We start from the raw sequence: 144,179 nt of genomic DNA, 5'->3' as shown, positions 1-144,179 counted from the left end.
ATGGATTCACGGTTTGTCAAAACAAACCCAAGGAGTTGAACTCCATTCATGGGATGCAAATAGTAGATTGACTTGAAGCGTTTAATAGCATCCCATGTCTTCATTCCTACCTCACAGGGATGTTTTAAATGTTTAGACCATTCATCAAGTTGTTTTGGTTCAGCAGGGTTATGATAGGTCATTAAAACCTTCTTTCCCCCTTTGTCTGGTCTCACTAACTTGGACTTCAGAGGTCTGACATTTATTTCGTCATCATTAGAATCGTCATCTGAGTCTAAAGAGTCCCAGCCAGGGAGGTCACTCCATGTCGGATCCCAGATACCTGATGCCTTGGCTGCTTTTTTCATTTCAGCTTGTGGGTACAATGAGGAGGGGGTTATTTTAACTGAGGGAGGAGCCACTTTGTCCACTCTCTCTCCCTTCAGCTTGTTCAGATCCTCCTCCTTTTTCTGCTTCTGTTCAGCCAACGCCCTAACATTTTCTTTCTCCTTTCTCATAGCTTTTTCATGGTTATCTTTAAGAAATTTATCATTCCTTTTCCTAATCTCTGATAATACAATCAACGACCAGCGTGTTTTTTGTAATCAATCAGACATTCTCTGAATTTTCCCCCATATTTTCTGTATATCAGAAAGATTCCATGAATTATCTTTTCCTGGAAATTAAAGACTTCATTTCTTTTCTTCACCTTACTTGTACAAGATTATTATTGCAATTACTACACACGTGTCAACCTGCTATCCAAATAACAAGGACTCCTAGATGAATAACGAAGCTTTGCACTAAACAGTGGCCTATATTAGGACTTTACACATGTGTCACTTACTACTCAGTCTAGTAAGCACTTCCGATCACAACAGGGAAGATTTCACACTACAGACAGTGTACTTGGATACATATCACTCAATTGCATGTACTATCACAACATATAACCTGACCATTTGTTCTTTAAAAGGTGTAGATTCTGACTCAACCACTGTCAGAGGATGAGGAAACCAACTCCCAAATGGGTGTGCACTGTCAGCAATCTTCTCCTTTTGATAAACGATGGATGTTTGATGAATTTGATCTCAGAACCCAACCAATCCCGGTCTCGGCTACCAACTGTTGGCTTATGGCTCTTTTGTAGAATAATAAAGGACCCAAGTCAGGGAGAGAAGCGTTCCTTGTTGTTTATTCACAAAATATATTACATGTCTGTCTTAAATGTTCTGCCTTCTACCGATCTCTCTCTTCGTGGTCTTTCCAGATGTTTCTGTGCTTCTCCAAATGTCTTTTTCTTTAACAGCATATATATACTAGACAAACCTATAGCACACTGGCTGTCTTCCAATCATATAAGTGCAACGTATGTTCCACCCTCCCTATGTTCCTTGGACCCATACAGGAATGTATGGACAAAATGTATGGGGGATGTGTGGGGTAATGAACACCAACACCACATGTCCAACCATTGACCTTTGTGCAGTTTCCAAGCAAGGAAAGAAAATGGCACATATTTGCAAAGCAGTACTCCGTGTTGTGTCCTCTAACAAAAGTATATCAGGAAAAACATGTCTGTGTGAAAGGAACTGTGAATTAATCCAACTGTTTTCATACATTCACCAGACTTACAGTGTGGGAGTGCCATCTTTCTAAAATATATTCTTAATCAGTGGTGTTCCCCTTGAGTTTCCTACGAGTTCTATGTCTTCTTTTAACCTTGGCACTTGTTTTTTGTCTCATTATTGCGTTTTTACTCTTTGGTAGGCTCCTCCTACCATGTGGTCTCTTTCTAACACCTCGAGTCATAACCATCAATCCTGATCCGTCCTGCTGTTTTGTTTGTCGTGACACAACACAGCTGACAAAATCGCCAACAATAATCCTTGCTGCATTTTTCAGATGTGGTTTTGCAATTGAGAACCCACGCTTCAACAAAGGTATTGCCATCCGGAGAAGCCCTCGGAAAAGGCCCCCAATACCAGCCCCATACATTGCAGCACTACCATGATACCCGGTAGACCGTTACCAGCCTGTGTTGTGTAGTATTCAACATACCTTTGAGGATCATTGTAGAGTTTCTGAGGCTGCATCTTCTAGTCTAAAAGATTGTTTGACGGGTCTGAAGTGTAATTTTGCAATCACCTTCCCCACTACTAATGAAACCAGCTGATTCTGATCAGATTTTATTTCAATACAGGTCTCATCAAACTGACTCTTACTAATAAGTACGTAGTGTGACTTGTCGTACATCATTGTGACAACTTTGTTATTTTTCCCTGCAATATGTACAGTTCTCAACAGCGGGACATGACTGTCACCAACTCGTTGATAATCAATTATATCTGTGTAGATGTATAGGGTGTTAAACCCTGCCAGAATATCTGTGGGGAATGGTCCGCACCATGGCGCGTACCACTGATCACCTGGTTTTAAGCCTAATATCTGTTCCACTAAAATTCTAACTGAAATGGGGCTCACCTTTTAGAGACATTCTTTTTTAAATTCATCATACCCCGCCCATACACCAAGTGGCTTTACATAAATGTTGAGCTCTGCCACTAGTTTTCCTATGCCGTTGTAATAACCAGTGTTGAGTTCATACTTCCAAGTTTTGTCGTGCTTCGAGTCATGTTGTTCAGATGCGTTTTCACCCCATGTAAAAGTCTTCCACATATGCAGGTATTTGAATTAAAAAAAAAAGACACTTCCCAATCACCTTTCAAATCTATACCTTTGGCAAATTTTGTGGTATAGCTCAAACTCGAATTGTTTGAATAGATATGTCTCGCCGAGTTACTGGGCAGCGTTATGTAGAAACCACTGTCACCTATGCTGTTCGCAGTCAATGTAAATGTTTTATCCAGTTTCTAGGTCAAGGACTTGTTCCGATGGTATCCAGTTGTTAAATTTCTCAGGCCAACCAAGCCATTTCACAAGATTCATTTTCTTCCCTTTCTGTACTTTATCATCCAGAACTGCTTCTACTTTAAAAGTTTTTTCCTTAGCCACGATTATTTTCAGTAGTTCCTGTTCATAAAATTTCCTGACTATCACAACATCATCGTAATATTTTATTCTATATACAGGAGATACCCGCAGAATGCATTCTGTTATTGTCAAATATTCATCTGTGTACCCTTTTTCATAGCCTTTTGTAAACGCTCCTCTCAACTTTGAGGTGTTGTGGCGTTCTTCCTTCTTTTAATATGTCTTTAAATGCTTGCTTTACCTTGATAGCGCTTTTATTTCTCAACACACGAATCAATGCGTATTTGTTTAATACATCTATGCATGTTAACATACATTTCATGTTATTTTTTGGCTGCAGTACCGGAGGCTGCAGTTTCAGGACCGCAGTTCTAGGACCCTCGTTTTTCGCGACGACAGCTCCACCTATCGAAATGGATGACCGGAAGGCAGTATTCGACCCAAGCTGTTTCAGGACCGCATTTCTAGGACCCTAGATTTTCATGACAACACATTTGATGACACTGTGGAGGGATATGTGATGTGTGATTGATATGTGATGATATTTTAGGAGACAATTATACCCACAAAGAAAGGTATAATATTTGAAAATATGTTCAAATTATAAACCTTGGATAATTAAAGAACTTAATAAGAATAACATTAGAGTGGAAAAACAAATGTACATATTCCATAGGTGTCAAGACCCAGTGTAATTTGATTCGAGGTAAATGAACTAAGCAAATTAAGGATGCTAAATGGTCTAAGAAAAGGTGGAAAATACATTTCAGTGTGGAAAATAGTGTGATCCCTGGATAGGCCTCAAAACATTGTCTGGGACTACAGAGAACCAATGTAAACCCTGCAACATGAGCAATGATGGGCGTAACTTCACCAAAGAGCAAAAGTCAACAAAGCATAATAACATCAATAATAAGCTCCTGAAGACCTGCTACAAACAACTGGCCCCTGTCTTCTGTGAACTGTTCAACTGGTAGGAACATACAGTTCAGCTCTGTGGAATACCACTACCATCTGCCTTGTTCCAAAGAGCATACTTCCCAATGACTTCTGGCCTGTAGCTCTTACATAAGTGGTGATGAAGAGTTTTGAACATCTGGTACTTTCGCAAGTACCAGCGACGGTCCAGAACGTGGCAGATCAACTTGTTTGCCTACAAGAAGGGTAGAAGTGTAAATGATGCTGCCCTTACATTACTTCATCATATACACTCCCATCTGGAAAAACCAAAAGCACATGCCAGGCTTGTGGATTTCTCTAGAGCCTTTAACACCATTCAACCACATCTGTTGGGAATAAAACTACTAAACGGGCAAATACTTTACTCATACTGTGGGTAATTACATTCCTTACACACACACAGGGTTCTGTCATCTCCCCGGTGAATGTACATATGCAACATATGTATTCTGTGATGTATTTTATTATTTTATTCTATGCTATATTATATATATTAATCAAAGTTCTCTTGGGAAAGTTAAACTCTAATCTACTATATTTGATTTCACGTCATCATTGTAAGGAAACGTGTCTTTGGGTGATATGAAATGGATCCACTGCTTCCTCCTGTTCTGCTGCTGGTGTTGAACCTCCACAGCAGGATGGATGGGCTGATGGAGGACATTTCCTTTCGTGTGGATGGGCATGCTGAGATTACATTTGTTGAATTGGACATGGCTGCCAACATTGACCGCATGTTGGTAGAGCGGATCATCTTGTATATACCTGTAAATACAGTACATACCTGTACGTACACTTAATTTTGTATGTGTGTGCCGCCACAAACAAAGTTCCCACAGGAAAAATATATTGTTATATTCTATTGTATTTGCTATGGCTTTTGCAGTCACTAGATCTCAACCTGAACTTTGTAATGTTGGAGAGGCAAGACAAGGACGACTCTGGGGCCAGATTCCAGATTATATATACATTATTCATTTTTTAATGTTAACCAAATCAAACAACAACAATAACCCTTCCCTACACCACATCCAGACCGACATCCATCATCCCCCCCACATCACTCCATCCACCTTCATCCTTCACTGAGCGAGACAGAGAGAAAGAGACAGAGGAACAAGAAAACAAATATAAAAAACATGTTACTGACTGTCCCCGAACGGGCGACGTGGGGCCGCCTTCCCGTGGGCTCACCACCCACGGGAGGGACCATAAGGGGCCGGTGCGAAGTGGATCGGGCGGCAGTCGAAGGCAGGGGCCTAGACAACCCGATCTCTGGACACGGAAACTAGCTCTAGGGACGTGGAATGTCACCTCGCTGGCGGGGAAGGAGCCTGAGTTAGTGCGTGAGGTTGAGAGGTTCCGATTAGAGGTAGTCGGGATCACCTCTACGCACGGCTTGGGCTCTGGAACCACACTCCTTGAGAGAGGATGGACTCTTCACCACTCTGGAGTTGCCCATGGTGAGAGGCGGCGGGCTGGTGTGGGTTTGCTTATAGCTCCCCAGCTCTGCCGCCATGTGTTGGAGTTTACCCCGGTGAACGAGAGGGTCGTTTCCCTGCGCCTACGGGTCGGGGATAGGTCTCTCACTGTTGTTTGTGCCTATGGGCCGAACGGCAGTGCAGAGTACCCGACCTTCTTGGAGTCTCTGGGGGGGGTGCTGGAAAGTGCTCCGACTGGGGACTCTATCGTTCTACTGGGGGACTTCAACGCCCACGTGGGCAACGACAGTGACACCTGGAGGGGCGTGATTGGGAGGAACGGCCCCCCTGATCTGAACCCGAGTGGTGTTCAGTTATTGGACTTCTGTGCTAGTCACAGTTTGTCCATAACGAACACCATGTTCATGCATAAGGGTGTCCATCAGTGCACGTGGCACCAGGACACCCTAGGCCGCAGGTCGATGATCGACTTTGTTGTCGTCTCATCTGACCTGCGGCCGTATGTCTTGGACACTCGGGTGAAGAGAGGGGCGGAGCTGTCAACTGATCACCACCTGGTGGTGAGTTGGATCCGATGGCGGGGGAGGAAGCTGGACAGACTCGGCAGGCCCAAGCGTACTGTAAGGGTCTGCTGGGAACGTCTGGCCGAGTCTCCTGCCAGAGAGATCTTTAACTCCCACCTCCGGCAGAGCTTCGACTGGATCCCGAGGGAGGCTGGAGATATTGAGTCAGAGTGGACCATGTTCTCCACCGCCATTGTCGAAGCGGCCGCTCGGAGCTGTGGCCGTAAGGTCTCCGGTGCCTGTCGAGGCGGCAATCCCCGAACCCGGTGGTGGACACCGGAAGTAAGGGATGCCGTCAAGCTGAAGAAGGAGTCCTATCAGGCCTGGTTGGCTTGTGGGACTCCTGAGGCAGCTGACGGGTACCGGCAGGCCAAGCGGGCTGCAGCCCGGGTGGTTGCGGCGGCAAAAACTCGGGCCTGGGAGGAGTTCGGTGAGTCCATGGAGAAGGACTATCGGCTGGCCTCGAAGAGATTCTGGCAAACCATCCGGCGACTCAGGAGAGGGAAACAGTGCCCTACCAACGCTGTTTACAGTAGAGGTGGGCAGCTGTTGACCTCAACTGAGGATGTCGTCGGGCGGTGGAAGGAGTACTTCGAGGATCTCCTCAATCCCGCTGTCACGTCTTCCATTGAGGAAGCAGAGGATGAGGGCTCAGAGGTGGACTCGTCCATCACCCGGGCTGAAGTCACAGAGGTGGTCAAGAAACTCCTCGGTGGCAAGGCACCGGGGGTGGATGAGATCCGCCCTGAGTACCTCAAGTCTCTGGATGTTGTGGGGCTGTCTTGGTTGACACGCCTGTGCAACATCGCGTGGCGGTCGGGGACAGTGCCTCTGGGATGGCAGACCGGGGTGGTGGTCCCTCTTTTTAAGAAGGGGGACCGGAGGGTGTGTTCCAACTATAGGGGGATCACACTTCTCAGCCTCCCCGGGAAAGTCTATGCCAGGGTTCTGGAGAGGAGAATACGGCCGATAGTAGAACCTCGGATTCAGGAGGAACAGTGTGGTTTTCGTCCGGGCCGTGGAACACTGGACCAGCTCTATACCCTCTACGGGGTGTTGGAGGGTTCATGGGAGTTTGCCCAACCAATCCACATGTGTTTTGTGGATTTGGAGAAGGCATTCGACTGTGTCCCTCGCGGCATCTTGTGGAGGGTGCTTCGGGAATATGGGGTCCTGGGTCCTTTGCTAAGGGCTGTCAGGTCCCTGTACGACCGAAGCAGGAGCTTGGTCCGCATTGCCGGCAGTAAGTCAGACTTGTTCCCAGTGCATGTTGGACTCCGGCAGGGCTGCCCTTTGTCGCCGGTTCTGTTCGTAATTTTTATGGACAGAATTTCTAGGCGCAGCCAGGGGCCGGGGGGTGTCAGGTTTGGGGACCACACAATTTCATCTCTGCTCTTTGCGGATGATGTTGTCGTGTTGGCCCCTTCTAACCAGGACCTTCAGCATGCACTGGGACGGTTTGCAGCCGAGTGTGAAGCGGTGGGGATGAGAATCAGCACCTCCAAATCCGAGGCCATGGTCCTCAGTCGGAAAAGGGTGGCTTGCCCACTTCAGGTTGGTGGAAAGTGCCTGCCTCAAGTGGAGGAGTTTAAGTATCTAGGGGTCTTGTTCACGAGTGAGGGAAGGATGGAACGGGAGATTGACAGACGGATCGGTGCAGCTTCTGCAGTAATGCAGTCGATGTATCGGTCTGTCGTGGTGAAGAAAGAGCTGAGCCGCAAGGCGAAGCTCTCGATTTACCAGTCAATCTACGTTCCTACTCTCACCTATGGTCATGAGCTTTGGGTCATGACCGAAAGGACAAGATCCCGGATACAGGCGGCCGAAATGAGCTTTCTCCGCAGGGTGGCTGGGCGATCCCTTAGAGATAGGGTGAGAAGCTCGGTCACCCGGGAGGAGCTCAGAGTAGAGCCGCTGCTCCTCCACATCGAGAGGGGTCAGCTGAGGTGGCTTGGGCATCTGTTTCGGATGCCTCCGGAACGCCTTCCTGGGAAGGTGTTCCGGTCCCGTCCCACCGGGAAGAGACCCCGGGGAAGACCTAGGACACGCTGGAGGGACTATGTCTCCCGGCTGGCCTGGGAACGCCTCGGTGTCCTCCCGGAAGAGCTAGAGGAAGTGTCTGGGGAGAGGGAGGTCTGGGCATCCCTGCTTAGACTGCTGCCCCCGCGACCCGGCCCCGGATAAGCGGAAGAAGATGGATGGATGTTACTGACATCTGACTTTCCTGACCCTTCAGTATTCAGTGGTAACGTCATTGCAGTCAGCAATTTAACAAACATCTGTGAATGGTATATCCTAAAACATATAATGATGGAAGTATGTGCTGGCCTGAATTAATTATTACAGTCATTAAGTCAACAATTTATATAAGACACCTAGTTGGGCTTGCCAAAATCACACTATAGATTCAATATACCACAAAACAAATAGGATAAATGTTTGTTTTGCAGCAAGCTATCATACATTAACAGATGATTGTAGTGCCTTCTTTAAGACTTTCAGAGTAAAGCCTTTAGTATCATAACGTTAGCTAGTTGCTAACTATACTAGTTAGATGACATTATGATACTAAACTTTAAGCCTTTGGGTGAAGTTCGGCCAAGCTAGCTAACATAAACTTTTCTGTCTAATTAATTTCAAGACACAAAGCTTGATTAACATTCAGTCAACAAGCTAGCTAACATTAACCTTCCTGTCCAACTCAAGACACCAGCATTGTTTTATACAGTACAAAACGTGATTAAATATGTCTACTCACACTGATTACCGTCCATTTTAACACAAATGTTACGTCGCTGTGTAATTACATAACTATTGCTTAGGATAGGAAAAATACATTTTCACCTTAAGTTAACATGATATTATGTTGAATGACCACACGTATACTATAACCAGACTGAACAACAGTTTAGGTAGGAGGGATATTCAAAAATGATTTAAGAGGTAGTTACATTTTCACCTAACAACGCTAACGCGGTTAGTTGTTTCAAATTCAATTCCTAGACTGATACTGAGGCACAGTTGTAGCCTATATTTTTGCCAGACCGTGTAAGCGGAGCTGGTGTTGTGCCCGAAATCATCCTCCCTGCTGAAAATCCCCCCCCTCACGTGAATGCGCACTCTCTCGATTCGCATTGCTGCGACTTGTTTCCTTTTTGAGAGGACAGGTTACTTTCATTCGATTTTTTGAGGCAGGTTGATCACATGGGAAGTCACTGTTTACGCCAAATTCTGACTCTACCATCTGAATGTCTCAACAGAAATCGAGACTCATCAGACCAGGCAACATTCTTCCAGTCTTCAACTGTCCGATTTTGGTTAACTTGTGCATATGGTAGCCTTTTTTTCCTATTTGTAGTGGAGATGAGTGGTACCCGGTGGGGTTGTAGCCCATCTTCCTCAAGGTTGTGCGTGTTGTGGCTTCACAAATGCTTTGCTGCATACCTCGGTTGTAACGAGTGGTTATTTCAGTCAAAGTTGCTCTTCTATCAGCTTGAATCAGTCGGCCCATTCTCCTCTGACCTCTAGCATCAACAAGGCATTTTCGCCCACAGGACTGCCGCATACTGGATGATTTTCCCTTTTCACACCATTCTTTGTAAACCCTAAAAATGGTTGTGCGTGAAAATCCCAGTAACTGAGCAGATTGTGAAATACTCAAACCGGCCTGTCTGAAACCAACAACCATGCCACACTCAAAATTGCTTAAATCACCTTTCTTTGCCATTCTGACATTCAGTTTGGAGTTCAGGAGATTGTCTTGACCAGGACCACACCCCTAAATGCATTGAAGCAACTGCCATGTGATTGGTTGATTAGATAATTGCATTAATGAGAAATTGAACAGGTGTTCCTAATAATCCTTTAGGTGAGTGTACATGAATAGGTTGCAATCAGCGAGGGCCTTTGGATTTCTAAGGCATAACTCATTCAAGCAGTTATGCAACAATACACAGTGAAGTCTGGATGATTGTCCAGTGAATCCCTAAAGAGAAGGCAACTTTAAGAATGCCAGCATCGTAGATCACAGAGAAAGAACAACAGTACATCATTTTATGCAGGTCAATAGATATTACGGAGCTGGTCATTTTCTAGCACTCTAGGTTAGAATTAGAATCCTGAACATAGAGAGCTGCAATAGGGAGCAAGGTGCAAAACAGTGGAGGATAATCTGAGATTGCAGGGAGTCCAGCATGTTGTGAGTTGAGGAAGTCGAATCTGGACAAGACAAGGCTCTGACTTGGCACCTTGGAGGCATAGCTGAATAATGTGCAGAAAGAAGCAGAACATAGGTTAGGGCTGGAATGTAAATGTGATTGTCTCAGATTGTCTAACATCTCAGAATGGGCATTCCCTCAGATATCCATATTGCTCATTATGTGCTGTCACACAGATCAAAATGTCACCTGCATATCTGAAGAGATAAGTTGAGTATCCTATATATGTACATGTATGTGTATATATTTATATGTGTATGTATGTATATATCTTGTTATGGATATTTCAATTATTGCTAGGATAGGTTTTTGTGGTTGATAGGGATGATGGAGGTGTTGGGGATGTCCAATTTAGGGCGAAGAGACCTACAGTGGGGAGAACAAGTATTTGATACGCTGCTGATTTTGCAGGTTTTCCTACTTACGAAGCATGTAGAGGTCTGTCATTTTATCATAGGTACACTTCAACTGTGAGAGACGGAATCTAAAACAAAAATCCAGAAAATCACATCCATCCATCCATCTTCTTCCGCTTATCCGGGGCCGGGTCGCGGGGGCAGCAGTCTAAGCAGGGATGCCCAGACTTCCCTCTCCCCAGACACTTCCTCTAGCTCTTCCGGGGGGACACCGAGGCGTTCCCAGGCCAGCCGGGAGACATAGTCCCTCCAGCGTGTCCTAGGTCTTCCCCGGGGTCTCCTCCCGGTGGGACGGGACCGGAACACCTTCCCAAGAAGGCATTCCGGAGGCATCCGAAACAGATGCCCAAGCCACCTCAGCTGACCCCTCTCGATGTGGAGGAGCAGCGGCTCTACTCTGAGCTCCTCCCGGGTGACCGAGCTTCTCACCCTATCTCTAAGGGATCGCCCGGCCACCCTGCGGAGAAAGCTCATTTCGGCCGCCTGTATCCGGGATCTTGTCCTTTCGGTCATGACCCAAAGCTCATGACCATAGGTGAGAGTAGGAACGTAGATTGACTGGTAAATCGAGAGCTTCGCCTTGCGGCTCAGCTCTTTCTTCACCACGACAGACCGATACATCGACTGCATTACTGCAGAAGCTGCACCGATCCGTCTGTCAATCTCCCGTTCCATCCTTCCCTCACTCGTGAACAAGACCCCTAGATACTTAAACTCCTCCACTCAAGGCAGGCACTCTCCACCAACCTGAAGTGGGCAAGCCACCCTTTTCCGACTGAGGACCATGGCCTCGGATTTGGAGGTACTGATTTTCATCCCCACCGCTTCACACTCGGCTGCAAACCGTCCCAGTGCATGCTGAATGTCCTGGTTAGAAGGGGCCAACACGACAACATCATCTGCAAAGAGCAGAGACGAAATTGTGTGGTCCCCAAACCTGACACCCTCCGGCCCCTGGCTGCGCCTAGAAATTCTGTCCATAAAAATTACAAACAGAACCGGTGACAAAGGGCAGCCCTGCCGGAGTCCAACATGCACTGGGAACAAGTCTGACTTACTGCCGGCAATGCGGACCAAGCTCCTGCTTCGGTTGTACAGGGACCTGACAGCCCTTAGCAAAGGACCCAGGACCCCATATTCCCGAAGCACCCTCCACAAGATGCCGCGAGGGACACAGTCGAATGCCTTCTCCAAATCCACAAAACACATGTGGATTGGTTGGGCAAACTCCCATGAACCCTCCAACACCCCGTAGAGGGTATAGAGCTGGTCCAGTGTTCCCCGGCCCGGACGAAAACCACACTGTTCCTCCTGAATCCGAGGTTCTACTATTGGCCGTATTCTCCTCTCCAGAACCCTGGCATAGACTTTCCCGGGGAGGCTGAGAAGTGTGATCCCCCTATAGTTGGAACACACCCTCCGTGCACTGATGGACACCCTTATGCTTGAACATGGTGTTCGTTATGGACAAACTGTGACTAGCACAGAAGTCCAATAACTGAACACCACTCTGGTTCAGATCAGGGGGGCTGTTCCTCCCAATCACGCCCCTCCAGGTGTCACTATCGTTGCCCACGTGGGCGTTGAAGTCCCCCAGTAGAACGATAGAGTCCCCAGTTGGAGCACTTTCCAGCACCCCTCCCAGAGACTCCAAGAAGGTCGGGTACTCTGCACAGCCGTTCGGCACAAACAACAGTGAGAGATCTATCCCCGACCCGTAGGCGCAGGGAAACGACCCTCTCGTTCACCGGGGTAAACTCCAACACATGGCGGCAGAGCTGGGGAGCTATAAGCAAACCCACACCAGCCCGCCGCCTCTCACCATGGGCAACTCCAGAGTGGTGAAGAGTCCATCCTCTCTCAAGGAGTGTGGTTCCAGAGCCCAAGCCGTGCGTAGAGGTGATCCCGACTACCTCTAATTGGAACCTCTCAACCTCACGCACTAACTCAGGCTCCTTCCCTGCCAGCGAGGTGACATTCCACGTCCCTAGAGCCAGTTTCCGTGTCCAGAGATCGGGTTGTCTAGGCCCCTGCCTTCAACTGCCGCCCGATCCTCTTCGCACCGGCCCCTTATGGTCCCTCCTGTGGGTGGTGAGCCCACGGGAAGGCGGCCCCACGTCGCCCTTTCGGGCTGAGCCCGGCCGGGCCCCATGGGGAAGGCCCGGCCACCAGGCGCTCGCATACGAGCCCCAACCCCGGGCCTGGCTCCAGGGTGGGGCCCCGGCTGCGCCATACCGGGCAACGTCACAGTACTAAATATTTTATACATCATTAAGGGGGTTTTTAACTGCTCTTAGTCTGACCCGTCCCCTAAGACCTGTTTGCCTTGGGAGACCCTACCAGGGGCATATAGCCCCAGACAACATAGCTCCTAGGGTCACTCGGGTACTCAAACCCCTCCACCACGTTAAGGTGGCAGTTCTTTGAGGAGTATTTCACATTGAATATCACATTGAATGATTTTTAAATAATTAATTAGCATTTTATTGCATGACATAAGTATTTGATCACCTACCAACCAGTAAGAATTCCAGCTCTCACAGACCTGTTCGTTTTTCTTTAATAAGCCCTCCTGTTCTACACTCATTACCTGTATAAAAGACACCTGTCCACACACTCAATCAAACAGACTCCAACCTCTCCACAATGGCCAAGACCAGAGAAATGTGTAAGGACATCAGGGATAAAATGGTAGACCTGCACAAGGCTGGGATGGGCTACAGGACAATAGGCAAGCAGCTTGGTGTGAAGGCAACAACTGTTGGCGCAATTATTAGAAAATGGAAGAAGATGACGGTCAATCTCCCTCCGTCTGGGGCTCTATGCAAGATCTCACCTCGTGGGGCATCAATGATCATGAGGAAGGTGAGGGATCAGCCCAGAACTACACGGCAGTACCTGGTCAATGACCTGAAGAGAGCTGGGACCACAGTCTCAAAGAAAACCATTAGTAACACACTACGCCGTCATGGATTAAAATGCTGCAGCGCACGCAAGGTCCCCCTGCTCAAGCCAGCGCATGTCCAGGCCCATCTGAAGTTTGCCAATGACCATCTGGATGATCCAGAGGAGGAATTGGAGAAGGTCATGTGGTCGGATGAGACAAAAATAGAGCTTTTTGGTCTAAACTCCACTCGCTGTGTTTGGAGGAAGAAGAAGGATGGGTACAATCCCAAGAACACCATCCCAACCGTGAAGCATGGAGGTGGAAACGCCATTCTTTGGGGATGCTTTTCTGCAATGGGTACAGGACGACTGCACCGTATTGAGGGGAGGATGGATGGGGCCATGTATCGCAAGATCTTGGCCAACAACCTCCTTCCCTCAGTAGGAGCATTGAAGATGGGTCGTGGCTGGGTCTTCCAGCATGACAACGACTCGAAACACACAGCCAGGGCAACTAAGGAGTGGCTCCGTAAGAAGCATCTCAAGGTGGCTATTCTCCACAAAGCATGCATCACATGTGAAGTGGACCACCCAAGCCAGAGAAGACATTCTTGTCTCGATCAGCCTGATAATTTTTTTGAGACCCATTGTGCGACGAAAGCAAAGAGTCTGTTGTCTATAGATGGGTCACTTCAGTTCTCGTGTTTACGGGTATCTAAACTAATCCTACGTGGGTGTAGCGATTAACCAGTTGATGCACAAAGCTATCAAGAGCGGTATTAATGTTTGTAGACCTTTTAATAACCGTGACCATGTCGGTATAAAACGTTTTAATAATCTGAACAAGCATATGGAAATGGTCAGGAACACATCTGATGATTGGCGGCAATTGTTAAACTGTGTTGAATCAACAGCCCTAAACAACTTCATTTTCAAATGCTGATTACAAATACTTTAAAATTGGGCACCTATTATGTTTGTTTATGTATGTAAACGTATGTGGTGAAATTGTTGAGGAATGATGCTGGATGTAGAATGTATTTCTAAATTGTTTACAGATTTTCTGTTCAGCAGAAATCTGAATGTTTGTGTAACTTTTCTGAATATCTTGGATGACATGTAATTTCGAAAACTCAAATAAAATATTGTTAAACATGTATTACTGCTCATTATTGCCCAAATTCTCTACGATGTCTGAACAGGTTATGAAAAGTATTTACTACAACCCGGCAAACCCTGGTGATTATGTGGGTAAAGAGGGATAGAAAAGAGCATACTTGGAGAAAACCGGGGAGATCCTCAAAAATGGCAAGGCAGATGACTGGCTACTCCCCCAGGATACATACACGCTACACAGGCCTGTAGCTATACATTTGAAAAGAAATAGAGTTATTTTTCATGATATAAATTCACAATTTCAGCTGGATTTGGTTGACATGAGTGCTTACAGTGTGGAAAAAGATAACATGAAATGTATGTTAACATGCATTAAGCAAATACATATGGATTTGTATGTTGAGAAATAAAAGCGCTATCGAGGTAAAGCGAGCATTTGAAGACATTAAAAGTAGGAAGAACACCTCAAAGTTGAGAGGAGCATTTACAAAAGGCTATGAAAAAGGGTACACAGATTAATATTTTACCTCCTTTATATAGAATAAAAGATTACGATGGTGATGTGATAGTCGGGACCTTTTATGAACAGGAATTACTGAAAATAATCGTGGCTAAGAATAAAACATTTAAAGTGGAAGCAGTTCTGGATGAGAAAGTACAGAAAGGGAAGAAAATTAGTCTTGTGAAATGGCTTGGTTGGCCTGAGAAATTCAACAGCTGGATACCATCAGAAAACAAGTCCTTGACCTAGAAATTGGATAAAACTCCAGGTTTTTCAGGTTCATGTCATTTACATTGATTGCGAACAGCATGGGTGACGGTGGTTTCAACATAACGCTGCCCTGTAACTCGTCGAGACATCAAGTCTATTCAAACAACTGAAGTTCAAGCTATACCACAAAATTTGCCAAAGGTATAGATTTGAAAGGTGATTGGGAAGTATTTTTGATAGAATTCCAATACCCGCATACGTGGGAGACTTTTACATTGAAATACCGACCCTATCAGCAATATCAGATGCAGCCCCTCTGCAGTCCTTTATTGCAGGAAATGGCAAAGACTACCTTGATCTAAACAACACTTTGTTGTACCTACGTGTAAAAGTCACTAAACCGGGCAGAACTAATGTCGGAGCAAGTTTTTGGGGTTATCCGATAGCCACCCTATTTTCAAAAGTGGTTGTCTCCTTGGGTGATCGTTTAATAAGCCAGAGTAGCAACACATACCCATACAGAGCCGTTATAGAGAGCATTCTGAATTATGGATGTGATACATTAAAGACTGTTTTGTTTTAAAAAGATGCCGCAGGTCACATGGATGTTACGGACCCTGCAGGCGAGAACAGTGGACTCGCAAAAAGGGCTGCCTATTCAGCGGATAGTACAACATTTGAAATGATCAGCCCGTTCATATTGATATCTTCTATCAAGAGTAACTCATGTTAAACGGCATTGACATAAAGGTTAGGACGGTCCGTGGTAAAAAAAAGTTCTGTCTTATGGGGGCAGAGGATGTGCATTATCGTTTGCATATATTATCTGCGTCACTATTTGTCAATAAAGTTTCTGTTTCACCATCCGTGAAACTTGGACACGCTCAAGCGTTACTCTCATCCACTGCCAAGTACCCAATTGAAAGAGTTTGTATGAAGACATTTAGTTTACCGGCGGGGGGTCGCGTTTGCAACCAGGAAAACCTATTTTTAGGACTTCTGTCAAAATGTATTGTCATTGGATTGGTGGACAATAACAGTTTTACAGGAAGTTACACAGAAAATCTATTTAAATCTATTTAATTTCAAACATTAAAATGTGGAGTTTATGGCTATGTATGTAGACAGTCAGCAATTTCCTAGCAAATGTTGAATTCTAACACTTCCCCGAGTTGGTTTGTTGGAAAGGAGAATAAAACACCAGGAGTCAGGTCAATTACCCTACCGCATATTCCGTTTTATTTCAAAAGCTTTTGGAGACAAGTGTCGCCGCACAATGTCTAAACATGAACTGTCATAACAGCATTATTTATACTTCAAACACGCCTAAAAAGTCGGGGCGTTAAGGTAGCCAAGCAGTGTGCCATTGGTCATATTTATGTTCGATACCTTATATGTGTACATGCAGCACAAGCGTCATATTTGGGCTTTATGTCTTCAGCTTGAAGTTCCTCAGTATGTGTGTGCGTTGTCAATCTGTGTCCTGTTCCCTGTGTGTCTGAGACACACAAGCTAAATCTACTTCCTCTTCCTAGCAACTGCCTAAATAAGATTTCCTGTTTTTCTACTTGCAACTTTTCAGCAGACATTCAACATTTGGCCTTAATGCCCACAACAGTTTAATAGCTTATACAGTCAATATATCCACACAAACCATTCCAACCAAATTACACAACGGGGTCAGCAGTGCATTCATTTTACCAATTGGCCTTAGCTTCAGGAAAACACCTAAAGGGCCAAGCCTTGACTATTGACAGGTCTGACTTCTTACACGGCTATGCCCTTTATGCATTCAACGACGCGCCGGATGAGGAATGCGATCAGCAGCTATCCTTGATCAAGTCAGGGAATGTACTTGAGTGGACTTGAGATGAAGTTCAGACAACCATTCATTAGGTTGTTTCTTAAATTTTTTACTCCATTATCGAAGTGTCAAACCGGCGACATGTCAGTGTTGACTACTATTAGGAAAACGGTATGGAAATGAATACCGCAGAGTTGACCGGGGTGGTGAACCAATTTTTATCTAGGACTAATTTCTATGGTGTGCTGGCATCCGATCAACTACCTAGTGGAACAGTCCGAGATGTTGCATTAATGATAATTGTTAATACACACCCGAGCAATCACCCCAGGGAACACTGGCTGGCTATTTACATAACAGACAATGGCATTGGAAGGTTTTATGACAGTTTTGGAAACCCCCCAGATTTGATGTATTTTCCCAAGTCAATCAGTGCCTTTCTGCAAACCTGTGAGAATGTGGAATACAGTTCAAAAGTCCATGACATGATTTCAACCACATGTGGACAACATTGTGTTTGACAAGAGGTCTGTGGTATAAAGATGCTATGTCTTTTTATATTGATGATTTACGAAAAAATTATATGCAGGTCTCAAAGTTTGTATCTAAAATGTACCAGAGTAAGCATGATAAACAAATGTTTAATTCAATGCAACGTGCTCAATCTTGTGAATTGTTTAATTTCTGTCATGGTTGTTGAAGAAATAGAAAAGTAAATCATGCGTATGTCAGCTTTATTATCCAATAATAAAACCAATCGTAAAACCACATCAATGTTTACATAGTATTTTTCATACAACAATTATTCAAGGTAAAACATACTATTTGACAATGAATCCCAAATGATAAAAAAAGAATAAAATAAAAACACATTAAAATGGAAGCAATTTTGTGGGGTCCGTGGTAGGTGGTACAAAGAAAGCTTTGGTTGGTTGAAAACCAGTTGCTGGGGGAGTGGCTAAATGATCCATTGTGTTGCCAGACCTTTGTTTATACAAATCGATTTTACGCCTTACAAGCTTACATGACCTCTAAAAACACCCCCCACCCCAATGGGTTTCTAGTATCAGCAATTTTATTGGTTGCTGTCACACTGTTAACCAGATCCAACAGGTGCAAACCCTTGATTATCTCTCCTTTGAAAATGTATTCACCATTTGAAGTCCATGAAGTCAAATCTTTAGACCTGTGCATCCTATTAAGAACATATTCAATATTCTTTCTACGCCTCGCAGGCACATTATCCCAAATTTAATCAACAAGGTAAAAATTTCGGTCAACAGTTTGCAGTTTGTCTCAGTCATGTTTACTACATCAAGCCCAGTCTCAGACCCGTGTAGACAGTGTATTTGTGTCAAGCTGTCTCACAACAGTCAAAAATATTTGTAAAATGGCAGAGTATCTTTTAGCTTTCTCATGTAAATCCATATCAACAGTATATTGTGAATCAATGAGTCCAAATCATTTTCAACAGATTGTCTTACATCGGTGCTAATCGTTTTTGATTCTAGCAGTTTTTCTAACTGATGTTGTGGTACCAGAAACATTTTCTGAGCATGATCCATGTTGTTTAACCGTGTCTTGATGCAATTAGACTGGTTAGGAACGGTACTGCACTGCTTAGTAACGGTAGTAGAAAACTTCCAGAATTGTTGATGGTCTTTCTATATAATTTTGGCTTTTTGTCTCTTTACTTTTCAGAGTTGAGATTCTGTTAAGGTGAGAACATTGAGTGTATGTAACACTTGTCGTGGTGTAGTGTTGGTTAGGAACCAGGCGCAGGCAGTAATCTCGTTTGTGGGTTTAATACTCAACAAACAAACCAAACACGAACGGAAAACAATACTAATGACTGAATGAAATAAAAGTGCGCAACATGCGTCTTAGCAATAAACATTCAAACAGTACATTAAACAACACTCACCGATTAACTAACAAACAGCAACAATGACAGCGACAGCAACAATGATCCACAATGTGGGGAGCAGAGGGGAAACATATATACACATACAAATGATACAAATTGGGACCTGGTGTGGAAGATTGGAAACATGTGACAGTCCGGGATGTGTTCGTGAGATATGGGAACTTGTGATAATATGGCACGGTGGCGCTGCTGCTCACCGCACCATGACAGTACCCCCCCCCAAAGGCCCGGCCACCGGACGGGCCAAGACGAACCCCAGCCCAAGGGAGGGGGGGCGGGGCAGCGCAGTACCCCCATCGGCACAAACCCGCCGAGGGGGCGGAACAGCTGCGACTAACCAGGGTGGTGGAGCCGTCGGGACAGGCCGGGGAGGCAGAACCAGGCCGGGGAGGCAGAACCGGCTGAAGATCAGGAGCCGGCGGAGGGTCAGGAGCCGGGAGAGCCGACGGAGGGTCGGTAGCCGGGAGAGCCGACGGAGGGTCGGTAGCCGGGAGAGCCGACGGAGGGTCGGTAGCCGGGAGAGCCGACGGAGGGTCGGTAGCCGGGAGAGCCGACGGAGGGTCGGTAGCCGGGAGAGCCGACGGAGGGTCGGTAGCCGGGAGAGCCGACGGAGGGTCGGTAGCCGGGAGAGCCGACGGAGGGTCGGTAGCCGGGAGAGCCGACGGAGGGTCGGTAGCCGGGAGAGCCGACGGAGGGTCGGTAGCCGGGAGAGCCGACGGAGGGTCGGTAGCCGGGAGAGCCGACGGAGGGTCGGTAGCCGGGAGAGCCGAAGGAGGGTCGGCAGCCGGAAGAGCCGAAGGAGGGTCGGTAGCCGGAAGAGCCGAAGGAGGGTCGGTAGCCGGAAGAGCCGAAGGAGGGGCCGGGGCGGCCGGGACAGGAAGGGGCGCCGGGGCGGCCGGGACAGGAAGGGGCGCCGGGGCGGCCGGGACAGGAAGGGGCGCCGGGGCGGCCGGGACAGGAAGGGGCGCCGGGGCGGCCGGGACAGGAAGGGGCGCCGGGGCGGCCGGGACAGGAAGGGGCGCCGGGGCGGCCGGGACAGGAAGGGGCGCCGGGGCGGCCGGGACAGGAGAGGGCGGTGGCAGCCAAACCCCGGCAAGCTCAGGCGGTGCAGGCCACTCCTCCTCGGCCTCAGGCGGTGCAGGCCACTCCTCCTCGGCCTCAGGCGGTGCAGGCCACTCCTCCTCGGCCTCAGGCGGTGCAGGCCACTCCTCCTCGGCCTCAGGCGGTGCAGGCCACTCCTCCTCGGCCTCAGGCGGTGCAGGCTGCTGCCACTGGCAGGAAGGAGGTGCTGGCTGCTGCTCCAATGCAGCAGGGGGCAATTGGCGCCGTGGCGCAGGGACAGGGGCGGCGGAAGGCCGCGGAGCAGGAAGCGGTGTGCGCCTAATTGCCAGCCTACAGCCTGGCCAGCCTGCACGGGGTCGAGGAGGCACCGAACATAGAGGGAGCGCCGTCGGGACTTCCCTCGGGCACCCTCTCAGCCCCCCCCTAAAATTTTCCTGGGGGGACCTCAGACCGGGCGTTGGGCACCTCGCCCTCTTCTTCCTCCGGCCTCGCCTACGTCCTGTCCTTCCTGCCTCCTGCATGTCCTGCAGGAGACCCTTAACCAGCTCCCCTTGTTCTTTGGTGAGGGGCTTGACCACTCCACGCTGGTCCATGCCCCACAGCGGCACCCCGAACCCGTCTTGGGGCACCCCCCAGCACTGCTCCCCAAGGGGATCCTCCTCCACTCTCTCATAGACTGCTTCGTCGTCATCCGAGGAGAGGGAGTCAGACCCCCAATCGCCCCTCCAGGTATATACCCTCTCTGGAGGGACTGCCTGCTGGTTCCAGGTTTGGTGGATCATTCTGTAACACTTGTCGTGGTGTAGTGTTGGTTAGGAACCAGGCGCAGGCAGTAATCTCGTTTGTGGGTTTAATACTCAACAAACAAACCAAACACGAACGGAAAACAATACTAATGACTGAATGAAATAAAAGTGCGCAACATGCGTCTTAGCAATAAACATTCAAACAGTACATTAAACAACACTCACCGATTAACTAACAAACAGCAACAATGACAGCGACAGCAACAATGATCCACAATGTGGGGAGCAGAGGGGAAACATATATGCACATACAAATGATACAAATTGGGACCTGGTGTGGAAGATTGGAAACATGTGACAGTCCGGGATGTGTTCGTGAGATATGGGAACTTGTGATAATATGGCACGGTGGCGCTGCTGCTCACCGCACCATGACAGTGTATAAGCTGTCAAACTGTTGTGAGCATTGAAGCAAAATGTTGAATGTCTGTAGCATAAGCTGAAACTGAATGTTGCAAGTAGAAAACAGGAAATCTTATTTAGGCTGTTGCTGGGGAGAGAGCAGAATTGAGCTTGTGTGTCAGATTAAGAATAGACAAGACAGAAACCACAAAGGGCAAGATGACGCTTGTACTGCATTTACATATATAAGGTACAGAACATAAACTGGACCAATGGCACACATGCTTGGCTACCCCAACCCCCACACTTTTAGTCGTGTTTGAAGTATAAATAATGCTGTTTTGACAGTTCATGTTTAGACATTGTGCGGCGACACTTGTCTCCAAAAGCTTTTGTAATAAAACGAAATATGCGGTACGGTAATTGACCTGACTCCTGGTGTTTTATTCTCCTTTCCAACAAACCAACTTGGGGAAGTGTTAGACTTCAACAATTTTGGGGGGTCGGTCCGGGATTGGATAAAGGAGAAGGAATTAGATCCAGTCCAGCTAACCTACACGGGATTCACAGGTTCCAGCGCCGGCGCATTAAAAAGGTAAGCAGAGCCTGTTATATCTAAATCTGTGTATTGGCTGTGAACCAAAAAGTGAACCTGTGAAGAACGTAGTGGGACTGGTTTAAATTCAGGAGGGCGAGGCAATTGGTGATTGTTCCGGGGTTGACTACCCCCCCCCCCCCACTTCCCGACGGGGACGGTGGAGATTGTAAGTAGGAGACTTGACAATCAGTCGGGTAAAAGGCCCGAGGACTTAGGGGCACCTCGAACATAATGGGTGAGTTAGGATCTCACACATAAATAAACACTAGTAAGGAAATGGACGGGGAGTTTGAGAGAGAAGTAGATGACGGTGGGTGGTGTCCAGGTACGGGAAAATGGAAGAAATTGGGGGTACAGAGAGTTGTAGGGAGGAAGGACCCAACTCAGAAAGAAAAGAGACAGATAGAAGAGAAACTGCGAAGTGGTGAGTGAGGCAGGACTAAGGATGGATGAAAGGAGACCATTACATGTAATTTTGTGGGATAAAGAGAAGGATTGTGCTAAGAATCGAGATAGAGTTAGGGACAAGAGGGAAACAGCAAATTCGAGTCAAGAAAAGGAGATATAAAGATGAGGAGAAAGCATGGGAAAAGGAAAGAAAAGAATTGTGTAAGTTTGCAATGTGGTGTCAGGGAGTAGAGCATCTGAATAAGGAGAAAAAGGAGGAAAAAATTAAGGAGGATAGGAAGGAAGGAGAGAGAGAACCCCCAGCATATGAAAACGACCCGGTGTTGCCTACCGCACTGCCCGCACCACTGTATCCAGTGCTGTGCTTAGAAGAAGGAAGGTTGTGCATAGACACATAGAACAGCAAGCCAGTAGCTCAGTTGACTAGAAAGCAAGAAAAAAGGAAGTTGAGTAGAAAGGCAAAGTCAGAGAGTGAGGCAGACACTGAGGAGGAAGTGAAACCGTTTGAGTCCAGAGCAGAGAGAGAGTACGGGAGATATGAGGAGAGAAGTGAGAAGGTGAAGAAACTAGGAGAGAATAAACAGGATGAGGTGAAAGGGACCAGGAAGAAGAAGTCAGGCAGTGGTAAAGGCGGGTTAGGCGAGGACAAGGGGTCGGGGTCTGACAGGAGTGACATAGCGAGAAAGACAAAAAATAAGCAGAAAAAGGGAAATTCACACAGGGGACGGGTGTTAATCACGCGGAAAGCAGTAGGGAGATGGACTGACTCAGACGAAGACACCAACTCAGACAGTAGTAGAGACTGGGGGGAGGGAGACGTAGATGTAGAACCTCTGCCGCGCTCGCTCCCACCAGAACAAAAACTACACCATGACACAGTAGAATCGGCTCAAAAGACTAAAAATAAAAGGTACACGCGATCACAAGCAGAAAAAGGGGAAGCTAGTTGTGCTGGGTTTCAGCTGCCTCTCTTTAGAGTGGGAGGCGGCGAACCACGGTATAAACCACTGGGGCTGGGAGACGTACAGGCGCTGGTAGATAAATTACCCCCGATGGGAGAGGGAGGTGGACTATGGTTGGTACAATTTGACAAACTTACAGCTGGTCAAACGTTGGCATTGGGGGACTGGAGGGCAGTAGCTGCCCGAGCCATGTCCGCCCAGGCTATGAATGAGATAGAAAAAGGGGCCGCCACTAGGTGGAACCCTGACGACACCCCTTTCAGTCAGGTGGTCGGACGCATCATTTGCAGAGAGCTAAGGACGAGGAGTCAGAAAAAGAGAAGCAGATAGAGGAACTGAAAGAGAAACTGCTGTGCTTACAGCTGGGGGAGGCAAAAGCAAAGTGAATGAAGGGAGAAAGAGACACAGACAGATGGCAGCCCTAGGCTCGAGAAAACCTGACACACCCGATTTATACCCTGTTCCCACATGGGCACCCCAACCTCACGGTGGCCGGGGGGCCTTCACCGCACCCTATCGACCAGGGACTCCGAGGGGAGGTTACGGTAGGGGGAGGGGGTGGGGTAGAGGTAGAGGGGCCACGGGAGCCCAAGTCCCATACGGAGCCTGTTTTACGTGTGGGGACCCGAACCACTGGTCCTGGGAGTGCCCACAGAATGCCAGAAGAGGCAGAAGATACCCAAACCAAGGGGCAGCGCCAGTCCCCAACCCACACGCCGTCCCACCACCTAGTGCGCCTGGCCAGTAACCACTCTCTTATGAGGGAGGGTGGGACCAGGAATGACGGTCCACAGGGAGGGGAGGGTACAGCGGGGGAAAGGCAGACCCCATGCTGTCCCTGAATGTCGACGGGAGGGACTTCCCCTTTCTGGTTGACACAGGTGCCACTTTTTCCACCATCACCGCCCCTCCCGCCACAAAACTATTATCCTCTAAGACAGTGGAGGTTGTGGGGTTTGAAGGGGTGGGACAGACTTTGCCAGTGACGTTTCCACTTAAAACGATACTGGGTAAACAGGCCCTCAGCCATCCATATGTATTGTCGGCAAACACACCAGTGAACCTATCGGGAAGAGACTTACTAATAAAACTGGGGGCTACTATTTTATGTTCTCCAGATGGACTAACTGTTACGTTACCGGACGGGACGTCGGCGGTATGCAGACCTGAAACCACACGCAAAGGGCAGTACCTGGTACAACCGGTGAAGGGTGAAATAGCGGAGATATACTGGGGACTATTGATACCGGAAAAGCCGGACAAACAGGGCATTTTGTCACAGTACTTCAAGTGGAGGCCGTGGATCTCCCTCCTCGAGCCATACTTTCCTCTGCCAGACCCCCCTCATGTAACTCTATTTTATGATTGACAGGGCGTAGAGGTGTATAGAGAGGGGTTTGGGGATGCAGTGTGTGGGGACACGTGGCAGGTCGGGTCTAAATTCATATATGTAGGCCCTGAAGGGGTAGCGGCAGATGTACAGTTGACTGACGAGCAGGAACAGTGGTACAAGATGGCGGAGGAGTCCGTTCCGCATGTGTCACTAGCCCTGCATCCTAAACACCAAGCAAAAGACCTGGGGCCCATGGTTAAAAGGGCGGTCGAATGCAATGATTGGACAACCACTCAGGCGTCAAACGTATGGTACTAACCCAGCTGTAAGACATATTGGTCAGAGGCACCAGGGACCGATTGGGTATATTTAGAGTGAAGGGAGATAACTCACTAATTTGACCCCTGATCAAAAATGGTTCACCTGCATTGACCTGGCTAATGCTTTTTTCTGTCTCCCACTAGCAGATGAACTTCGTAAAAAAAATTATTTTCTCTCACACATAGGGGTCGACAATGGCGATACACGAGACTACCACAGGGGTTCGCGCTTTCCCCTGGCATATTCAACCAGGTACTGAGAGAAGCGCTGCAAGGATGCTTGCCGCCGACAGGGGTAACTTTGGTCCAGTAAGTAGACGACCTTCTGTTGGCGGCCCGACGGTGGCTGCCTGCATCCAAGCTACAATGACGTCCTCACCAGACTGGCTGAGAAAGGGTTCAAGGTGTCGAAAGAAAAGCTACAGCTGGTTAGAACACAGGTCTCCTTTCTGGGCAGAGTAATCTCGCAGAAGGGAGCAGGGCTTTCACCGGCACACCGCACAACCATTCTCCACCATCCCAAACCCACTACTGTTCAGGAAATGTTATCATTCCTGGGGCTCATGGTGTACAGCCGCATTTACATCCCAAACTACTCAGGGCTCACAGAGCCACTTAGAGCGCTAGCCAAAGAGCAGGGAATGCGTAAACTTAAAGCCACACTCAATTGGACTTGCCTGGCCGACCAGGCCTTCATTTTGCTGAAACAACAACTAGCCACCGCAGCTGATCTGGCAATTCCCGACTACACAAAACCCTTTTTTCTAGATGTTTCTGAAACAGGACAAGTCATGAACGGGGTCCTGTTTCAGAAAAAAGGGGGAGATAGGAACATCCTCATGTACATAAGCGTAGGATTTGACAAAACCGAAAAAAGGCACCCCACCTGTACACAGCACACCGCGGGGGTGGCGAGAAAAATGCGCACATAGTGATGGGACATCAACTTCAGATACTCACAACACACAGTGTATTGGCGTATGCAAACTTACAGATGTTCACCATGACTTCCCTCAGGCAACAACACCAAAGTAAAATTCTCGGGGCTCCAAATTTGACTTTCACACACAAGGGGATAAATATGGCAGACCGGATGGGGACGGGGCTGCCACATGAGTGCGCGCAAGAGGTAGTGAGGGAGAGTAAGACACGAACTGATCTGGAGGCAGAACCCTCCTGTGGTTCTGAACAATCGTTCTGCGCTGGACCCTCTCCATAACTCAATTCAGGACATTAAACTGTGGCTTTCTCAGAATTTCCTTCACTTGAATGAAGGTAAGACTGAATACATTCTGTTTAGCCCGGATTCACCCTGCAGTTCTCCAAGTTTTGGCCCTCTCACACCCCAGTTTGCACCCACTGTGCGTAACTTGGGTGTTATTTTTGACAAAAGTATGCAATTTGATAAACAGATTAGTGCGGTTTTTAAGGCAAGCTTTTACCAGCTAAGGCTTCTTAGTAAGGTCAAAACATTCTTGTCCCAAGCTGACCTTGAAAAAGCCATTCATGCCTTCATCAGCTCGAGAATTGACTACTGTAATGCCCTCTACACTGGACTTAATAAATCATTCCTAAATCGACTTCAACTGGTACAAAATGCAGCTGCACGTCTCCTCTCAAACACCTCCAAACGCTCACACATCACCCCAGTCCTTTGCTCGCTCCATTGGCTTCCGGTGCGGTTTAGGGTGGAGTACAAGGTCCTGCTGTTTGTATTCAAGGCCATCAATGGACTGGCCCCGGCCTACCTCACCGAATTAGTAACGGTCTACCAACCTGCTAGAGCTCTCCGCTCCTCTGAACACACCTCTCTGGTTGTTCCCAAATTCAAATACATAAAGTTTGGAGGCCGATCATTTGCAGTTCAGGGCCCAACTCTGTGGAACGCTTTACCACCTTCCCTGCGTAACATTACCGTGTTCAGTGTTTTTAAAGCGCAGTTGAAAACACATCTGTTCAGACAGGCTTTTAACACGTAATCTCTGACTCGACTGCTCATTTTATATATTTTATGTGTATGTATGTGTATGTGTGTGTATATGCGTATGCGGGTGTATGTGTATATATATGTACATATACATTTTTCTTCATTTATCTTATATTTTTATATGTTTTAATATTTTTTATATTCTGTAGTCTACTGAAGCTTTTAATGGAAAGCGCCTTGTGCACCTTTTTGCTGTTGTAAGGCGCTTTACAAATAAAATTTGATTGATTGATTGAGAACCCCTCCAAGGGGCAGAGGACCTCTTTACAGATGGGTGCTGTTTCAGACACAGACAAGATGGGCTGAGGGCGGCGTTTGCGGTAGTGAAACTAACACCAGAGGGACTAGTCACGGTGAAAGCAGAGAGACTCCAAGGGCTGCAGTCAGCTCAGAGAGCAGAAGTGAGAGCAGTGATAGAGGCACTCAGGTAGGCCAAGGGGAAGAGAGTAAACATCTACACAGATTCGGCTTATGCGGTAGGCGCGGCGCACGTGGAACTAGGAGAGTGGTTAAAAGCCGGGTTTAGAACAGCAGGGGACAAACCGATTAAACACGAGGCGGAGATGAGAGAATTAGCCGAGGCCCTGGACCTGCCCGTAAAGGTAGCAATCATAAAATGTAAAGGACACGATAACTCAAATAGTGCAGTGGCCCAGGGAAACCAAGCAGCAGATACAGCAGCAAAACAGGCAGCAGGGTACACTCCGCGAGCAATGATGCCCTGAGATAGATGAGCTAATGAGACATCAAAAGGGGGCATCCCCACAAGAGAAAACAAATTGGCGACAGAGAGGAGCAACAGAGACGCGAGGGCTCGGGAGAGGGCCAGACGGTAGAGTAATACTTCCACCAGCTATGTGAGGAGATACATTTGCAGAAGTCCATGGGCTGGGCCATGTAGGGCCGGCTCAAATGTTAAGAAACTTGTGCCAATGGTGGCATCTGTTTATGGTAGACATGGTACGCAACTACACTAGGACCTGCACCATCTGTACTCACCACAATCCAAAACCAACGATTAAACCTGAGATGGGGGCGTTCCCCATGACGACGAGACCTGGACAAGAGACAGTGATAGACTACACGGACATGGGGGAAACAGTACGGGGGTGCCGTTACATGTTAGTGTGTGTGGATGTGTTCACAGGGTGGCCAGAAGCCTGGCCTGCAAGAATGGAGGACAGTCAGACAGTGATCAAGTGTTTAATAAACCAGTACATTCCCAGACATGGCTTCCCAGAGAAAATTTGGTCAGACAACGGGACTCACTTTAAGAACAGTGACTTACAGAAGGTAGAGAGCTTATTGGGCCTAAAACATGCTTTTGGCACAGTATACCACCCACAGTCCCAGGGAAGGGTAGAAAGGATGAACCAAAATATAAAGAACAAGTTGGTTAAGATATGTGCACAGACCAGATTGAACTGGGTAGTTGCACTGCCACTGGCACTCATGACTATTCGATGCTCGTTAAATCAGACCACTGGGTTCACCCCATACGAGCTGCTGACGGGGAGACAGTTTCCAGGACCGGCCGCAGGGCCTGCGGTCCCGGAAGGGGAGAAATAGCCCAAAGATCACAGAGTGTATTTTGATGAATTGCGAGCTCTCGTTTCGGAATTCACCAACAGAGTCGGAGAAAGGAAGGACCTACACCCGCTGGACCAGAACCTGCACAAGGAGGAGTGGGTGCAGGTGAAGGTCATCAAGCGAAAGTGGTCGGATCCAAGGTGGACGGGTCCTCATCAGGTGGTGGAGAGAACGAGCCATGCGGTCTGCCTGAGGGACAAAGGAGAGACGTGGTACCATTGGAGCCAGTGTACACCAGCGCAGGAGCCAGGGAGGTCGCTGACGGACCTCATCCAAACCGGGAAGGAGGAGCTTGCCCCAGTGTGGACGGAAGGAGGACCAAAACCAGCCGGACCGGTGCCAGGAGCGGACCCCAGGACACTGCGGGACTACGAGCGAGAGAAGGAGATAAAGGACGGTGCCAGGGGAATAGACTTTTAAGGGAAGGAACTGAAGAATTCTGTAATAAAAGGGGGTTTAGGACACCGAGTGGCTCCTACCACTCGTACCAAGATGACAGGGTTACAGAGAAAGGTCTGGGGAGATGATAATAGAATGAAATGGTACATGGGCATTGTTTCCCAGGTTGGCATTGGGTCTTCATTCCCCTAGCGAAGAGGTCCCCACCTGAGGACACCTGCTTGAGGAAATTTGGGGCATTGAATTGGACTATGTCAAGGGGTCGCATACGAGCATTCTGGGATAGACAACCCGCTGGAGGAATGGATGACCTTGATGTTCGGCCAGTGGAAAGGTTTGATAATGTCTGTTCTTTTATCGCTTGCTACATTTTGTGCTATAATGGTGACTTGTGGGTCTTGTTGTATCCCATGCATAAGAGGGCTCGCCATGAGGGTGATCTCTACAGTCATTGAGTAGGCTCCAGGACCGCCACCAGGGATGCTGATGCCTCTACTGGAGCAGCACGACCAGGGAGAACTGGAGCTTGGCGAATAGGGGTGATCTCTCTGGGGAGAGATCAAAAGGGGGAATTGTGGATACATTGAGTGTATAAGCTGTCAAACTGTTGTGAGCATTGAAGCAAAATGTTGAATGTCTGTAGCATAAGCTGAAACTGAAAGTTGCAAGTAGAAAACAGGAAATCTTATTTAGGCTGTTGCTGGGGAGAGAGAGCAGAATTTAACTTGTGTGTCAGATTAAGAATAGACAAGACAGAAACCACAAAGGGCAAGATGACGCTTGTACTGCATTTACACATATAAGGTACAGAACATAAACTGGACCAATGGCACACATGCTTGGCTACCCCAACCCCCCCACTTTTAGTCGTGTTTGAAGTATAAATAATGCTGATGTGACTGCTGAATTTCACACATTGTGCGGCGACACTCTGTCTCCAAATTCTTTTGTAATAAACGGAATATACGGTACGGTAATTGACCTGACTCCTGGTGTTTTATTCTCCTTTCCAACAAACCAACTCGGGAAGTGTTAGACTTCAACAAAGGGTATATTTCCCCACCTTAGATTAAGAGCTATTTCACAGAGTGATAGAATGAGGTCAGTGGAAGCTGATTCTAAAATAACTTTTCGTTGAGTTGCCGGTGCCTTAAATAACATCTTCAAAAGTGGTACATTGCGTTTAGACATGATCAAACTTTCTTAGGAACGTACACAACAGGCCAATCCCCTGAAAACAACCCCGTTCTCAGATGGTAGTCTTCTGCTGTTGTAGCTTTAAAGTCAATAAGTAAATAACCAAAAGGCGGATGTGTTGCATCTGTAAAACTCTCCATGAAGAACCGAGAAAGACCTGGGTATATCTGTCTGCCTAAAATACTAATCTGCTGATTGTCACAGGGGTTTTTAAACAAGATGAGTTAGTTTGTGTTTAAGTTAATAGTTCTACTAGATTTGCCTTTAACAAACAAGGTAAATTGCACTTAGGTTACGATGGTGTGAATATTGTGTAAAAACTTTCTCCATTTCCAAACTCTCTGATGCACTTTCCATTAAATCGTCAATAATTAGAAGGTTGTTTTTCTGAATCAGTAGCAGATTGTCATCACACAGCGATATTGGTAGACCTTCTAATCTCCCTCACCTCCAACATTTCGTCATACAGTGGTTGCAAACATGAATAAACCCAGACGATATTCTGAATTTCTTTGGAGAAATCAATGTCAGCATTATCAAACAACATCTTCACACACTTTCTTCCCTGGGTTACTGGAGCCACTACACAGCTGAATGGGTGTTGAAGTCGCGTGTCAAAACCGCTATACATCCTAGAATGTGATGTAGTACCTGTAAGGCCTTGTGCTGTAATCCGGGAGCAGTACACGCTTGTTAAACACTCTGAAATGCGGTGGACTTCCGGTGTGGCAATGTGAGGTGCAGACGCGTGTCAGCAGAGCTCCCGACTGTTTCTGATGAAGTACACTTTAATAGCAGACTTTAAGCAGTCAAAACCGTTTTGATAAGCATTGAAGTGGTCCTTACGACAATCATACTGATACAGCAAGATGAGCAAGACCAAAACGACAGCAAATGCCCCACCAACAACGAGAACCAGTTAATCTAGCAAACTCTTCCAGACATTTCAGCTCTGATCCAAGAATCGATGACGCCGCTTCAGGCGTCGGTGAATGCTTTAACGGACACTTTGTCAGGTTTCCAGACATGTTTGCGTGCTACAGAGACGCTTGCGGGCGATAACTTCGCTGCGCTTGCTGTGGCCGAAACAACTATCAAAACCCTGAAAGAGCAAAACGCGACACTTCTGGATCGAGTGGATGACTTGTGGGTCTTGTTGTATCCCATGCATAAGAGGGCTCGCCATGAGGGTGATCTCTACAGTCATTGAGAAGGCTCCAGGACCGCCACCAGGGATGCTGATGCCTCTACTGGAGCAGCACGACCAGGGAGAACTGGAGCTTGGCGAATAGGGGTGATCTCTCTGGGGAGAGATCAAAAGGGGGAATTGTGGATACATCGGTCGCGGAGAGCAAATCTCAGGATCTTAAATGTCCCGGAGAACAGTGAGAAGGACCAATCCACAACCAAGTTCGTGTCCGAGATGTTAATGGAAGTCATGGGTCCCGAAGTTTTTGAAAAACCTCCTGAATTGGAACGAGCACATCGATCTTTGGGGCCAAAACCACAGGAAGGACGCCCTCCCCTTCCATTGGTTGTATGCTTTCACAGATTCCAGGAGAAAGAAAAAGCGCTAAGATGGGCCAGACAACATGAGGCAAAGTATAAGGACTCTACTTTGAGGATCTATCCTGACATCTCCGCTGATCTAGTCAGAAAACGCGCCGCTTTTAAAAACGTCAAACAGATGCTGTATCAGAAGGATGTACGATTCCAGTTGCTTCATCCAGCACGACTATGAGTTCGTTTTGAAGACGAAACACTGCTTTTCAATACGCCTGATGAAGCTCAACAGTTTCACGAGCAGCGGATTGCCAGACGTGAATAAACTATGATATGGCTGCAATATTGCGAATGTTTATTGGGTAGGTCTAGAATACTACAACAACTGGTATACCTATACAAGCACAGTCTTTCTAAAATGCATTTTTTTTTCTCCAAGCACAGTCTTTCTAAAGTGCATTTTTGTTTTAAGGTGGTTTATGTTCTCCTCGGAGTTGAAAGTTTCAATGTCTTCTTTTTCACAATTCATTTAATATACCTAAATCATAGATCCTACATTCGATACTAGTTTTAAAACGCCTCAAGTGGTAGGTTTGTTTTAGGTCTATTAAATTATGCACTTTATTTAACCGTGCTAACTACCAGGTTATTTAGTAGTAATGATGATGAATAACTTTATCGTTGATTGGCCCTGAAAAAAAAAAAAATGAAAAAAAAAGAAAATATTAATATATTATTATTTTTATTATTTTTTTTTTTTTTTATTAATGCGGCACTGTGTTTGGTAGCGGGTCTGTGATCCCCTTATTGGTAGGCTGGACTTTGCATGTTATGCTTACGTTTTTCTGGTTAGCTACATTATGTCGGGAGCTCTGGGGAAAAACGGGAAAAATGGACTTGGACCATCGGGAGTTGAGAGATAGTTGTGAGCTGCGGTTTGTCTTCGTTCAACAGATGAATCTAGAATGTATTATAGTTAGGTTGGGTTTGTTAAAATGTATCTTTTGCCGTATGTTTTTTTTTTTTTTTTTTTTTTTTCCCTTTTTTTTTATTGTTTCTCCTCGTGGGGCTTTCTAATTCAGCCGAAGACAGAAGTTACATCTGTGTGGGGGTATACGATATTGGGGTACACACAGCCACCTATTGATAAATAATGGTAGACACTGGTAATAAAATGGCAAGTACTGGAGGGTCATCTGTGCGCTTTGTTAGTTGGAATGTTAGAGGTTTAAACGGGCCAGTGAAAAGAACTTGCATATTTACGCATTTGAAGAGATTGAATACTGAAATAGCCTTTCTACAGGAAACACATCTGCGTACTGAAGATCATAACCGACCGAGGAAAGCTTGGGTCGGCCAGGTCTTCCACTCTAGTTTTAACCATAGAGCTAGGGGTGCAGCAATCATTATTCACAAAAGAATACAGTTTACTGCATCTGGAACGATTTCAGACCCCCAAGGGCGGTACATTATTGTATCCGGCCATCTCTACAATATTCCAGTAGTCTTGGTCAGCGTTTACACACCCAATTGGGATGACGTTAACTTTGTTAAAAAAATATTTTCCTTATTACCGGATTTAAACACTTATCATCTTATATTTGGTGGAGATATTAATTGTGTGATGAATACAGCTTTGGATCGTTCCAACACTAAAACAGTACCCCTTTTAAAAATGTCTCAGACTCTTGCTGGTTATATGACGCAAATTGGCTGTGTAGATCCATGGAGGTTTTTATTTCCTGAAAAAAAAGAATTCTCTTGCTTTTCACATGTCCACCAGACTTATTCAAGGATAGATTATTTTTTTACTGATAAAAGGCTTATCCCCTCTATAAAAAAAGTAGAATACTCTGCTATTGTCGAATCAGACCATGCCCCTGTCATTCTTGATATTTGTTTTTCTTATAACTACCCATCGCAGCCTGTGTGGAGACTGAACACAACTTTAATTTCAGATTCAATTCATATCTAGTGCGATTGACAATTTTCTACTAATGAATAAAGGGGAGAAATAATATCGTACTCTGCTTCACGTAATAAAAAAAAGAAACAAACACAGGAGAAACTTATGAGTCTATGCAGAAAATTTATCATAAATATGCTACAGATCCGACACCAGAACTACTCAGAGAAAAACTGAGCCTTAAGACAAGATATGATTTATTATCGACAGAAAAAACAGAGCGTGATTTGATTTTTACTCGTGCTAGGTTTTATGAACATGGAGAAAAGGCAGGTCGCCTCCTTGCCCAACAGTTAAAAATTAAATCAGCATCCCAGCTTATTCCCAAGATTAGGAAAACATGTCAAGAAATTACAGTGGATCCCCAAGAAATTAATTCTACATTTCAAAAATTCTATTCAGATTTGTATACTTCGGAATTTCCACATTCCACACTCTTATGTCAAAATTTCTGGATAATGTAAACCTACCCTTAGTTAAACAAGATCAAAAGAGTAATCTAGATAAACCTTTACAACTTCAAGAAATAGAAGATTCAATTAAAGCCATGCAGAGCGGGAAAGCCCCGGGTCCGGACGGATTTCCCGTAGAGTTTTATAAAAAATTATCTTCAAAGCTGTCTCCCTTACTTCTAAGTATGTTCAATAATTCTCTCGAACAGTCCACATTGCCAACAAGTCTCACACAGGCCCATATTACAGTTCTCCTGAAGCCAGATAAAGACCCCCTGGATTGTAGTTCCTATAGACCGATTTCTTTATTAAATGTGGATGTAAAATTTTTATCTAAAGCATTGGCCTCTAGAATAGAACATGTAATTCCAGATGTTATTTCACAAGACCAGACGGGCTTCATTAAGGGGCGTCATTCCTTCATTAATATTCGAAAACTTCTCAATGTTGTGTATTCCTCTGCATCCGAGAATAATCCTAAAGTGATTATTTCTTTGGACGCAGAGAAAGCATTTGATAGAGTTGAGTGGAACTATATATTTGCCGTATTAGACAAATTTGGATTCGGCTCAAAATTCACTTCCTGGATTCGCCTGCTTTATCATCAACCAAAGGCAGCTGTAGTCACAAATAAAATATGCTCACAATATTTCTCCCTGTCTAGAGGAACACGACAAGGTTGTCCCCTTAGCCCTTTGCTATTTATTTTGGCTATAGAGCCACTATCATCATTACTCAGAACCTCACAGTTATTTAGTGGTATTAAAAGAATGAATGTTGAGTATAAAGTTTCTCTATATGCTGATGATTTATTATTATATATAACTAACCCACTGTCATGTGCATCTCAGATTGCGAAGATATTTAAAGACTACGGATCCTTTTCAGGTTATAAACTAAATTTTTCTAAAAGTATATGCTTCCCTATAAACCAAATGGCAGAGCAAATTATGGATACAGACTTGCCCTTTTGCATATCAAAAGCAGGATTTAAATACTTAGGAATTAATATCACTCGTTCATACACTGGTCTGTTTAAAGCAAATTACAGCCCCATACTTAAAAAACTTGAATCTGACTTCCAACGATGGAGTGTTATATATTTATCTCTAGCTGGTAAAATCAACTGTGTTAAAATGAATGTGCTACCCAGATTACTGTATTTGTTTCAGAGTCTTCCAATTTTCCTGCCAAAGTCCTTTTTTCAGTCAACTAATAGGTTGCTGTCCTCCCTTTATTTGGGGTGGCAAAAAACCCAGAATACGTAGAGAGCTTCTTGAGAGACCAAAAAAAGACGGAGGATTGGCTCTCCCAAATTTGTTAAATTTCTATTGGGCAGCAAATTTACAAAAAGTCGTTTATTGGTTTCAGTCTCCAGATACAGACTGGTGTGCAGCGGAAGCTAAATTATGCAAGTCAACATCTCTTGCGGTGCTGATTATGAATTCACCATTCACACCATCACAATTCTCCTCAAGTCCAGTTGTAATTTCAACTCTCAAAGTATATAACCAGTTTAGACAAGCATTTAAACTCACAGATTTTTCCCTGGAAAGCCCCATATGCAATAATCATCTTTTCCCGGCTGCCAAGCTAGACTCTACTTTCAAACAATGGCAGCACCTAGGCCTGGTTAAATGTAGCGACTTTTTTATTGATAATGTTTTTGCTAATTACAATGATCTTGTTAAAAAATTTAGTCTTCAAAACACAGATTTTTTTCGATTTCTTCAGGTTTGTCACTTTATCCAGGCTCACTGTTCTGTGTTTCCACAACTGCCCTCTGAGTCATATCTAGATTCAGTTTTGAGGGTCCCTTCACACCTTAAGGGATTTATTTCAAAAATATACAACCTAATCATGTCATTTCAAAATGTATCAATAGAAAAGATCAAAACAGGATGGATAGGAGAGCTGGGAATTGACATATCTGAAGACACCTGGAATAGAGCTGTTGATCGAGTAAATGGGACTTCATCTTGTGCAAGACTTAATCTGATTCAGTTGAAAGTTCTCTACCGTATTCATTATAGTAAAACAAAGTTGGCTAAACTGTACCCAAATATAAATGATACGTGTGACCGCTGCAATGCATCAAAGGGAGATCTAACCCATATGTTTTGGTCATGTCCCAAACTGAGGCAATATTGGTTTTCAGTCTTTGAGATTTTAAACTCAGCTTTTGGATTAAGAATTCACCCCAACCCAATAATGGCTCTGTTTGGAGTCAGTAATGACGACTCCCAAATACCTAAAAATAAAGAGAGTGCCCTGGCCTTTGCCACATTAATAGGTAGAAGAAGAATTCTCCTAGAGTGGAAATCACACAACCCACCTAGTATGTCATCATGGCTTAGTGATCTAATGATGTTTCTGAAAACTGAAAAAATCCAATATTTTCTCAGAGGATCAACCAAAACATTTTATAAAACATGGGACCCTTTAATAAACTATTTTGAGAAGAACATACCCCTCCCTCTTTAAAGTAAGTTGAGAGACCTCCCCTCCCTTTATTTATTTATTATATACATATATCCCTTTTTATTTTTATTTTTGTATTTTAATGTATGTGAGGGTGTTATGTTGGGATGGGAATCTGTATGTGGAAAATTTGAAAATCAAAGCCTTTAATAGTGTTTGTCACTGAATACTTTCAATGCACCTTGTTCTGATAAAATTTTTTAAAAAAACACTCTGAAATTGTCATGGTGCGGTGAGCAGCAGCGCCACCGTGCCATATTTTCACAAGTTCCCATATTCTCACGAACACATCCCGGACTGTCACATGTTTTCAATCCTTCACACCAGGTCCCAATTTGAATCGTTTGTATGTGTATATATGTTTCCCCTCTGCTCCCCACATTGTGGCTCATTGTTCTTGTCATGTTTGGATGTCGTGTGTGTTGCCGTTATTGTAAGTACTTGTGTCATTTCATATCGTCGTTTTTGCTGCTTTAGTCAGCCCTTTGCTTTGTGTGTTTTGTGCTCGGTGTTTTGTTTATTTCTTATAATTAAAGTATCAACACCGACTACCCCTGCCTGCACCTGGTTCCTTGTCCATGCAACACTGCACTACACCGCCCTGTTTGTGACAGAATGAGCCACCTAATCTGGAACCCGCAGGCTATGACGGAGGAGGACCACCTATGGAATCGCCGCCTCCTCTCATGCATGCTCGGCACGTTCCTCTACCGAGACATGGAGCGGGAAGCTCCCTTTACGGTGGAGCGTGTCGAGCGTGTACTCGCGGAGGCATGCAGACAACGGGCCATCACCAGCACGAAGGAGCTGCTGGCCCGGTACCCATTCCGTCTGCGGAGGGACATCTTCCCTTCGTCTGGGAAAGCACAGAAGAGGGCAAGGTGCCCAAAGCTCAGCCCGAGGTCCCCCCAGGAAAATTTTAGGGGGGGGCTGAGTGGGTGCCCGAGGGAAGCCCCAACGGCGCCCCCTCTATGTCCGGGGCCTCCTCGACCCCGTGCAGGCTGGCCAGGCTGTAGGCTGGCAATGAGGCGCACACCGCTTCCTGCTCCGCGGCCTTCTGCCGCCCCTGTCCCTGCGCCACGGCGCCGATTGCCCCCTGCTACATTGGAGCAGCAGCCAGCGCCTCCTACCTGCCAGCAGCGGCAGTCAGCGCCCCCTGCTGCATTGGAGCAGCAGCCAGCGCCTCCTACCTGCCAGCAGCGGCAGTCAGCGCCCCCTGCTGCATTGGAGCAGCAGCCATCGCCTCCTACCTGCCAGCAGCGGCAGTCAGTGCCCCCTGCTGCATTGGAGCAGCAGCCAGCGCCTCCTTCCTGCCAGTGGCAGCAGCCTGCACCGCCTGAGGCCGAGGAGGAGTGGCCTGCACCGCCTGAGGCCGAGGAGGAGTGGCCTGCACCGCCTGAGGCCGAGGAGGAGTGGCCTGCACCGCCTGAGGCCGAGGAGGAGTGGCCTGCACCGCCTGAGGCCGAGGAGGAGTGGCCTGCACCGCCTGAGGCCGAGGAGGAGTGGCCTGCACCGCCTGAGCTTGCCGGGGTTTGGCTGCCACCGCCCTCTCCTGTCCCGGCCGCCCCGGCGCCCCTTCCTGTCCCGGCCGCCCCGGCGCCCTCTCCTGTCCCGGCGGCCCGGCGCCCTCTCCTGTCCCGGCCGCCCCGGCCCCTCCTTCGGCGCTTCCGGCTACCGACCCTCCTTCGGCGCTTCCGGCTACCGACCCTCCTTCGGCTCTTCCGGCTGCCGACCCTCCTTCGGCTCTTCCGGCTGCCGACCCTCCTTCGGCTCTTCCGGCTGCCGACCCTCCTTCGGCTCTTCCGGCTGCCGACCCTCCTTCGGCTCTTCCGGCTGCCGACCCTCCTTCGGCTCTTCCGGCTGCCGACCCTCCTTCGGCTCTTCCGGCTGCCGACCCTCCTTCGGCTCTTCCGGCTGCCGACCCTCCTTCGGCTCTTCCGGCTGCCGACCCTCCTTCGGCTCTTCCGGCTGCCGACCCTCCTTCGGCTCTTCCGGCTGCCGACCCTCCTTCGGCTCTTCCGGCTGCCGACCCTCCGTCGGCTCTTCCGGCTACCGACCCTCCGTCGGCTCTTCCGGCTACCGACCCTCCGTCGGCTCTTCCGGCTACCGACCCTCCGTCGGCTCTTCCGGCTACCGACCCTCCGTCGGCTCTCCCGGCCTCTGACCCTCCGCCGGCTACCGACCCTCCGTCGGCTCTCCCGGCCTCTGACCCTCCGCCGGCTACCGACCCTCCGTCGGCTCTCCCGGCCTCTGACCCTCCGCCGGCTACCGACCCTCCGTCGGCTCTCCCGGCCTCTGACCCTCCGCCGGCTACCGACCCTCCGTCGGCTCTCCCGGCCCCTGACCCTCCGCCGGCTCCTGATCTTCGGCCGGTTCTGCCTCCCCGGCCTGTCCCGACGGCTCCGCCACCCTGGCTAGTCTCGGCTGTTCCGCCCCCTCGGCGGGTTTGTGCTGATGGGGGTACTGCGATGCCCCGCCCCCCCTCCCGTGGGCTGGGGTTCGTCTTGGCCCGTCCGGTGGCCGGGCCTTTGGGGGGGGGTACTGTCATGGTGCGGTGAGCAGCAGCGCCACCGTGCCATATTTTCACAAGTTCCCATATTCTCACGAACACATCCCGGACTGTCACATGTTTTCAATCCTTCACACCAGGTCCCAATTTGAATCGTTTGTATGTGTATATATGTTTCCCCTCTGCTCCCCACATTGTGGCTCATTGTTCTTGTCATGTTTGGATGTCGTGTGTGTTGCCGTTATTGTAAGTACTTGTGTCATTTCATATCGTCGTTTTTGCTGCTTTAGTCAGCCCTTTGCTTTGTGTGTTTTGTGCTCGGTGTTTTGTTTATTTCTTATAATTAAAGTATCAACACCGACTACCCCTGCCTGCACCTGGTTCCTTGTCCATGCAACACTGCACTACACCACCCTGTTTGTGACAGAAATGCTTAGACCCTACTCGGTTTTCTTAATGTGAATGTTCTGCATTAGCAAGTATGTGATCATCATCACCACCCCTGCCTCGTACAAAGTTATCAACCAGTCATGTTAGCGTCTCCAAATTAACAATGGTTGTGTTGTAGCTGTTGAGTGTAAAAACTTTTGCTTTGAGACAGGTCAGACCTTTAACGGTTTTGTAACCGTATGTCTTTGGCCCACCACTAACAAATTGAGCGATGCTGTCACCATCTGGTAACTCATCAGTCAAGTCACCCAAGAATCGCCCCAGTGGGGGTACCCAATCCCCAAGGGTTGTGTGACAAAGATCACTGAATCAGTGTCTGTGTAGAGTGCATGTCGTTACCTGGTTTTCAGACTCTTCACATAATCTGCACAAGGGAAATAACAGCTTACCGCCGACCCTGTGCGGTAAAACGGGGTGATAAAATGGCCTTTCGGTGGACACACTTATCCGATTGGGCATTAACAATACCAAAGTAGATGTCTAGCGGTTTGAAATCTCGAAAGATTCTGTCTGGATGCACAATCGGATAAGTTTTGGTCTTGTTGCAGAATGGGTAAAGACTACAGACATTGTCATACTGAATATTCTCCCCTTCTCGAGCCGTAAACTTCAATTGAATTACATTGGTACGACTGTCACAAAGAGCATACCGAGGGTCATGGCGCTCTGGAGCATTAAAGGTTTTCAAGAAAGCTTTGACATCTGTGGATGTGTTTTTAAGCTGATTCCACTCACACTCCAATATGTATTGAACATGTACGTTGTGTTGTTCTTTTAAAGCCTCAAGCTTTGTCAGCCATTGTTGGTGCATCAACCCGTACTGAATCTTTGTCACCGGATTGATGCTTGCTGAACAATGACACAATGACCGTGCCAGAAACAGCCTAGAAATTCATAGACGTTCAGCATATCCATTAATATAGTAGGGCCAGCTTTTCACTTCATCCCTGTTCAGGGCATGCTGTACTGATATATTCTCATCAGAGGCCACATATTCAAGTCATTGGATTGAGCTGTTTGAGAATGTCTTCTGACATCGGATGTAGTTGTCTGAGGGGACCAATGCAATGGTGTCTTTGGTGAGGAATCTGTTGCAAAAGACTTTCATGCAAGCTGAAGCAATCATAATTGACCGGAATGGGTCAAGACCACCATTCTCCAGGAACTCGAGTCTGTAGCGCATACAACCCTCTCTCAAGATGACCACATCATTCATGCAGTTAGCCTTTATTTCATCCTGCATGACAAAGGGTTCTGCAGAAACTGTTGCGTACCATTGCAAAAAATCGTTTTCTTTAGCCATCATGGTATTCACACCGTAGTAATGTGGATCTGTATGGGGGCCAATATAGTTCTCATTCTCCTTGATGTTAAACTTCTAGGGAAAATAGCCTTTTTTCGAATCCTTAAAACCCATAGCACGTGGCATGGCCGCCAGCTTCATCTGTAGGAAGCAATGACTATCAATGAATCTCTGATTGTATGTGCTGTCTGTAAAAATCATGAGCTTGCTACCATTAGCAATAAGTGTCGTGCCAATACCATTGTTAGCAAGGTACCAAGATGTAACCATCGAAACCTATAGAGTTGTGTGCTATAAATGTGTAGTCATTATATTTCGGTTATATTTTCATTATCAAAGCTTATTGCGCACACAAAACTTGCAGTGTGTACAGCATTCACTGGATTGGCAATTGTCTCAAAACCATAAAATATGTAGCGCACACTGGGGTCCTTGGGTTGAGAGGGTTTTATGAAACACTGATGATTAATTTCAACAGCCAGATCCACGTTACAATTGGGACACATGTTAGCCATGCACTTGTGCGCTTTATAGTTGGTAATACTAACATTGTAATGATGGTCGCAATCGCCACAGTATTTCTTCTGCTAACACCTACTAACCCAACAATCCACACTCTTCAAGCGTTGATGCTGTCTATAACAAAAGTCTGAATAACATATCCGCTTACAGTCTGGGCACTGCTTTTTGTTACGGGATTGGGTATGACAATCTTCAGGAAGACAGACACGACAGCTATGTTTACAACCATGATCGCCATAGGTGTTAAAACCGGTATATCTGTGTAACAAAGTAATGCCCGGTTCATTTGTATTTTGGGGTGTGGTCTGTTGATTATGTGTAGATTTTGTTGGTTGTTCCGTGTCTGGTCTGTTGTTAGCATTATCTTTCTTCATTTCTCGAGATTAACGTTTTAAAAAACTATCCACTTACAGGTTAAAATATTCTAACTCAAACATACACTTACATACATCCCAGTTTTGATGAGTTGACGGTAAAATATGAATTACCTTCAGCTTTCAAGCATTAAAGAAAACAATGAAACAAAAATCTCCTGATGCTGTGCAGCCACAAGGTGGGGTGTCCTTAACTGAAGCCATTATTGTGATGTACTCTATATCATCTCTGGGGGTCCTCAATCTGTTGGTTGGTAAATAGAGTACAAAGGTTCAGCTGTATGCATATTGTCGTAAATGTTCATAATATTTGAGTACAAGACAAAAAAAATCTGTAAATAATTAGACTTACACAAAAATATCTGTTCAGGTTGCGTAAGATAACAACCGCCCTGTCCAGCTGCCACAGATGCTAGTCACTTTGTCTGAAATAAATACAAAGAGGGTTAACAAGCATATACATGTAATTAAAGTTTATTAACAATAATGTCAAAAGTCTACTTACCAAGATTGAGCCCAAAAACGGCCCAAACACGGCTGGGTTTAATTCAGGTCAACCTAAACCAGAGATTTAAACAGACAATATGAAGGACTGCCTGGTTGGCTTGTGGGACTCCTGAGGCAGCTGACGGGTACTGGCAGGCCAGGCGGATTGCAGCCCGGGTGGTTGTGGAGGCAAAAACTCGGTGAGGCCATGGAGATGGACTATCGGCTGGCCTCGAAGAGATTCTGGCAAACCGTCCGGCGCCTCAGGAGAGGGAAACAGTGCCCTACCAACGCTGTTTACAGTGGAGGTGGGCAGCTGTTAACCTCAACTGGGGATATCGTCGGGCGGTGGAAGGAGTACTTCAAGGATCTCCTCAATCCCGCCGTCATGCCTTCCATTGAGGAAGCAGAGGCTGAGGGCTCAGAGGTGGACTCGTCCATCACCCGGGCTGAAGATACTGAGGTAGTCAAAAAACTCCTCGGTGGCAAGGCACTGGGGGTGGATGAGATCCGCCCTGAGTACCTCAAGTCTCTGGATGTTGTGGGGCTGTCTTGGTTGACACGCCTCTGCAGCATCGCGTGGCGGTCGGGGACAGTGCCTCTGGGATGGCAGACCGGGGTGGTGGTCCTTCTTTTCAAGAAGGGGGACCGGAGGGTGTGTTCCAACTACAGGGGGATCACACTTATCAGCCTCCCCGGGAAAGTCTATGCCAGGGTACTGGAGAGGAGAATACGGCCGATAGTAGAACCTCGGATTCAGGAGGAACAGTGTGGTTTTCGTCCGGGCCATGGAACCCTGGACCAGCTCTATACCGTCTACAGGGTGATGGAGGGTTCATGGGAGTTTGCCCAAACAATCCACATGTGTTTTGTGGATTTGGAGAAGGCATTCGACTATGTCCATCACGGCATCCTGTGGAGGGTGCTTCGGGAGTATGGGGTCCTGGGTCCTTTGCTAAGGGCTGTCAGGTCCCTGTACTACCGAAGCAGGAGCTTGGTTCGCATTGCCGGCAGTAAGTCAGACATGTTCCCATTGCATGTTGGACTCCGGCAGGGCTGCCCTTTGTCGCCGGTTCTGTTCGTAATTTTTATGGACAGAATTTCTAGGAGCAGCCAGGGGCCGGAGGGTGTCAGGTTTGGGGACCACACGATTTCGTCTCTGCTCTTTGCGGATGATGTTTTCGTGTTGGCCCCTTCAAACCAGGACCTTCAGCATGCGCTGGGACGGTTTGCAGCCGAGTGTGAAGCATTTGGGATGAAAATCAGTACCTCCAAATCCGAGGCCATGGTCCTCAGTCGGAAAAGGGTGGCTTGCCCACTTCAGGTTGGTGGAGAGTGCCTGCCTCAAGTGGAGTAGTTTAAGCATCTAGGGGTCTTGTTCACGAGTGAGGGAAGGATGGAACGGGAGATTGACAGACGGATCGGTGCAGCTTCTGCAGTAATGCGGTCGATGTATCGGTCTGTCATGGTGAAGAAAGAGCTGAGCCGCAAGGCGAAGCTCTCGATTTACCGGTCAATCTATGTTCCTACTCTCACCTATGGTCATGAGCTGTGGGTCATGACCGAAAGGACAAGATCCCAGATATAGGCAGCCGAAATGAGCTTTCTCCGCAGGGTGGCTGGGCGATCCCTTAGAGATAGGGTGAGAAGCTCGGTCACCCGGGAGGAGCTCAGAGTAGTGTCGCTGCTCCTCCACATCGAGAGGGGTCAGCTGAGGTGGCTTGGGCATCTGTTCCGGATGCCTCCTGAACGCCTTCCCAGGAAGGTGTTCCGGGCCCGTCCTACCGGGAGGAGACCCAGGGGAAGACCTAGGACACGCTGGAGGGACTATGTCTCCCGGCTGGCCTGGGAATGCCTCGGTGTCCCCCCGGAAGAGCTAGAGGAAGTGTCTAAGGTGAGGGAAGTCTGGGCATCTCTGCTTAGACTGCTGCCCCCGCGACCCGGCCCCGGATAAGCGGAAGAAGATGATGATGATGATGAAAAGTTCAAATGTGTCGTTTGTTAACGTTTGTAATTGCATCACAATTCAAATCAATTATTTTAAATAAAATTATTTGAACTTACAATGTGACATCACTTCATATAATTGTATCTATTAACGACAAACTAATCTGCTTACATATAAACACTGGCTATTGTGTGAAGAAAACAATCTCGCGTTGATCCCCGTTTTACAATTTCGTGTTGACGCCTTTACAAATGTTTTGTTTACCTGAAATAGCATGTCTTGACCTGTCAATGATTCACCATTGTTCATGCAAATTTATACGCTACCTACCAGGTAACTTTGTAAAGTTTTGCCATATAACTTAAAAGTTAATACTGACTTAAAACAACAATTTTTATTGTTTTTTATGTACCAAAATCATTGTTTTTATATTTAACAACATTTTTAAACCCAACCACGATACAATCCACCTAGTCATAATGTGTGGTCAGCCCAGGCCATGACTGTTCCTTCAAAATAATAGCATTGCTCATGTGATTTTGGTTTACTGTAGTGCTTTGTTGGACTACAAACCTTGTGTGAAATATGGGATGTTTTTCAACCTGCATATACTACAGTTTGTGTTAGTGTTTATTTAGGGACAAATACTATGGGCAGATCTGATCATAAGGCCCATCTCTTGTTACATTGTAAAACATAGAAGGCGACCACCCGTCGGGTTTAGGACATCTGTTGTAGCACTTATCGGAACATAAAATGCCGGGGGGTTATAGCATTGCTTAACCCTGGCGCCCCATTTGTTAAACACCAAACATCTTGCAGCTGATATAACACTTATTTATTCCCTAGGAAGTTAACATTCCAGAACCCTAAGACCCCCATTATTAAGAATCAAACCTATCGCACCTGTTATAACACTCGTCCGGGATACTTATCAGTCGTTGTAAAACATCAAACATTAACACATCAATGTAATCATAAATTACAAAGTCACCGGACATGCATATGTCATTCCAGAAGTCCTGCCCTAACACATGTCATACAGGAAGTCCATAAGTCACACCGGAATTCCCACCCTCGCCCACACAATTTACCCTACATTTACTACTCTCGCATTCTTCCTACTTGGCAAAATACAGGTTTGATATCTTTCTAATTAGCCCAATACGAAACCAATAATTCTTTACTCCCCTATACATCTGTAAAAGGCACTAACACATTAGTTCAACAATGAATGTCAATGTGCGAATATAAAACCAATTTTACCTCAGCTGAGTTAGTTGCCTGAAGTTGAAAACACGCTGGGCTTTGTATTACACATTGGTGATGTCAAACATTGTTATACAAATAAATGTTATACTCACATTACAAAAAAAACTTTATGGAGAATTGCTTCTAAATTATTGCAAATGTGCAGACCACAATTTACAAATGTATATTACAATGTGTATACAGAAAATACTATTTACAAATGAATGTAACATCCACAAACTAATGTCTCATGATCTGCAAATAAAAAACATTATCCACAAATATATTTCACTACACATAAATTAAATCCTTTCTATTTGTACCTCAAAGCAAGGATTTGAATATATGAAAAATTATTTGCAATTATCCCTCACACCTTTGAACAACAAATACACTATTTGTGGATCACATTATATTTGTGGATTGGTTCCCACTTGTAACATTTTGACAGGTTTTGTGATGTTATATACTACATAAAAATATGTAAACTATTTTCATCAGGTGAAGACGTATTTCTGAGTGACATTTGAGTTTGTGGAATGTATATTTGTGGATAGCAAACAAGCAATAGTGCAAAAGTCAAAGTCTATTTTATTTATAAACTACCAATGTTGACCAAAATTCTGTACACTAAATTTAACAATATGAAAATAAAATTAATTAAGAATAAAACGGGTACAATAGCATCTCTGCTGGAAGAAAATGACAAACACAAGCAGATACAGCAAATCACAGCCCGCACCCTCTCTTTGGCCGCTAGCCGCCAGAGTAACGCAGTCTGGCCGCTGGTGGAAAGCCGCCTGAGATGCAAATTAGCAATAAAACCAATGAAACTACGTCAGTAGACTGATGGGAACGAACTTTGTAAAATAAATATAGCGTTAATGAAAATATATTACATTATAAAAAATATTTAATTTTGATCCTATCACTAGGCCAGCACAAAAGGCCTCTGGTCAGCAGCCGTTTCGAAAAATATCTTCTTGTATACCAAATAATAACTGTATCAAGTCGTCAATGTAATGTAATTATTAGCGACATAAAATGTTAACTAGTGTGTCATTAATTACCATTTCTGAAATTACAGACTTAGTTAAAAAATACAAGCCGTTCCAAATTATCGTCAAACAATTAACAAAAAATGTTTTTCAATTGCATGATATTCCGTTTTTATTGATGTTGCAAATGACAGATTATAGACTACAACATTTTACCTACCTTACTTGGGCTTCCGGTAAAGAAAAAAGACTGATCAACTTAACATTACATGATGTCTGGTCTGTCGCACTTGGGGTATTTCACGATTTGCAACTTGTCTGCTGAAGTTTGTTCATCGAACAAAGTCAGATACAGGTGACAAAATAATCAAAGTAATCAAGATTTGAACTTTCGGTCAGATTGGTGAATTGTCTTGTTCAACCATCTTTGATCGCAGAGACATTTGGTCATAGAATTCAGTGGAATGAAAACAAAAATGGCTGCGCACATAGACAGTAATTAGCCAAACAAGCTCAACGTAACCTTCATAAAGGTGTTTTTCACTGATCGCATTTGTCCATTACTTAATATGCAAGAATCAGAATTCATAATTTTTCACAATGTTTAGTGAAATTGTGAATACTCACATAAATAAAGGCATTATTAACACAAACCATTGTTTGATAGTTAGCATACGTTTTATTGATAAGACAAGTGGAGTGATACTCAGGAAAAGAACACATCTTAGAACATTGCTCAATAATAATTCAGTATACCCTGTAACAGTATTACTGCCCAAAATAGTTTCAAAATATCATCTTAACCAGTCAAAATCAGAACACTGCTCATATCTAATGGTGTTTATGGGCTGGTGTGGTGGCAATTTTTGCTGTCATAATATACAATTCTGGAATTGTCAGTACGTACTCAAATAATGTGCATTAACTAACACATAATAAAATTGCTTCTCCTTCTTTACTGTTTTGTTATGGGCCAACAAAGCTGATATGTGCCTGGTTGATATGTGCCTGTCAAATCAAGAAATTCCCTCTACAATCTAAAGTTTCTCCCCTTCCAGATGAATAATGCCCTTTCTAATGGCACTATCTGTATAATGCTTCAGGAGAGTACTTGTCTCTGCCAACCAAAAAATGATATATCCTGATTGTTGTCCCTTTGCTAAAATGTGTTTGTGAGGGAGTCCTGAAGTCCTGAGTTTTTGACTGAGCTAAATCAGCAGAGTGACATTCTGATCATTTTGAAATTTGGTTATAGGTGCAATTGAACAGACAATTCTGGCATTGCAAGCATTTAGTAACTTCATGTACAAAGTACAAACACATACAGGTGCTGGTCATATAATTAGAATATCATCAAAAAGTAGATTTTATTTCAGTAATTCCATTCAAAAAGTGAAACTTGTATAATGTATACATTCATTCCACACAGATTGATATATTTCAAGTGTTTATTTCTTTTAATTTTGATGATTATAACTGACAACTAATAAAAAAAAAAATTCAGTATCTCAGAAAATAAGAATATTGTGAAAAGGTTCAATATTGAAGAAAACTGGTGCCACACTCTAATCAGCTAATTAACTCAAAACACCTGCAAAGTCCTTTAAATGGTCTCTCAGTCTAGTTCTGTAGGCTAAACAATCATGGGGAAGACTGCTGACCAAAAGATGACCATTGACACCTTGCACAAGGAGGGCAAGACACAAAAGGTCATTGCTAAAGAGGCTGGCTGTTCACAGAGCTCTGTGTCCAAGCGCATTAATAGAGAGGCAAAGGGAAGGAAAAGATGTGGTAGAAAAAAAGTGGTAGAATTTTTTTACAAGCAATAGGGATAACCGCACCCTGGAGAGGATTGTGAAACAAAACCCATTCAAAAATGTGGGGGAGATTCACAAAGAGTGGACAGCAGCTGGAGTCAGTGCTTCAAGAACCACCACGCACGTATGCAAGACATGGGTTTCAGCTTTCGCATTCCTTGTGTCAAGCCACTCTTGAACAAGACACAGCATCAGAAGCGTCTCGCCTGGGCTGAAGACAAAAAGGACTGGACTGCTGCTGATTGGTCCAAAGTTATGTTCTCTGATGAAAGTACATTTTGCCTTTCCTTTGGAAATCAAGGTCCCAGAGTCTGGAGGAAGAGAGGAGAGGCACAGAATCCATGTTGCTTGAAGTCCAGTGTAAAGTTTCCACAGTCAGTGATGGTTTGGGGTGCCATGTCATCTGCTGGTGTTGGTCCACTGTGTTTTCTGAGGTCCAAGGTCAACGCAGCCGTCTAACAGGAAGTTTTAGAGCACTTCATGCTTCCTGCTGCTGACCTACTTTATGGAGATTTCATTTTCCAACAGGACTTGACACCTGCACACTGTGCCAAAGCTACCAGTACCTGGTTTAAGGACCATGGTATCTCTGTTCTTAATTGGCCAGCAAACTCGCCTGACCTTAAACCTATAGAAAATCTATGGGGTATTGTGAAGAGGAAGATGCGATACTCCAGACCCAACAATGCAGAAGAGCTGAAGGCCACTATCAGAGCAACCTGGGCTTTCACAACACCTGAGCAGTGCCACAGACTGATCGACTCCATGCCACGCCGCATTGCTGCAGTAATTCAGGCCAAAGGAGCCCCAACTAAGTATTGAGTGCTGTACATGCTCATACTTTTCATGTTCATACTTTTCAGTTGGCCAACATTTCTAAAAATATTTTTTTTGTATTGGTCTTAAGTAATGCAAGACCAAGAGCAAATTAAAATTTTCGGATATACTGAATTTTTAATGGAATTACTGACATAAATCAACTTTTTGATGATATTCTAATTATATGACCAGCACCTGTATATGAGGTCAATCAATCTTAATACCACTTCTCTGAAAAATAAAGATGGAAAAACCTTTATTTTTTTAAACAGCGACTTGTGAATTTTTCATGTCCAAATATGATGTCTCAAGTATAAATACAGAAAAGCAGCCTAAAAAAAGGTAGAAAGATATGTGTTGAGCAAAACTGTGTTTTTTTACCAAATTGAAGGGATTAGAAATTCATGGAGTTTGTCTCATTGTGCACTCTGGTGTAATAGGCCTCACCCCTCTCCTGTCAAACAATAGAGGACAAATGAGAAAAGACTGGTTAAGTTAATCAGGGAATGTTTTTTTTTATTGTTAAAGTATTAATGCATTGTGTAGATATTGGACAAGATCTAACTTTGCTCATGTGAGCACGGATAACAAGTCAGTTTACTTAAGATTTCTGATTTAATGGTCTTATGGCAAACATAACTTTGAAGAAAAGGTCATACTGTTAGGTCAAAGATGTTGCATAACATCTTTCAAGGGCTGAGACTGCTGTATCTGACCAGTTGAGTTGCAAGTAGGGTGCAAAGTTTTGTTCTCTTTTTCTGCTGACAGCATTACCAAAGCCATACAAGTTCCCAGTGTGGACATAAAGAAACTAAATCCAGGGGGCCAGTCAGACATGCAGCTGAATCCATGTGCCCTCACGCTGCTCTGGGTAAGCAGCTTTTGGATGGTGGGTGGCTCCACTGGACAGGTGCTCCTTGACACCAACGTCAACCACAGTAAGTACATCATCTCTCTCTTTTCACTTTCATCCCTAAGCCTCCATCGATCACTGGATCAATGCAAATGAGGACCATTTAAAACAATAATACCTGTGAATATCACAAAGCAGACACGTATCTGTGATAATTTTTCATGATATAATAGTCAACTGTATTGATATGTTCTTGTCACAATAGCCTGTTCGGCAATGTTCCGGCAACAACGAAGGATGCATAAGCCCAGTACAGCTCAGCTCGGCTTAGCCAGTGCCCTATGTTTCAAGAGTTCAGATAACTCATTGTATGAGGCGTAGACCATATATTCTTGATTGATTGATTTTCATCCCCAATGAAAAATCACTTAATACTACATATAGTATATATAAGGTCCAGGCAGTACATATTATACACATATACATATCCAGTTTATAATAGATTTATTTATTTATAATGATTACATAACCCTTAATGAGGTAAGTATAAGCCCCTTACAAATGTGACCTATTTTAAGGGTCACCTTGTCACGTCAGAGGAAAATCATCCATATGAGAACGAAAACATAAACATGAAACATCAATATGAGGCACAGAAGTTTCCTTGTTAATCTTACTTACTGAGATAAGACGTTAATCAATGGTTGAAGGATTTTATTGGCCTAGATAACTTGGATGTCTTTCATATAACTGACCATATAATATACCCGTTACCTTACATTAAAAAGCAGTCATATAACTTAAAATAGCTTGTATAATACTTTTTTTTTTACAAAATTCAGCTGTGATATTTACTGCAACTACTTTGCTAAGAGTCACATTACATAACATTTCATTTTGATCAGCATACCAGTTTGTAATCTATTACATAGTAATAGAAATTAGTATGAGCACCCTCACTATATTAACCATGTTACAAATACCACCAAGTACCTTAATTCTACTGTGTGTAGGGTGTTTCCTTTTCACCCTGGAGAACAATGTTGTGTTCATGTTTCCTTTGTTCACTATAATACTTTATGGATCCTCCAATCGAAATGTCTATAAGCACTTAATCATCATTTCAATTCATAAGCAACACAAATGCAAACCCTCACTGTGTATTCCAGTCAAATGCATTCCACTCATTTCTAATGCCTCAGGCCCGTTAGAAGCTGGCTGGCTGTCCGAGAGGCCTAACAGCAACACATCTCATCACCGGACCAACTCGTCGGACGCTGGGCATCATCTCCTTAAGGGATTTACCTCACTGGGCTTGTCTGTCATCGGTTTTGGCACCTCTCTTTGCCCCATCAAACGTACGGAGACAGGAGATGGTAACATCCTGCAAATTAGTTAATTTTGTTTTCCAAAGTCAATGTAGTTTCTTTGGTAATATGACCTTCCAATGTCACAAGTTCAATAATTTTAGTAATAAAGTATTTTTATAAACAAATTAAGCATGCATGCATGATGTGGTAATTTTTCTCTGTTTTCCAAGGTTTATTCTTTCAGTTGGTGTTCAGCAATACTCTCCAGCTAGGATCTCTGATAGTTTATTGGATCCAGGGATGTCCAACTATCTGGATGTTCAGTTTGCTGGGTGGATTCCTGTTTAGCGCAGGTGACTGACCTGCTGTGTGCGTGTGTGTATGTGTTTCTGTTTGTTATATGGCATTGGCTTACCTCTAACCTGAATATTTGATTTTTCTGTTTTGTAGGAAATCTCACCACCATACCGATCATAAGAACTATCGGACTTGGTATGGGATTCCTCATCTGGTCCACATTCTCACTTCTTACAGCATGGGCCACTGCAAGGTGACTGACAAAAACAAACACAGACAATTAAGGGCTGAGGAATATAACCATATTATGGACATTTTGTCAGTTTATCAAACATTTATTTTACGCTTATTATTGCAGAATGATTCTATAACAGTTGACACATTCTTTTATGAGATTCTGAAAGGAACAATTTTGTAAAACAATTTTGATAAATCGTATGTTGCTTAACTCCCTTAAGATTTGGATGGTTTGGACTGGATCAGCAATATGTAGCAAATCCCACACTGAATTACATTGGAACTGGACTTGCTACAATAAGGTGCATGTTATATTATCATTCAGATTCCAATGCATTTCTGTATAAGACTGATCTTAAAACACCTGAAATTCAATTAAAAATTATAAATGTATATTATTACCTTTAAGCCATCTTCCAGCTCCACCATCTGTGTTGAATGTGTTTATTTCATCTTTTCAATCCCCCATATATTCAGTGCTCTGATTTCATTCTTCATAAAGACAACAGATCAGGCACATGATGAAGAAAGAACACCATTGTTCCTTTCTACATACCAGGTTGGTTTTCAAAGTCTGTACTAATATGAATGGAACTAAAAACATGCTATAGTACAAAAACAGCAGCTCTGAAACGGTACTACCAAGCTCCAAGGAATATGAGCTGGAGATGGTTTTAATGCAGGTACACTATAACAAGCATTTGGATAGGATAGGAGTGATATGATGTCTCCAGTTCTTGTTTTTGATCTTATAGTTGGACTTGATAGAGGATAACAGCCAGCCATATATTGCAAGAAGTAGGAGATGGACTGAGAAGCTCAGTCCCATGAATAGAAAAATAATGTAAGCACAATTTCTAAATGTAAATTTTATGTATTTGTTTTTATTCAGTGAATCAGGGTTGGGGTCAATTTCATGTAAATTCCTGTCAATAATTGAATTACTTTTCTTGAAGTGGCTGCTCGCTTGCTACATTTGCTGGACTAGCATATGGATGCTCCTACACTCCAATCATCTACATAAAGAATAATGCTTTGAGGAATGGTACGGTATTTTCAGAAGCCAGTCAGTATGGTAAGATTCACAGACACTGTATAGCTATAAAAAGAAAACATTCACACCAATGTATTTACATCACTCTCACATTACACAGTATTACATATACATTGAAGTTATTTAGGTGATGCTATTATTAGAGTGACTTTGTCCAAAGAAACGGAAGTCTCTTTTTAATTTTATTTTTTAGATTTGGACTACATTTTCCCTTACATGACAGGGATTAACGTCACCACCTCCATGGTATTTTTTGGTTATTGTATGGTGATGAAAAACAGGTTTAATCTTCCATTAAAGTGTGTATTACCAGGTAAATTATATTTTAACTCCATTGATAGCCCATTGGTACATGTTAACAACTCTACAGAACACTTACTAATATTTTTCCTCTGTGTGTAGCTTTTATTTCAGGAGGTATGCATTTTCTCAGTCAGTGTGGCTTCTTCATTGCTTGTTATTATCTTGGAACAGTAATAACATACCCTATAGGAGCAGCAGTGAGTATTATCACAAAAGAAGAGAATGCCTACAATAATTAATATATCTAACTGTCCTTTATTTTCCATAATAACATAATTCATGTTTTCACAGGGTCCTGCATTAGTCTCTTTAATTTGGAGCTTATTCTACTACAAAGAAATAAGGGTAACTAGGAGAAAGTTGCTGATAATAACTAATAACGAAATATTAGTAATAATAAAAAAGAAACTTTTAGAAAATTCAAGAATGATGACCTTTTGTTAATGTTTGACTCTCTTCTGTTTTAGGGGACTAAAAACATTCTGTTATTGGTTGCTGTCCTGGTTGCTGTTCTGAGTGGCGTGACACTGATCACTCTGTCAAAAATAGAATAAATGCCAAAAAGCAATGATGAAAGGAAGATGAGACTACAGGATTTGTAGCATTACTATCGTGTTTATATTGTGAATGTGTTTTCTGTATGTTGTTGTAATCTGGTGTGATACATTTAGTAATACATTAAGTATTGAAGTTATAATATGTTGTGATGTGCTTCAATACATGTCGAATAATGTATCTATATTTTTGGATGAAATATTGTCTATGTGTTAAATTAAATTTTTATGGCATGGATTGTTCTTGACAAACTTTTGAGATTAAAATAGAAATTACTGAGAATTTTATTTTATTTACAGTAAGTGTACATATTTTCAGAATAAAGGAGCATTTAGTAAACCCAAGCAAAATCTAAGTACCCTAAAGACCGCTAAGAGAACCTACAATTAGGCAACCCCCCACCCCTTTTTAGGCATTCGGAACCACATTTCTACTTACACTTATTATAGTCTTTCACTGAAAGTCAAAATGAACCACTCAATAAGAAAGTCGTTGTACCACTTTAATTTTGAAGGTTTCCTCATTAGCTACGGTCCAGCTAGGCCGTCATTGTTTGTGCTGCCTTTCACAATTTCCCTCTGCTATCAAGGCTCTTGTAAGAATTTGATTTTTACATTATGAGGTAACATAACTAGAAATTTGTTTTATGTTTATTTTTGTATGTTTTCCATGGACAATTCGTACATTTAACGTGAGAACTATTGGTTTCTTACAACATATTGCATAAAGGATTCGAAAAAGTTTAGTATATCCTATATTGTCAGCTACTCACTGTACTGTAGCTAGCTAACTCGTTCACAAACCTTAGTAGCTCGAAAAGACGTTAGCTTTAGCTTGATATTCGTAGAGATAAATAGTTAGCTAGCTATATTTTTAAATACCCATGTATTCTTGCGACGTTACTGTGGCTACGCGCTGTACGGCGAAGACGCACAATTTCATCTAGTAGTGGCTAGCTTGACCATGTCCGTAAATACCGTTAACCAGCTAGATAGCCAATTGTAGTGTGTTGTAGCTAACTGCTGTACATATTTGAGTGGCTAACATATTAGCTAACACAACGAAGACTATACAGTACTTCAGGTATGTTATCTCAGACCCTCACCGTATTTAGTTGATTAAGCATGGAAAAGGTGGATGTTTGGCTTGCTAGTTATGGTGTCGTAAATTGAAAAATACTGTCTTCTTGACAACTGGAAGCATATACCGTAGCAAGCCGAGCTATCAATATATAGTTTATATCATTGTTGCTTGTGCAGTATGTTAGCAATGCCATGTTTCCATTAAGGCCAAACCCTAACATTCTCTGTAATATATGGTCAAAACTTGTGGTGTGTTTCCCAACCCGGGGGGCGCCATTGTTCATTGCTGGGTTACCATGCCTTCTTGATTTGAGGAGTGTAAAAAAATTTTTTGGGAATATTTTCTACATTCCTATAATTAAAAGGGATTCATGATTAATTGTCAACAATAATTAATGTATACAAATTCAGGAGCTTTATTGGACATGAATCTTCACTGCTAATTCACTAGCTAGTTTTTTCAGACAACGTAGGTGTAAATATAACAGGCATTTGAACATTGTTAGCTACCTAACTAACGTGTAGCCTACCTGCATTTAAAAAAAACTTGCTAAAAAAGAAAACTAATTTGATTAAAAATAAATAGATGGCTAAGTGCCAGGGAGAATGCAACTCTTCGTCTGTCTTAAAGAAAATGAAAACTTGCCCGGGAAATTATATTGATTTAGGTTTCATTTTTAGTAATGGACAAGATCCGAGTTGAGTGTAACTAATGCATGAAAGCTGAAAAAGAGACTTTTCTATCCAACTGGATGAAACTACCACAGTGGCAGATGAGGCTACGGTGATTGTATATGTGCAGTACATTGATGAAACTGATGTAAAACAAGATATACTTATGTCTGTAAATCTGACCACAACCACCTGGGGGGAGGCATTTTTTGTGCAGTTGATGGTTACTTTACAAAGCACAGCATACACTATGAAGATGTTATTGCATGCTGTACTGATGGGGCTGCCTCCATGATATTTGCATTGTGTTTCATTGTATGATACACCAATGCCGCGTTTCCACTGGTGCTTTACCCTGGCACCAGGGTCACACCAGTGATTTATGCTAATGTTGGCTCCAGACTTAAGGGGCTCAGGTGGGGAAGGAGGAGTAAACTACAAAGTAAATTAGTTTTCCGGTTACGAAAAATAAAAGGCAATATTTTTTTGGTAGTAATAATAAAATAAACAATAACGCCATGCTCAGTTTGTTTACAAAATGGCGTTTCAACTTAAGTAATAAAACTAATTTCTTCCTCAAACTCCTGCAACCGGCTCCTTCTCCCCCTACACTTGTAACTGTAAGTCATTGTGTTCATTATGTAGTTTGATAAGTATTTTTTCAGAAGGATTTGGGAGAATTCTGAGGTAATTTTATGTTGTAATAGGGTCTGCAGGCAATGTCTTTGGTCTCAGTGCTCCGTTTTTCTATTGAGTCAGTGGTATCGTACCCCATTCGGTCATTCCAACCTCTTTCTGTTCTGAGTCTTTGCTTCCCTGTACTGTTGCTTCATTTTATTGAACTTTATTTTGTCAGGGATTTGTTTGTTAGATCAGATGAAAACCATTACGAGAACCCTAAAGACTTAACAAATGAAACACATCGCTATTCAAGTAGCACAACAGGCATCGTGCCACCTTTGGTCGTTCCTACTCTTTCTGTTGTGAGTCTTTGCTGCCCAGTACTATTGCTTTATTTTCTTTATTTTATCAGGGATCTGATAAATCATTACGAGAAGCCTAAAGCAAACGATACACATCGCCATTCGAATAGAACAACATGCCGCGTTTTCACACCACGTCACGCGTCAATCCGCAAACCCTGCCCTAAAGTCCGGGGCTTGGCACCAAGCGAGAGCCGGGCTACTCGGCCATGGCCTAGTGGGCGACTGGCCCTGGCCGGTGTCAGTGGAAACAGAAAAAAGTCTGGACTTTAGTGTAAAACACCAGTGTTTGGCACCTGTGTGAACCAACATCTGTTCGAGGAGCTAAATGAGACACTTAAGAGAGTAGTTAAAAAAAGTTCCCTCTATAAAAGCTTGCCCAACCAACAAGGGGCTGTTTTCAGAGCGGTGTGAGGACGAGGCGCACCAAACACTCCTCCTGCACACTGAGGTGTGCTGGCTTTCACACGGTCAAGTGCTTCTATGTTTTGTAGAACTTTAGAGTCAGATTAAAGAGTTTCTGACTATCCACAACCAAAAACTGTCAGAAGATTTGAAAGATGAGTTTCTCATCAAGGCTTCATAACTGGCTGATTATATTCGGGCTGTACAACAAGACAAACAGATGTGTGCAGGGCACAGAGGACGAACTTATGGATATCCAGTTATATACCTTCTTAAAGAGATACTTCCTTGAACATGGATACAAAAAGGTCTGGTTTGTGAAAGGACCAACTATCGCTCCGAGGCTGGCACTTCAACAAGAGTAATTCTGCCATTTGCCACAACATACTTGTCAGAGACTGCTGGTTACTATCGAAACAAAAAGCATGCAACAGTTTGTGCACAATGACTTTCGTCTGGTTGTCATGAAAATCGCACCTGACATCTCACTTCTGGCTGGACAAATACATGGCCAGATGTCTCATTAACCTGTTAGTTAAAGTGCAAAAAAGTCAATTTCCGCCTAAAATTATGTACCCAAATCTAAATGCTTGTAGCTCATGACCTGAATATAGTAAAAACATATGCTTGGTACCATTTGAAAGGGGACACTGTAGTTTGTATGATTTATAAATGAATGCAGGAAGGTATAACACAATAGATTTGGCAGAAGATAAAACAAATAAAAAACGTGTTTTTTTGTAAAAGAAAGAAATAAAAATCCTCTTCATGTTTGAACTGCAGTGGGGAAGGCCAAACATGGATTAGGAATATGGAGGCATTTTCCACTTGATCCAGTATATGTCTGAAGGATCTAGGTAAAGTTTCAGGCCATTTGATATTCAGTGATCTACTTACTCATTTGTAAAGCAAGGCCAAAGTGTCTTTTACAGATTGGCCACTTTGTGCCAGTTGGACACTTTGGACACTTTATGAATTTAAGTTCATACCTACACAGACCATACAACAGTGCAAAGGTCATTAAAATAAGGGTTACACACTCCCAGGAATGTTATACATGATGGAAAATTAGCTTCCCTTAATAAAGGTTACTAACAGGAGGCGCGACAAGGAGGTGGATCCAATGATCTAACATCAGACGTGGTGATCTAACATCATATGTGGTGTTTGCATCATATGTGGTATCTATGCCTCCTTACATACAGATAGTAAACAAACAGTTGGCAGGACTAGAAAGGAAAAGAGTAGAAGGGAATAGGAGAAAGAAGGGGGAGACTTTTCGAATACCTGGAAAGCTCTGAAAGGGCCAGCCAGATGATGATGTCACAGTGGGGGTCAAGAGCCAGAGGGACTTCCTGAATCATGGAGAAATATGAATAGGGATGAATAGGTCATGAGAAACAGCCACAACATGTCATAGCCAAATCACATAGACAATTGGTTACATAAGGACATTATGAACTGAAATCTACTATAATGACGTGACCCAATTGGCAGTAAGACGTTCAGAAACTATATGACATAGCCTAATATGCTAATGCTAATAGTTTACCCAAGACACAACATATCTTATTGTACTCACCTTGACTCACAGTCTGTGATTTCTTGCAAAAATCTAGTCCAAACTTTAAATGCCGAGTATAGTTTCGTGAGCAGCGACAGCTATGCATCTTGTGCAATAGTTAAGTTTGGTTGTAGATTTGGGTTGGCTGGTGCGCACTGTTGGAGTGTCCTGTGTGTGCATCTTACAGTAATCGTTCAACAATTGCCGTGAAGTGTGGCTAGTGTGTTCTCAACCTAGCTTGTTTCAAATCCATTGGTCGTCATTTGAGGGAGCTACATGCTACCAAAGAAATGCGCTCGCGTGTAATCAGAGCCAGTCTGCAAGTCTTTGCTGATGTGGTGCAAAGCAAATAGGCAACCCAGAAGGATGAACTTTGTCTGGTTAAATGCTAGAGACTCTTCTTTTCAGAAATACCAATTATTGCTGTGAGGTTTGAATAGTTTTGCTCCGAGTAGGATTTCGTTCTACAAATCTGTGGAGAACATTAATCGTTTTCGATTATAAAAACGGATTTTATCAAACAAAACAGTGCTTTGCTATATCTCTGGGACCATCAAGATAAGAAATCAGAAGAAGACGGCTCATTGTAAGTACAAAATTTACTATCAAACCCGAAACTAGCGACTCTGGTGCTTTTTTTGTGGATGTTGACTATACTCAAACACTTAGGAGTTAGTCGCCGTAATAGCTACTTTAAATTGTATACTGCAGATAGATTAATGAGATTCTAAGCTTTCTGCAAATATACAGCGGGGAGAACAAGTATTTGATACACTGCCGATTTTGCAAGTTTTCCTACTTACAGGTCTGTAATTTTTATCATAGGTACACTTCAACTGTGAGAGACGGAATCTAAAACAAAAATCCAGAACATCACATTGAATGATTTTTAAATAATTAATTAGCATTTTATTGCATGACATAAGTATTTGATCACCTACCAACCAGTAAGAATTCCGTCTCTCACAGACCTGTTTTTTTTTTTTAAGAAGCCTTCCTGTTCTCCACTCATTACCTGTATTAACTGCACCTGTTTGAACTCGTTACCTATATAAAAGACACCTGTCCACTGACTCAATCAAACAGACTCCAACCTCTCCACAATGGCCAAGACCAGAGAGTTGTGTAAGGACATCAGGGATACAATTGTAGACCTGCACAAGGCTGGGATGGGCTACAGGACAATAGGCAAGCAGCTTGGTGAGAAGGCAACAACTGTTGGTGCAATTATTAGAAAATGGAAGAGGTTCAAGATGACGGTCAATCTCCCTCGGTCTGGGGCTCCATGCAAGATCTCACCTCGTGGGGCATCAATGATCATGAGGAAGGTGAGGGATCAGCCCAGAACTACACGGCAGGACCTGGTCAATGACCTGAAGAGAGCTGGGACCACAGTCTCAAAGAAAACCATTAGTAACACACTACGCCGTCATGGATTAAAATCCTGCAGCGCACACAAGGTCCCCCTGCTCCAGCCAGCGCATGTCCAGGCCCGTCTGAAGTTTGCCAATGACCATCTGGATGATACAGAGGAGGAATGGGAGAAGGTCATGTGGTCTGATGAAAATTGAGCTTTTTGGTCTAAAATCCACTCGCCGTGTTTGGAGGAAGAAGAAAGATGAGTAGAACCCCAAGAACACCATCCCAACCGTGAAGGATGGAGGTGGAAACATCATTCTTTGGGGATGCTTTTTCTGCAAAGGGGACAGGACGACTGCGCCGTATTGAGGGGAGGGAGGATGGATGGGGCCATGTATCACGAGATCTTGGCCAACAACCTCCTTCCCTCAGTAAGAGCATTGAAGATGGGTCGTGGCTGGGTCTTCCAGCATGACAACGACCCGAAACACACAGCCAGGGCAACTAAGGAGTGGCTCTGTAAGAAGCATCTCAAGGTCCTAGGAGAGGCCTAGCCAGTCTCCAGACCTGAATCCAATAGAAAATCTTTGGAGGGAACTGAAAGTCCGTATTGCCCAGCGACAGCCCCAAAACCTGAAAGATCTGAAGGTCTGTATGGAGTGTGTGGAAACCTGGTGAAGAACTACAGAAAACGTATGATCTCTGTAATTGCAAACAAAGGTTTCTGTACCAAATATTACGTTTTGCTTTTCTGATGTATTAATTACTTAAAAATCATACAGTGTGATTTTCTGGATTTTTTTATTTTATTCTGTCACTCACAGTTGAAGAGTACCTATGATAAAAATTACTGACTTCTACATGCTTTGTAAGTGGGAAACACTGCCGATTTTGCAGGTTATCAAATACTTGTTCTCCCCAATGTATGTTATCACAAACTGTGTAGTTAGGTGTGATAATTAAACAAATACATGCACATAATAATAATACTACAGTACATGTTATACATAACATTTTTATTCTGATGCTTTTCATATAAAATGCAGAATGAAAAGAAGTGGTGTTCTCAAATCCCAGGTAGATTGTCAAGCTGTCCGTTACTCAATTTACAATAAATGCATTGAGTTCGCTTTATTCCAATTCATTTTGAAGATGATAACCATGACAATTTTTATCAAATGCAATATGAAATATTGAAAATGCCGATTTTTTTAAAAATATTTTCATGTTTGTATGTATGTGGGGGGGGGGGGGGTTTGAGCGACTGAGAGAAATAGCGAGAAATCACTGGGTGTTGGTGTTCAACATCATGTAGTCTTACAGCTCTCTGGTATCAACAGTGTTATCATATATTCGTCCTGTGAGAATAAGCAGTACCACATTTTGTCTGCCGAGTGAGGGAGAGAACAGACTAGATAATTCAATTAGCTCTAGGCAAAATGTTGGTCAGTCACGATACTGTAATTTGACAGTATTTGAGTCTTTATTTATCTACTGCGCCCTTAGTTGTTATTGGAGTATAGTTTTTCTTATTTTGATTCTACTTAAAAAATTTAATAATATTGAGGTAAAAAAATGTATCCTTTTATTTAAAGGTGTTGTAGGGTAAACACCTTTAATGCCCACTACTGTGTTTGAATTTAAATTAAGTCTATTTTTGTGACGTTTAATGTCTCTAACAATGTGTTTGTTACATACGCACAACCTTTTATTTATTTTTTTATATCAGATTTTCCAATATTAAGTTATACAAGTGCTGTCCAAGTGCTACTATTTCTGCCAGTCAATTTAGAAGTTGCAGAAATATGTTATGGTGTAGGATACCTCTAGATAATCTGCGTTTTCTTAAGAGTAAGGAGTAATGTTTAAGTAAGAGATTTTTTTTTTACTTAATGTTTGATATAATTTGTCACCCACTGAAAGTGTTTATGAGCTAGCGCTCACACCAAGCCACAACCAATACAGTAGTTATAGTGTACTGCTAGATATGAAGCAAAGATTACATTATTTTACAATATATATTTTACTATGAAGTGAAACTTAATTAGTTATACACTCGTAATTTAAATAGCAGTTCTATTTCAGGCAGGCTTAATGGGCATATTTGCACATACATCTCTTCTAAGTGTAAATGGAAATAAGCATGATTTTCATTATGATCAATATACACATTACTTTCCAGCATATTTTTTGACAATATATTTTTAAGTAGCTTAACCAAATAATGGGTTATTCTGGTCTCTTTTACTTTAAACCACTTGTACTCCCATAAACCTCATTTGGTTCCTTTCTATGCAACAGATAGGTGTAGGTGTTTTAAGTTACAGTTGTGCTCAAAAGTTGGCATACCTTTGGAGAATTGGTAGTATATGTACCCCTTTGTAATGAAAACGAGTGAACACAATGCCTTTTATTTCTTATGGGATCCACATTCAACTGTAGGTCATAACAGAATGGGACAATCATAAAACAAAACATGGCAACAAAGAAAAATTAACTGACCCCTGTTCAGAAGTCTACATACCCTTAGTTCTTAATATTGTGTATTGCCCCCTTTAGCATCAATGACAGCATGCAATCTTTTGTAATAGTTGTTTATGAGGCCCTGAATTCTTGCAGGTGGTATAACTGCCCATAGGTCTTGGTAAAATGCCTCCAGGTCATGCAGACTTTGGTCGTCTTGCATGAACCACACGTTTAAGATCTCCCCCAGAGTGGCTCGATGATATTAAGGTCAGGAGACTGATGGCCACTCTAGAACCTTAACCTGAACCTTAACTGCATTCATCTTGCCATACATTTTCACAAGATTCTCTGTGCCTTCAGAGCTCACACACCCCCAAAACATCAGTGAGCCACCACCATGCTTTACAGTGGGGATGATATTCTGTTCACTATAGGCCTTGTTGACCACTCTCCAAATATAGCGCTTATGGTTGTGACCATAAACTCTATTTTGGTCTTGTCACTCCAAATTAGGCGTGTCAAGGTCTTGTCGGGCATATTGTAACCAGGCTTGTTTCTGACAACTCGACCTTGCAGCTCATTTTTCAATCACATTTTCAATGAATCAAATGTATTTATAAAGCCCTTTTTACATCAGCAGTGGTCACAAAGTGCTCTTACAAAACACCCGGCCTTAAACCCCAAGGAGCAAACAAGGAGTAGTGTTGAATTTTAGGAAGCATTACCGACCTGGACTAGGTTTTTGTTCAAGTATCGTCGTTGTTACGGCCCCTTCCCTTCACAGCACTCTTACGAGAACTTCCCTTTGGACCACTTTGGTGCCGTTTGTGCTGTTACCTCTTGTTTCTATCTTGTCCACCTCCCTTTATATCCCTCTCAGGTGTGCTGCGTTGGTGCCCTTTGAGCTGTGTGTGGTCCATCTACCCTTCCTGCAAAAGGACCATTGCCTTTGGACTGTTATGCTGTGTGTACGCTTTGTATAACAACCTTTTAGTTTTGTACTGTCTTTGGTGAACGGCTGGGTAAGACACCCTAGGGTTTACAGGCTCCCGTAGATGACCTGTTGTTATATATACTAGGTTAGAAGTGAGTGGCTGTCCCTTTGTTTATTGTAGCAGTCAGGTTAGTGTTACTGCATTTAGCTTATGTCAGGCAGGATATACGTGTAGGGAGGATTAGGGCCCTTCTGATCATCTTGTTACTTTGGCAGCGTTCGTCCGGCTGTTCTCCTTAACCTGAATGATAAGCCTCTTTTTGTTGTTTTTCCCCTTGTTCTTTGTCTATGTGTTACTGTAATAAAATCCCCACGGTCATTTCTTTTACAACTTGGTCTGAGTTGTTGTTTGGTTGTTGTTGTCGTTTATGTCATTGGCACGGTTATTCATTGAGGCTCCCTCGGTGGACTTGTAAGAGAAATGTCGCAAGGTAGACCTACGTGTGATCATTGTTCACTACTCACTGTTAGTGTCTTAAACTCTTAAAAAGTTAAGCCAGAGTTAAGGCATTGTGTCTTAGAAGGACTAGTAGAGAAGAATGTGCTACCTACCTTGGCAGTGGCACTGAGTCCTGGTCACCCAGAAGGGAGGGTGGACTTGGGCAGTACGGTTGAACTTGGAAAGTACTTGGTGGTGCTAGTTCTCCTGCAAGGGATTAGTCTGAGGAAGTGGTTAAATTAATACGCCATTTGATTTACCTCGCTTCGATCCCATGTCTACTCCAGGATCAAGTCTGGACACTTGTGTGAAAGTACGAATTGCCCATCTCCAGATGGAGGAGCACAGATTGAGGCTGACTTTAGGAGATGGCAACTTGAGATGGATGTAACGGTTGCCTTGGCTCGCGCCGGACAGGCACCACTGTCCTCGTCCTCTGCACCTTTTTCCCCACATGATCGAGCAGATGACCATTTTGATGTTAGCAAGAACATTGCTTTGGGTCCGCCGTTTAGAGAGTTTGAAGTAGATTAGTATTTTGGTGTATTTGAACGCATTGCAGCGTAATTGAAATGGCCCAAGGAAGTATGCAAACTATTTGGCAAGTTACAGGAGGTGGTGTCTGCATTGAGTTGGTCCCTGAGGCCTATAGGCAAAAGTTCAGAAATCATAAGAACAACTGTGATGGAAATTCCATGTATCGACACTCTTAAAGGAGTAAGAAACAGAGACAAAGTTCTCTTGGCACATTCTAACAGTTTTATTAACTATTATGCAAATATGAGAGATGCGTCAACCGCTTACCAACATAATCGTCTGAGGAGTCTCTCAAAACATCATTTCAACAGTATTTAATACATAGAAAAAGGGGTGCGGTAAGATGCTGCCATCTGTTTACCCCAAAGGGCGGGCTGTCCCCCCACCTTATCATTCCTGCCATAATGTTTACTGTTGTGTTTACCTAAACTTTACATAAAGGACAGCTCTCCTTCCTGCCATAAGCAACTTCTTCAATTCTAAGAGTTCTTACAGTATCTGGACAGACAATAGATGCCCCCTATGCAAATACCAGATCCCCCACATTCCTCTACCTATCTAAACAATGGGACTCAAGTCCTTTAATCAGTAAGAATGCATCAGGCTTCAGAAACCTCCCCAACACAACCCAAACAGAACATATGTAGAGTTTGCTCGTGAGAAACTCACTTTGTTTGATAGGTGTGGGTCTTCCATGAGTTGGTGTTGCCGGAGGAATTCAAAAATAGTCTGTCGGATCGGTTAGTGGTTTATCTGAATGAACAGAAGGTGGCCACGTTGTCTCAAGTGGCTGTGCTTGCTGACTAGTTTGCACTAACGCATAAGACAGTGTTCAATATGCCCTGTACTGAGTTCCGTAATGTGGTGCCAGCGGACACCTCATCAATCAATAGTGAATGCTTTTACTGTCACCCAAAGGGACATGTTTTGGCTGATTGTTTGAAGCTTTAACGTTGACAGACTTTGTCCCGTTCCCCTCCATCCTCTAAATCTGTGGGGTTAGTTAAGACTCTGTCCAATGTTCAGAAGCAAACCCTTGAAGAGTCAAGTTGGTCACATGATCTGGGTTATGATCCTTTTATATTTACTGGGTCTGTATCCTTAGTTGATGATTTAAAAACTCAGGTTCCCATTAGGATACTGAGATACACCAACACCAAGAATAACAGTCTGTGATCCTCTCAGATGTGTTGCCCTGGTCTGAGGATTAATCTTCATTTAGACAACAAGTGTTAGCTTTTGGCCCATTTTGCATGGTCAGGTCATTTAGGAGTTAGGAAAACGTATAACCGTGTTTTCCACTTTTAGTCTGCCTAAAGTGATACAGACTGACCAAGGCACACATCTTATGTCCAACTTGTTTGCTCAGGTGCTTCAAACCGTTACCATCACTCACAAGGTATCCAGTGCGTACCCCCCCGAGAGTCAAGTGGTCCTAGAATGGGGGCACCAGCCCCTGAAGTCCATGTTGCCGAAGTACTGTGTGGACACTAAGAACGATTGGTACGAAGGTGTACCTTTTGTACTATTTGCCATTTGTGAAATCGTGTAGGAATCTATTGGGTTCAGCCCAGCCGAGTTGATTTTTGGTCATACAGTCAGAGGACCAATGAAGGTTTTAAAGGAACATCTCCTCGAAGAGAGTGTTAGACTATGTCAGTCACGTTCGTGAGCGATTGCATTCGGCATGTGCTGTAGTGGGGGAAACGTCCTCTACTCAGAAGCGGTCACTATGACAGAAAGGTGGTTTGTTTTTCCTTGCAGCCCAGTGACCAAGTTTTTGTGCTTTTGCCTATTCCGGGTTAATCTCTCCTTGCACATTTTTCCGGCCCTTATACACTGGAGAAGTTAAGTGAAACTAATTATGCTGTTTCAACTCCTGATCGCAAACGTCAACGTTGTGTTTGCTATATCAACATGCTACAACTTTATAGATGCCAGAGGTAACCACCAGGAAATCTCAGATGAGATTACTGGTCCCGCTGATTCTTTTGTGGCTTCAGTTGTGGTGGTTCCTGATGGTATGGTGGGTTCTGTGGATGATGAAGATGGCTTTGTGCTACGCAACGATCCCCAACAGAGCGCAGATCTGTGTATATCGGATATGCTAGTAACTCTTCCAGGTCACCTTGTACATTTGGGTAAAAGACAGAAAGCTGATATTGTGAACCTAATTCAGGATTTCCTTTGTCTTTTTGGTGACGTTCCTAGTTGAACTACGGTCCTGGAGCATGGCGTGAATGTTTCTCCAATCAAGCAACATGCATATTGTGTTAACTTTACAAAAAGAGCAATGATGAATAAGGAAGTTGCCTACCTACTGCAGAATAAGTTCACAAACCACAGTTCTAGTCCATGGAGTTCCCCATGCCTGTTTGATTCCAAAACACGATGCTACTTCTAGGTTTTGCACTGATTGCCGGAGGGTTAATGCAGTTATGGTGACAGATTCATTTCCAATTCCGCATATTGACGATTGTTTTGACACGCTTGGTTCTGCTGCCTATGTCACTGAACTTGATTTGCTTGAAGGGTATTGGCAGGTTCCGTTAACCCCTCGAGCATCTGAGATTTCAGCTTTTATTACATGAGATTACTTTCTTCAGTCCTCAGTGATGGCCTTCGGCATGCGTAGTGCACCGGCCACTTTCCAACGACTGGTTAACCTAATCTTAGCTGATTGCTGTAAGCACTGACTGACTGCTGTGCTTACTTGGATGATTTATTCATTCCGTCCTCTACTCTACGAAATGTGAATTAGGTAAAGCCACTATTACCTTCCTGGGGAAACAGGTTGGGCAGGGGCAAGTGTGTCCGGTGGCAGAGAGAGTTTCTGCTACAACCGCTTTTCCTGTTCCTACCGCAAGGCGGTAGTTGCAGCGATTCTTGGGTATGGCAGGTTATTACAGTTCGTTTTGCAGGAACTTTTCCACGGTTGTAGCCCCATTGACCAGACTACTAAGCCCAGCGGTTCCACTTCATTGGACAGATGACTGCCAGGGGGCTTTTGATAACGTTAAGCAGCTTCTGTGTAGTTCCCCAGTTCTCTCTGGCCCTGACTTCAGCAAATTGTTTCAACTGGAAGTTGATTCCAGTTCTGTTGGTGCTGGAGCAGGTCTTTTACAGGAGGATGAGGTGGGTGTTACCACCCAGTGTGCTACTTTTCGTGTAAGTTTAACAAATGTCAAGCCCGGTATTCCACCGTTGAGCAGGAGACCTTGACTTACTTCTAGCTTTGCAGTTTTTCGGTTCCAGCTTTTTGCCTGTGGTCGTGTTCACAGACCACAATGTTTTTCTTGATCGTATGTACAACCACAGCGCCTTTTGCGCTGGGCACTGATTATACAGAATTATAATTTGCTGATCAAGCACGTTAAGGGAACAAAAAATGTGTTAGCGGATGCTCTTTCTCGTGTTAAGTTTTTTTTTGTTTTTTGTTGATGCACGTTACAGTTGTATTGTGCTGGTTGAAACAACCACACCATCTGTTTCCAGAGCTGCCTGTATTTTCCCTGAGGTTACCTATGGGTTTTTCTTTGTATACCGAACAAGATTTTCAGGAGTTTTGGCTGAAATCTTTCTTGGTCTACCTGTCCTTGGATTGGTATCAAAAGATTTTCATTTCTTAATAAGTTATTGAACAGTACTGACTGGCATTTGCAAGGCTTTGGATATCTTTTTATATCCTTTTACATCTTTATGATGTTCCATTACCTTGTTACCCAGGTCTTTTGACTGTTCTTTTCTGCTCCCCATGGCTCAGTATCTAGCTTGCTCAGTGCATCCACGTGAGAGCTAACAAACTAATTGACTATTTATACACAGAAACTAATTGCAATTTAAAAAGCCACTGGTGTGGGAAATTCACCTTTAATTGCCATTTTCACCTGTGTGTGTGTCACCTTGTGTGTCTGTAACAAGGCCAAACATTCATGGGTATGTAAACTTTTGATCAGGGCCATTTGGGTGATTTCTGTTATCATGATGATTTAAAAAGGTGCAAAACATCTGTGTGATTCTAAATGCATGATCGGGCAAATTTCAAAATCAATGTCAAAATTTCACAATTTCTGCCAGGGTATGCAACTGTAAATCTAAAAAGTGTTTCATTGTGCAAATTTTTGTTAAACCTCATGGTAAACACTGATCAACCATAATATTATGATCACTGACAGGTGAAGTGAATAACACTGATAATCTCGTTATCATGGCACATGTCAGTCGTTGGGATAAATTAGGCAGCAAGTGAACACTGTCCTCAAAGTTGATGTGTAGAAGCAGGAGAAATGGGCAAGCATAAGGATCTGAGCAACTTTGACAAGGGCCAAATTGTGGTATATTGACAACTAGGTCAGAGCATCTCCAAAACTGCTGCCTTTGTAGGGTGTTCCCAGTCTGCAGTGGTCAGTACCTATCAAAAGTGGAAAGGCAAGAAAGGAAATGCTGTGAACCGGCAACAGGCTCATGGGTGGCCAAGACTCAGTGATGCACATGGGGAGCGAAGTAGTCCGATCCAACAGACGAGATACTGTAGCTCAAAACTTAATGCAGGCACTGATAGAAAGGTGTCAGAAAACACAGTGCATCGCAGTTTGTTGCGTTTGGGGCAGCGTAGCTGCAGACCAGTCAGGTGCACTGTCCACTGCTGAAAGCGCCTGCAAATGTGCATGTGGGCCACGGATCAATGGAAGTGGCTTGGTCTAATGAATTATGTTTTCTTTAACATCACGTGGATGGCCGGGTGGGTGGAGAACAGATGCCACACCAAGATGCACTATGGGAAGAAGGCAAGCCGGCAGAGGCAGTGTGATGCTTTGAGCAATGTTTTGCTGGAAAACCTTGGGTCCTGCCATTCATGTGGATGTTACTTAGACATGTACCACCTACCTGAGTATTGTTGCAGACCATGTGCATCCTTTCATGGCAACAGTATTCCCTGATGGCATTGGCCTCTTTCAGCAGGATAATGCGCCCTGTCACAAAGTAAAAATTGTTCAGGAATAGTTTGAGGAACACAACAACAAGTTCAAGGTGTTGACTTGGCCGCCAAATTCCCCAGATCTCAATCCAATCGAGCGTCTGTGGGATGTGCTTGACAAACAGGTCCGATCCATGGAGGCCCCACCTCACAACTTAGAGGTATTAAAGAATCTAACGTCTTCGTGCCAGATACCACAGCACACCTTCAGAGGTCAAGTGGAGTCCATGACTTGACAGGTCAAGGCTGTTTTGGCAGCAGAAGGGACCCTACACAACATTAGGCAAGTGGTCAGGTTGTTTTTGTAGTGAGAAATCATTCATCTTGAATGAATGATTGGCTTGTGTATTAATGAACATTAGCACCGCCGTTGCATCTCTGGGGTGTTTGTGTCTATGGAGTTTAACAGCTATGCAGGGCCTGTTACCTAAGCATTCGTTCAATAAAACTGTTAAAAGCATATGCTGGCATGATTTTGCAGGGGCCTATTTCACTAAAGACATTTAATCCACTTGTATGGCTCCCTGGGCAAACTCCCTGCTCCGTGCCCCTCTCGTACAAATATTACAATGTATACAAAAAAGTTTCAAATATCAAAAAGTACGAAAGACAAATAGAAACAACTTGTAGTACATAAATACAAATAAAAAAAGAGATTCACATTTTGACCCTATTGCTAACAAAAAATACACAAATAAAGCTAAATTGCAGAAAGCCTAGATGGCTCCTTATCCTGGCCAGTGCCAGAGGGTGGTCAAAAATGAAGTGCCCCTGAATTAGCATTAACATTAACATACAAGACTAAAATTAGGGATGGGACTATATGAGAATTTCATGCCACGATTAACCTGGCCATAATTATCCTGATTAATAACAATCCCAATAACAACTCTGGTTTCTAGCTCAAAACAGCTGATCAGATTTTCTTCCATTACATAAATATTGTTCTTGTGCATTTAAAAAGACATTACAATAAAATAATATCAAAGAAGGTTTTTAATAATTAACTAATTATCTAATAACATGTAAATCTCTAAAAGTATATGGTTGCCAGCTTCATTGACAATACATTGCAGAGGATGTTTAGTGGCATTTAAAATTGCCATTGTACTGCATTTGCCTTCAGTGCACATCTATACATTGCACATCTGTATGTCACATCTGTAACTTACATTATGCTTAATGAAAGTACATTTTCTGCCCTCTTCTATTCAAACTTCTTGTTAGATGCTAACTGCATTTCGTTACTGTACTTGTACTTTTTTAATGACAAAGTTTAATCTAATCAAAAAATATATAGATATGTGCTCCACCAGTTAAATAAAACAAGTATTCAGGAACACTTAAGAGACTGGCAAGAGATTTTTCAAGTCACTTATCTGAGGATCAGGGGTGAAAATAGATTTCATTTCTTACCGGTACTGGTACTGACCTGTGGGTCAGTTCGGTGCGCATTTTATGTGCCTTATTAGCAAAGGACAGACCTATTTGATGTCGATTCTTTGTAATACATTTATAATTCATTATTAAAGCTCCTCGTTATGTTGTGCGCATCATGTATTGTGCAGATCATGCAGATCAACAATGTTATTTTGGCCCACAAAAATGATATTCTGTTTGTCTACTCTTGTCATTTTCAGTAGGAAAGTGTTAAAACTTTGCCTACAATAGAAACAAAATTATAATTAGAAAACATATATAATGATGTATATCCTATTCATATTTTCTACAATTTGAAGTTTAACAGTTTTTTTTCCTGCATGCATCTCTTATAGTCTTATATGTCTTCTAGGATAAATATAATTGGTTTGTTTGAGCTCAACATTGTTTCAACTGCTTATTTTCCACTGTAATGGAATGAACATGTATTTGAAGACGTGATCGGAATATTTTTTTTGTAAGCTACTAAGTGTAGCGGTTATACTAGCCTGCTGTTTTAAAGGAATTGGAAATCTAGTTTATTCTTTGTTTCATTGTCCATCGCAATGAATAGCCTGAAACACTGTGGACTTTGTGTGAGGTGATGATAATAAGAAGTACTGTACTCCTGAGTGACGTTCATTTTAATTAGCCTACTATCAGACACCCCACACACACTTCTATAACCTACACATGTACACAGGCCAGGTAGGCTTAATTCGTGCTCATGCTCCAATTCAACAAATAAATGAAAACACACACATTAGAGGGTGAGCGAGATACGTTTATAATACACACTCTCTTCTTGACTTTTTAAGTTTTAAAACAGGTACAGTACAGGCCAAAAGTTTGGACACCTTCTCATTCAATGTGTTTTCTTTATTTTCATGACTATTTACATTGTAGATTCTCACTGAAGGCATCACAACTATGAATGAACACATGGCACTTAACAAAAAAGTGTGAAATAACTGAAAACATGTCTTATATTTTAGATTCCTCAGAGTAGCCACCCTTTGCTTTTTTGATAGTGCTGCAAACCCTTGGTGTTTTCTCAATGAGCTTCATGAGGTAGTCACCTGAAATGGTTTTCACTTCACAGGTGCCTTGTCAGGGTTAGTGGATTTTTTTTCCCTTATTAATGGGGTTGGGACCATCAGTTGTGTTGTGCAGAAGTCAGGTTGATACATAGCCGACAGCCCTATTGGACAACTGTTAGAATTCATATTATGGCAAGAACCAATCAGCTAAGTAAAGAGAAACAAGTGGCCATCTTTACTTTAACAAATGAAGGTCAGGCACATCTCTAGAACAACTGTTAAGAGGAGACTGCACGAATCAGGCCTTCATGGTCAAGTAGCTGCTAGGAAACCACTGCTAAGGAGAGGCAACAAGCAGAAGAGGTTTGTTTGGGCCAAGAAACACAAGGAATGGTCATTAGAACAGTGGAAATCTGTGCTTTGGTCTGATGAGTCAAAATTTGAGATCTTTGGTTCCAACCACCGTGTCTGTGTGCGACTCAGAAAAGGTGAACGGATGGATTATATATGCCTGGTTCCCACCGTGAAGCATGGAGGAGGAGGTGTGATGGTGTGGGGGTGCTTTGCTGTTGACACTGTTGGGAATTTATTCAAAATTGAAGGCATACTGAACCAGCATGGCTACCACAGCATCCTGCAGCGACATGCCATCCCATCCAGTTTGCGTTTTGTTGGACCATCATTTATTTTTCAACAGGACAATGACCCCAAACACACCTCCAGGCTGTGTATGGGCTATTTGACCAAAAAGGAGAGTGATGGAGTGCTGCGCCAGATGACCTGGCCTCCACAGTCACCGGACCTGAACCCAATCGAGATGGTTTGGGGTGAGCTGGAGAATGCCAAGAATGTGCAAAGCAGTAATCAGAGCAAAGGGTGGCTACTTTGAAGTAACTAGAATATAAGACGTTTTCAGTTATTTGACACTTTTTTTGTTAAGTACATAATTCCACGTGTTCATTCATAGTTTTGATGCCTTCAGTGAGAATCTACAATGTAAATAGTCATGCAAATAAAGGAAACGCATTGAATGAGAAGGTGTGTCCAAAGTTTTGGCCTGTACTGTATGTCTTTATGAAAATACTAAATTGTAGATCGTGAGAAATCTGAGACTGGCCCAGCTATAATATAAAATGCAGCTGCAACATCAATGGCCACTGCCAGACAGGTTCAACCAATCTTTTTGTCTTTCGGACACATTTCTGGCATCCTAAATATCCAGCATAAATTAAGATCTGAATATCCCTCATCTGGCATATTTCGGATTGGATATTGCCGACTTTAGATATCAGTCTGATTGGGTATTGATTTTACAACAAATCAGACGGATGTTTTGGGTATGAGATAAAAATGTCGCGGATACAGTTCGGCAGGGATATATAGCTGTACACCTTTTCCTTTCCTTTTCAAAAAAGTTGAATAGGAAAGATTTGAGTGAAGAACGGAAGCGTTCAATTTGCAGTGGTCTCTTAATTTTAAACCTTCTGTTCCTCAATCAAAACCTTCCTTTTCTACTTTTTTGCAAAGGAATGAAAAAATTGCAGTGGTCTCTTAATTTTTTCCCGGAGTTGTATGTTTCGTGATCCCACGAAGACCTCGACCTTAGGACACTTTCTTGGCAGACAGTGAAGCACATTCTTGTAGTTTTAAGATGTTTATTCTTGTGCATCCTCTGTGAAGAGACCGATAATTGGTGGATGTAAATAATGGGTCTTTTCGTAATTTAAGATTGCATTCTTGCAATGGAGAGTTTTGAGAATGTTTTTTTTTGTAAAATCTATACAATACAATTAGAGAGATATGTGCTCCACCAGATAAATAAAACCAGTAGTCAGGAACACCTCGGTGACTGGCAAGAGATTTTTCAAGTCACACTGAAAATAGATTTTATTTCTTATTAGTACTGAGCTTTTGCAGCATGAACGTCCGAGCGTATTTTATGTGCCTTATTAGCTAACGATAGGCCTTAATGATGCTTCGATAATAACTTTATAATTCATTATAACAGCTCCCAGTTATGTTTTGTGCATCATGTATTGTGCAGATCATGTAGATAGTTAGTCATTTTGGCCCGCGCAAATTATATTTGTTTTCTGTCACTTTCAGTAGCAAAGCATTAACAATTATCCTACAATATAAACAAGATTATAATGAGAAAATCGAATGAGATGTGTATAGTATATACAGCTCTGGAAAAAATTAAGAGACAACTGCCCCTTTTTCTTTCCTTTCCAAAAAAAGTTGTGACAGAACTTGGGAATTGAGAAGCAATATATGATGTTTTGATGTTATTATCATTTTATATTACATTGGCAGTTATGAGTTTATATTCACACGCCTGTGCAACATCGCGTGGCGGTCGGGGACAGTGCCTCTGGGATGGCAGACCGGGGTGGTGGTCCCTCTTTTTAAGAAGGGGGACCGGAGGGTGTGTTCCAACTACAGGGGGATCACACTTCTCAGCCTCCCCGGGAAATTCTATGCCAGGGTACTGGAGAGGAGAATACGGCCGATAGTAGAACCTCGGATTCAGGAGGAACAGTGTGGCTTTCGTCCGGGCCGTAGAACACTGGACCAGCTCTATACCCTCTACGGGGTGCTGGAGGGTTCATGGGAGTTTGCCCAACCAATCCACATGTGTTTTGTGGATTTGGAGAAGGCATTCGACTGTGTCCCTCGCGGCATCCTGTGGAGGTTGCTTCGGGAATATGGGGTTCTGGGTCCTTTGCTAAGGGCTGTCAGGTCCCTGTACGGCCGAAGCAGGAGCTTGGTTCGCATTGCCGTCAGTAAGTCAGACTTGTTCCCGGTGCATGTTGGACTCCGGCAGGGCTGCCCTTTGTCACCGGGTCTGTTCGTAATGTTTAAGGACAGAATTTCTAGGTGCAGCCAGGGGCCGGAGGGTGTCAGGTTTAGGGACCACACGATTTCGTCTCTGCTCTTTGCCGATGATGTTGTCGTGTTGGCCCCTTCAAACTAAGGACCTTTAGCATGCACTGGGACGGTTTGCAGCCGAGTGTGAAGCGGTGGGGATGAAAATCAGTACCTCCAAATCTGAGGCCATGGTCCTCAGACGGTAAAGGGTGGCTTGCCCACTTCAGGTTGGTGGAGAGTGCCTGCCTCAAGTGGAGGAGTTTAAGTATATAGGGATCTTGTTCACGAGTGAGGGAAGGATGGAACGGGAGATTGACAGACGGATCGGTGCAGCTTCTGCAGTAATGCGGTCAATGTATCGGTCCGTCATGGTGAAGAAAGAGCTGAGTCGCAAGGTGAAGCCCGTCCCACTGGGGAAGACCTAGGACACGCTGGAGGGACTAGGTCTCCCGGCTGGCCTGGGAATGCCTCGGTGTCCCCCCAGATGAGCTAGAGGAAGTGTCTAGGGAAAGGGAAGTCTGGGCATCTCTGCTTAGACTGCTGCCCCCGCGACCCGGCCCCGGATAAGCGGAAGATGGATGGATGGAGTTTATATTCATTTCTATGGTGGTTTCATTTAGTATTCTGTGACCTAGGTAAATTAGTAACTAACAGACCATAAGGTCCTCTGTTTATCTGTTGAAGAGATCTTAGTTTGACCAGAGAATGACCTGGCATCTGTTCTTTGTTCAATGTGTGAGTAGTTTGAGTAGGGGGCATGGTCAGTGAAGAAGTTACAACGACGCCTGTCTTACCTAGATTCTTTGATTACTCTGAGTGCGTTCATACTAGGTGGACGTATATCGATTATCTCATGCGCATGTAAACATTTTAAAACCTTTATAGAACTTTGGAATCAAGACTGATTACAATTTCTTTTACAAAATCGAAAAGGAAGCTTTTTTGGAAAGCTGTATATATAATCTAAATTCTATTAATATTTTCTACAATTTGCCGTTGAACAAGTTTGTTCTGCATGCATAGTAGCTGGATGTCTTCTAGGATATCATTGTTTTTTTTTTAGCTCAACATTGGTTCAACTGCTTATTTTCTGTGTTAATGGAATGGACAGGTTTATTAGGAACACCTGTTTATTTTCTCATTAATGCAATTATCTAATCAACCAATCAACTGGCAGTTGCTTCAATGCATTTAGGGGTGTGGTCCTGGTCAAGACAATCTCCTGAACTCCAAACTGGATGTCAGAATGGGAAAGAACGGTGATTTAAGCAATTTTGAGCGTGGCATGGTTGTTGGTGCCGGACGGGGCCGGTCTGAGTATTTCACAATCTGCTCTGTTACTGGGATTTTCACGCACAACCATTTCTAGGGTTTCCAACAAATGGTGTGAAAAGGGAAAAACATCCAGTATGCGGCAGTCCTGTGGGCGAAAATGCCTTGTTGATGCTAGATGTCAGAGGAGAATGGGCCGTCTGATTCAAGCTGATAGAAGAGCAACTTTGACTGAAATAACCAATCGTTACAACCGAGGTATGCAGCAAAGCACAACCTTGAGGCGGATGGGCTACAACAGCAGAAGACCCCACCGGGTACCACTCATCTCCAGTACAAATAGGAAAAAGAGGCTACAATTTGCACGAGCTCACCAAAATTGGACAGTTGAAGACTGTAAGAATGTTGCCTGGTCTGATGAGTCTCAATTTCTGTTTAGACATTCAGATGGTAGAGTCAGAATTGGGCGTAAACAGAATGAGAACATGGATCCATCATGCCTTGTTACCACTGTGCAGACTGGTGGTGGTGGTGTAATGGTGTGGGGGATGTTTTCTTGGCACACTTTAGGCCCCTTAGTGCCAATTGGGCATTGTTTAAATGCCATGGCCTACCTGAGCATTGTTTCTGAACATCCCTTTATGACCACCATGTACCCATCCTCTGATGGCTACTTCCAGCAGGATAATGCCCCATGTCACAAAGCTCGAATCATTTCAAATTGGTTTCTTGAACATGACAATGAGTTCACTGTACTGAAATGGCCCCCACAGTCACCAGATTTCAACCCAATAGAGCATCTTTGGGATATGGTGGAACGGGAGATGCTATCCTATCAATATGGGCCAACATTTCTAAAGAATGCTTTCAGCACCTTGTTTTATCAATGCCACGTAGAATTAAGGCTGTTCTGAAGGCGAAAGGGGGTCAAACACAGTATTAGTATAGTGTTCCCAATAATCCTTTAGGTGAGTGTATTCGCATTTAGCGGTTAGTGGAGACCTGATCGGAAGCGTTTTTTGTAGACTAGTAAATGTAGTGGTTATACTAGTTCCGTTGTAAAGGAATTGGAAAACTAGTTTATTCTTTTATATTATACAACTTATAATGACATTTAAGAATTACATTTTTATTGTAATTGACAATATTCTTATATTTTAACTAGCAGAGCCATTCTGCTTCATTGACCATACATTGCAGAGGATGTTTAGTGGCGCTCCACTTGTAAAATAAAACAAGTAGTCAGGGAAACTTCAGTGACTGGCAGAACTTTTTCAAGTCACTCCTGAGGATTATCCCGATTTACGATTACGATTTCATAATCGCGATGGAAAATACTCACGATTATCAGCCCGTCCCTACCCTAAATACATTTGTTGCACAATTATATGTACATGTCATTAGGCACAATTTATGAAACTTTCAGGATAGGAATCAAATGAACCATAGAACTTCCTTGGCTAATTCTACCAAGCAAGTTTATTTACATAGCACAATTCATACATGGATGCAATTCATTGTGGTTTACAAAGAAAAAAAAATAAAATATATATATATATATATAAAAGTACAATAACAAAGTACAAAAAACAAATACTAAAATGAAAACATCAAAACAAAATGAAAACATCATAATTATAAACAATACAATAAGAAAACATATAAATATTAAAAATGGGATAAAAACATAGGAAGCTATAACGGTTAACAGTGTGGTTAAGTTCAAGAGCTCAGTCATAGGTACGTGAAAAGAGTAGTGTTTTGAACCTGGATAAAAAAAATTATTGTTTATTCCAGTTGTGTACAGTATAAGTGCTAAACGCAACTTCCCCATGTTTAGTTTGGACTCTGGGCTCTACTAGCTGACCTGTGTTCATGGATCTAAGAGCCCTGCTCGGTTTATATTCTTCAAACAATGTATTTGGGTCCTAATCCATTCAGAGATTTATGAACTAAAAGCACCACTTTGAAATCTATTCTCTATCTGACTGGAAGCCAATGCAATGATTTAGGGCCGTGTGATATGCTCTGTTCTCTTGGTCCTGGTTAACATTCTAACAGCAGCATTTTGAATGAGCTGCAGCGGTTTTACAGTCTTTTTGGAGAGTCCAGTTAAGAGGCCATTACAGTAGTCAACCCTACTAGATATAAAAGCATGGATGAGCTTCTCTTTGTCTTTTTGGGACACCAAGCCTTTGATTCTGGATATATTTTTTAGATGATAGAATGCTGTTTTGGTGACCACTTTGATCCCTGGTTTTAAGAGAATCCAGCTCTTTAGTAATGCTTATTCTTTTATTTTTGTTGCCAACCACAATAATCTCAGTTTTACCTTGTTTTATTTATAGACAATTTTGGTTCATCCAGGTATTTATGTTCTCTATACAGTGACACAGAGAGTCTATTGAGCTGTTGTCATACGGTTCGAGAGCCATATATATTTGAGTATCATCGGCATAGCTGTGGTAGTTAATGTTGTAGTTCATAGTATTCATAGTATTATTAATTATTTATTTTGGTAGCATTCTGTAGTGTGACTGATTTTACTAATTGCCTTAGTACTCCACAAAGTTAGAGGTGTGCTATTTGATAGATTCCCCGGCTCCCACTACCTAAGACTTCCAGTGTGGAGACCTTCCCATCTCATTTCTGAGTGGGAGAACTTTCCAGGCAGTAATCCAACTATTCCAAGACAAGATTCATTGTACCACAGTCCCACACAGTGACATGCTATCATTTACGTGATGGGCAAACGAGCAATAGAAAACCGATCACGCAAATGTCACCATTAGGACTTTTTTGTGTGCGGGCGCCTTGTGCCACCCCCGGGCAGATGCTGCCCTGGGCGGCTGCCCATGTTGCCTATTGCCAAAACCGCTGCTGCTTTCAGGAAAAAAAATTTCTTCATTATTATTCAGTACAACCAACACTACGTTACTATTTTGAAAAAATAAAAAAATTAGTTTAGTCATGTGCCAGGATGAGATCACTCCCTGTCATATTTACCCCAAAAAATGTATAAATATTATGAATTATCTGAAGGTTATAATTCACTCTTAAAGTGGAAATTGAATCGTGATTACACACATTGATATCATAATTGGGTATATTTAATAACATAAAAATAAAATGTGCGCCATATACTATAAATAATATAAATTATTTTTGTGTACGGCATGCATGCATCTTCTTCTGCTTCATCCGGGGCCGGGTCGCGGGGGCAGCAGTCTAAGCAGAGATGCCCAGACACTTCCTCCAGCTCTTCCGGGGGACACGTTCCCAGGCCAGCCGGGAGACATAGTTCCTCCAGCGTGTCCTAGGTCTTCCCCGGGGTCTCCTCCCGGTGGGACGGGCCCGGAACACCTTCCTGGAAAGGCGTTCCGGAGGCATCCGAAACAGATGCCCAAGCCATCTCAGCTGACCCCTCTCGATGTGGAGGAGCACATCGAGAGGGTGACTAACTACCTGACCTAACTACCTGACTGACCTGTTGTCAGTCTTGTATCTTGTAATGCCTGCTAGCTGACAGTGAGAAGTAACCATGCTTGTTACATCACTGGCGTGACGATTCCAAGATGACCGCACCCTATATTTAAGTAGTAAAGTTTAAAATGTTTTTATTTGCAAATGCACAATTTTGTCATCAGAATTTCCTTAGCAACAATATGGCTAAACAGTTATACTGAAAGATCAATCTAAATTTCTTTCGATTCTATTTATATTTTTGCCAGACAGAGTAAGCAGAGCCGGTCTAGAAGAGTGAATGTCTCTTACTGACTGAGTGAGTGACTAACTACCCCTTGTTAAATAGCGTAGTGAACAACAGGTCCCGCGTTCGGCTCCTGTAACAGTCAAAATGCCTTATGCCTGAGGTTCAGTACAGACAAAAACTTTGCTGGCTACGACCCTATGTAGCTATGTAATAGGAAGCCTAAAATAAAACAGTTCTGGTGGATATTAGGATTTGTTCAGGATAGACAAACAGTTTGCTGTCTATGTGATCTCTCATCTTTTCAAAAGTTAGTTATCGTCACCTATATTGATAGATACTGTATGTCATTCACAAATAGCTAATAAGCTGTTAAAATGGCCAGTGGCAAAAGAGGATTTGTTCAGGATAGACAAAAACTTCACTGGCTAACACCTTCAGTAGCTATGTTATGGGAAGCCTAAAATGAAACTGTTTACTGTTATATTGCGACTATTTGTGGTGGATTTTCGAATTAAGTCTTAGGATTTCTTCAGGATAGAAGAATTGTGTTGGCTACACAATTCTCTCGTCTTTTCACTTTACGAAAAAGTCTGTCATCGTCACCTATATTGATATAGTAGTTATTGTATCAATGTCATTCACGATTGGCTAATTAGCTGTTAAAATGGCTGTGGCAAAAGCCATACAGAACATTGACGCTATTTGTGGTGGAGGTAAACTTTATGAGAAATGTTACTCAGTTTAACACAATGCTTAATGGCGTCTAGCGACATATTAGTTGCTAATAAGCAGTTTAAATGGCCAGTGGCAAAATCCATACAGTTTACCTCAAATAGTATCTATAAACTTAATAAGAAACGTTACTCAGTTTAACACAATGGTTAATGGTGTCTAATGAAATATTCAAACTCTGCGTGATGTTAATGTGTGACAAAATCATATAATGTCAAGAGGCTATGCTGACACTCGGTAAGTGTATAGCCCTGTGGTTTAGTGGTACGACACAGCCTTTCACATGGGCGGCCTGGTTTTGATTCTCGAGAGGCCAGCCACGATTAACACATTTTATTACGGGCCGGCTAAAATAGGCTTACCTGGTTTCTTGTTTTGTGCACAGATATATTTATTTTGTCATGTAAAAACATGCATATGTATTGCATAAGGGTGTTTTGTGCAATTGTAGTGGAGATCAACTGTTAATGCTGATAATTAAAATAATGACCTCAAACATGAGCTCTTTATTCATGTCCCCTGTAGTGGACGCTGGGATCTGCTAACTGTTTTTCAACTTGGCTCAATACTGTAGGAGACAGATCATTGACAGAACAACTTCAGGATTCAAAGAAAAACGACTGCTTCCTCCAGTACTCATTAAAAATAAAAGTTCTCTTTAAAAGTTCTTCTTGATGGAAACTGATCAAGAGTAATGATGGAAACAATGAAATGAAAAGTTAAATAGACCGAAATAGTCGATGCGTTATAATCCTTTGTTTCCGGTTCATTTTTTCCCATAAGGGATTTTTGAATCGCTTCAAATAAGGTCTGTGTTTCGTGTAGACTTATGCCACCTCACTGTTCTGATAACCGTTTGAATCTCGTCAGAACAAGTTGATGAATGTCAACATATTTGCTTAAATTACCCTCACAAACGTGTACATGCTAATTAGCAACATAGCTGACCTAACGAAAGACTAACATTCCCTAAAGTAAACCTCTATGTAATTTCTAACCTTAGCTATTGTTGACCAGCACAATAATTCTGAAATATGTTGTGCTGTTGCGTTGAAATGAAGTGTTACATATCTTCTGCCCTCTATCTATACTACACATTGCCCTTAGCGAGCTAGCAGTGCAGTAACAAATACATTGTTTTGTTTTACTTATAGAAATATTACTAATAGTTGACTTAGTTTGTCAACGTTACTGTCAATTTAAGACCATATGTAATTTTTATGGATGAGCATTAAAAGGGCAGAAGACCACTACAAGTGTGGACATTAGCATATGTGCAACAATAGTGAAGGTTAGAAGTTTATCCTGTGTTGGTCAGTGTAGCTTACAAGATACAAGAAAAAAAACCACAGAATTTATATATTATCAATAAACATATTATCCAGACTACCTTGGATACCATTATAGTTTCTAATGCTGTCATTATTTACATTCTGAATTATCTGTTTACACATATAGCTTGTATTGTATGACCAGATCATATTAGAGGTTTAGGATATTGTGTTTAATGGCCAAGCTTATAAATCTGGCAATGCAGCTGCACTGGCTATTTTTGAGCTGCACAACATCATATGTACATGTGTCAAAATAACTCCCTTAGATGAACATTGACTTCACCACAAAGATTACTTTATTGTAGGCACACAACTGCAATACCATGAAGTGATAGAAAAATACACTGTATTACCAAAGGATCCTAGACTAGAAAAGTAAAAACAATTCATAAGGCCCATGTTCCATGGGGCCTTTTATATTCTCTGGTCAGTGAGGGCACAACTGAGATTTCCAAATGTGGCTCCCCTCCCATGTGCTTGTAAGGCATGCAAATGACAATCTATGCACTCTATGCTCAATATTGTATGGTCTACACTGCACCCAAGCATAAAGGGGAAACACTACAAAATCTGTGGTTTTACAGATAGTATGGGGTCCATCCCTTGCTTTACTCTGTCCTGCCGACCTTTCGAAAGGGTCAATGTTTACTTGTTGGGATAACGCAGGAAGTAAACAAACAGACATGGACTGTAAATGGAAAAGGTCTCAACTTCTAACAATGTGCAGTCTGTGGAAATGTACATGGCTGATGACTATAACCCTCTGTCCAGAGAACCCACAGAGGACACTCTTCAGTGGTTGATTAACTGTCTCTATGGCAGGTTTGCAGGCATGGCAGTAATCCTTGAACCTGAGCCAGAACAACTGGTACTCTCTCTGTCTGTACTGGACATTCTTAAAAACCAAGGGAACCTGGGACCTGCATCCTGGCTGGCATAGTGATGTCTTTAGATAAGCCGGCTAGCTAGCAACAGTGGGACAGCGCACTAACCCCTTATTGCACATCATGTGGAGTGAGAGGGTTGACAGCCACCAATTAGGATTTGTGTTAGGGCGAAACAAATTACTTCACTGCTAAAAAGAATCCTTGGCTCACAAGCGCTAGATGGGGTGTAAGACTGAATTGGGGCACAGACAAATGGCTACTTGATAGGATATTTCCAGTCAGGGCTGGAACAAAAAAGTGAATTACTACTGTAGGATATGAACATTTTATTAATAGCCTGGTAAAATTCATCAACAACATAACATCAGTTTTGCAAGTAGTGCTGAACTAAAATAACTTCCCTGTAACGTCTAGTGCCAGCTGTAGTGGTATGCATCATTTAATCGGTGTGCTAGTTATTTTTCTTGTTGTAATCTGATTTCTCGACACAGCGAGTTAATTAGCACACACAGGAAATGATGCATACAAGCATAGCTAATGTTTGCATAACTAAGTTTTGCAAAACTCAAAACATGATAGCACACTAGCATATTCATGTTTATATACAGGGCCTGGTGGAAAACATAATTCCAAATTGTACATCATGAATATCTTGTAAATAATAGTTACCTAACGTTTTACAACAGATGATACAAAATGCTGTTTGCAGCTAACACAGTATTATACCTTAACACATGGCTCCAGCAACGCCTCTCCCTCGCAAAGGTAGAAAAACGATAAAAGATAAACTTGTGCTCAGCCAATCAATTATTAAAATGAGAAACTACAAAGGCTGATTTGGAGAAAAACCTCAACTATCAAACTATATTCTTGCTGTTTAGATTCTTCTCTGTGGTAAACGTGGACGGTTTTCAAGCTACCACATGCTGCACTTGGTGATGACGTTGAATCTGAGTGTAGTTCTTTGAGCCACGTTAGTGGCTTATTAGCGTTCTGTAGTTTTTGGCAAATGTTAGGCAAATATATTGATAATTCACCTTGGCATATATATTCACTTGGTTATCAAAAAGGTGAGGTGGTGAAATCCTACACAAAACACAGACCTTGTTCGAATTGGATCTAAACATCCACTATGGGAAAAACAAATGGGGAAAATGCCAAAAGAACTGGAAAATAACCAGTTTAGCATTTTACCAATACATTTTATGGGGATTATGAGTCATACTATTTCAGTCAATAAGTCAATAGGTTCAAAATGTATATATATTTTTTTACTGTTTTTAAAATGTATATTTCACTGTCCGCACAACAGTTTTTGTAATATTTTGCTATAACCGGGTCCCAGTGTCCACTACTACTTAAGAAAGAAAATGTGAATGTATACAGCTCTAGAAGAAATTAAGAGAACATTCCTACTTTTTCTTAAATCAGCATCTCTACATGTATGGCAGCAATTCCAGTGTCTGTTAAATGAGGCACACCTCATTTTACTTAATGAGGTACTGATTAGGTTATTACCTGAACCAAATCAAATTTTACGAGGAAAATTATAAAACCACTGCATTGCAATATGACCAGCTGGATGGCAAAAAGAGTGCTAGTAGTACCACAAAGGTAATCTGAATTAAAAAAAAGAACTATTCAGCATTACAAAAGAGTTGACAAGAAAAGCTTTGTGTGAGGAAAAGAAGGGTTAAATTCTGGCTTTACTGGCAGAGGGATACAGTGAGCGTCAGGTTGTTACCATTGTTCATAAGAACAAGGTCAAGCAACAGACATTGGGGACAACATAGCTACAGACTGGCAGAGGGCGAAAACGACTGTCCACTGATCGAGATTACTGTCAACTCATTCGAATGTCACTCAGCAACCATAGGATGACATCAAGTGACCTACAAAAAGAATGCCCGACAGCAGCTGGGGTCAAGTGCATGGCGAGGACGGTTCGAAACAGGCTCCTAGGGGAAAGGCAGAAGTCGTGCAAAGCTAGAAAAAGCCCTTCATCAATGAGAAGAGCCAGGCTGAATTTTGCAAAAGACCATAAGGATTGGACCGTAGAGGAATGGAGTAAGGTCATCATCTCTGACGAGTCAGATTTTCAGCTGGTTATCTAATGGTTTGACGGAGACCTGGAGAGGCCTACAAGCCACAGTGTCTCGCACCCACTTGTGAAATTTTGTGGAGGATCGGTGGTGATCTTTTCTAGAGCTGTGTATATATAATTTTTTTTTTCATTGCACCGTTTTTTCATCCCAAAAACCTATAAAATGTAGCAAAACAATAACATTTCTAACACTCTTTTTTGCTGGGTCTCAGGAAAGCTGAAAGATTTTCCACATGAAGACAATGTTTCACCAAATACACTGAACAAATTATAAATGCAACACTTGTTTTTGCCCCCATTTATCATGAGTTGAACTAATCAGTCAGTCGGAAAAGGGTGGCTTGCTCACTTCAGGTTGGTGGAGAGTGCCTGCCTCAAGTGGAGGAGTTTAAGTATCTAGGGGTCTTGTTCACGAGTGAGGGAAGGATGGAACGGGAGATTGACATACGGATCGGTGCAGCTTCTGCAGTAATGCGGTCGATGTATCGGTCTGTCGTGGTGAAGAAAGAGCTGAGCCGCAAGGCGAAGCTCTCGATTTACCGGTCAATCTACGTTCCTACTCTCACCTATGGTCATGAGCTTTGGTCATGACCGAAAAAGGACAAGATCCCGGATACAGGCGGCCGAAATGAGCTTTCTCCGCAGGGTGGCTGGGCGTTCCCTTAGAGATAGGGTGAGAATCTCGATTACCCGGGAGGAGCTCAGAGTAGAGCCGCTGCTCCTCCACATCGAGAGGGGTCAGCTGAGGTGGCTTGGGCATCTGTTTCGGATGCCTCCGGAACGCCTTCCTGGGAAGGTGTTCCGGTCCCGTCCCACTGGGAGGAGACCCCGGGGAAGACCTAGGACACGCTGGAGGGACTATGTCTCCTGGCTGGCCTGGGAACGCCTCGGTGTCCCCCCGGAAGAGCTGGAGGAAGTGTCTGGGGAGAGGGAAGTCTGGGCATCTCTGCTTAGACTGCTGCCCCCGCGACCCGGACCCGGATGAAGCGGAAGAAGATGTATGTATGTATGTATGTATGAACTAAACAATCTAAGACTTTCTCTATGTACACAAAAGGCCTATTTCTCTCAAATATTGTCTAAATCTTTCTAAATCTGTGTTAGTGAACACTTCTTCTTTGCAGAGATTATCCATCCACCTCACAGGTGTGGCATATAATGCTGATTACACAGCATGCTTATTGCACAGGTGTGCCTTAGACTGGCCACAATAAATCACCACTCTAAAATGTGCAATTTCACTGTATTGGGGAAAAACGCATGTCAAATATTGATTTGCATTTTAATGAGTGAAATAAGTAAAGTATTTCCGTATGTCTAAGGACGCATTTCTGTACCTGTGCCATAGATTGCAACCAGAACTGGGGAGACGTGACACAAATTACCACTGTTATATACACATTCAAAAAGAATCGCCATATGCACTGTGAAAACTTGTGAAAATGAGCATCTCTCATTTGTTTGGAGTCGGCATTACTACAGTGTGTAAACGATTTCTGCTCCTTTGTTTAGAAGGTACTCAGGGTAGAAGTTATTCAGTGCCCAATCTGTGAGAAGTTAAAGGAAATGGTGAAATATTTTTAGCACAGATGGGGTTGCCACAGTGTAGGTGCAAGTGATGGATCACACACACCCATTCTGGGACCATTCTGGCATTTGATCATCCTGCAGGCTGTTGTGGATGGAAGAGGTCTCTTTTGGAAGGTTTTTACTGGAGCAGCAGGGAGCCTGCTTGATGTGAGTGTGCTGCGCTTGTCAGGGTTGTGGGGCATAGTGGATATGGGTTTGCAGCTCCCTGATGAAACAAAGAAAATGTGTGGACATGATGATGGGTATTATGTCCTTGGTGACGCAGCCTATATTTTGAAAAGCTGGCTGATGAAACCTTTCACAGACAATGGACATCCCAACAACTTTTGTACAACCACAAAAACAAGCAGAGCCAGGGTGGTGGTTGAGAATGCTTTTGGCAAACTGAATGACAGATGTAGGTGCTTGTTAAAACAAAATTACTGCAACATATACAATGTGAAATCCATGGTGTTAGCCTGTTGTGTTCTGCATAACCTCTGTGAAATGAATGGTGATGAGTACAGAGAAGAATAGGGTGTCACTGCATTAAACCAGCCTGACAGGGCGCCATCCACTGTAGAGGCCGAGGGGCTAGATGCACGTAAAGGTCTAATTATTTCTCAAGTGAAACATTATTTTTAAAACTTGTGATGACCATTTCTCAATTTATTGTCATGTAAACAATTTAAAGATTTGGAAAGTTTACAATAGAAGAATCAATGATTAAAACTGCTGCATAATAGCCATTTTTCAGTCTGTATACACCTGTTGTAGATCACTTTTGTTTATCTGGTGTGATTTAATAAATATTTCATTAGTAAGCGAGAATGTGTGGGCATTCTTCTGTTTTCAGATACACACAAACAGCCACCATACACACATTTGGTTTCACAACTTTTTATCTCCAAATGTATAGATGCACAATACTAATGGGAAAAAAGAGGGTATAAATCACAATTAGGAGGGGTTAGGGGCACTTTAGTCCAGTGGTGGGGCAGTGTGGCTGTTCCTTTGGCTCATCGACTTGGCAAGCTGGCCAAGAACAGACAGGAACCTGCCTTGAAACTCTCTGGAGCCGCCTGGTTTCTCTCAAGTAACCGCTGCATTATACTGTTCCCGTTGCTCCTGTCCTTGCTGCAGGTCGCCCCGATTAGCATTGTCGATGTCCCTCAGTGTGTCAAGGAAGCCTGTGTCTCTTCCTCTTCCCTAAGAGTAAAAATAGCACCAAAAAAACCCACAATAAATGAATACACAAGCACTGTTTTAAGTTGCATCAAGATATGAAGTGGTATATTCAGGTTTCCCACCATCATTATTAAAATGAGGCGATTGTCTTGATTTAAAACACCCTACTTTCAAAAGTAAACATTTAGAGATATGGTATCAATTTCAGGCAGGTCTGCACATCTAGCCTTTTTCCACAGGATAACAGTGGAGGAGCAAGTTTAGAAAAATGAATTGGGATTTAAATTAACTGTAGTTGACAAAGAATTTTAATGAAAACTGTAAATAGCAGTTCTGTAAAGATACATATGACATGTATGATTTATTGTATGACTTCTTTGTCCTCACACTAGTGGGGCTGTATGCATAGCAGTAGTGGGCTTTTGTTTTTGATTTAGAACACGTTCTGAAGACGAGTTGGTGCCACAGGGCTCAATATAGTTGATAGGAAGAGCCTTGGTGATCACCTAAAATAAGATTCCTCTAAAACTACAACACGTAGCTTGAATATAAGGTCATATTAACACAGCCAAAGCTATAACACAGCTAAAGCAAAAACATTTGTTTTTCTTTCATTCGTGAATGACATTGAGACAGTAACTATCAGTTCATGATGGGAAGTTCGACTCTTTCTACTGACTCAGATCTTGTTGAGTTCTTAAGTAAAAAAGTTTGATTCTTTCGAGTCATTTCGTTCATTAGTGTCAGTAATGCTTACAGCCCACCCCATTCAGCTAATGATAAAACTGACCGAGTCTGTCGTACACAAGTCTTTTTGCCGGACCACGTAAGCGAAACCGGCTAAGAAGAGCGAATGTCTCACTGAGTGAGTGAATGACAGACTATTGTGAAATAGCGTAGTGGTTAGAGAAGCGGACTTGTGAACTGTAGGTCCTGAGTTCGTATCTCCTTGCAGGCAAAGCGAAGTACGCATTGTGAATTATTACGTATTGACAGAAACTTCGCTGGCTAAAACCAAAACCTGAATACGGTTATATTGCAACTGCTTCTGGCAAGGAATAGTTTATCTTCAGTCTCGCTAGCAATTGCTCAATTCTTATGATTATTCCTAGGAGGTTAGTAGATACTAGTAAGGCTATTACTGGCTAATAAGCTGTTGAAACGGCCAGTGGCAAAAGCAATACGGCAAAAGCAATAAGCTGTTACAACGGCCAGTGGCAAAAGAGGATTTGTTCAGGATAGAGACGAGGCTATACTGACACCCAGCAAATGTACAGCTCTGTGATGTAGCGGTTAACGATACAGCCTTTGACATGGTCGACCCGGGTTCAAATCTCAAGGTGGCAACATGTTCTATTGTGGGTCGGCTGAACTAGGCTTGCCTGGTTTCTTGTTTAATTAGGCAAAGGATCAGTGTACAATTTGCTCTATCATTACAATCAAAAACCAACTGCTACATTAATCAGACTTACTATGTGTCCAATTATCTGTTACAAACATGTCTTTATAATGCTACTGTCTTGATCTATTTTTCTTGGCAACATTAAACTAACAGCGTATTATGTGGTTGGGTAGAACTTGTTCATATTAACAAAACAACCGTTCAAGTTGTTCACAAGTCTTTTTTATTTTTACTTTTTTACTTGGCGTCACTAATCAACTAACTATATTAATAATTATAGTCTGCGTTCAGTTATGTCTTTATGATGTTCTTGTCTTGATCTATTTTTCTCTGCAAATGCACATTCAAGTTGATCAGAGAACTGAGCTGGACCTAGGGAGTTACTTTTGTTTCAGTAAGAACAAACAAAAGCATTAGTATTGGAAACAAAATAATTAAAATTGAAAGCAAAACATAAACTAAAAAGTATTGCGATCAATATTGCAAATAAAATATTTTGAAATGCGAAAGTTAATGCAAATAATTATTTGAGGGGACATTTTTTTTTTATAACGCGACTGCATTATAACAATTGCCTTTGGCTGCAGTTTTTTTTCTCTTTGGTTACATTACCCTAGATTTTGCTCTCGATTTCTTTTTTTGCAGTTTAGAGTTTTTCACACAAATTTCATGGTGGGCAGGTTTAAGTGCATCTCCATTGGACAACCAGACAGGGCAACACTGAAAGCTCCAGTTCATTTACACTGTAGGCTTGTTGCATTAATAAGTAGACAGACTATTGTGTATGGAACTTAATTTGGGTTTCTGCAAATAAAAAATATACACCCCATTGTGCTTTCTGATACAAATTGTTAATTGTTTATATGTTACTCTATGAAGTTGCTATATAAAATTCCATATCTAAGACGTGTCGATTGTATTCACTGAACATTCTCGTGCACCTATGTTAGATATCCAACAGGCTAAGATGAAGCTGGCTAGAAAGCTGATACGTACAAATGACAGTGTGTTATAATTTAGCTAGTTAGCTGTGGAACAGAACTAACCCAAAATCATAATGTAAACATAGCTATGCAGTATGGCCAGTATGCATTAATTTATATTAAACAACATTCGCCAAGTAAATCTGTGGTAAAACTGCTTACAAAACATGGGCACATACTGAGTCTTGAAATAAAAGTGCTTTATTTGTTGATTTATTTGTCATGTCACAGCAACCAATTTGCACAACACTATATTCAAATGTAACATTCAGACACAAGGTAATTCCTACATTATACCTGGAGATCTACGATTGAGACTTTCCTACAGGTAACACCGTTCTTGTGTTCAAAAGCTACCAAGTGTTCAAATGGGCTTCCTCAATAATAGTTTCCAACACTTTATTTAACCAGGAAAGGCTCACTGAGATTAAAAATCTGTTTTTAAGGAGAATATCTAGCTACAAAGATGTGTCGGCATCGAGTAATTGTCTCTGGCCCCCTCCCAGCTGGGGGTGGTGACGAGCTCTACAGCAGACTTGCGCAACTCAATCGCTGACTGAAAACGGAGTTCTGCCCGTCGCAGGAGGTAGAGTTTGTAGATAACTGGCCTTCTTTTTGGGACTCTCCCAGAAATAGGGCCAGGCCTGATCTGCTGAGGAACGACGGACTCCATCCTAGCTGGAGTGGTGCTCTTCTTTTATCTAGGAACATTGACAGGAGTCTCACTCCTATAGCTTTAACATGAGATAGGGTGCAGGTCAGGCTGCAGGCTGTTAGCCAGCCTGCTAGCATAGTGGAGTCTGTCAAAAGCATAACCAGAGTAGTTAGTACAGCTTTACCTATTGCCACTGTGACTCGTTCCAGGCTGAGAAAAGTTAAACAAGGTAGTGCTAACAAAAACAACCTTATTAAGATAAAGCCTTCCTCCACCTCGGTCAAAAATAAAAATGATTGTATCACTTCGCATCTCAAAATGGGACTCCTAAACGTTAGATCCTTTGCTCCAAAGGCAGTTGCAGTAAATGAATTAATCTCTGATCATAAACTAGATGCTATTGGTTTATGTGAAACGTGGCTAAAGCCTAATTAATTCATTGCCTTAAATGAGGCCTCTCCTCCTGGTTATACTAGTGATCATATCCCTCGTGGGTCCCGAAAAGGAGGGGGTGTTGCTAATATTTATGACAGTAAATATAAATTTACTCTCAAACATATCACTGAGTTTCATTCTTTCGAAGTTTTACTCATGAAAGTTAACCAAGCCGATAAATCATTTTACATAGCTACTATTTACAGGCCCCCCGGGCCATACACAATGTTCCTCAATCACTTAAGCAAGCCTCCAGAAAATTGGAGCCAAAGTGGCGCTCCACCAAGTTGGAAGTATTTAGACTAGCCTGGATAGACAGTACACTACAATACCGAAATCACTCACGTCTGCTCGATCAGCTTATTTCTCCAACCTGATTGAGGCGAACAAAAACAATCCAAAATTTCTCTTTGATACAGTTGCAAAGTTAACAAAAAAGCTAAGCTTAGCAAGTGAAGTGGGTCTTCACTTAGTTGTAATGAATACATTAACTACTTTGATGAAAAGATCGTCACCATTAGAAAACAAATAACTGACTCCTTAAATAGTTATGGTCCTCAAAATCTGTTGTCCATAAAATGTCCTGAACCTCCCTGACCAGGTGTCAATGGGGACACTTTAATTTTTTGATACCGTATCGCTCAACACAGTAATGAGTTCTAAACCCACAAACTCTCAGCTAGACCCGATTTCAACAAAATTACTTAAGGAGCTATTTCCTGTGCTAGGTCAGCCAATGCTGAACATAATAAATTGCTCCCTTTCCTCCGGGTGTGTACCAAACTCACTAAAAATAGCGGAAATAAAGCCTCTTGTAAAAAAAATCTAATCTGGATCCCGACATATTAAACAATTAGAGGCTAATATCGAACCTCCCGTTCCTCTCAAAAATCTTAGAAAAATGTGTTTCCCAACAACTGAATGCCTTCCAAAAGACAAATTACATTTATGAAATACTCCAGTCCGGTTTCAGATCTCATCATAGAACTGAGACTGCACTCGTGAAGGTAACAAATTACCTTCTAATGGCCTCAGACAAAGGTTCCGCATCCGTCCTGTTGCTTCTTGATCTTAGTGCTGCTTTTGACACTATTGATCACTCCCTTCTCTTAGAGAGACTGGAAACCCATATTGGGCTACGTGGACATGTTCTAGCCTGGTTTAAATCTTATTTATCTGAAAGATATCAGTTGGTTAGAGTGGATGGCATATCCTATGACAAGTCAAAGGTATGCTTTGGAGTTCCTCAAGGCTCGGTTCTGGGCACATTATTGTTCTCACTATATATGCTCCCTCTGGGCGATGTAATCCGAAATCACAATATTCACTTTCACTGTTATGCTGATGACACACAGTTATACATTTCAACGAAGCATGGAGAAGCCCCAAAATTAGCTACTTTGGAAGCATGCGTTTCAGATATTTTCTTGCTCTTAAACTCAAATAAAACAGAAATGCTTGTTTTAGGACCCAAAAAACAAAGAGCGTTGTTAGCAGATCTCACTGTAAACCTCGACGGCTACATGGTCGTATCCCAAAAAACTGTAAAAAACCTTGGCTTTACCCTTGACCCTGACCTCTCCTTTGAAGAACATATGTCTCAAGAGTTGCTTATTTTCATCTTCAAAACATTGCAAAAAATAGAAACTTTCTATCAAAAACTGATGCAGAAAAACGAATCCATGCTTTTGTTACTTCTAGACTAGATTACTGCAATGCTCTTCTCTCTGGTTATCCAGACAAATTTATAAATAAACTTCAATTAGGGCTGCACACGGCTGCTAGAATCCTAACTAGAACAAAACAATTTGAACACATTACTCCTGTCCTGGCGTCCTTACACTGGCTGCCTGTTAGGGTTAGGGCTGATTTTAAGGTTTTACTCTTAACCTATAAATCAATACATGGACTTGCTCCTACTTACCTTGCTGAAATGATCCAGCCATACATACCTACATGTAACCTTAGATCGCAAGATGCAGGCCTTTTAATTGTACCTAGAATTTCGAAACAAACAGCTGGCGGCAGGTCCTTTTCTCATAGAGCTCCACTCCTGTGGAATGATCTGCCAATTAAGGTTAGAAATGCCAACTCAGTGCAAACTTTCAAGTGTCAACTAAAAACTCATCTCTACAGCATGGTTTATAATTAGGTGTAGCCTGGTCCAGGGGCGTGAAGGTGACCAGTAGGCTTGATACTGTCCACCCTTGCTCTCTTGCCAGGTGGGCTCTCGTCGCCACTGGGATGCCCTCCCTCCAATGCCTTTCGGGGGAAGAGTCACTGGCTTGTTGTTGTCTCTCTGTTGCGCACTTGTGCAATTGGGCTGTACGCTGCTAGCAATACTCAGGGGGGTTGCGGTTGGTGGGTGTCCCTTTGGTTGATGCCTGGCAATGTGGGTGGATTGATCTCCTGCCTGTTGGGCCCTGTCCGGGGCCTCCCCTGGGTAGTATGAACATGAAAAGTATGAGCATGTACAGCACTCAATACTTAGTTGTGGCTCCTTTTGCCTGAATTACTGCAGCAATGCAGCGTGGCATGAAGTCGATCAGTCTGTGGCACTGCTCAGGTGTTATGAGAGCCCAGGATGCTCTGATAGTGGCCTTCAGCTCTTCTGCAATGTTGGGTCTGGCGTATCGCATCTTCCTCTTCACAATACCTCATAGATTTTCTATAGGGTTAAGGTCAGGCGAGTTTGTTGGCCAATTAAGAACAGGGATACCATGGTCCTTAAACCAGGTACTGGTAGCTTTGGCACTGTGTGCAGGTGCCAAGTCCTGTTGAAAAATGAAATCTGCATCTCCATAAAGTTGGTCAGCAGCAGGAAGCATGAAGTGCTCTAAAACATCTTGGTAGACGGCTGTGTTGACCTTGGACCTCAGAAAACACAGTGGACCAACACCAGTACATGACATGGCACCCCGAACCATCACTGACTGTGGAAACGTTACACTGGACTTAAAACAACGTGGATTCTGTGCCTCTCCTCTCTTCCTCTAGACTCAGGTACCTTGATTTCCAAAGGAAGTGCAAAATGTACTTTTATCAGAGAACATAACTCCGCAGCAGTCCAGTCCTTATTGTCTTTAGCCCAGGCGAGACGCTTCTGACGCTGTGTGTTGTTCAAGAGTGGCTTGACACAAGGAATGCGACAGCTGAAACCCATGTCTTGCATACGTCTGTGCGTGGTGGTTCTTAAAGCACTGACTCCAGCTGCAGTCCACTCTTTGTGAATCTCCCCCACATTTTTGAATGGGTTTTGTTTCACAATCCTCTCCAGGGTACGGTATCCCTATTGCTTGTACACTTTTTTTCTACCACATCTTTTCCTTCCCTTCACCTCTCTATTAATGTGCTTGGTCACAGAGCTCTGTGAACAGCCATCCTCTTTAGTGAACAGCCAGCCTCTTTTGTTTCTTGCCCTCCTTGTGCAAGGTGTCAGTGGTCGTCTTTTGGACAGCTGTCAAGTCAGCAGTCTTCCCCATGATTGTGTAGCCTACAGAACTAGACTGAGAGACCATTTCAAGGCCTTTGCAGGTGTTTTGAGTTAATTACCTGATTAGAGTGTGGCACCAGGTGTCTTCAATATTGAACCTTTTCATAATATTCAAATTTTCGGAGATACTGAATTTGTTGTTTTCATTAGTTGTTAGTTATAATCATCACAATAAAAAGAAATAAACACTTGAAATATATCAGTCTGTGTGGAATGAATTTATACATTATACAAGTTTCACTTTTTGAATGGAATTACTGAAATAAATAAACTTTTTGATGATATTCTAATTATATGACCAGCACCTGTATATTAACCATTAGAATTATTTTTGAAAACAATACTGTGACAATCCTGCCATCTGATGGAGGTATAACATAATAGTCATTCAGCTCAATCAGCAATAATCATTTAACGCAACCAGTGTTTTTAGTGTTAAACAATTAAAAGATATGATATCAGTAATCAAAAAAGCAGCTCAGTTTGTGATAGAAATGCAATTTTATTAAATTTCATATGGGTTTCATTGACTTAACTGAAGTTTTAGTTTTTCACTTTATATTCGAGGGCATCCAGGGAAAAGAGAGGTATTGATACATTTTCAAGCATACATTACATTATGTACATTACATACACTACAAGTAATGTTTTGCGACAGAAGTGCAACTCAAGAACATTATTTTGCGATCTTGTTTTGAGGTAGCCTCTGCAGGGTTTACGTTAGCCAGCAAATGCTGGCTTTCGCCGGTATCAGGTGTAGATGTCCGGCAGATGAAAATATCAACGGACAAAATGTCCGGTGGGATATATGCTAAATGAAGAAATAAATAGATTAATAGCATATTAAATAGCCTAATATTATGTGACATATGATCTTTTGCCAAGAAAACAGCGAGCCTCCGCTCACTCTTACAGTAATGCCACATGCACACGGTCCACTCGCTCAACTCGCAAATTTTTCAATCTCTGGCGAGCTGTCGCTTAGCCTTCCCTAGTGTACACACTGCCCGCTCAGGCTGTGCGTCTTGCTCATTTTAATTGTGTTTGGTCATGTGCCTAAGTGTGGTGTCGGATTCCAAGGCCGCACACTCCCGCAGCAGCTCCAGCATACGCCCCGAAATATCGAAGGCACAGCAGACATCCCTGGGCTAGACTGAAAAACAAAAAACAAAACGATGGTGCAAGTGAGGCTAATAAGACAACAGAAAAGGATCGTTATTTGAAATAGCGTTCCTTACAAAACTTATTTAAATTTTTAATATGCAATGGACAACATATATTTATCCATAAATTTTAATGTGCATTATCTAATTATGAAGTATGGTTGGAAATGACACAATATTTTACACATGATTGAGTGCATTTTACACATGCTCTTATCAGCCATTCCTTTGGCTGATCAGATGCAACAAATAAGCGACTGAAACACTTGTTTATTAAATAATAGGCTAAACCTTCTCCTTCTTTCCTTCATGTTGCCCTCATCTTGCCCTCTTCCCCAAATGTAGCTCTCTGTAGACGGTGATGGCACCAGACGACATGGTGCCAGAGCATGCCAAGCAGCACAAGCTCAAGCAGGACAAGGCGAAGAAGTGTCAGAGCACCATTAGGCCTGATGGAGACTGTGAGCCAGATGGATCTTTTGTCTTTGAGGCTCATGAAGCATGGAAGGACTTCCACAACTCTCTGCGCCAGTTCTACGAAGTAGGGGAACTCTGTGATGTCACACTGAAGGTAGGTAGTGTATGGTTTTGTGGTGTTGTCTCAATACTCGCAGATACTCTAGTATTGTGGCAGGAAAGGTTCAGCATATTGATGCCAATTAGTTTAAATCTCTGCAAGCAATGGACTTTGTCTCGCTTAAATCTTTTAAAATTTTTGTTTTGTTTGTGACATGAGGAGCTCAGAAAAATGTGCAAAATGAATAAAGTTTTTGCTTCCTTTCTGTACTCACCGTGTGCAGGTGGGCAGCAGACTGATACCATGCCACAAGCTGGTACTGGCCTGTGTAATTCCCTACTTCAGGGCAATGTTCCTGTCTGAAATGTCTGAGGCCAAACAGAACTTGATCGAGATCAAGGACTTTGATGGAGATGCCATCCACGATCTGGTGCGGTTTGCCTACTCCTCCAGGCTGACTCTGACAGTGGACAACGTGCAGCCCCTCCTCTACGCGGCCTGCATACTGCAGGTGGAGCTGGTAGCCAGGGCTTGCTGTGAATACATGAAGGCCCACTTCCACCCCTCCAACTGCCTTGCTGTCCGCACCTTCGCCGAGAGCCATAACCGCGTCGACCTGATGGACATGGCGGACCGCTATGCGTGCGAGAACTTCCGGGAGGTGGTGGACTGTGAGGACTTCCCGTGTGTGTCACCTCAGCACCTGAGAACCCTACTGTCCTCCAACGACCTGAACATCCACTCGGAGACGCAGGTGTACAATGCTGCTGTCAAGTGGCTGAAAGCCAACCCCCAGCACCATGAGGCCTGGCTGGACCACATCATGTCTCAGGTAAGTGGACCCGTTTTGTGTTTCTGTGTGTACACTGTGTTGTGTCTGTGGTTCTGTTTGGAGCTATTGCTTTACCATTTGCTTTGGTTTATTAGGAACCCCAGTCACTTTCACGTTTGTACTCCTTAGTTCCACATAAAACATCTAACACATGACATAGTACAGAAAATGTGTTAACTAGACAACATACTATTGATATTCATTATCATAATATTTATATATATAATATTATTATTGTGATAATATAACATGTATATATTCTTACAGTACAGTTAAAGTACCATTACTCAGTTGTAGGTTTGTAGGTTGTGCAGTAATTCTAGGATTCTGCGGTGGAATGCCTTCTTTCATAATATGTTCATAGCGTATTGACCTTATTCTTTGTCTGTGTGGTGCAGGTTCGGCTCCCTCTGCTTCCTGTGGACTTCCTCACAGGAACAGTAGCCAAGGAGGACATGATCAAAGCGAACTTAAGCTGCCGAGACCTGCTTGACGAGGCCCGGAACTATCACCTGCACCTCAGCAACAAGGTGGTCCCGGACTTCCAATACTCTTTCAGAACCATGCCCAGGAAACACACTGCTGGTAACAAAAGACTTGTGACCTGTACATTTTTTCTAATTGTGGAAATAATTGTCAGAAATTGCCTTTTGTCGAACCAGGAAGTTATGTTGCCATTGTTACAGCTTCCATTATGCTTTGCATCAGTCAATGAGGCGTGTCTGAGCTTAGTCTACACAGTAATAAAAGAACAAGGGCAGAAAACAAGACATTAATTCAAAACACAACCGCATTGCACGCTAACACTGGATCTGTAGTGTTACTAGTTCAAATACTGTTGATACTGTTGAAAAACATTAACAGACCCAAAAATCAGTTTTTGCTTTCCTTTTTGTTGTTTGCTTGTGTACTTGTGGATTTGCATCGATATGTATATTATTCAGGGTTTACATTGGCTGGCTAATACCGGCTTTTTGCCAGTATCAAGTGTAGTTGTCCGGCAGATTAAAATATCAATGGCCAAAATGCAGCCCGGGTGGTTGTGGAGGCAAAAACTCGGGCCTGGGAGGAGTTCGGTGAGGCCATGGAGAAGGACTATCGGCTGGCCTCGAAGAGATTCTGGCAAACTGTCCGGCGCCTCAGGAGAGGGAAACAGTGCCCTACCAACGCTGTTTACAGTAGAGGTGGGCAGCTGTTGACCTCAACTGGGGATGTCGTCGGGCGGTGGAAGGAGTACTTCGAGGATCTCCTCAATCCCGCAGTCACGTCTTCCATTGAGGAAGCAGAGGATGATGGCTCAGAGGTGGACTCGTCCATCACCCGGGCTGAAGTCACTGAGGTGGTCAAGAAACTCCTCGGTACCTCAAGTCTCTGGATGTTGTGGGGCTGTCTTGGTTGACACGCCTGTGCAACATCGCGTGGCGGTCGGGGACAGTGCCTTTGGGATGGCAGACCGGGGTGGTGGTCCCTCTTTTTAAGAAGGGGGACCGGAGGGTGTGTTCCAACTATAGAGGGATCACACTTCTCAGCCTCCCCGGGAAAGTCTATGCCAGGGTGCTGGAGAGGAGAATACGGCCGATAGTAGAACCTCGGATTCAGGAGGAACAGTGTGGTTTTCGTCCGGGCCGTGGAACACTGGACCAGCTCTATACCCTCTATGGGGTGTTGGAGGGTTCATGGGAGTTTGCCCAACCAGTCCACATGTGTTTTGTGGATTTGGAGAAGGCATTCGACTGTGTCCCTCGCGGCGTCCTGTGGAGGGTGCTTCGGGAATATGGGGTCCTGGGTCCTTTGCTAAGGGCTGTCGGGTCCCTATTACGACCGAAGCAGGAGCTTGGTCCGCATTGCCGGCAGTAAGTCAGACTTGTTCCCAGTGCATGTTGGACTCCGGCAGGGCTGCCCTTTGTCACCGGTTCTGTTCATAATTTTTATGGACAGAATTTCTAGGCGCAGCCAGGTGCCGGAGGGTGTCAGGTTTGGGGACCACACGATTTCGTCTTTGCTCTTTGCGGATGATGTTGTCGTGTTGGCCCCTTCAAACCAGGACCTTCAGCATGCGCTGGGACAGTTTGCAGCCGAGTGTGAAGCGGTGGGGATGAGAATCAGTACCTCCAAATCCGAGGCCATGGTCCTCAGTCGGTGTCCCCCCGGTGTCCCCCAGGAAGAGCTGGAGGAAGTGTCTGGGGAGAGGGAAGTCTGGGCATCTCTGCTTAGACTGCTGCCCCCGTGACCCGGCCCCGGATGAAGCGGAAGAAAATGAATGAATGAATGAATGAATGGCCAAAATATCAGATGGGAAATATGCCAAATGAATAAATAGATGAATAGCATATTAAATAGCCTAATGTTTTGTGACCTATATGATCTGTGGCCAAGAAGAGATTGTGCAACTCAGGCCAGCAAGACCACAGAAAAGTGTCATTATTTGAAATAGCCTTCCTTACAAAACGTGTTTCAACATTTAATATGCAATGCGACACCATATATTGGTCCATACATTTGCACATTATCTAATTAGGAAATATGGTTAGAAATGACAAAATTCGACTTACAATATTAGTCAAAATGTTTTACACCCGCTTGAGTGTTTTATCTATTGGTCGATCAGATGTGACAAATAAGCGACTGAAACACGTTTGTCTATTAAATAATAATGTTGCGATATTAGGCTACATTATGGTGCATTGTAAAACAATACTTAACTCGATTTAAACATACTGAAATTGAGAAGAAAACACGTTTCAGGATCTGACAACCTATGAAAACTGACATATTTTGTGTGGTAGGCTATTTGTTGAGACGTTTCTAACATTGGCTTCAAAATCCCTTATTCAGATTGGAAACATGATTTTGGAATCAAAATATTGTGCAAATAGATAGTTGTTTATAAAAAAAAACTTGAGATCTGGTTCAGATTATTTTGATGCAGCAATTATGTAATAATAACAGTGACAGTCCTAGGCTAGCCTATATGCTATATAAGACAGTGAAGAGTTCATTCCACTGACTACTTTAAATAAAAAACATTTGTAGAGTTTGTGTTTTATTGCTGTTTAAATGTATGCTATTATATTGCTATTGAAAACATAGCCTGTCCAGTAGCTGTTCCATATGGCTGGAATTCTCAAATTTTAACGGCCATATTGGCTGTCAAAAAAAAGTATAGTGTAAACTCTGATACTGAGGAAAAGAGAAACATTTCAAATAGTTTGCCAGTTCTGTACTTATGCATCAATACATTGTCACACCACAACTATAACTCAATATGCAAGCCTGGACTATGGGACTTTACACCGGGGGAAAATTGGGAGTCACACCAGTGCTAGGAGGAGGCAATGCTCCTTCTCCACTTCTTGGCTTGTTCCTCTGCAACCTGTGTTTACAAGCTTGTGAACAAACCTGATGAATCAGCCTATTATCAAGTTTTTTATATTCAGATATTTTCTGTTGTCAACAACATCATTTGGCAAAATAAAAATGTAGTCTATTTGGTGAATAAAGATCCATCCATCCATCCATCTTCTCCCGCTTATCCGGGGCCGGGTCGCGGGGGCAGCAGTCTAAGCAGGGATGCCCAGACTTCCCTCTCCCCAGACACTTCCTCTAGCTCTTCCGGGGAGACACCGAGGCGTTCCCAGGCCAGCCGGGAGACATAGTCCCTCCAGCGTGTCCTAGGTCTTCCCCGGGGTCTCTTCCCGGTGGGACGGGACCGGAACACCTTCCCAGGAAGGCGTTCCGGAGGCATCCGAAAAAGATGCCCAAGCCACCTCAGCTGACCCCTCTCGATGTGGAGGAGCAGCGGCTCTACTCTGAGCTCCTCCCGGGTGACCGAGCTTCTCACCCTATCTCTAAGGGATCGCCCGGCCACCCTGCGGAGAAAGCTCATTTCGGCCGCCTGTATCCGGGATCTTGTCCTTTCGGTCATGACCCAAAGCTCATGACCATAGGTGAGAGTAGGAACGTAGATTGACTGGTAAATCGAGAGCTTCGCCTTGCGGCTCAGCTCTTTCTTCACCACGACAGACCGATACATCGACCGCATTACTGCAGAAGCTGCACCGATCCGTCTGTCAATCTCCCGTTCCATCCTTCCCTCACTCGTGAACAAGACCCCTAGATACTTAAACTCCTCCACTTGAGGCAGGCACTCTCCACCAACCTGAAGTGGGCAAGCCACCCTTTTCCGACTGAGGACCATGGCCTCAGATTTGGAGGTACTGATTTTCATCCCCACCGCTTCACACTCGGCTGCAAACCGTCCCAGTGCATGCTGAAGGTCCTGGTTAGAAGGGGCCAACACGACAACATCATCTGCAAAGAGCAGAGACGAAATTGTGTGGTCCCCAAACCTGACACCCTCCGGCCCCTGGCTGCGCCTAGAAATTCTGTCCATAAAAATTACGAACAGAACCGGTGACAAAGGGCAGCCCTGCCGGAGTCCAACATGCACTGGGAACAAGTCTGACTTACTGCCGGCAATGCGGACCAAGCTCCTGCTTCGGTTGTACAGGGACCTGACAGCCCTTAGCAAAGGACCCAGGACCCCATATTCCCCAAGCACCCTCCACAAGATGCCGCGAGGGACACAGTCGAATGCTTTCTCCAAATCCACAAAACACATGTGGATTGGTTGGGCAAACTCCCATGAACCCTCCAACACCCCGTAGAGGGTATAGAGCTGGTCCAGTGTTCCACGGCCCGGACGAAAACCACACTGTTCCTCCTGAATCCGAGGTTCTACTATCGGCCGTATTCTCCTCTCCAGAACCCTGGCATAGACTTTCCCGGGGAGGCTGAGAAGTGTGATCCCCCTATAGTTGGAACACACCCTCCGGTCCCCCTTCTTAAAAATAGGGACCACCACCCCGGTCTGCCATCCAAGAGGCACTGTCCCCGACCGCCACGCGATGTTGCACAGGCGTGTCAACCAAGACAGCCCCACAACATCCAGAGACTTGAGGTACTCAGGGCGGATCTCATCCACCCCCGGTGCCTTGCCACCGAGGAGTTTCTTGACCACCTCAGTGACTTCAGCCCGGGTGATGGACGAGTCCACCTCTGAGCCCTCATCCTCTGCTTCCTCAATGGAAGACGTGTCAGCGGGATTGAGGAGATCCTCGAAGTACTCCTTCCACCGCCCGACGACATCCTCAGTTGAGGTCAACAGCTGTCCACCTCTACTGTAAACAGCGTTGGTAGGGCACTGTTTCCCTCTCCTGAGGCGCCGGATGGTTTGCCAGAATCTCTTCGAGGCCAGCCGATAGTCCTTCTCCATGGCCTCACCGAACTCCTCCCAGGCCCGAGTTTTTGCCTCCACAACCACCCGGGCTGCAGCCCGCTTGGCCTGTCGGTACCCGTCAGCTGCCTCAGGAGTCCCACAAGCCAACCAGGCCTGATAGGACTCCTTCTTCAGCTTGACGGCATCCCTTACTTCCGGTGTCCACCACCGGGTTCGGGGATTGCCGCCTCGACAGGCACCGGAGACCTTACGGCCACAGCTCCGAGCGGCCGCTTCGACAATGGCGGTGGAGAACATGGTCCACTCGGACTCAATATCTCCAACCTCCCTCGGGATCCAGTCGAAACTCTGCCGGAGGTGGGAGTTAAAGATCTCTCTGACAGGAGACTCGGCCAGACGTTCCCAGCAGACCCTTACAGTACGCTTGGGCCTGCCGAGTCTGTCCAGCTTCCTCCCCCGCCATCGGATCCAACTCACCACCAGGTGGTGATCAGTTGACAGCTCCGCCCCTCTCTTCACCCGAGTGTCCAAGACATACGGCCGCAGGTCAGATGAGACGACAACAAAGTCGATCATCGACCTGCGGCCTAGGGTGTCCTGGTGCCACGTGCACTGATGGACACCCTTATGCTTGAACATGGTGTTCGTTATGGACAAACTGTGACTAGCACAGAAGTCCAATAATTGAACACCACTCGGGTTCAGATCCGGGGGGCCGTTCCTCCCAATCACGCCCCTCCAGGTGTCACTGTCGTTGCCCACGTGGGCGTTGAAGTCCCCCAGTAGAACAATAGAGTCCCCAGTCGGAGCACTTTCCAGCACCCCTCCCAGAGACTCCAAGAAGGTCGGGTACTCTGCACTGCCGTTCGGCCCGTAGGCACAAACAACAGTGAGAGACCTATCCCCGACCCGTAGGCGCAGGGAAACGACCCTCTCGTTCACCGGGGTAAACTCCAACACATGGCGGCAGAGCTGGGGAGCTATGAGCAAACCCACACCAGCCCGCCGCCTCTCACCATGGGCAACTCCAGAGTGGTGAAGAGTCCATCCTCTCTCAAGGAGTGTGGTTCCAGAGCCCAAGCCGTGTGTAGAGGTGATCCCGATTACCTCTAATCGGAACCTTTCAACCTCACGCACCAACTCAGGCTCCTTCCCCGCCAGCGAGGTGACATTCCACGTCCCTAGAGCCAGTTTCCGTGTCCAGAGATCGGGTTGTCTAGGCCCCTGCCTTCGACTGCCGCCCGATCCTCTTCGCACCGGCCCCTTATGGTCCCTCCTGTGGGTGGTGAGCCCACGGGAGGGCGGCCCCACGTCGCCCGTTCGGGCTGAGCCCGGCCGGGCCCCATGGGGGAAGGCCCGGCCACCAGGCGCTCGCATACGAGCCCCAACCCCGGGCCTGGCTCCAGGGTGGGGCCCCGGCTGCGCCATACCGGGCGACGTCACGGTACTCAAAATGTTTTTCTTCATTTAGGGGGTTTTGAACCGCTCTTAGTCTGACCCGTCGCCTAAGACCTGTTTGCCTTGGGAGACCCTACCAGGGGCATATAGCCCCAGACAACATAGCTCCTAGGGTCACTCGGGTACTCAAACCCCTCCACCACGTTAAGGTGGCAGTTCTTGGAGGGGGTGAATAAAGATGATTCTGATTATTTAATTCAAGTTGATGGGGGGTGCATTGAACATGCTACTAACTGAACAATAAGTTGTTCCTGTGTGTCCCTGTTGGTATATTGTGTTGAGCTGGCATTGCAGTGTTGTGTTTCTGCCCTGTGGTTTTGCTGTGACTGCTGTAACCCTTGACCTCTGCCCCCTCGTCAGGTGTATTGTTTTGCGTGGGTGGTCGGGGAGGTTCTGGTGACCCATTCCGCAGCATTGAGTGTTACTCAATCTGCAAGAACAGCTGGTTTTTTGGACCTGAGATGAACAGCAGAAGACGCCATGTTGGAGTCATCTCAGTAGGAGGTGAGATAAAAATGTATGGCCAACCATAATTTGAGGCATGGTTTGCAGGAAACAGTATTCTCCATTTTTCTATGGAAGTATGGCAGTCTTCGTGGTCGATTCATGTCTTGAAATTGTCACTCCTTTATGTCATTGCTATTGTTATCAATATTCTACAGTTGGTGCAGCCATATTGATAGTCAAAAGTTTAATGGGGTTAATTACTTTAAACAGAGGATGATTACAGCTAGATTACAGCTAAATTAAGTCTAACTTATGCTACAAGGGCTTGGAAATATGATGCCATTGCCAAAGTAGGTAGAGTATTTAGTAAAAAGTTAGCTAGCAAAGTTGTCAAAAATAGTTAGCTGTCCAAACGGTACATAGCTCACATTTAGTGGATTTTATTTGCTCCCACCTTGTTGATATTAGCTGAATTACAGAAACATCCACATTGTTACGTAAAACTTCCAGTTTTGGTCAACCTGCTTACAAAAGAAAAACTATATTTTTGGATATTAAAACATTAAAAAAATACTTTAGATGGCACAATAATTCCCTACTCTTGTTTTGTCACTTGAATAGAAACTGCTTTTCCCACAGGAAATTAGCTAGGGATTTAGCTTGATGCCATCTGTCATTGCTGGTTTGAGAAAAGATAATTACATGTTTTAATGAGGCTAAGAAGGGAGGATGCCACTTCTCCATTTACTTACAGTTTCCAGTGCACCCTCCTTTGAACATTAGAAATTCTGTATTTTAGGATGCACTTTGGCGTGCACCCATGTAACTGTAATCACCCAAGTAAAATGTTGTGAAACACTATCATTCCACTATTACTGCTGATGTTATGTTATGAACTACATGAATAAAAAAAAACAGTTCTATAGAATGCCTCTTTAAGGATGATTTGAGGAAAATGCTCACTTGGCCATTAGCCCGCAATTCAATAACTATCAGCCGTAATTAATTCCAGCCTGCTGATATTACCGAATTGCTCTTGACTTTGAACTGGTAATTGCGACGTTTTAGTAGGCAGTTTTAATTTGTCATCATGTTGATCAATGGTATGGCGCCTAATTGACTCCCCTGCACAATACATAAAAATGTAGCATATTGTTACATTATAGCTTTCGGAACCCATGCCAAGCCATATTAGGCATCATATGAGATTTTGTACTTTGTCCCTGCTCTTTTATACCGGTGATTCCCATAACTCACTAAATGCTAACTCACTCCACCCAGGGGGTAAAGTACAGTGGGGAGAACAAGTATTTGATACACTGCCAATTTTTCAGGTTTTCCCACTTACAAAGCATGTAGAAGTCTGTAATTTTTCTGTAATGACATAAGTATTTTATACATCAGAAAAGCAGAACTTAATATTTGGTACAGAAACCTTTGTTTGCAATTACAGAGATCATACATTTCCTGTAGTTCTTGACCAGGTTTGCACACACTGCAGCAGGGATTTTGGCCCACTCCTCCATACAGACCTTCTCAAGATCTTTCAGGTTTCGGGGCTGTCGCTGGGCAATACGGACTTTCAGCTCCCTCCAATGATTTTCTATTGGGTTCAGGTCTGGAGACTGGCTAGGCCACTCCAGGACCTTGAGATGCTTCTTACGGAGCCACTCCTTAGTTGCCCTGGCTGTGTGTTTCGGGTCGTTGTCATGCTGGAAGACCCAGCCACGACCCACCTTCAATGCTCTTACTGAGGGAAGGAGGTTGTTGGTCAAGATCTCGCAATACATGGCTCCATCCATCCTCCCCTCAATACGGTGGAGTCGTCCTGTCCCATTTGCAAGAAAGCATCCCCAAAGAATGATGTTTCCACCTCCATGCTTCACGGTTGGGATGGTGTTCTTTGGGTTCTTCCATTTCCAAATATTGCGCCAGCAGTTGTTGCCTTCTCACCAAGCTGCTTGCCTATTGTCCTGTAGCCCATCCCAGCCTTGTGCAGGTCTAGAATTCTATCCCTGATGTCCTTACACATCTCTCTGGCCTTGGCCATTGTGGAGAGGTTGGAGTCTGTTTGATTGAGTGTGTGGACAGGTGTCTTTTATAAAGGTAAAAAGTTCAAACAGGTGCAGTTAATACAGGTAATGAGTGGAGAACAGGAGGGCTTCTTAAAGAAAAACGAACAGGTCTGTGAGAGCCGGAATTCTTACTGGTTGGTATGTGATCAAATACTTGTTCTCCCCACTGTAGATTTAATATCTTACCGGCATTAGACCTATCATGAGCGAGCACATGTGAAAACACATTTATTTTATTGTTACAATCATCAGTGCCTTATGATCTTGGTGAGCCTAAGCCTGTTTGTCATAGAACTTTTGTCATATGTTACCTTGTGTGGCATAAACACCTATCATTCAGAAAGACTTTCCTCTGAGTTTCAAATCATTATTTCATAAGGTGTCTCTGTTGGCCACATGGGCACATTTATGAACGTGCTAACTTTTTTATGAACATTAATTACATTACAGCCTTATTCTAAAATGGATTCATTAGATTAATCTACAAACAATACCCCATAATGAGAGGCATGTGCTGAAACTGAAAAAATGGGCAGAGTTGTCGGCTCACATGATGCGCACAAAAAACGACAGAGAACGCGTCCAAGGAGATGGACATGCACATGTCAATTGGGAAGGGTGCTACAGTTGTGCTCATATGTTAGCAGGCAGAAATGGTTGCATTTTGGCATTGATTTTGAAAATATGACTAATCATGCAAAAACACTGTCTTTTATTTAAGGATAGTGATCATATTTGACTCCTTTTTCAATCATAATCATTACAGAAATCAACCAAATGGCCCTGATCAAATGTTTGCATACCCTTGTACAATGGCATTGTTACAGACACACAAGGTGACACATACAGGTGAAATGGCAATGAATGGTGCATTTCCCACACATGTGGCTTTTTAAATTGCAGTTTTGTCTGTGTATAAATAGTCAGTTAGTTTGTTAGCTCTCACATGGATGTACTGAGCAGGCCATGGGGAGCTGAAAATAACTATCAAAAGACCTGCGTAACATGGTAATGGAACTTTATAAAGATGGAAAAGGATATAATAAGATATCCAAAGCCTTGCAAATGCCAGTCAGTAGTGTTCAGTCACTTATTAAGAAGTGGACATTTCTGGGATCTCTTGATACCAAGACACTGTCAGGTAGACCAAGAAAGATTTCAGCCAAAACTGCCAGAAGAATTGTTCGGGAAACAAAGAAAAACCCACAGGTAACCTCTGGAGAAATACAGGCTGCTCTGGAAAAGACGGTGTGGTTGTTTCAAGGAACAAAATACAACGATACTTGAACATAAATGAGCTGCATGGTCAAGTTGCCAGAAAGAAACCTTTACTGTTCCAGTGCCACAAAAAAGCTTGGTTACAATATGTTTGACAACACCTTGACGCGCCTCACAGCTTCTCTATCTTCTGCCTGTCGCAGGAGATATAGTTTGTAGATAACTGGCTCTGTTTTTGGGACTCTCCCAGAAATAGGGCCAGGCCTGATCTGCTGAGGAGCGACAGACTCCATCCCAGCTGGAGTGGTGCTCTTCTTTACCTATTGCCACTGTGACTCGTTCCAGGCTGAGAAAAGTTAAACAAGGTAGTGCTAACATAAACAACCTTATCAAGCTAAAGCCTTCCTCAACCTCGGTCACAAATAAAAATTACCGTATCACCTTGCATCTCAAAATGGGACTCCTAAATGTTAGATCCCTTGCTCCAAAGGCAGTTGCAATAAATGAATTAATCTCTGATCATAAACTAGATGTTATTGGTTTATGTGAAACGTGGCTAAAGCCTGATTAATTCATTGTCTTAAATGAGGTCTCTCCTCCTATACTAGTGATCATATCCCTCGTGCATCCCGAAAAGGAGGGGGTGTTGCTAATATTTATGACAGTAAATATAAATTTACTCTCAAACATATCACTGAGTTTCATTCTTTTGAAGTTTTACCTGGTTGATAAATCGTTTTACCTAGCTACTATTTATAGGCCCCCCGGGCCATACACAATGTTCCTCAATGAGTTTCCAGAATTCTTGTCTAACCTTGTAGTCATGGCAGATAGTATTAAAATTTTTGGCGATTTCGATATTCATATGGAAAAGTCCAATGATCCTCTTCAAAAATCCTTTGAAGCCATAATTGACTCAATGGGTTTCATCCAACATGTCTCAGGTCCAACACATTGCCACAATCACACATTAGATTTAATCCTGTCACGAGAAATAGATATTGTAGATCTAATAATTTCCCCCTAAATCCTGGATTATCGGATCATTGTCTTATTACATTTACCGTTAAAACAAGAAATGCACTTGTTTCGCAAACAATGAGTTTCAAAAGCTGTACTTAAAATTCTCGGACTACAAATAAGTTCCTTGATATTCTTATATCAAGGAATTTAGCTCGTTAACGACAGAGTAAATACGTTCGCTCATTAAAGACAGAGTAAATAAATCTGTGAACGATAATATCGAGGATCTAAACTCAACACCCCTCCGTGAACTGCCACCTTAACGTGGTGGAGGGGTTTGAGTACCCGAGTGACCCAAGGACCTATGTTGTCTGGGGCTATATGCACCTGGTAGGATCTCCCAAGGCAAACAGGTCCTAGCCGACGTCCTAGCGGTTCAAAACCCTTTAATGATGAGAAAAATCTTGAGGTCCGTGACTTCGCCCGGTATGGCGCAGCCGGGGCCCCACCCTGGAGCCAGGCCCAGGGTTGTGGCTCGTACACAAGCGCCTGGTGGCCGAAGGAGCGACGTGGGGCCGCCTTCCCGTGGGCTCACCACCTGCGGGAGGAACCATAAGGGGCCGGTGCGGAGAGGTTTGGGCGGCAGTCGAAGGAGGGGGCCTCGACAACCCGATCCCTGGACACGGAAACTAGCTCTAGGGACGTGCAACGTCACCTCGCTGGCGGGGAAGGAGGCTGAGATCGTGCGTAAGGTTTAGAGGTTCCGACTACAGGTAGTTGGGATCACCTCTACTCACGCCTTGGGCTCTGGAACCACACTCCTTGAGAGAGGATGGACTCTTCACCACTCTGGAGTTGCCCATGGTGAGAGGCGGCGGGCTGGTGTGGGTTTGCTTATAGCTCCCCAGCTCTGCCGCCATGTGTTGGAGTTTACCCCGGTGAACGAGAGGGTTGTTTCCCTGCGCCCACGGGTCGGGGATAGGTCTATCACTGTTGTTTGTGCCTACGGGCCGAACAGCAGTGCAGAGTACCCGACCTTCTTGGAGTCTCTGGGAGGGGTGCTGGAAAGTGCTCCGACTGGGGACTCTATCGTTCTACTGGGGGACTTCAACGCCCACGTTGGCAACGACAGTGACACCTGAAGTCAGTTATTGGACTTCTGTGCTAGTCACAGTTTGTCCAAAATGAACACCATGTTCAAGCATAAGTGTGTCCATCAGTGCACGTGGCACCAGGACACCCTAGGCCGTAGGTCGATGATCGATTTTGTTGTCGTTTCATCTGACCTGCGGCCGTATGTCTTGGACACTGGGGTAAAGAGAAAGGCGGAGCTTTCAACTGATCACCACCTGGTGGTGAGTTGGATCCGATGGCGGGGGAGGAAGCTGGACAGACTCGGCAGGCCCAAGCATACTGTAAGGGTCTGCTGGGAACGTCTGGCCGAGTCTCCTGTCAGAGAGATCTTTAACTCCCACCTCCGGCAGAGCTTCGACTAGATCCCAAGGGAGGCTGGAGATATTGAGTCCGAGTGGACCATGTTCTCCACTGCCATTGTCGAAGCGGCCGCTCTGAGCTGTGGCCGTAAGGTCTCCGGTGCCTGGTGGACACCAGAAGTAAGGGATGCTGTCAAGCTGAAGAAGGAGTCCTATCATGCCTCGTTGGCTTGTGGGACTCCTGAGGCAGCTGACGGGTACCGTCAGGCCAAGCGGACGGCAGACCGGGTGGTTGTGGAGGCAAAAACTCAACTGGGAATGTCGTCGGGCGGTGGAAGGAGTACTTCGAGGATCTCCACAATCCCGCCGTCACGTCTTCCATTGAGGAAGCAGAGGATGAGGGTGCAGAGGTGGACTCGTCCATCACCCGGGCTGAAGTCACAGAGGTAGTCAAGAAACTCCTTGGTGGCAAGGCACCAGGGGTGGATGAGATCCGCCCTGAGTAGCTCAAGTCTCTGGATGTTGTGGGGCTGTCTTCGTTGACACGCCTGTGCAACATCGCGTGGCGGTCGGGGACAGACCGGGGTGGTGGTCCCTCTTTTTAAGATGGGGGACCGGAGAGGGTGTGTTCCAACTACAGGGGGATCACACTTCTTAGCCTCCCCGGGAAAGTCTATGCCAGGGTACTGGAGAGGAGAATACGGCCGATAGTAGAACTTCGGATTCAGGAGGAACAGTGTGGCTTTCGTCCGGGCAGTGGAACACTGGACCAGCTCTAAACCCTCTAGGGGGGCTGGAGGGTTCATGGGAGTTTGCCCAACCAATCCACATGTGTTTTGTGGATTTGGAGAAGGCATTCGACTGTGTTCCTCGTGGCATCCTGTGGAGAGTGCTTCAGGAATATGGGGTCCTGGGTCCTTTGCTAAGGGCTGTCAGGTCCCTGTACTACCGAAGCAGGAGCTTGGTCCGCATTGCCGGCAGTAAGTCAGACTTGTTCCCAGTGCATGTTGGACTCCGGCAGGGCTGCCCTTTGTCGCCGGTTCTGTTCGTATTTTTTATGGACAGAATTTCTAGGCGCAGCCAGGTGCCGGAGGGTGTCAGGTTTAGGGACCACACAATTTCGTCTCTGCTCTTTGCGGATGATGTTGTCGTGTTGGCCCCTTCAAACCAGGACCTTCAGCATGCACTGGGACGGTTTGCAGCCAAGTGTAAACCAAGGACAAGATCCCGGATACAGGCGGCCGAAATGAAGCTCGGTCACCCGGGAGGAGCTCAGAGTAGAGCCGCTGCTCCTGCACATCGAGAGGGGTCAGCTGAGGTGGCATGGGCATCTGTTTCGGATGCCTCCAGAACACCTTCCTGGGAAGGTGTTCCGGGCCCATCCCACCGGCGGAGACCCCGGGGAAGACCTAGGACACGCTGCAGGGACTATGTCTCCCTGCTGGCCTGGGAACGCTTCGGTTTCCCCCCGGAAGAGCTGGAGGAATTGTCTAGGGAGAGGGAAGTCTGGGCATCTCTGCTTAGACTGCTGCCCCCGCGACCCGGCCCCAGATAAGCGGAAGAAAATTATGAAAATTATGATGATGATAAACTCAACACTGCGAAATACATTAGACACGTTTGCACCACTAAAAACAAAAGAAATAGGCAACAAGAAACTTGCACCCTGGTACACAGACAATACTAGAGCACTTAAGCAAGCCTCCAGAAAATTGGAGCCAAAGTGGCGCTCCACCAAGTTGGAAGTATTCAGACTAGCCTGGATAGACAGTACATTACAATACCAAAAATCACTCACGTCTGTCCAATCAGCTTATTTCTCCAACCTTATTGACGTGAACAAAAACAATTCAAAATGTCTCTTCGATACAGTTGCGAAGTTAACAAAAAAGCAAAGCTTAACTAGTGAAGTGCGTCTTCACTTTAGTTGTAATGAATACATGAACTACTTTTAAGAAAAGATCATCCCCATTAGTAAACAAATAACTGACTCCTCCTTAAATAGTTATGGTTCTCAAAATCTCAGTTGTCCTGAGAATGTCCTGAACCTCCTTGACCAGGTGTCAATGGGGACACTTGAATTTTTTGATACCGTATATCGCTCAACAAATTCACAAAATTTGTAATGAGTTCTAAACCCACAAACTTTCAGCTAGACCCGATTCCAACAAATTTACTTAAGGAGCTATTTCCTGTGCTAGGTCAGCCAATATTGAACATAATAAATTGCTCCCTTTCCTCCGGATGTGTACCAAACTCACGAAAAATTGCGGAAATTACGCCTCTTCTAAAAAAAAGTCTAATCTGGATACTGACATATTAAACAATTATAGGCTAATATTTCACCTCTCATTCCTCTCAAAAATCTTAGAAAAATGTGTTTCCCAACAACTGGATTCCTTCCTGAAGACAAATTACATTTATGAAATGCTCCAGTCCGGTTTCAGACCCTATCATAGCACTGATACTGCACTCGTGAAGGTAACAAATGAACTTCTAATGGCCTCAGACAAAGATTCCGCATCCGTCCTGTTGCTTCTTGATCTTAGTGCTGCTTTTGACACTATTGATCACTCACTTCTCTTAGGGAGACTGGAAACCCATATTGGGCTACGTGGACATGTTCTAGCCTGGTTTAAATCTTATATATCTGAAAGATATCAGTTTTTTGTGGATGGCATTTCCTCTGACAAGTAAAAGGTATGCTTTGGTATTCATCAAGGCTCGGTTCTGGGCCCATTATTGTTCTCACTATATACACTCACCTAAAGGATTATTAGGAACACCATACTTATACTGTGTTTGACCCCCTTTCGCCTTCAGAACTGCCTTAATTCTACGTGGCATTGCTGAAAGCATTCTTTAGAAACGTTGGCCCATATTGATAGGATAGCATCTTGCAGTTGATGAAGATTTGTGGGATGCACATCCAGGGCACGAAGCTCCCGTTCCACCACATCCCAAAGATGCTCTATTGGGTTGAGATCTGGTGACTGTGGAGGCCATTTCAGTACAGTGAACTCATTGTCATGTTCAAGAAACAAATTTGAAATGATTCGAGCTTTGTGACATGGGGCATTATCCTGCTGGAAGTAGCCATCAGAGGATGGGTACATGGTGGTCATAAAGGGGTGGACATGGTCAGAAACAATGCTCAGGTAGGCCATGGCATTTAAACAATTCCCAATTGGCACTAAGGGGCCTAAAGTGTGCCAAGAAACCATCCCCACACCATTATACCACCACCACCAGCCTGCACAGTGGTAACAAGGCATGATGGATCCATGTTCTCATTCTGTTTACGCCCAATTCTGACTCTACCATCTGAATGTCTCAACAGAAATTGAGACTCATCAGACCAGGCAACATTCTTCCAGTCTTCAACTGTCCAATTTTGGTGAGCTCGTGCAAATTGTAGCCTCTTTTTCCTATTTGTACTGGAGATGAGTGGTACCCGGTGGGGTCTTCTGCTGTTGTAGCCCATCCGCCTCAAGGTTGTGCGTGTTGTGGCTTCACAAATGCTTTGCTGCATACCTCGGTTGTAATGAGTGGTTATTTCAGTCAAAGTTGCTCTTCTATCAGCTTGAATCAGTCGGCCCATTCTCCTCTGACCTCTAGCATCAACAAGGCATTTTCGCCCACAGGACTGCCGCATACTGGATGTTTTCCCTTTTCACACCATTCGTTGTAAACCCTAGAAATGGTTGTGCGTGAAAATCCCAGTAACTGAGCAGATTGTGAAATACTCAAACCGGCCTGTCTGGCACCAACAACCATGCCACGCTCAAAATTGCTTAAATCACCTTTCTTTCCCATTCTGACATTCAGTTTGGAGTTCAGGAGATTGTCTTGACCAGGACCACACCCCTAAATGCATTGAAGCAACTGCCATGTGATTTGTTGATTATATAGTTGCATTAATGAGAAATTGAACAGGTGTTCCTAATAATCCTTTAGGTGAGTGTATGCTGCCTCTGGGCGATGTAATCCGAAATCACAATGTACATTTTCACTGTTATGCTGATGACACACAGTTATATATTTCAACGAAGCATGGAGAAGCCCCAAAATTAGCTACTTTGGAAGCATGCGTTTCAGATATTAGGAAGTGAATGACCGAGAACTCTTAAACTCAAGAAAAACAGAAATGCTCGTTTTAGGACCCAAGAAACAAAGAGCGTTGTTAGCAGATCTCACTGTGAACCTCGAAGGCTGCATGGTCATATCCTAAAAAACTGTAAGAAACCTCTGCGTTACCCTTGACCCTGAGCTCTCCTTTGATGAACATATCAAATATGTCTCAAGCGGTGCTTATTTTCATCTTCAAATCATTGCAAAAAACTTTCTATCAAAAACGGATGCAGAAAAACGAATCCATGCTTTTGTTACCTCTAGACTAGATTACTGCAATGCTCTTTTTTCCGGTTACCCTGACAAATCAATAAATAAACTTAAATTAGTGCTGCACACGGCTGCTAGAATCCCAACTAGAAAAAAATAAATATATGAACACATTACTCCTGTACTAGCGTCCTTACACTGGCTGCCTGTTAGGGTTAGGGCTGATTTTAAGGTTTTACTGTTAACCTATAAATCAATACATAGACTTGCTCCTGAAATTATCCAGCCATACATACCTACACATAACCTACAATCGCAAGATGCAGGCCTTTTAATTGTACCTAGAATTTCTAAACAAACAGCCGGAGGCAGGGCCTTTTCTCATAGAGCCCCACTACTGTGGAATGATCTGCCAATTAAGGTTAGAAATGCAAACTTGTGTCAACCAAAAACTCATCTCTACAGCACGTTTTATGATTAGGTGTAGCCTGGCCCGGGGGCATGAAGGTGACCAAAATGCTTGATACTGTCCACCCTTGCTGTCTAGCCAGGTGGGCTCTCGTTGCCACTGGGATGCCCTCCCTCCAATGCCTTTCGGGGGAAGAGTCACTGGCTTGTTGTTGTCTCTCTGTTGCGCACTTGTGCAATTGGGCTATACTCTGCTGGCAATACTCTGCCCTCATTCAGGGGGGTTGCGGTTGGTGGGTGTCAATTTGGTTGATGCCTGGCAATGTGGGTGGATTGATTTCCTGCCTGTTGGGCCCTGTCCGTGGCCTCCCCCGGGTAGGGCCACAGTGTCGCCGGACCCCCCCGTCTCAGTTCCAAGGTCTTACGCTGCTATACTATTGTGCTGGGGGATTGGGCCAATCGTTGTTGATATGAGGAATGCATTTTTTTAACTTTAGGAGGACATGAGGTCCTGGTCCACACCTGCGGAGTACCTGGTTTGGGGGGCCTGTTGCTGTCCCTGTCCTTGTCCATCTGGTCATACTTCTAAATAGACTTTGGATTTAGCCCACATGCATTTATTAATTATTCCAATTGGACTCTTAATAGCTCAACCGTCACAGCCAGAAGAGGACTGGTCACCCCTCTGAGCCTGGGTCCTCTCTAGGTATTCCTAAAATGTTGCCTTCTTAGAGAGTTTTTCCTATCCACTGAACAATGCTGTTGTTTGCTCCTTGGGGTTTAAGGCCGGGTGTTTCTATAAAAGCACTTTGTGACAACTGCTGTTGTAAAAAGGGCTTTATAAATACATTTCATTGATTGATTGTCATTGATGCTGAAGGGGGCAATACACAGTATTAGGAACTAAGGGTATGCAGACTTTTGAACAGGGGTGAGTTTATTTTTTTCTTTGTTGCCATGTTTTGTTTTATGATGGTGTCATTCTGTTATGACCTACAGTTGAATTTCAATCCCATAAGAATAATAAAAGTAAAGACATGTGTTTTGCCTGCTCACTTATGTTTTCTTTACAAATCCTACATATATTACCAATTCTCCAAGGGTATGCAAACTTTTGAGCACATCTGTATAAAGTGGGTATAGAAAAGAGTCACCCCCCTTTAAAATAATCAAATTTTGTTGCTTTGCATCCTAAAATGAAAACGGACACACAAAAAAATATTTTTATTCAGCTGTATTTACAACCTATAACATCCAAGTGAAAGATATAATACCAAATACCAAAAAATTACAAATAAAAAAACAGAATCACTGAGTTGGAATACTAAGAGTCTGTCTTAACCTTTTGTGAGTCTGTCTTAACCTTTTGTTTTATCTGCTGGTTTGGTTCCTTGTCCACAAAAAACGACTAGAGTGTATTGTGAGGACGTGTAGTAAAATTGCAGGCATTAACTTCTCCCCCCTTTCTCACACTTACTCCAACCGAGTAGCGAAGAAGGCCCAAGCTATTGCAGTTGACCCTAGTCATCCTTTGTGCTGCCAGTTTAAGCTACTTCCCTCAGGCCATAGGTACTCCCTGCCCAGATGCAGGTCAAATAGATTTAGAAACTCTCTTATCCCGACTTCTATCTCAATTTTAAACAAATTGTCAGAACTGTTTTAAGATGTTTTTTTATTGTATTGTTTTCTAAATAGTGTGTTTTAGAGACTTAGATATTATGTGTGCTTCTATACTATAGTGTATGTGTGTTGTGTTTTTGTGTTTTTTTTTCTGCTGGCTGTACAAATAATTGCCCCTCGGGGACATTAAAGTATCCTTGACTTGACCTTGACCTACTAAAAATGACTTGTAAACCCAACAAGGTGTAGTTAAACACCTTCTCAATAGCACACAAAGCCAATTGATTTTCAACTGTGATCAGCTGTGGTTATTTTGATTAGCTCAGCATGAAACAAGCTTTTCCTGAAGCTTTTCAGTCCTTGGTAGTGCAACTGAAGAAAACAATCAACTATGGGTGGCAAGGCATTGTCAAAAGATCTCTGGGATAAAGTTGTGGACAGGCACCAGTCAGGAGAAGGATACCAAAAAAATGCAAAGGCTTTATCAGTGCCTAGAAGCACAGTGAAGTCTATTATTAAGAAGTGGAACGTATTTGGTACAACACAGACCCTCCATGGGTCAGGACGTCGCTCCAAACTGGATGAAAGAGCCAGGAGGAAACTGGTCAGAGAGGCTATCAAGAGGCCTTCAGCAACTCTGAAGCAGTTGCAGGAATTCATGACAAAGAGTGGTCATTGTGTGCATGTGACAAAAATATCACAAATTCTCCACAAGGGTTACAAGAAAAAAGCCACTCCTCAAGAAAGGCCACATGCAGTCACGATTGAGCTTTGCCAAAACGCACCTTGTAGATTCTAAGGCCACGTGGAAAATCGTGTTATGGTCAGATGAGACTAAAATGTAATTATTTGGCCTCAACGCCAAATTAATGTCTGGTGAAAATCCAATACAGCTCACCATCCAAATAACACCATTCCTACAGTAAAGCATGGAGGTGGTAATATCATGTTATGGGGTTGTTTCTCTGCAGCAGGGACTGGAGCACTTGTCAGGATAGAAGGAAAAACGTATGTGGCAAAATACAGTCAAATTCTTGAGGAAAATCTGCTGTTCTCTGCCAGAAAGTTGTCAATGGGAAGAAGATGTACCTTCCAACATGACAATGACCCAAAGCACACAGCAAAACTGACCACACAGTGGTTGAAGGAGAAAAAGGTGAATGTTCTTGCTTGGCCTAGTCAGAGCCTGGACTTAAACCCCATTGAAAATCTGTGGAATTACTTGAAGACAGCAGTCCACAAACGGTCACCATCAAATTTAACTGAACTTGAGCAGTTCTGCAAAGAAGAGTGGTCAAATATTGCAACATCTAGATGTGCAAAGTTAGTAGAAACATATCCCAAAAGACTAAAGGGTGTAATTAAAGCAAAAGGTGGTTCAACAAAATACTGACACAAGGGGGTGATCCTTTTTCCAACTCAGTGATTGTTTTTTTATTTTTTTCTGGCATGTTGGTGTTATATCTTTCACTTGGATGTTATAAGCTGCACTGAGTAAATGCAGTTGAATGAAGCAAAACCTGTGTCTGTCTTCATTTCAGGTAGCAATGCAACAAAATGTGATTATTTTAAAGGGGGGGGGAATCTTTTCTATACCCACTGTATAGCAATGGGACAGGTGCTATGCACAATTTGAGCCTAACCTGTGCATGTGCCTGGTGTTGAGGCACAGATCTTGGGAAGGGTACAAAGAAATTTCTGAAGCATTGAAGGTCTTAAAAAAACACAGTGGACTCCATCATTCTTTAATGAACAAAGTTTGGAACCACCAAAACCAAAGCCAAACTGAGCAATCAGGGGAGAAGGGCCTTGCTCAGGGAGATGGCCAAGAACCTAATGGCCACTCTGAAAGACTCCAGAGTTCCCAAGAACCTTCCAGAAGAACAGCTTTCTTTGTAGAATTCCACCAATCATGCCTTTATGGTTTAGTGGCCAGATGAAGGCAACACCTCAGCAAAAGGCAAAATGAAAATCAACTTGGAGTTTGCCAAAAGGCACCTACAGGACTCAGACTATGAGGAACAAAATTCTTCACCTTATGGTGAAGCATAGTGGTGGCAGCATAATGCTGTGGGCATGTTTTTCCGTGGCAGGGACAAAGAGACTAATCAGAATTGAGGGAAAGATCAACAGAGCAAAGCACATACAGTGGGGAGAACAAGTATTTGATACACTGCCCATTTTGCAGGTTTTCCCACTTGCAAAGCATGTAGAAGTCTGTCATTTTTATCATAGGTACTCTTCAACTGTGAGTGACAGAATCTAAAACAAAAATCCAGAAAATCACATTGTATGATGTTTAAGTAATTAATTTGCATTTTATTGCATGACTTAATTATTTGATACTTCAGAAAAGCAGAACTTAATATTTGGTACAGAAACCTTTGTTTGCAATTACAGAGACCATACGTTTCCTGTAGTTCTTGACCAGGTTTGCACACACTGCAGCAGGGATTATGGCCCACTCCTACATACAGGCCTTCTCAAGATCTTTCAGGTTTCGGGGCTGTCGCTGGGCAATACGGACTTTCAGCTCCCTCCAAAGATTTTCTATTGTGTTCAGGTCTGGAGACTGGCTAGGCCACTCCAGGACCTTGAGATGCTTCTTACGGAGCCACTCCTTAGTTGCCCTGGCTGTGTGTTTCAGGTTGTTGTCATGCTGGAAGACCCAGCCACGACCCACCTTCAATGCTCTTACTGAGGGAAGGAGGTTGTTGGTCAAGATTTCGTAATACATGGCTCAAACCATCCTCCCCTCAATACGGTGGATTCGTGGTCCCAGCTCTCTTCAGGTCATTGACCAGGTCCTGCCGTGTAGTTCTGGGCTGATCCCTCACCTTCCTCATGATCCTTGATGCCCCACGAGGTGAGATCTTGCATGGAGCCCCAGACCAAGGGAGATTGACCATCATCTTGAACTTCTCACCAAGCTGCTTGCCTATTGTCCTGTAGCCCATCCCAGCCTTGTGCAGGTCTACAATTGTATCCCTGATGTCCTTACACAGCTCTCTTGTCTCGGCCATTGTGGAGAGGTTGGAGTCTGTTTGATTGAGTTTGTGGACAGGTGTCTTTTATACAGGTAACGAGTTCAAACAGGTGCAGTTAATACAGGTAATGAGTGGAGAACAGGAGGGCTTATTAAAGAAAAACGAACAGGTCTGTGAGAGCCGGAATTCTTACTGGTTGGTAGGTGATCAAATACTTAAGTCATGCAATAAAATGCTAATTAATTATTTAAAAATCATACAATGTGATTATCTGGATTTTTGTTTTAGATTCTGTCTCTCACAGTTGAAGTGTACCTATGATAAAAAGTACAGACCTATACATGCTTTGTAAGTAGGAAAACCTGCAAAATCAGCAGTCTATCAAATACTTGTTCTCCCCACTGTACATACATACATGACCTTAGACTGGGGCGAAGGTTAACATTCCAACAGGACCACGACCCTCAGCACAAGGCCAAGACAATGCAGGAGTGGCTTCGGGACACGTCTTTCAATATCCTTGAGTGACCTGGCCAGAGGCAGTATTTGAACCCAATCAAACATCTCTGGAGAGGTGAAAATGACTGCAGTAACGTTCACCATTCAACCTGACACAGGATCTGTAGCGAAGAATGGGAGAAACTCCCAAGATACATGTGTGCCAACCATACTTGAAGCTGTTATCGCTACCAAAGGTGCTTCAACATTGTTCTGACTGAATTATGTCCATGTGATATTTCTGCTGGTATAAATACATCTTTAAAAACAGTTTTTACTTGATCATTATGGAGTATTGTGTCTAGATTGATTAAGAACAAAAATATATATTTAATATATTTTAGAATGAGGCTGTAATTTAACAATGTGGAACACATGACAAATTCTGAATACATTTCTAATACATTGTATGTTAATTATACATACAAATAATTAAACTGATTGTGATTGTCATTAGGACCACAACAGTTGTAGCCTGACTACATGCGTCCACTGCTGTACTGATCTCTCACATTGGCAAAAGTAAAGTTTTTTTCAAGGTAGCTTTACAGTATCCTATTACAGTATGAAGTAATTGGTAGCGTGGTGAACTATATTTTCAAAATAGCTTCCCCAACACTGGCTATAAAGCATGGCGCTTGCAATGGTTTGTTTCCCAGGACCGCCTGTAAATCAAATGCATGCATGCGTGATTGTAATTTGCTTTGACTCTTGAAAATAGTCATATTCTAAATTCATTGATCTCTCTTCAGGTAAAGTGTATGCAGTAGGGGGCCATGATGGTAGTGAACACCTGGGCAACATGGAAATGTTTGATCCTCTCACCAACAAGTGGATGATGAAGGCTTCCATGAACACGAAAAGGTATGAAGCCTTTCAAGGCAAATTGAGTACATTTTTGTTTCGGAAATCATATAGGTCCCTCAGTACTCATAATGACACTTTAAATGCGATTTGCAGGAGGGGGATAGCTCTGGCAGCTTTGGGAGGCCCTATCTACGCCATCGGGGGTTTAGATGATAATTCGTGCTTCAACGATGTAGAGCGATACGACATTGAGAGCGACCGCTGGAGTGCTGTGGCACCGATGAACACGCCTAGAGGTGGAGTTGGATCTGTGGCCTTAGGGGTAAGAACATAGCATCCAGACACAGGATCACCAGGGTTTATTTAATTGGCACACACTGTATGAAATGGTTTAACATTTATTGCAACTTTACTGTTCAATGCAAGCAATTATTTGTTATTGGAAAATCTTCCCTTTAAAGTCTATTACACATGCCTAAATTATGTTATTTAAAGGGGCACTTTGTAAAATATTGATGCTAAATTTTATTTAGATTTTTCTGAATTTTATCAATAACACAATTTGTCCTGTTCTCTTACCTGAGCATAACCAGATTAGTATTATTTAGTCCACTGTGAATAAAACTGCAACCTAGTATGAGGAGACAACACTAATGCAAACTGATAGACAGGCAGGAACGTTTTAATGAGGAATATCTCAGACACTCTGAACAATCTTGCAATATTTGAAGCATTAATTTAAAACCTTAACTGTAGATGTCTTCTGGTCATGTATGCTTGTATTCATGCTAGTTATAGAGTACATTTTTTACATATGGGCCCTTTAAATATAATGTTCTTGAATGTTTAGTTCTATGCATATGCCTTGTGCTTTTGAGACACATATTTGCAGATTGACTGAGAGGTTAAATAACACATATTATATTGACTGGTTATAGCTACATAGTTACTTGGTTGCCAAATGTTCTTTTTGAAAAACACTAACACTAACAGCTTCCTGTTTTAGTTGGTGGCCAGACCATGATATTTTCCGAAAATTATTTGTCAGATTTCTTATGATATTGTATAAATTGATTTATCCTCCTGTTCCATTAGAGTTATTGAATCTGACATGTTGGTGTGCATAATAAGACGACTGTGGTTGGTTAATGCCTTCCTGTCCTGTCAGAGTTTTGTCTATGCTGTTGGAGGGAACGACGGTGTGGCATCTCTGTCCAGCGTGGAGAGGTTTGACCCCCACCTCAACAAGTGGACAGATGTCAGGGAGATGGGCCAGAGACGGGCTGGGAATGGAGTCAGTGAGCTCAACGGGTGCCTTTATGTAGTCGGTAAGAACACCACAGCAACACTTCCCATTTTTGTCATTTGGCACTGGGTCTCATGCTTATTGACAGCTTATTGCTATGGATCACATGCTTCACACCCAGACACGTACAGTGGGGAGAACAAGTATTTGATACACTGCTGATTTTGCAGGTTTTCCTACTTACAAAGCACGCTATTCTTTAATAAGCCCTCCTTCACTCATTACCTGTATTAACTGCACCTGTTTGAACTCGTTACCTGTATAAAAGACACCTGTCCACAAACTCAATCAAACAGACTCCAACCTCTCCACAATGGCCGAGACCAGAGAGCTGTGTAAGGACATCAGGGATACAATAGTAGACCTGCACAAGGCTGGGATGGGCTACAGGACAATAGGCAAGCAGCTTGGTGAGAAGGCAACAACTGTTATTAGAAAATGGAAGAAGTTCAAGATGATGGTCAATCTCCCTCGGTCTGGGGCTCCATGCAAGATCTCACCTTGTGGGGCATCAGTGATCATGAGGAAGGTGAGGGACCAGCCCAGAACTACACGGCAGGACCTGGTCAATGACCTGAAGAGAGCTGGGACCACAGTCTCAAAGAAAACCATTAGTAATACACTACACAGTCATGTATTAAAATCCTGCAGCGCACGCAAGGTCCCCCTGCTCAAGCCCGCGCATGTCCAGGCCCGTCTGAAGTTTGACAATGACCATCTGGATGATCCAGAGGAGAAATGGGAGAAGGTCATGTGGTCTGATGAAAATTGAGCTTTTAGGTCTAAAATCCTTGAAGAAGAAGGATGAGTACAACCCCAAGAACACCATCCCAACCGTGAAGCATGGAGGTGGAAACATCATTCTTTGGGGATGCTTTTCTGCACAGGGGACAGGATGACTGCACTGTTTTGAGGGGAGGATGGATGGGGCCATGTATCGCGAGATCTTGGCCAACAACCTCCTTCCCTCAGTAAGAGCATTGAAGATGGGTCGTGGCTGGGTCTTCCAGCATGACAACGACCCGAAACACACAGCCAGGGCAACTGAGGAGTGGCTCCGTGAAAATCTCAAGGTCCTGGAGTGGCGTAGCCAGTCTCCAGACCTGAACACAATAGAAAATCTTTGGATGGAGCTGAAAGTCCGTATTGCCCAGTGACACCCCCGAAACCTGAAGGATCTGGAGAAGGTCTATATAGAGGAGTGGACCAAAATCCCTGCTGCAGTGTGTGCACAGCTGGTCAAGAACTACAGGAAATGTATTATCTCTGTAATTGCAAACAATGTTTCCGTACCAAATATTAAGTTCTGCTTTTCTGATGTATCAAATACTTAAGCAAATTAATTACTTAACCATCAATGTGATTTTCAATAATATTTTTTTTTTGATTCCATCACTCACAGTTGAAGAATACCTATGATAAAAATTACAGACTTCTACATGGTTTGTAAGTGGGAAAACCTGCAAAATTGGCAGTGTATCAAAAATGTATTCTCCCCACTGTAATTGAATGAATGATGTGACATTTTTATTTCTCTGGTGATTGCTCATTTTAATCAAAATAAGGTGAACATATTTCTCAGGGGATTTTTCATTAGGTCTATTGGAGAAATCTTTCCAATCTTCTTGCAAAGGATGAAAGGACATCATAACCTCCTTTTAATCATAAAAGTCCCATGATAGAGCCACAAAAAAGGCATTAAATATTTACCGATTTGTTTTATTTTAATTGCTGAAATTGTTGCAATGACATAAAGTGCCACGTATTCTAGATTTCCAGAAATTGTACAGTTACAGGGTTCAGATAGTGAACTTGAATATGTCCAATGATATGAAAGACAGAAAAACAGAATATTACCAACAACATTTAACATGCTTCTACATGCTTTGTAAGTGGGAAAACCTACAAAATCGGCAGTGTATCAAATACCTGTTCTGCCCACTGTAAGCACAAATGCACACAACACTACACAATAGCTATTGGCTTGTAAACATTACATTTGGTTAAGTTGGTTGTTAATTAAAAGCAATCCACATAGATTGGGACATTTTATGTTGCCACTGAAATGTGAAGAGTCATCTGAATCTGTTTCAGCTCTGGCCTGACTTTCAGCTGACACTGTTTTGCAGTTTTGTATTTGTCAGCATTTTTTATTTGTGGAAGTGAAAAGGCTACTGAACCTGAGTCTCTGCATTGACCTACGTGAGTAGATGAAGTGATGCATGTTTAATGCTTTTCAAGACTAAAATAATTGAACCCACCACCTAGTGGTCATTGGCCACCACAATCGCACAGGGCTATACACCACACACTACTTAATATTCCAGGTATTGTTCAACCTTATTAAAATAAGCAATGTGCTGTCTTAAGCAGTGCATCTCCTCTGGAACAGTTACACAGAAGATTGCAATTTTTGCTGCACACTCAATGCATATGAAAATAGCATTAAAATATGAATGTGGGAAAAGTATAGAATGTCATCTTTCATTTCTGGCTGTTTCAACACGTTTTACCAACTAAGAATAACAGCACTTTCAGCCCCCCCCCCCATAAGTATTGGGACAATTCAACTTAAAGCGATGTAGGAAATATAAATGCTAGTATTTAGTTGCAAATCCCCTGCATTTAATTACAGGAGTGAGTCTGTGACCCATTGAAATCTCTACCAACTCACTGTATCATCTTTTGCGATGCTATTTGCGATGCACCTGGAGGGTGGTTATAGAATTGTAAAAATCTGACTGTTTTTTGTATTCTATTGCATTTTATATATTTTTTTTCATTGTAAAGCACATAGAAGCAATTCAATGTCTGAATTGTGCTATATAAATAAACTTGCCTGCTTCTTGCTATGTCAAGCTTTTTCAGTATTCATTTTGAGCTGTTAGTTGATTTGGGGAGTCTGATTTCAGTTTCCTCTTCAGCAAGTTAAATGCATGTCCTAATCAGGTGATTGGCCAGTCTAAAACTTTTTTCCCTTGATGAACTCCTTTGTTGTGTTTTGGGTCATTGTCCTGTTGCATTGTGAAGTATAAATGTCAGAAAATTCAATACTTCGATTCCAGTTTGGTACGATTTGGTCTCAACTGTTCTGATCTCCATGTTCAACACATTCGGTTGTATAGATACATTTTCTCTCTTTCTCCACATTTTTGCCTACCCATCACTTTGACAAAGTTTCACCTTCGTCTCACCTGTACATATATCTTGGTTCCGAATCTTAAATGGCTGATCTCTGTACTTTTTAGCATGCTCTAATATGGCCATTCTGTTTTTGGTGCTGATCAGAGGTAATATTGCTTATTTTCTGTTATAGACAGCTCCCTAGTGCTTGGGTTATGTCTACTGACACCAAGAGCAGACTCTAAAGACAAAAGCAAAGGATCAAACTGAGACTACAGTCACAGTTCTTTTATTTGTGAACAATCAGTGCAACAGGAAACACCTGATCAATTAGAATCACTTGAGTGAAATGTCCCAAAACCTATGCTCATATAAAATGGGGAGATGGAACTTTGACAGTGCTGTTATTCTTTGATGGTAAAATATATTTGTTGCTCAAAAATGTATTGAAACGAGGTGACATTGTGTACTTTTGTGTCATTCATCTTTTAATTGTATGAAAAATGAAAATGCATTACATATGGCAATTCTAAGTGTGCAGTGGAAAATGTATACATTTACAAAAAAATGTACAGGTATTAAGTATAATGTATGTACAAGTGACATAATCAGTGGCGATTCTCAATGGCATTCTGAATTTGCAATCGAGGCAAATTGAAGGAGTAGGGTAGCATGAGCAACTGAAATGCAGGGATAGCAGCAGTGAAGTTCCCGAGGTAGATGTGTATGGCAGTTGTGCAATGGGGGCAAGTTTAAGGTGCAAGTCGGCATGTGCAAATGAAATACAGGAATAGCAGCAATGGAACACGGAAACAGAAAAATCCTATCAGACTTGTGAGGCAGTGACTGAGTCCAGTAGTAAAAAGGGTGGGCATAGATAGTGATGGAAAGTCACAGAGTTCAGCACGGTTACAGCAGATGGAGAGACTATTCCTGAGGCTGCTGGTGCGAGAACAGAGATGCCTGATGGGAGGAGGGAAAACTGTTTCTGGCGTTGGTGTGAAGGGTACCTGGTGATACTGCTCGCCCTGCACTGACACCGCTTGTGCTGGAGCTGGGTTCCCGTGATATACTGGGTGGTTTTCACCATCTGTTGCAGGGTTTTCTGAGAAAATCAAGACGCTGCAATCCTTAGTCCTTTTTTGTGAGGTTATTATTTGTTGTATTTTGTTCGCCAGAGACCGTACGTTAGCTTAGCAAGGAAAAGGCTATGTAGTGAAGGACGGTGGGGGGGGTTAGCATTAGCCTAGCCCGAAGGCCACCCCACTTCCCTCGTCTCTGTTTATGGTCTCAACACCGCGTGTCAGCGTTATAGTTGGTGTCTCCCGGGATGTCTTTACAATCTTCGGTGGATGTTGGAAGTTGTCAAAATCTATCTGTGCATTGTGTTCCAATATCCAGGATATATATACTGTATGCTAGGGTGTACCGAGTGAATGAAGTACAAACTATTTATGACGGACTAAAAGTTACAACTTTGTCATATGTATGTAAAATATTTTCAGAGACAGAAGGTAAGTAAACATGCTAATATTGTTTCCAAGACTTGATTGGGATTAGTACCACAAATGCCACAGTGAAATTAAATAATAATTGTGTCCCTCAAAGCTTTGCTTTTTTCAAAGAGTCTTTCATTTGCAGCAATTACAGCCTTGTAGACCTTGTCATTCTAGAAATCTGAAGAGATTTCACCCCATCCTTCCTGAAGAACCAAGTTGGATTGGCTTGATGGACACTTCTTACATATTATACTATCAAGCTGCTACCACAAAAGCTCATATAGGGTTGAGATCCAGTGACTTTGCTGGCCACTCCATTATGGACAGAATACCAGCTCACTGCTTCTTCCCTAAATAGTTCTTCCATAGTTTGAAGCTATGCTCTGGGTTATTGATCTGTTTTAGGAGGAAATTGACTCCAATGAAGCGCCATCCACAGGGTATGGCATGGCGTTGCAAAATGGAGTGATAACCTTCCTTCTACAAGATCCCCTTTACCCTGTACAAATCTCCCACTTTACCACTGCCAAAAGCATCCTCAGACCATCACATTGCCTCCATCATGTTTGAAAGATGGCATCAAGCACTCCTACAGCATCTTTTCATTAGGTCTGTGTCTCAGAAATGTTCTTCTTTGTGATTCGATCACCTCAGACTTAGATTTGCCTGTCCATAACACTTTTCTTCCAAGACTCTGTCCAGTGTCTGTGTTCTTTTGTCCATCTTAATATTTTTTATTTTTTTTTGGCCAGTCTAAAATATGTCTTTCTCTGCAACTCTGCCTAGAAAGCCCACATTCCTCACTGTTGACATTGAGACTGGTGTAATGCGGGTACTACACTGCTCAAAAAAGGGAACACCTAAATTACACATCGGGTCTCAGTGAACAAAATATACTAAAGATCAAAATCTTTACTGTACATTGCGTAATTCGTGGAGAACAAAATGGCATAACAACGGCCAATGTAAACCAAAATTACCATCCAATTGAGGGCTGGATTCAAACACACACGAGAATTAAAGTCAACAATTGAAATCACAAGCTGTTCCAACTTGAGTGAATTTCATAGTGTGACTCAGTGTCGGGAGTGTATACAGGCATGTTGGGGACAGGCCTGTATACACTCCCGACAATGTCTGGGTATGCTCCTGATTAGACGGCTAGTGTCCTGGAGGATCTCGTCCCAGAGGTTCTCAATTGGATTCTGGTCTAGTGAGGACCAGTCAATGGTATCTATGCCTTTGTCATTCAGGAACTGCCTACACACTCTGGCCACATGAGGCCGGGCATTGTCCTGCACCAGGAGGAACCCAGGGCCCACTGCACCAGCGTATGTTCTGACGATGGGTCTGAGGATTTCATCCCTGGACCTAACCGCAGTCAGGGTAACGTTGGCTAGCATGTGGAGGTCTGTGCGACCCTCCAAGGATATGCCTGCTCATCACTGTCCCACCACCAAACCGGTCATGCTGGATGATGTTGCAGGCAGTATAACATTCACCACAGTGTCTCCAGACACTTTCTCGTCCGTCACATGTGCTCAGTCTGAACCTTCTCTCATCTGTGAAGAGAATGTGGCATCAATGGCAGACATACCAATTCTGATGTTCTCTGGTGAATGCCAGTCGTGCTGGGCTGTGAGAACAGGTCCCACTAGAGGACATCGGGCCCTCATGCCACCCTGTTTCTGACAGTTTGGTTAGAAACATTCACAACAGTAGCCCGCTGGAGGTCATTTTGTAGGGCTCTGGCAGTGCTTCTCCTGTTCCTCCTCGCACAAAGGAGCAGATACCGGTCCTGCTGCTGGGTTGATCCCATTCTACGGCCCTGTTCAGCTCTGCTCGTGTAACGACCCGTCTCCTGGTATCTCCTCCATGCTCTTGAGACTGCACTGGGAGAGACTGTTTGCGCTGGTTTGTTTCTCAGAACCAGAATAGACTGATACTCCAGATTCTTAACTAATCTAAAGAAGCACAGTGTTATTGCTTCTTTAATCAGCACATCAATTTTCAGCTGTGCTAACATAATTGCGAATAGTTTTCTAATGGTCCATTAGTCTTTTTAAATGATAAACTTGGATTAGCAAACACAATGTGCAATTGGAACAAAAGACTGATGGTTGCGGATAATGAGCCTCTGGGATTTTCCTCCCGCCCTTCCAAAATCTCACACCGCCTTTGTGTGACAGCATGTAAAAACATAATTTTGCGCTTGTACGGTAAATAGCCCACCAGCATACTACAGCATATTGGCAGTGTTGCCAGCTGGGTAGGTTTCCACCACAATTGGGCTATTTTTAAAGGGCTTGGGCAGGTCAATTTACAGATAGGGTTGTATAGAAAAAATTTACATTTAAGTGTTATTTTTGTGGGGCAAGCAAATTTACAGTTTAAGGTCAATAATCTGGCAACCTTGCATACAGGACCTAACCCAGACCTGGGCAAGATAAGGCCCCTGGGCTGGATCTGGCCCATTGAGTAATTCTATCCGGCCCGCGATACATCCAAAACTTTAAGAAATAATACAAAATAAAAATACTTTGAGGTCTGCAGATTGTTGTTTCAAATTATAGGTCCCATGGCAATCCCAGTAATAAGTACAGCAGTGTCATACTGTCTGTGTAAAATACTTTTAAGTTGAAACAAGCTATTTGCGTTGCTATGGTATGTAGGGACCAGCACCAGAATCTACACGCAGAACTTATCATTTGTTCATACTATACGCAACTGATGGCTAGCGATCTCTGGAAATGAGCCTGTCTAAGAAAAGTTGATAATGAAAGCAGGGTATTTAAAAAAGGACAGGATGGACAGGAAAATATTTATTTGCAGATGTTGCAAGTAAAGCAACTTGCTTAATATGTAATGCTAATGTCGCAGTTTTTAAAGAGTACAATTTGCAGAGGCACTTCCAGAACAAATATATGGCCGAATACAAAAAACTGTCACCCGATGCAAAAATTCAACAAGTCCAAGCACAGTTCCAGCCTCACTTACGAACGTCTTGCAGCAGTACCGCACACTGCTTCAACAGAAATGACTCCTGATTTCACCTCACTTGTCAATGCCCATACGAGGCTCTCCTGTTCATATTGAGTGAGTGTCAATAAAAGCATGTAGTACAGAAAATATAGACCTACTGTATGATTTAGATAAAGGCAATTATACCAACATTTGCTTAAAGTGAAAATCTTCAAAAGTGATTTCATGGCCTAATAACTGTTGTTATCAATATACCTTATGTAATATAGCCTACTCCGTTTATATCAACAATGTCAATGTCAACTTTATTTATAAAGCACATTTAAAACAACTGTCATTGACCAAAGTGCTGTACAGGACAAAATATCAAAGTATACAAAATATAAGTATAAAAAAATACATAGATACACATAAGACACAGACAAAATGGCAGCACAGACATTTAATGCCAACTCAGCTAAGATTAAAAGGCAGATAAAAAAGGTCTGTGTTAAGCAATGACTTAAAAGTGTGTATAGTTTGGGCATTTCAAATATGCAGTGGTAGGCTATTCAAGACCACCCACCGCGAAATCCCCTCTAGTTTTTAGCCTGACTTTAGGGACAACTAGAAGTAACTGGTTAACTGTCCTCAGTGCTCTGGCTGGAGAATGATGATGTAAAAGTTCAAACAGATATAAAGGGGCCAATCCATTTAAAACCTTAAAGACATTAAAATCCTGAAATGAACTGTTTTTCTGATCTACCCCCAGGTACAAGGAATTACAGTATTCCAGCAGAGATGTAATAAATGCATGGATAACTTTCTCAAAATCCCTCAGAGGAAGATAGACCTTAACCTTTGCCAAAGGTCTAAGCTGAAAGAAGCTAGATTTAATTACTAGTCTAATTTGCTTATCGAATTTGAAGGAGCTATCAATACCAAGATTCTTAAGAAACTGTCTACTATAAGAGGCTAGAGGGCCTATTGTACCAAGAGGATCACCCAGCAAGTTACCTCGTCCACACATAAGAATCTCTGTCTTACTTTCATTTAAAGTAAAAAAGTTTAGCGCCAACCAGATTTTGATGTCCTTTAAGCATTCTAAGATAGGCTGTACATCGTCAGGCAAAGCAATGAATGGGCCCCAAGGGCAACATATATAGGGAAAAAAGGACGGGGCCTTAAATGGAGCCTTTGGGGACCCAATTGAGAGGTGCCGTGGTTGATGAAAATTTGGCTAGATGGACCGAAAAACTCCTATCAGTCAGGTATGACTTGTACCATTTCAGGACAGTTCCTTTGATGCCAATGGACTGTACAAGGCATTTCAAGAGAATCCTATGATCCGCCATGTAATACTGCAGAAGCTGCACCGATCCGTCTGTCAATCTCCCGTTCCATCCTACCCTCACTCGTGAACAAGACCCCTAGATACTTAAACTCCTCCACTTGAGGCAGGCGCTCTCCACCAACCTGAAGTGGGCAAGCCACCCTTTTCCGACTGAGGACCATGGCCTCGGATTTGGAGGTACTGATTTTCATCCCCCCCGCTTCACACTCGGCTGCAAACCGTCCCAGTGCATGCTGAAGGTCCTGGTTTGAAGGGGCCAACACGACAACATCATCCGCAAAGAGCAGAGACGAAATTGTGTGATCCCCAAACCTGACACCCTGCTGCCCCTGGCTGCGCCTAGAAATTCTGTCTATAAAAATTACGAACAGAACCGGCGACAAAGGGCAGCCCTGCCGGAGTCCAACATGCACTGGGAACAAGTCTGACTTACTGCCGGCAATGCGGACCAAGCTCCTGCTACGGTTGTACAGGGACCTGGCAGCCCTTAGCAAAGGACCCAGGACCCCATATTCCCGAAGCACTCTCCACAGGATGCCGCGAGGGACACAGTCGAATGCCTTCTACAAATCCACAAAACACATGTGGATTGGTTGGGCAAACCCCATGAACCCTCCAACACCCCGTAGAGGTTATAGAGCTGGTCCAGTGTTCCACGGCCCGGACGAAAACCACACTGTTCCTCCTGAATCCGAGGTTCTACTATTGGCCGTATTCTCCTCTCCAGCACCCTGGCATAGACTTTCCCGGGGAGGCTGAGAAGTGTGATCCCTCTATAGTTGGAACACACCCTCCGGTCCCCCTTCTTTAAAAGAGGGACCACCACCCCGGTCTGCCATCCCAGAGGCACTGTCCCCGACCGCCATGCGATGTTGCACAGGCGTGTCAACCAAGACAGCCCCACAACATCCAGAGACTTGAGGTACTCAGGGCGGATCTCATCCAACCCCGGTGCCTTGCCACCGAGGAGTTTCCTGACCACCTCTGTGACTTCAGCCCGGGTGATGGACGAGTCCACCTCTGAGCCCTCATCTTCTGCTTCCTCAATGGAAGATGTGACGGCGGGATTGAGGAGATCCTCGAAGTACTCCTTCCACCGCCCGACGACATCCCCAGTTGAGGTCAACAGCTGCCCACCTCTACTGTAAACAGCGTTGGTAGGGCACTGTTTCCCTCTCCTGAGACGCCGGACGGTTTGCCAGAATCTCTTCGAGGCCAGCCGATAGTCCTTCTCCATGGCCTCACCGAACTCCTCCCAGGCCCGAGTTTTTGCCTCCACAACCACCCGGGCTGCAGTCCGCTTGGCCTGTCGGTACCCGTCAGCTGCCTCAGGAGTCCCAAAAGCCAACCAGGCCTGATAGGACTCTTTCTTCAGCTTGACGGCATCCCTTACTTCCGGTGTCCACCACCGGGTTCGGGGATTGCCGCCTCGACAGGCACCGGAGACCTTACGGCCACAGCTCTGAGCGGCCGCTTCGACAATGGCGGTGGAGAACATGGTCCACTCGGACTCAATATCTCCAGCCTCCCTCGGGATCCAGTCGAAGCTCTGCCGGAGGTGGGAGTTAAAGATCTCTCTGACAGGAGACTCGGCCAGACGTTCCCAGCAGACCCTTACAGTATGCTTGGGCCTGCCGAGTCTGTCCAGCTTCCTCCCCCGCCATCGGATCCAACTCACCACCAGGTGGTGATCAGTTGACAGCTCCGCCCCTCTCTTCACCCGAGTGTCCAAGACATACGGCCATAGGTCAGATGAAACAACAACAAATTCGATCATCGACCTGCGGCCTAGGGTGTCCTGGTGCCACGTGCACTGATGGACACCCTTATGCTTGAACATGGTGGTCGTTATGGACAAACTGTGACTAGCACAGAACTCGGGGTTCAGATCAGGGGGGCCGTTCCTCCCAATCACGCCCCTCCAGGTCTCACTGTCGTTGCCCACGTGGGCGTTGAAGTCCCCCAGTAGAACGATAGAGTCCCAAGTCGACCCTCTCGTTCACCGGGGTAAACTCCAACACATGGCGGCAAAGCTGGGGAGCTATAAGCAAACCCACACCAGCCCGCCGCCTCTCACCATGGGCAACTCCACAGTGGTGAAGAGTCCATCCTCTCTCAAGGAGTGTGGTTCCAGAGCCCAAGCCGTGCGTAGAGGTGATCCCGACTACCTCTAGTCAGAACCTCTCAACCTCTCGCACGATCTCAGGCTCCTTCCCCGCCAGCAAGGTGACATTCCATGTCCCTAGAGCTAGTTTCCGTGTCCAGGGATCGGGTTGTCTAGGCCCCCGCCTTCGACTGCCGCCCGAGTCCTCTACGCACCGGCCCCTTATGGTCCCTCCTGTGGGTGGTGAGCCCATGGGAAGGCAGCCCCACGTCGCTCCTTCGGGCTGAGCCCGGGCCGGGCCCCATGGGGAAAGGCCCGGCCAACCCAGGCGCTCGCGTACGAGCCCCCACCCCGGGCCTGGCTCCAGGGTTGGGCCCCGGTTGCGCCATACCGGGCGACGTCACGGAACTCAAAATGCCTAGGACCTGTTTGCCTTGGGAGACCCTGGCTCCTAGGTTCACTCGGGTACTCAAACCCCTCCACCACGTTAAGGTGGCAGTTCATATATAATATGAATAACATGAAATGTAAAATAAATATGCATAAATATAATTATGCAAGTTAACAGTTAGCTATGTTGTGTGTCTTTTAGGCATGTTGGTTAAAATGTAATCTGACCTGCGATGCCCCCCAGTGAAAAAGATTGCCCACCCCTGACCTAAATGGTCCGGACATCGCAGAGATGAGTGACGTCGGAAAAACAAGTGGATCCATGTTCTTTTACACCCAAGCATGTTAAAATATTTCAATAAAACGTAATAACGCCTAAACTACATCCACATTTGTTAACATTTCAGATGACTTCTAGTAGCTTCACAGATTTTCTTTCAATAGCCAGTTCGCGAGACAGATGAAGACGACTGGTGAAAAACAATTAGATTAGGGTATGTAGGCTACTGTCCCCAATGATATTATTTATGCAATATATGGTAAAAATATTAACATATTTAAGTCATTAGCAATAAAAATATGTCAACGTGAAGACGCTGGATCAGCTCAAGCAGCATAGCCAAGTACAGCTGAACTGAGTCAAGAGAGGGAGGTGGAAGATGTGTAATATGTATGATGGGTTGCAAGTCAGATTAACAAGAACATAAAATAACAAAAATAGACAATACTAATATTGACTGTGATTAATTATAAAGCTTGATGTATGATTTCATATTTTTTCATTTGATTCAGAGATCTAATAAACATACTTTTGATACTCAGTGGCAAAAAAAATTGGCTGGACCAGACATAATGAAGAGGGAATGATATGCTCTGTAGGCTAGAAGCATTGTGGAGCCAGTGTTTTTGGGAGGCAGGCAGACAGGCAGAGGAGAACAAAAACACATGGCTAAAGACCTACATTATGTAAAAAAACTAATATGTAACATGTCAATATGTAAAGCTTGCGTTTACATTTTATTACTTTTGGTTACATGTTGTTGCTATTAGGGAGGACATTGTAGTGTGCATTAACTACTCAAGTGGACATGGACAACAGTGTGTAGCCAGATATTATATAAAGTCTATCACAGAGGGGCGTCCGGTGGTGCACGGGGTAGTGGCAGGCTGGAGTACAACCTTTAAGAAATTTTGAGACAGGAAAAACCCTGGATATTCCATAATAAATCAGCTGTTTCTAGCTGCAATAGTCATTTACAACATTAACAATGTCTATACTGTATTTCTGGTCAGTTTTATGTTATTTTAATGGACAAAAAAAAATTACATTCTAAAGATTGTTAGCTTCTGGCTCTTTTGCAGAATAATAATGGACCTATGTCAGGGGGAGAAGCAAACATATATGTTTGATAAAATAACTTCTGCATTCTGTCGGTTTGCCTTGTCAGGTGGATTTGATGACAACTCTCCGCTGAGTTCTGTGGAGCGATTTGACCCCCGCCTCAGCCGCTGGGACTATGTGTCTGAACTGACCACACCACGAGGAGGAGTGGGTGTGGCCACTGTCATGGGTCGTGTGTTTGCAGTTGGAGGCCACAATGGGAACATCTACTTAAACACAGTAGAAGCCTTTGACCCTCGTATGAACAGGTCAGTTGGGGGGAATACTATTACAATAAATGGAAGAGAGGAGAGATGAAACCCAGCTATAGTAAGGCCAACGCTCTAGTACAGATTAGATGCTTTTCAGTTCTTTTTGCTGAAAATATGTAAAATGTATTCTGTGTTGTCATAAATTGCCACCTGTTTTCAATTGTGTTTTTTTTCTCCAGGTGGGAATTGGTTGGGTCTGTATCTCATTGCCGGGCTGGCGCAGGAGTGGCAGTCTGCTCGTCCCACATTAGCCAGATCAGGGATGTAGGTCAAGGCTCCAGCAATGTGGTCGACTGCATGTGACCGCAGTTTAACCAGGATGTCTGACCGACCGCACATGACCAACACATCCCCGAACCCCACGCACAAGCACTCAACCAACACTGCATGTCACTGACTAGAAGCGGTTCCCTTTAGCAAGTGTAGACAGTAAATAGCCTCACTATATATCATGGTTGCACAGTTATTACCCCTAGCTGAAGACATAGAGGTTGATCCACAAACAGTCAATATTACAATATTTTATATTTTTTGTGCTGTTTGCCTATGCAATTCAGTGATGGTGTAAAAGTTGTAGTGTGTTTTCTTTGCTTTTTTCTGCTTTGGTTCCTTATCAAGACAACAGATGACTGAAATACAGTAGACCATATTATAGGCAGGGATGCATATCAAGTGTTTTGTATTTTTATCATTTTTCATTACTTATGCACAGTCCCTAACTTTCACATCCATCCTTGTCTGGCAAATTAACTTAGAGTGCTTCAAATGTTTCTCACATAATATAGTGTGAGAGAGTGCATTGTGAAGTTTGGACAGTATCTTGAGAAGAGAACACTGAAGTGAAGCAGCAGTTTACAGAAAGATGCTTAGAATAGAATATGCTCAGCAATGCAAAAACCATCTTTAGACATTTTATTAGCTAGCTGTAGGCCTGTATGTGCATTTGAACAATCATTCCTGAATGACTGAGTATCATTGGGATGTATAAACCTAAGGTCTTTGACAAAGTTGGATTGATGTGCTGCAATTAAGTGTGATGCTACCAGACTGCCTTTGGTACCAGATTAAGTGTGTGAAGATTTAAAAGTTTTGATGGATTAGTGCTGTCCCTCTAGATCCTGGGTCATAGCAGAGTCTATTTTTTGCTACAAGATGGCCGGTCTGTCATTAACAAGTGTGCTTTGAGATCACTGTTAATTTCATCGCCTATTTTAGTACAAGCTTTTATCCATATACTAACACTCTGGACAACAACCCTAATGTAGTTGGATAATGCTTATTGATTCTGCACATAATGGGAGGTTAAAGGTATTCTAAACATATCATAGAAAAAAAAAATTGGATTGAAATGTGACTGAAGTCTGTCATTTTTGTGTATAATTTTAGTCATTGCTTTTTTCTTTGAAATAATGAATATTTGGGCTCTTCCATCATGTGCACAATCTGATAGCCTTGTCTAACTACAGTAGACCTGTTGTCCAGAGTTATGGTAGACTGATAAAAATGTATAAAATGATTAAAAAGCTGACAAAATGAACACTTTTAGACAAGTGAAGAAATTAGTCTTGTATCTGCCAAATTGTTAATATATTTTCTAATATATGGAGTTTTGTATTATGACAAGTGTGTATCTTGTGTGTTATTTTGGATATTGTTGTGCACTATCTTCCTAGAATAGTCAGGTGCTTAAACTTATTGTCCAATGGACATGTTGCTTTTTTCAAAATGGTTTGACAGAGTTTCTGTCCTGTTTTGAGGCTTTGGGTTTAAAGCTTTTTCCTTGTTTTCTTGTATATTGTTCTGACCACTTAACAGAATTTCATGTTGTTCTGGATTATATTTTTAGCCTGCTGTTGGTCAGCACATATAAAGACTTTGATTTTGAAACAACCATTTTTAAATAGATGATATATATTTGCTCTTGTACACTCCATTAAGGGAATATAGAATTGTTGCACTGTTAGTTTGCTCTATTCTACTGGCATGCCAACATTGATATAGAAAGTGTAAGATTGTGCTTTTGTACCATGGTTGATTGTATGCGGTTTGTTTTTATAGTATTTGTCTTTTTTTACAGTTTGTCTTCATTTTATTTTTGTTGTTACTATAATATAGCTTAATATAGCTCCAACATGTCAATAAAATATTTTACTTTACAAAGATATTGTACTTCAGGTTTGCACCAGATCTTTAAAGATGGGGTGCACCGCTCTGTTTCAGTCTGTTGGCTATAATCAGTTCACTAATTGTGAGCTTTTGAGATGGAAGGAGATTTCAGCTGAAGACCATGTCAGGTTGGTTGCACAATCGGATTGCCTTCAGAGGGCCCATAAGTGACAGTGATTGGATATAAATCTTGTCCAGCATGTTCATGTCTGTATTAGTGAAAAGTATTTTTGATTAAATAATAAACCATCTTGCAAGCTGTTTACCATGAAACAAGTTACCTCTCAAAGCTGTTTTTATGTCATTTCTGTCTGTGGGGAAAACATTACCAAGGATTTTACAACTATTAAATATTGCCTGGATTATGCACATAGCAAAATATGAACTAACTTGTTACAATGCTGAAACAGTGACGAGCTTCGTATCTAATCCTAATTCCTATTACCATCTCAGGAATGAAGCTAAACTTAAGCCTGCTGCATTGACATGGGCAAAAGTATGTGGGCATCACTATATGAGCTTTTTGGACGTCCCATTTAAAAACCATGGAGTTGACCCCCACTGCAGCTCTAACAGCTGCCACTTCCCTGCAAAGTTGGGTTTTTGGGGATGTTGAGAAAAAGGGCAGAGTACAGTAGGTGAGCCGAGGGTTTCGGGGGCAGCAGCCGTCAACTGATCAACAATCTACACCAGGACCTGAGACGGATGACGTACAACTACCCCCCTCCCCCATGGTGTTTGTGTATGAACCAAACGAAGACCCCAGTAAAACAGATAACTTTCAACAGCTCTGCGAAGAAATGGGGAGGGCCTACATAGACCCCAAATAAGGACTATGGGAGGGGTGGTAAAGTCTGGGGTCATGTGATAATGATAAACCAATCATTGAACAATGTTGTATAATGTGTATAACCTTCATACACAAAGGGAGGGGACTGAAAGATGATATTATGGTAAACCAATCATTGTACAGTTACGTAAAATGTGTACCTCCCTCATGAACCTCATGAATAAAAAACGTTATAAAATTGCCTGGAGGGTCCGATAACGTTATTTATTTTTTTTGCTTTTGGAGCGAAGACTCGAGAAGAGTTGATCTGACTCTTGGTTACTGAACCCTCCCGGAACCCGGCGCTGTCTGTACTTGTGATTGACTAAATAAAGGTAGGAACTTGTAAAAAATACATGAATACCTTGAGGTGGTTTTTCTGGGTTGACTACTAGGTAAGTATACATTTGATAGTATATGCTAGGGCAAAAAAGAAGTGGGTTGACCAGGGATTCGTTCCTGAGAAGGAATACGAAATCTGAGTCCCCGCCATAAAAAGATCTGACCTCTGATCCAGTCTGAGCGGAGAACGCCCGGACTGACAGAAGATTAGCATTAGGTAGATAAGATTTTTAAAAGGGTTTGTGAGTTACAGCTGGGAAATACCCACACCTTGGAGAAAACCAGAAAATAGTCTAAACGGACCATAAGGGGACCTAAAGGCTATATAAAGCCAGCGCAAGTACGATAGGGGCGAGTTTCAGTACCTCAGGCTCGGTGAGTGAATTGGTTCTAAATAAGCACTGTCTGTACTTGTGACTGACTAAATAAAGGTAGAAACTTGTAAGAACTCTGTCTCCCTCTTGGTCTCTGTGTGGGGGTGTGATTGTCAAATGCTTGATCATAATTCCTCTGCCTCTGAGCCGCAGCTGTGTTTTTACTAGAGATAGTAGTCAGTGAGATTCTGCGTATTCCATAAATCAAAACTTAGACCTTGAGACGATATCAGTTCCTCGTCCAGTTCCCTTGCCGGCAACTGAGAGAAAGGGGTAGACACGATCGTCTGTGAGGTGTTTGTTCTGGGTTGACTAGTAGGTAAGTATACATTTGATAGTATATGCTAGGGCAAAAAATAAGTGGGTTCCCGAGAAGGAATACGAAACCTGAGTCCCCGCCATAAAAAGATCTGACCTCTGACCCAATCTGAGCGGAGAACGCCTGGACTGACAGAAGATCAGCATTAGGTAGATAAGATTTTTAAGTTACGGCTGGGAAATACCCACACCTTGGAGAAAACCAGAAAATAGTCAAAACGGACCATAATGGGTCCTAAAGGATATATAAAGCCAGACCAAGTACGATAGGGGTGACTTTCAGTACCTCAGGCTCAGTGAGTGAATTGGTTCTAAATAAGCACAACTATGAATATTGTTGAGTGTTAGGAACCGCCGGGTGGCAACATGAAAAGTTCCTCTGTTGGAGGATTGATCGATAGGACCTTCCAGACTTAGGACGTGTCATAAACCAGGGTGGAAGTTAACTGACCTTGCAGTGCCTGGCAAACTGAGTTCGGTGTAATCCTTCCAAAGACGTAAAATCTAAATAAAAAGATCCTAGGGCAAGTGTGAAATAACCAAAGATGCTTGGCGCTGTCACCCAATTAAAACTGAGGTCTGATAAATAACAGGAGGTAAGTTGATCGGGTGATCCCAGAGGTAAAGGCCGCAAAAGCTTGGTGCCCCCTGTGAGGAGGTACCATAAAAGTTGTTTGGACCTTCTGATAAAATACAAAATAAAAATGGCTCAGCCAAGGGAAACAGTAGTAATGTATAGGTAAAACTTCTCATCCCAGACGGAGATCAGGAGAGCCCCTCAAACTAGTATGGAGTCAAGTGAATGGTCTAATAGGGACGGACAGACAAGTAAAGAGTCTAAAGGAAATCGTAGCAGGAACCCTAAGGGCAGTTAACCTAGCCCCTTTGACCTCAAGCTCTACAGCGAGAGAAATTCAAACCCTGATACATCATTATGATGCCATCTCAAAACACTATGCCAAAACCAAAGGTAAACGAACGGAAGAAAGGCAACAAACTAGGTCTGAGAAACCACAATACAAGCCCAGATCTGATGAACCACAGGTAACTATGGCCCCAAACATTAGTAACAATAGAGCTCCAGATAAGTTAGCCCAAACAAAATGGGAAGCTCCTTGGAAAAATAGTAAAGCAAAAGAAAGAAACCCAAATAAGGAACCAATTGGTCAGGCAAAGCCCAGTTCAAAATGACCCTTCCTGTCAAGCAAGGAATACGCCAAGTTGACTCAAGAACACAAAAACTAACAAAGGAAGGCTTATGAGGCCAGTAAGCAGTAATAGGAAGATGCCTACTGGCATTCAGGGGGGTTGCGGTTGGTGGGTGTCCCTTTGGTTGATGCCTGGCAATGTGGGTGGATTGTTTCCTGCCTGTTGGGCCCTGTCCGGGGCCTCCCCTGGGTAGGGCCACAGTGTCACCGGACCCCCCCCGTCTCAGTTCCAAGGTGTTATGCTGTAATATTATTGTGCTGGGGGATATGAGGAATGCACTTTAACTTTTCTCCTCCAGTTTTACATTTTATGAGGAGATGAGGTCCTGGTCCACACCTGCGGAGTACCTGGTTTGGGGGGCCCCTTGCTGTCCCTGTCCTTGTCCACCTGGTCATACTTCTGACCTAGTCTAGAATCAAATAGACTCTGGATTTAGCCCAGATAAATGTATTTATTATTCCAATTGGACTCTTAATATCTCACCCGGCACAGCCAGAAGAGGACTGGTCACCCCTCTGAGCCTGGGTCCTCTCTAGGTTTCTTCCTAAAATTCGCCCTTCTTAGGGAGTTTTTCCTAGCCACTGAAATTCAACACTACTGTTGTTTGCTCCTTGGGGTATAAGGCCAGGTGTCTCTGTAAAGCACTTTGTGACAACTGCTGTTGTAAAAAGGGCTTTATAAATACATTTGATTGATACTGGAAAAGGGATACTCTAAATGATGTAGACACAGGGGCAGACATGTGCATGACAAATAGATGCCTACCACCAGTAGGACAGTATGAAATTGAGTATCACACAGGGCACAGAGTAATTTGTAATATAGGTAAAGATAAAAATGGGGAGGAATTTTTACTAGGAAAGTGGAATATAATGTCCACTGATATGGCAAATAATTTGAGAAGCCAAGGAACAGTGATGGCCTATAAGCCGTTTAATAAAACAGAGCAAATAGAGAGAATTGTGTCGGAAAGTAACTTATCCGACCAGGGCAAAGTCAGAATAAGACAGATACTGATGCAGGCAGTAACGGCGGAGTAAAAAAATTATTGTGGCAAGGTAGACGATAAGTATGCTCATATAATACAGCAAACAACCACAATACCCTATAGCCAAAGAGGCTCTAGAATAACTAAATATTACAATGACAGTGTTGTTAGCACAAGGCATCTTAGAAGAAAACTTAAACCCGGGGACAAATTCACCCATACAAGCAGTAAAGAAAGGGGACGGGACATATAGGGTAGTAACTGACTATAAAGCACTAAATAGGGTAACTATGAACCATGAAGGAGCCTATATTGATCCGAGTGCAGCGGTAAAAATATTCCAATTAAAAAGTACAAATCCTGTTTGGATATCTCAAACGGTTTTAACTCAATACCCTTAGCCGTGGAAAGCAGACCTAAAACATGTTTCACATGGAGAGGGTATAAATCATTACAATACACACGTTTACCGCAAGGATACACAAATTCACCTAATGTATTCCAGGCTGTAATGAAAGATATCCTAGAGGGATTAGATTGTGAAATATATATAGACGACATGTATATTACAGATGAGGAGGAACACCTGAACAAGATAGAGGAAGTGGTCAATAGATGTGCAGCTGCAGGGTTAAAGATAAATGTAAAGAAGACCCAGCTAGGGAGACATACCATACAGTTCTTAGGATTCAAAACAGAAGATAAAGTATCACCAATGGTTGACTATCAACAAAAAGTGAAAGACTTGAGGCTGCCGGAGCTAGTAAAACAACTGCAGTGTTAAGGGGCTTTTTTGACCCAGAACGCAGAGATGACACACAGGCAACGTTAGCAGTTAGTAATAGAGTTTAATGAACCGAAAGGAAGTACTCAGAGGTGTAATGGAGGTTGAGGCTTGTCAGAGATGAAGGCGAGGCGACTGAGGGATCCGAGGGGGACAGGCGGCGGTGAGTACAAGGCTGTATACGGGAGGATTCCCAGCGAGGAGGTGGGAGCTGACGGTGGAGCTGTAAGCATGCAGGTAAGCGGAGGAGGCAGCAGGTCAGGGCAGAATCTTGGATGGAAACACAAGGTAAGTTCAAACACTAGAACGCAAGGACGAAAACAAAACAACAGGAGCTTAGAGCCTAGTTACCACATGGGTTTGTAGTTAACGAACTGGCGCAGAAGAGGTGATCAGCCCGGGTTTAAGTACTGCAGTGTTCAATCATGGAGAGTGGCTGCAGCTGTGAAGAAACGGCTGAGCAGGGCTGATGCGCCCACGCCCCTTGATGTACTATCCTCTGGGAATGCCTCCATTGCTCCGAACAGACAACACAGACAAACACAGACACGACATAAAAGAAGAGACAGCCCACTCAGGGCAGGGGAGAGCAGCCAACCCATAACATACAGCAGGCTCTAGGTGTTACAGGATACTTGAGAAGCCACATATTGGATTATGCAAAATACTCAAGACCAATGTATAAGAAGCTACAAAGAGAGGAGGCAGATAAGGGATTATCGCATGGACAGTTTGGGCTAAAGAAGATAAAGTGGACGGCTCAGGAAAGGCAGGCCTGGGAAAGGTAAAAAAATCAAGTGAACAAGGCAGTGGAACTAGAACCTACGGCCACAAATAAAGGGTTGGCATTAATGGTAATAATAAATAAGAAAGAAAAAGAGCCATGGTAATAGCCTCTAACCAAGGTGGATCCCCGGTAGACATATAGAGCACTAGCCTAAAAGGACCATGTGAAAGATACAATACAGTAGGAAAAACCTTAGCAGTGCTACAAAAAAACTGGTTAAAAATCTTAAACTTAGCAGCCGCTCAACCTAAAATATTGAAAGATGATGGATCCCTGAAAGGAGTTGCGCAAGACAGGACAGTAGAAGGAGCAAAAGTCACTGAGGTGACCTTGAATAAATGGCTTAACATACTCAACAGCTCTCAATTGAAAATAGTACAAGGTGGGAAGGCTAGTAAGCCACTAATGGCGAAGACAAGACCACTAACTATATGCTTATATACAGATGGAAGTGAAAAACATGGTAAAACATATTGGGGGTATATAATCAGGGGCACAGATGGGTATGAGATAACGGGGTGAAATAAATGGCCTATCCCCAGCAGAAAGATTCTTCTCAAAAACCTGTATAGCTGAACTAACCGGGCGAGAACAAAATGCTAATACTTGCTCTTCCTCAAGACGCAGAGGGAGGAAAGGTAATAAAGAAAAATGTTGACCCATTGAAACAGTCAGTTACATATAATACAGTCAGTATGATAATAATACTGTATTAAACATCAAATCCAGTGTATCGAACAAGTTAAGAAGGTGTGAAATCCCAATGTCGCATCAACTAGCAGTGGAATGGCTAAATGGGTGGTCAGGGTTGGACATGGAATCTTCTGTGGCAGAGGTGATCAGCATGGCAATCAGGCTCTGGCTGGATGCTTGGTCTCCCCAAATCCGGAAAAGCTTAATTGGACTAGGATTCCAATGGGAGTGGACCAGGGATCGGAGCTAGTGTGTTACCTATGCCTTGGGAGCATACCACAGGAGACGGGGGTTACAGGTATGTTTATTCCAGATAAGTACTGGGAGGGCTCGGGTAAAGAAAGCCCCAGGTTCCTACTAAGACCCATAGAAAGCCGAAAGCACCCGAGAGGGGAGCTCAAGGTGGGTGATGTCATCATGTGCAGACAGTGTTGAGAAGGGAGGGTACCTTAGTTCCAAGAAAATGCTCAGGGGCTTTGACTAATATTGGAGTGGGTGATGGGTGCCCACATCTATACCCTTGCCTAGACCCCGGTGGTGAGGACCCGCAATGGTGTCCAAAGCTTGGGGGGGTCCAAGCTTTACTAGATATAGTCAGTTTCAATTGCCTGGTTTTGAATACCACTGGAATTAGAGTAGCTGGGAAATGGTGTTACCAGGTTTGACCCCAGCAGCAGGGTTTGCCTGGGTGAAAAGACAGGGCAGCCAGGTCAATTATAGAATCTTTTCCCCAGGGGACCGTCTCATTGAACAGATAAACTTATGTGAGGTCCCATGATAAGAAGAAACGGGATAAAACACCATATGAGTTGGACAAAAGAATAACTAGTTCAGCATATCAAATAGGAACATTTGAGACAGAGCCAAACAAAGTCATAGGGGCTAAATTGCTTCGAAAGGAAAGTACATACCTGATAGCTGGGGCATCTCAGATAGAGGGACAAACCCATAGGAAGTCGGGAGATCGGGATGAACTTCCAACCGACCCAACCCATAGGCTGACAATTACTATCTGGTGCCTGACTAGGGGCACAGAGCTGATGTGGTGGGCCTGGGACACTGGGAAAACCTAGCAATATATAGTTACAGAGAACCCAGAACAGAACCCTCACTTGGGGAAAAGGAAATCTCTGTCAAAACCCTGATTCCCATTGGTGGTACCACTGAGTAGGAAGAAATAACAGTAGAGACCCTCGGACTCACCATGATG

At 43.6% G+C, this 144,179-nt stretch overlaps 2 protein-coding genes across 5 annotated transcripts; both read left to right on the top strand.

The window, feature by feature from the left end:
- The first annotated feature begins 37,067 nt into the window (after positions 1 to 37,067).
- LOC109615389 (transmembrane protein 144-like) lies at positions 37,068 to 53,624 on the top strand. Its single transcript, XM_029124921.2, has 13 exons — positions 37,068 to 37,303; positions 49,668 to 49,837; positions 50,955 to 51,128; positions 51,293 to 51,415; positions 51,513 to 51,612; positions 51,818 to 51,898; positions 52,074 to 52,155; positions 52,352 to 52,440; positions 52,553 to 52,671; positions 52,844 to 52,963; positions 53,053 to 53,150; positions 53,245 to 53,298; positions 53,421 to 53,624. Exons 1-13 carry the CDS (start codon positions 37,068 to 37,070, stop codon positions 53,505 to 53,507), a joined length of 1,533 nt encoding a protein of 510 aa, XP_028980754.2. The 3' UTR covers positions 53,508 to 53,624.
- A 403-nt stretch (positions 53,625 to 54,027) lies between these two features.
- On the top strand, positions 54,028 to 137,676 carry klhl8 (kelch-like family member 8). 4 transcript variants are annotated; one of them, XM_010866847.3, is made up of 10 exons: positions 54,028 to 54,103; positions 95,592 to 95,817; positions 96,047 to 96,595; positions 96,994 to 97,180; positions 103,653 to 103,796; positions 120,035 to 120,146; positions 120,243 to 120,411; positions 121,258 to 121,417; positions 134,275 to 134,476; positions 134,659 to 137,676. In XM_010866847.3, exons 2-10 carry the CDS (start codon positions 95,608 to 95,610, stop codon positions 134,780 to 134,782), a joined length of 1,857 nt encoding a protein of 618 aa, XP_010865149.1. In that variant the 5' UTR covers positions 54,028 to 54,103; positions 95,592 to 95,607; the 3' UTR covers positions 134,783 to 137,676. The 4 variants fall into 4 exon arrangements, with proteins under 4 accessions (XP_010865149.1, XP_010865148.1, XP_010865151.1 ...); XM_010866846.3 differs by having other exon boundaries at positions 54,042 to 54,130; XM_010866848.4 differs by lacking the exon at positions 54,028 to 54,103 and adding an exon at positions 54,177 to 54,591.
- The last annotated feature ends 6,503 nt before the right edge of the window (positions 137,677 to 144,179 follow it).

This window comes from Esox lucius, chromosome 14 (genome assembly GCF_011004845.1).
Source record: "Esox lucius isolate fEsoLuc1 chromosome 14, fEsoLuc1.pri, whole genome shotgun sequence".
Taxonomy (NCBI): domain Eukaryota; kingdom Metazoa; phylum Chordata; class Actinopteri; order Esociformes; family Esocidae; genus Esox; species Esox lucius.
Note: the sequence above shows the minus strand (reverse complement) of the source record. Positions and strands in the feature narration are given on the sequence as shown.

What these genes read in the sequence shown, in the direction of transcription:
- LOC109615389 (XM_029124921.2), top strand. Translation starts at nt 37,068, where the DNA reads ATGACGGAGGAGGACCACCTATGGAATCGCCGCCTCCTCTCATGCATG. An exon ending in TGGATTCCTGTTTAGCGCAG is followed by an intron (nt 51,416 to 51,512) that starts GTGACTGACCTG and finishes TCTGTTTTGTAG; the next exon opens with GAAATCTCACCACCATACCG. An exon ending in TGTTCCTTTCTACATACCAG is followed by an intron (nt 52,156 to 52,351) that starts GTTGGTTTTCAA and finishes TTGATCTTATAG; the next exon opens with TTGGACTTGATAGAGGATAA.
- klhl8 (XM_010866847.3), top strand. Translation starts at nt 95,608, where the DNA reads ATGGCACCAGACGACATGGTGCCAGAGCATGCCAAGCAGCACAAGCTC. An exon ending in GCTTCCATGAACACGAAAAG is followed by an intron (nt 120,147 to 120,242) that starts GTATGAAGCCTT and finishes TGCGATTTGCAG; the next exon opens with GAGGGGGATAGCTCTGGCAG. An exon ending in TTTGACCCTCGTATGAACAG is followed by an intron (nt 134,477 to 134,658) that starts GTCAGTTGGGGG and finishes TTTTTTCTCCAG; the next exon opens with GTGGGAATTGGTTGGGTCTG.